The sequence below is a fragment of the Saccopteryx bilineata genome, chromosome 2 (genome assembly GCF_036850765.1).
Source record: "Saccopteryx bilineata isolate mSacBil1 chromosome 2, mSacBil1_pri_phased_curated, whole genome shotgun sequence".
In the NCBI taxonomy this organism is placed as follows: domain Eukaryota; kingdom Metazoa; phylum Chordata; class Mammalia; order Chiroptera; family Emballonuridae; genus Saccopteryx; species Saccopteryx bilineata.
The window spans coordinates 115,531,698-115,659,931 of record NC_089491.1 but is presented as its reverse complement, the minus strand read 5'-3'; the positions used below and the strand labels follow the sequence as shown (position 1 = coordinate 115,659,931).

Below are 128,234 nucleotides of genomic sequence, written 5' to 3'. Positions count from 1 at the left end.
AAAGAATGTTAAGCAGCTTAAAAAGGAAAAACAATATTAGAGCACACAGCTCTTGGTCCCTCTTCTACTTACTTTCAACAAACAGGGCTCGTCCACTCTCTTGATGGCAATACAGGGAAAACAGAGCCCTGAATTAATGAACTTAATCCATGCCATGCACCATCTCATCCACAGCTGTGTCTCCTTTAAGCTGGATCCACGTTTTAAGAGGACTCTGAATTCCCCCCAGGAAGGAATCTGTATTATTCCCGTATTGACTTTTGCACCTGGCACACAGGAGGGAATCTGTATCATTCCTGTATTGACTTTTGCACCTGGCACAGAGGAGGGAATCTGTATCATTCCAGTATTGACTTTTGCACCTGGGACAGTGCCGGACATGTAATAAACATTGGCTGAAAAAAAATGACAAGTTAATAAATGTCTAAAGGAGCATAATAAGGATGGTGATGAGTGAAAAACTCATGTCATGCAAAGGTAAATGACGGATGTCTGGCAACAGATAAGCAGACTAGAGAATATGATAATTCCCTCCAAATATCAAAAGTATCACAAGTACTGTCAGGTAGAAAGCAATTAGACTTATTCTGTCACCCCAGATGGCTGCATTAGGACCTGGGGGTAGAGGTCAAGGAAGCAGACCTCAGTTCTGTATAAGAACTTTCTAGTTGCCTGACCTGTGGTGGCGCAGTGGATAAAGTGTCAACCTGGAAACACTGAGGTTGCAGGTTCAAAACCCTGGGCTTGCCTGGTCAAGGCACATATGGGAGTTGATGCTTCCTGCTCCTCCCCACCTTCTCTCTCTTTCTCTCTCTCTCCTCTCTATAATGAATAAACAAAAAAATCTTAAAAAAAAAAAAAACTACCAAAAGAACTTTCTAGTAAACAGCTGCACAGCTTTGCAAACCAATCTGACTCCAGCTGGATGAGCACCTGTCAGGATGCTTCAAGGGAGAGTCTGTGTGGGGCAGGGGAATGTAAGGCATGATTTCCAGGGTTCTTTCCTCAGCCAAGAACCTAGAAGTCGAAGTAATGGCTAGTCTGTTGACAAAGCTCCCGGATAGCCTGGTCTCTTACAGTCTACGTCACGACGCCGAGGACAGTACAGGCCACGTGGGAGCTTTCAGTGTGCGTACCCTCTCTAGGCTGGCAGAGACGGTTTGGAAGGCTGCGTCAGGAAGGACTGTTAGGCTATACTGGGGCTGGGGACTGCGTGCAATAACTGATTAGCAACAGCCACCAGGAAGGTGGAGAATGGTGGCAAAGGGTAATTGTTTGCCACTCCTGATCTAGAGCCCCCTGGTCTGACAGTCTGCTTCAAAGTAGGTCTATTTTCAAGCCCATCACTGAAGCCATGTCCCTAGAACATGTGTGCTCAGACCCTAGCAGAGGAAGGGCTGCCCGGTCAGCACCTGAGACAGAACTGGCTCACCCAGTGTGCTCAGAGCCAGGGACAGATAATCAGATGACACACATCTCCTCTCAAGCAGATACTGGTTTACTGGGGAGATAAATAACTACAGTGTCCCATAGACCTGGGTGAACATCTATTTAGTAGCAATGTGACCTTGGTATGTCACTTAATTAGCTTATACCTCAGCCTTGTCAGCTGAGAAGTAGTAACTTCCATATCATGGAAAGTGTAAAAGCTAAAATGAGCAAATGTATGTCTAGTGCTCCTGTACTAGCTGATATATCCTAAGTACTCGGTTCACGTTTGCTATTCCTAGCCATTGAGGGAGGGAGGGATGAGGGACTCTAGGCATTCAGGGGAAAGCCAGAAGAGGCAGTGCTGGGCAGACAGAGAAGGAAGTCCCAGGCTGGGCACAAGCACTTTGCAGGAGAACACCATGGACTGCGGAGGGCCGAGCAACCATGAGCAGCTCCTCGGCTGGGGCGGGAGGCATTCAGGAGGTGCCCAGGGACCACCCTTCTCCTCATATGACACAGGGAGGGGGACAGGTTGGCCAGGAGAATGTTTGGGCTCCCTGCCCTGCCGCCTCTGAAGCTGACCCTCCCTCCCCTTCCCATGAGGCCAGGCAGGCCCTGTGGCGCACTGTCCGGGTTCCTCACCATCAGATCAGCACGCCAGTCCATAGAGCAGGGGTCCCCAAACTTTTTACACAGGGGGCCAGTTCACTGTCCCTCAGACCGTTGAAGGGCTAGACTATACAAAAAACTATGGACCTGTGGTGGCTCAGTGATAGAGTGTTGACCAAGAACACTGGGGTCACTGGTTCAGATCCCTCGGCTTGCCCAGTCAAGGCATATGCAGGAGGCAACTACTATGAGTAGGTGCTTCCTGCTTTAAAAGTAAAATAAATTTGGCCCTGGCTGGTTGGCTCAGCGGTAGAGCGTCGGCCTGGCGTGCGGGGGACCCGGGTTCGATTCCCGGCCAGGGCACATAGGAGAAGCGCCCATTTGCTTCTCCACCCCCCCATCCTTCCTTTCTGTCTCTCTCTTCCCCTCCCGCAGCCAAGGCTCCATTGGAGCAAAGATGGCCCGGGCGCTGGGGATGGCTCCTCGGCCTCTGCCCCAGGCACTAGAGTGGCTCTGGTCGTGGCAGAGCGACGCCCCGGAGGGGCAGAGCATCGCCCCCTGGTGGGCAGAGCTTCACCTCTGGTGGGCGTGCCGGGTGGATCCCGGTCGGGCCCATGCGGGAGTCTGTCTGACTGTCTCTCCCCGTTTCCAGCTTCAGAAAAATACAAAAAAAAAAAAAAAGTAAAATAAAATTAAAAAACAACAACAAAAAACTATGAACAAATCCCTATGCACAATGCACATCTTATTTTAAAGTAAAAAAACAAAACGGGAACAAATACAATATTTAAAATAAAGAACAGTAAATTTAAATCAACAAACTGACCAGTATTTCAACGGGAACTATAGGCCTGCTTTTGGCTAATGAGATGGTCAATGTGCTCCTCTCACTGACCACCAATGAAAGAGGTACCCCTTCTGGAAGTGCGGCGGGGGCCGGATAAATGGCCTCAGGGGGCCGCATGCGGCCTGCAGGCTGGCCGTAGTTTGGGGACCTTTGCCATAGAGGCTGTGGCAGGAGGACGCACCTACTCCTGTTCTATAACTGCTGCTTCTCCTCCCCTCGCCTGTCCCATCCCCTAGCACAGCAGACTCTGACCTGGGCTCTTCACCTTTATCCTCCACTCACAGGCATAGTTCACAGGGATAATTAAGAATGATCCGCTAATTATGCAGGCAGCTGACTGCTTTTTAACCTTGGGAGTCCAGGTGCCAATCAGTAGAGAGAGGGGAAGAAAGGGAAGGAAGGGCTGAGAGGAAGAAGAAAGTGAAGAGGAAAAAAGGGGAAGTGTGGAGGTGAAAAGGAGGAAGAGGAGAGGAGAGGAAAAGAAGGGAAGAGGTAAGAAGTAAAAAGACAAAGAGAGAAAAGGAAAAAGCTTTGCAGAGAAAATGGACGCTTTCCCAGGAGGTAGGATGACGCATTGAAAACTTTGTCATGCTGACCAGGCATGGTGCAGCAGATAGAGCATCGGACTGGGATGCGTAGGACCCAGGTTCAAGGCCCTGAGGTCGCCAGCTTGAGCACGGGCTCATCTGGTTTGAGCAAAGCTCACCAGCTTGGACCCAAGGTTGCTGGCTTGAGCAAGGGGTTACTCAGTCTGCTGAAGGCCCACGGTCAAGGCACATATGAGAAAGCAATCAATGAACAACTAAGGTGTTGCAACGAAAAACTGATGATTGATGTTTCTCATCTCTCTCCGTTCCTGTCTGTCTGTCCCTATCTATCCCTCTCTCTCTCTGTCTCTGTAAAAAAAAAAAAAAAGGTTCCTTTGGGTATCCACTGTTACTTTTCATTATCTTATACTAAAATTCCATTTTACTCTTACTTCATTGCTAATAAGGTAGTTTATAAACAGAAGGAATGCCATTTAAAATAGTAATGGGCCTGGCTAAGCAGTGGTGCAGTGGATAGAGCGTTGGCCTGGGCTGCTGAGGACCCAGGTTTGAAGCCCCAAAGTTGCCAGCTTGAGCATGGGCTCATCTGGCTTGAGTGTGGGCTCACCAGCTTAAGCACAGGGATGCCGGCTTGAGTGTGGGATCATAGACATGAGCCCAAAGGTCACTGACTTGGCTGGAGCCCCCCACCAAGGCACACATGAGAAAGCAATCAATGAACAACTAAGTTGCCGCAAGTGTAAGTTGATGCTTCTCATCTCTTTCCCTTCCTATCTCTCTGTCCCTGTTTGTCTCTCTCTCGCTCGCTAAAAAAAAATTAAATAAATAAAATAATGATGGGAAGAGATCAATGGAGAAGAGGGGTAATTTCCAGAGATTATTTTGTTTATTTTAAGCATTTTTGATTTGTAGAAGAAACACATTTTTAGAAAAGTACTTAAAATAATTTTTTTTTTCTTTCTTTTTTTTTTTTTTTTACAAAGGCAGAGATAGACAGGGACAGACAGACAGGAACGGAGAGAGATGAGAAGCATCAATCATTAGTTTTTTCGTTGCGCCTTGCGACTTCTTAGTTGTTCATTGATTGCTTTCTCATATGTGCCTTGACCGCGGGCCTTCAGCAGACCGAGTAACACCTTGCTGGAGCCAGCGACCTTGGGTCCAAGCTGGTGAGCTTTTTGCTCAAGCCAGATGAGCCCGCGCTCAAGCTGGCGACCTCGGGGTCTCGAACCTGGGTCCTTCCACATCCCAGTCCGACGCTCTGTCCACCGTGCCACCACCTGGTCAGGCTAAAATAATTTTTGTAGATGTATTTTTGTTATAGTTTTATTGAGATATAATTTATACACTATAGCTTAAAATTATTTCAACAAAAATAAAAAGCACATGTAGCCTTATCAGATAACCCATTAAATACATATTTCAGTATACATCTTTCTAATCTTTTTTAAAATAGATTTTTCTTGGATGTAAGCATATAATGTGAAGCAACAAAATAATAGTACTATTACAAAATTTGATTGATTAAAAAGAATGTGTGTCAAAATATACCCAAAACAATGACTATATAGAAAAGATTCAAATTTCTAGCAGTAGTTACCTTGGGGAAGATGGGAAGGAGCTAGGTCTATTGAAGGGGTAGTGGGGGAAAAGATAGTTTATCTTTAATGTTCTAATTTTTTAAAGAAGAAGAATTCAATGTATTAAGTAATTAAACATTAATTTAAAAAATCCAACATAAAAAATGTCACATGTATAAAATAAATTTTGAAAGGGGCAGGTGTAATAAATGAGAGAATTAACAAGCCTGGTCTTGGTAGGCAGGATAATTTAAGGACACTCGTCCCGCCAACATGGCGTCACCCTTACTACTTTGACAATCATTTCCTGACTTATTAGTTCCAAAATCATTAATATTGCATCACATGATTAAGAAATATTGGAGGCCCTGGCCAGTTGGCTCAGCGGTAGAGTGTCGGCCTGGCGTGCAGGAGTCCCGCGTTCAATTCCCGGCCAGGGCACACAGGAGAGGCACCCATTTGCTTCTCCGCCCCTCCCCCTCTCCTTCCTCTCTGTCTCTCTCTTCCCCTCCCGCAGCTGAGGCTCAAAGATGGCCCAGGCGCTGGGGATGGCTCTGTGGCCTCTGCCTCAGGCGCTAGAATATTTCTGGACGCAACAGAGCTACGCCCCAGAGGGGCAAAGCATCGCCCCCTGGTGGGCATGCCCAGTGGATCCTGGTCGGGCGCACGTGGGAGTCTGTCTGACTGCCTCCCCGTTTCCAGCTTCGGAAAAATGAAAAAAAAAAAAAAATATTGAAATTATCACAGTCCTCAGAAATTCAGGTAGCCAAACTAGTTTTATTTTTTATTTTCCTCCAGAAATATGTTCCTGATTATCAACTTTCAGTGACTTTTAAAGAAACATGCTTAAAGTCAAATGACTTAATTTAACAAATATATTTTGAAGACCCTATATATTTTTTAAATGTTCAGGACCTTTGGAGTTATGGTAACAGATACTCCATTAGATGATTAAAAATTAAGCTGCATAAAATTGTGCTTATATCTTTAAAGCACATACAATTCACCTGGGATTTGGTGGCTAAATACAGTTTTTCCTCATTGGGATAGGTTATTTAGAAAACAGTCTTTTCTCCTCATGGAAAGAAAGGTACGAAAATCACATGAGAAATATTTTAAAATACTTTTAGCAAAATAATCCACACCATAGCAAATTCCTCTAGAACACAGTTAATCATAGTAAAGAACAAAACTGAAAAGTAGAATTCACTTTAGTTGAGTCCATAACATAAAGGTGAGCACAGCTTAAAAGCTGTAACACAGGAAATCATAGTATCTTCTAGTAAATTCTAGATTAGCAAATAAATCAATTCCATAATTTCCCAGTGACTCTAATTTTTCAGTATACCAATGTAAAGCAGATTCCTATACACATTTAAAAGGCAGCTAGAAAATACATTAAAAATATTAAATTTGAGATAATTTCTGCTCAGAGATCAACTAAAATATATAGTAAGGTGCACATTCTTTTAGACACAAGATAGGGCTCTTTTGCTTTTACTTAAAAATAAAAATAAATTTTTTTCATGCATCCTAACGGTCATATGAAAAAGACATTTACTTTTTTTCCATTACTAACTCTGAGGAAAAAAGAACAACTGTGGAGTAGGCCTCACGGCTCACTAGAAATCAAACTCCACACCTTTTGCAACAGGAAACGGCAAGTTGTGGAAGAGGTCCAAGCTACACTTACTGGGGTTGCCACACACATCAGTTTAAACCGCTTAAAATGGATATAACATTTGGGTGACTGCGCACAGTGGCATTTCTCTGGCACAGCTGAGAACCATTTTAGTTCCCACACTAGTTTAGACAAAACAAAATTTTTATCTACCGTGTAGGAACTTTTAGTTCTACAAACACCAATCGATAGGGACAATGTAGCTTCACTGCTCAAGCTCTCCAGTCAGCAGAAGAAAAAATGGCTAAGTTCTCTGGACTCTTGTCTTTTACTAGAACCCATCAGCTGCTACGCCCCGGGGCAGAAGAGAGGAAAATGTAGAATTCCATCACAAGGGAGTATGGGAGGAGCTGGCGTTCTCCCATTGGCATTACAATGATTTTTCTTAGGATGAAATTTGGGATTGTAAATCTAGCTGAATTCCCCATCATTTCAACCTTGGTAAATGAGAGAAAGTTCACTCTCTGGGCCAAAACCCGCAAGCTGCTGTTGGGAGCAAGAGAGCGATAAGGACAGAAGAAAACAGATTCACTGCGTTGTTATCAAGAATGGGTTTCCCGGCTATGTGCTTCACCTCACTGGTTGGGCTGTTGACCACCATGCCAGTGCTTTCATCCAAACCTAGAGTGGAAGAGAAAGCAAGTCAGATCCACAATCCAAATAACTTGATAAAAAAGAAATAGCTTTTCTCTTTCTTTTTTTTATTTTTCCGAAGCCGGAAATGGGGAGGCAGTCAGACAGACTCCCGCATGCGCCTACCGGGATCCACCAGGCACGCCCACCAGGGGGCGATGCTCCGCTCATCTTGGGGCATTGCTCTGCTGCATCCAGAGCCATTCTAGCGTCTGAGGCAGAGGCTACAGAGCCATCCTCAGCGCCCCGGGCCAATTTTGCTCCAGTGGAGCCTTGGCTGAGGGAGGGGAAGAGAGAGACAGAGAGGAAGGAGAGGGGGAGGGGTGGAGAAGCAGATGGGCACTTCTCCTGTGTGCCCTGGCCGGCAATCGAACCCGGGACTCCTGCACACCAGGCCGATGCTCTACCACTGAGCCAACTGGCCAGGGCCACTTTTCTCTTTCAAAGGAAATAATCTTCGAAGATTCCCCGTTACTTATAAAATGATTTTAGTGGATAATCTATATGATGAGAGATATGAAACCCTTGATTACAGAAGGCCTCTTTGAATAAATGGGTGTCAGTACCCCACAAGACTGTTCTCTCAACACTGCTGGAGCTCATTCAGGAGTAGAGGGGAGAATATGAAAGCAGAGGTGACATGAACTGGCAGACTGGGCCTGCCTCCCCAGTGGTTCCCCTCCAGACCAAACTATGAGGCCCTGAGAGCAGAGATCATGTCAGCAGCCTCTGCAGTGGATATCCAGGACCCAGCATGGTGCCGGCAGGAAGGAGGCACACCAAGATTTATTGAATGGCCTGATCTGTGGTGGCACAGTGGATAATGAATTGACCTGGAACACTGAGGTCGCTGGTTCAAAACCCTGGGCTTGCCTGGTCAAGGCACATATGGGAGTTATGCTTCCTGCTCCCCCTTCTCTAAAATAAATAAAAATAAAATCTTTAAAAAAAACTTACTAGCCCTGGCCAGTTGGCTCAGTGGTAGAGCGTTGGCCTGGTGTGCAGGAGTCCCGGGTTTGATTCCCGGCCAGGGCACACAGGAGAAGCTCCCATCTGCTTCTCCACCCCTCCTCCTCTCCTTCCTCTCTGTCTCTCTCTTCTCCTCCCACAGCCAAGGCTCCTTTGGAGCAAAGTTGGCCCGGGCGCTGAGGATGGCTCTGTAGCCTCTGCCTTAGGTGCTAGAATGGCTCTGGATGCGACAGAGCGACGCTCCAAAGGGGCAGTGCATCGCCCCCTGGTGGGCATGCCGGGTGGATCCTGGTCGGGTGCTTGCAGGAGTCTGTCTGACTGCCTCCCTGTTTCCAGCTTCGGAAAAATGAAAAAAACAAACAAAAAAACTCCCAAAACTTACTGAGTGAATTAACCTATAATTGTTTTTCAACCCACTCAATAAGAAACTTGTCCAGCCTGACCAGGCGGTGGCGCAGTGGATAGAGCGTCAGACTGGGATGTGGAAGGACCCAGGTTCGAGACCCCAAGGTCACCAGCTTTAGCGCTGGCTCGAACAAGGGGTTACTTGTCTGCTGAAGGCCCGCAGTCAAGGCACATGAGAAAGTAATCAATGAACAACTAAGGTCTCGCAACCAAGAATTGATGATTGATGCTTCTCATCTCTCTCTGTTCCTGTCTGTCTGTCCCTGTCTATCCCTCTCTCTGACTCTCTGTCCCTGTAAAAAAAAAAAAAAAAAAGTATATATATATATATATATATATTAAAAAAAAAGAAAGAAACCTGTCCAGTTAGAGCCCAGTTGAGAATAAAACCTAAGCTCTTGTAAAAACATATGTGTGTGTGTGTGTCTAGAGTTATGGAGCCTTTAGTGTGAATTAAAATCAGACTGACTTCTCTTTAATATCGAAATGCAACTAACCAAACTGAGAGAACATTCTGACTCACGGGGAAGGGAGCGAAAGGGAAGCAGATAATCTTGGGGTGTGAAGAGAACTGGGAGGACTGTACTCAGGGAAACTTTCTCCAGACCTCCAGCCTCTTCAATATATAAATCAAAGGAGGAAAGGTAGTTGATTATAGAGTGTGGAGCAAACATACAACAAAATATGTCAGGACACTGACAAGACCAGAGAGCCCCAGAAGCAAAGCACAGAAAACTTTTGGGAAAACTGACTCTCGCATATATCAAGTGAAGCGGAAAGCTCAGTGGGGAGGAGCGCAAGCACCACGTCACGGCAGAAAGTAGGTTACACATGTACAGTCAGATCAGCAATGGGCCTGGAAAACAGGTGGAAGGAGGGGCATTAAAATGATTTGATCCCAAATGTTCTGCTTTCCTGTGATTAGGTGAAGTCCCATTTGCAAAACCACCTGTTTCCCCGCATGTCATATCCTCCCCACACAGCTTCTCCTCATTGCTCTGCAGGACTAACTCTCTTTCAATTAGCTTAAAAAAAAGAACAAGAAATCAAAACTGTAGGAGGTAGAAGAGACTCTGCCTATTATTTCTGGTCTCTCAACTCCTGGTGGTTTTGGGATTGTTTTTACTGTCATATCTTTTTATTTTATTTTCCATATATCTTTCCCCTTTCTTTAAGATCTAATAAGTTGCAATGATAATAAGGTAATGTTCTTACCTGTGAATTGCATTGTAGCTCCTAAATATGAGTCCACAATTGATCCTAGTAATCCAGCCAGACCCCCAAATACAACAATTGGCCACTGGGGAGCAGAAATGTCCAAGTCATTAACAAAAACCAACTGTGTGAGGAAGTAGGCGATGCCCATAAAGGTACCACCAAGGAGACTGGCAGCAAGGCCCACCACTGTAACCCCTCCATTGGTCCCTGAAGAAGAAACATGGATAAAATAATCTGGTTAACAATCAGCAAACACATAAAGGCAAGGAAATAAAAATAATTTGATACCTATCCAATCAAGACTAAAGAAAGGGTTTTCTTTAAGTTAATCCAAAAATCATAAGACCACAGCCTACACCTGACCAGGAGGTGGCGCAGTGGAAAGAGTGTCGGACGCAGAAGACCCAGGTTCAAGATCCCGAGGTTGCCAGGTTGAGCGCAGGCTCATCTGGTTTGAGCAAGGCTCACCAGCTTGAGCCCAAGGTCACTGGCTCAAGCAAGGGGTCACTCGGTCTGCTGTAGCCCTCCCAGTCAAGGCACATATGAGAAAGCAATCAATGAATAACTAAGGTGCCGCAATGAAGAACTGATGCTTCTCATCTCTCTCCCTTCCTGTCTGTCTGTCCCTGTCTGTCCCTCTGTCTGGCTCTGTCACCAAAAAACAAACAAACAAACAAACATGGGTCTTTAAAAAAAAAAAAGACCACAGCCTACTCAGAAAAGTCTTTTCTCCTCAGTAACTGCTGTAATTCTAAGCAGGGAAGTACAATGGTTTAGTGAAACCAGACTGCCCAATTTCAACCTTAGTTCTGCTACTTCAGAGCTACGTGACTAGTAAAGTTAACTAAGTTCTATCCACTGCGCCACCGCCTGGTCAGAGTTAACTAAGTTCTCTATGCCTTAGTTTCCTTTTTGGAAGATAAAAATAATACAAAAGCCAATTCATATGGTTCACTAACAGTACTTAATGGTAATCTGTATAGAGCAGTGCCCTGTACATAGCAGGTACTTAATATGTTAGCTGTTCATGATGATGAAAAAAAAAGGAGGAGAGAGCCTGACCAGGCGGTGGCGCAGTGGATAGAGCGTCAGACTGGGATGCGGAGGACCCAGGTTCGAGGTCGCCAGCTTGAGCGCGGGCTCATCTGGTTTAAGCAAAGCTCACCAGCTTAGACCCAGGGTTGCTGGCTCGAGCAAGGGGTTACTTGGTCTGCTGTAGCCCTATAGTCAAGGCACATATGAGAAAGCAATCAATGAGCAACTAAGGTGTCACAATGAAAAACTGATGATTGATGCTTCTCATCTCTCTCCGTTCCTGTCTGTCCCTCTGACTCTCTCTCTGTCCTTGTAAAAAAAAAAAAAAAAAAAAGAGGAGAGAAAGAGGAGGAAAAGAAGACAGGGAAGAAAAAGAAGGGGAGGACAAAGACAAAAAAGAAGCTGTACTAATTGATAATGATAATGGGGAATGAAGATACATGTTAAAGCACCACCCACACAACAGACCTTCAAGAAATACTCTATTGTTCCCTCCCTGTTCCTTTCCCACTGATATGTCTGTGAATCAATCTCTTTGCTTCTGCACTGTTTATCTTGCTAACGTTTCCTGCAAATATTACTTATTATCACTCATTTAACAGCTTACAAGCAATCTTCCAATTAGGCAGACTAACAATTCTTCAAAGGCTCTTAAATAAGACACACAATAAATCAAAGCTTTTTAAAAAGAAACTTATAAAGACTCACCAACTGGAACTTTCTCCCATGTTGTTATTAGCCTTGGTGGACTTTTACTCAGAATGGGGCCAACTTCGGAAGCCCATGTGTCTCCAGCAGAGCAGGCCAGTGCAGCCAAGAGAGACAAACACATCCAGGAAGCAGTGTGCTGCTTGGAAAAATCTATTGGGATTTCCCCAGGGCCATTTTCTATCATGAACAGTAGGGCCAGCTCTGTGGGCACAGCTCCATTACAGAACACCTGAACCCAATTCCTCTGCCCACCTAGAAGCAAACAAGTAGAAAAAAAAAAAGACAAGAAATGTTTTCTATTCAGAAGGAAAATTGTGCTGATATAGGAACTTATCTATTTTACCATTTAAGAAAAGAAAAATGACTAAAATTTTTAAAAAGTACTAACAGCAGAATGGTAACTTTGCCCACATTTTATACTGTTTCAGAATAACTAATGAAAGACTTTTCTGCTTCTAAATTTTGCTGTTACTTGTTATTGTGATGAAGTAATGATAAACTAAATTAGGCCACTACTAAAAGTAATTCTCATATAAAATTTAACTGTTTCAATAGTCCAAACATGTTTTGATTAAAAGCTTTTATGTTAGTATAAAGTATAAAACAAAGTTACTCCTTTAAATATAATGTCAAACATAATTCATTTTACCTTCTTTATATTCTGAATCTAGACTTTTCTTTATTTCTCCCTTCCATTTAGTGAGTTTTGAAGAAGAAAGGAAAAACATCAGCAAAGAGGTAAAAAAGCTGAAATTTGCAATGGTTAGGATAAATCCCACTATTAGTCCTGAAAGAAACACAAACACACACAGAATTATATTTAGTCCATACATTAAAACTGTGAAAAAAAGAATGGATTTTTTTGGGGAGTTATTTTCATATTATAACCCAAAATGTACATTTCTAATACATTTCCATTTTACTAGTTAAGATATTACCAAACAGTAAACTGAATGTCAGTTTGATTAAATAGAGATGTATTTCTTACCATATTTTGACCTCTTTTCAAAGTATGCTATATAAATGTAAAAAAAAAAAGATATACCTCCCCCCTTTTTGTAGTGAGCGAGTGAGATACAGAGAGACAGAAAGGGAGAGAGATGAGAAACATCAACTCATACTACAGCTGCAGCACTTGTTCACTGACTGCTTCTCATACATGCCTTGTCTGGGGGCGGTGCTCCAGCCAAGCCAGTGACCCTCTGCTCAAGCTAGCAACCTTTGGGCTCAAGCCAGTGACCATGGGGTCAGGTCTATGATCCCATGCTCAAGCTGGATGAGCCTGCATTCAAACCAGTGACCTTGGGGTTTTGAACCTAGGTCCTCAGCATCCCAGGTTGACGCTCTATCCACTGCGCCACCACTAGTCAAGCCAAAAGAAACACTTTCTATAATGGAGTTGTAGAACACAGTATAACAACAATATGCATTATATGTTATGTATAATATTTGGATAGATGACTAGTCTGTAGAAATTTCAAATTAACTGTGGTTCTCTCAGGGGAGATAAGATTATATAGTCTTTCAGGTTTCTATTTTTTACATTTCCCCCCTATAGCCTCAGATTTATTTTCTAATTTATAAAGAAACATTTTAAAAGATAAGCTTTATATTCTTTTCCAGAGTTTTCACATGTTCTTGTGTTGAGCATCACAAAATTGGCGAGAAGATAGTGTTTCTTAGCTAAGTTTCCCTACCTATGAAAACAATTCTGGATTGCCTGTGGAACCAAAAATGGAATATATCCTGTGAATACGATCTTAGGTTTTGAGACTTTTCTCTGTGTTTCTTTTGTTTGGGCAAACAAAGAAGAAAGGGAATAGTCCTCAGTTTTCCATAAGTGTCCAATTTTAAGAAAGTCTTCTAAAACCTGTAGTTCGATCAAGAAAACAAATAAAAGGGAAGCTTATGTTTCATGATAAGGAAGAGAAAAAAAGGGAAAGTGCGTTCTCACTGTCACAGCAGTACGGAAAGAGACACTGACAGTCACTGCTAAACGGGTCAGCCATGCTGAAGACGCAGAGAACTGGCTGTGGGTTGTTTAAGTAAAAAATTATAAAGCCTCTCCACAGGTAATTTTATAAGTAAAGTGCAAGCATATTTTGAAATAGACTTTTAAAATCATTTAGAAATTCCTTAAAAGTCTTTTGTGACAACATGTGAAAGTGTTCTAGTGAGTAAAACTTGGTTTCAAGGTAGTCAAGTACCCTCATTTCTATTACAATGGCTATTTCATCCTATAAAAATGAATTAGAGCCTGATTTATGGTAGTTTAGTGGGTAAAGCATCGATCTGGAATGCTGAGGTCACCAGTTTGAAACCCTAGGCTTGCCTGGTCAAGACACATACTAGAAACAACTCCCAATTGACGCTTCCTGCTCCTCCCCCAACTAAACTGGAAGAATCTGTCTGCTAAAATTATTTTGGAACTCTAGAGTCTACTTAAGACTGGTAACTTGCAGGGGAAGGTTTGGAAGGGAAACATTAATTTTTGTTAACTGCAGTTCTTAGCATGGTAGCAGCTCCTCACCTACAGTTGTTAGCCATGTAGCAGGCAGTGCAGGAGTTATACGAGCAGCTTGTATACAGCTTGCTGAGTGCCAGGTGGGCAATAAAGATCTTGTTTTCCAAATACCAGAATTTGTGTTCTGATCACTGACTGCTACTTCTGATCACAGAGGTAGAGACACTATTGTACTCCACCCCACATTGTTTGAAGTCCCTCTCTGTCTGACTGAGGCAACTTCCACAAGATTTTTTTTTTTTTTTTTTTGTATTTTTCTGAAGCTGGAAACGGGGAGAGACAGTCAGACAGACTCCCGCATGTGCCCGACCGGGATCCACCCGGCACGCCCACCAGGGGGTGATGCTCTGCCCCTCTGGGGAGTCGCTCTGCGGCGACCAGAGCCACTCTAGCACCTGGGGCAGAGGCCAAGGAGCCATCCCCAGCGCCCGGGCCATCTTTGCTCCAATGGAGCCTTGGCTGCGGGAGGGGAAGAGAGAGACAGAGAGGAAGGAGGGGGTGGGGGGTGGAGAAGCAAATGGGCGCTTCTCCTATGTGCCCTGGCTGGGAATCGAACCCGGGTCCCCCGCACGCCAGGCCGACACTCTACCACTGAGCCAACTGGCCAGGGCCAAACTTCCACAAGATTTAAATGACTAGCCCCTAACTCCCGATCATTTTTCTGTTTCTTCTCCTTTTGGGTGCCAGACATTAAAAAGTAGGACATTCAAAAGCAGCTGCATTTATGGGAAAAATAAGGAAGTCACTGTGCACACTCAGGAAAAGGTGTAGGCTCAGAAAAGACTGAGAAGACCTTAGGTTTAACACCCCAGAATGATCCTTGACACAGAGCCTACAACAATCAAAAACAAAAAAAGGCCCTGGCCAGTTGGCTGAGTGGTAGAGTGTCGGCCTGGCATGCAGGAGTCCTGGGTTCGATTCCCGGCCAGGGCACACAGGAGAAGCGCCCATCTGCTTCTCCACCCCTCCCCCTCTCCTTCCTCTCTGTCTCTCTCTTCTCCTGCCGCAGCCAAGGATCCACTGGAGCAAAGTTGGCCCGGGCGCTGAGGATGGCTCCATGGTTTCTGCCTCAGGCACTAGAAAGGCCCTGGTTGCAACAGAGCAATGCCCCAGATGGGCGGAGCATCGCCCCCTGGTGAGCATGCTGGGTGGATCCCAGTCAGGTGCATGCGGGAGTCTGTCTGACTGCCTTCCCATTTCCAACTTCAGAAAAATACAAAAAAGTAAATAAATAAAATAAAAATGAAAACAAACAAACAAAAAAAAAGAGCAAACCATGGGGACAAAAGGAAGCCTGATTTCTAGAGTTACCACATTATTTTATTTCAACAGAAGTATCACACAGCATACAAAGAAACAAAAAAGTATGGCCCATTCAAAGGAAAAAAAATAAATGAACAGACTGTCACTGAGAAAGGCCAGATAATAAGCCTACTAAACAAATACTTTAAAACAATTGTCTTAAAGATGTTCAATAGAATAAAGGAAGATGTGGCAAAAGTCAAGAAAACAATATGGAGCCTGACCAGGTGGTGGAGCAGTGGATAGAGCATTGGACTGGGATGCGGAGGACCCAGGTTCGAGACTCCGAGGTCACCAGCTTGAGCGTGGGCTCATCTGGCTTGAGCAAAAAGCTCACCAGCTTGGAACCAAGGTCGCTGGCTCATGCAAGGGGTTACTCGGTCTGCTGAAGGCCTGCGGTCAAGGCACATATGAGGAAGCAATCAATGAACAACTAAGGTGTCTCAACGAAAAACTGATGACTAATGCTTCTCATCTCTCTCTGTTCCTGTCTGTCTGTCCTATCTATCCCTCTCTCTGATTCTCTCTCTCTGTCCCTGTAAAAAAAAAAAATGACCCATAAAAGTTCCTTCTTATGGGTAATTACTTTAAATGTGAATGTATTAAACCAGTGGTAGTCAACCTGGTCCCTACTGCCCACTATGGGCGTTCCAGCTTTCATGGTGGGCAGTAGCGGAGCAACCAAAGTATAAATATAATGATAGATTTAACTATAGTAAGTTGTTTTATAAAGATTTATTCTGCCAAACTTAGCGAAAATCCGACATAAAGTACTTGGTAAGTAATTATTATTATATGCTTTAACTTGCTGTAACTCTGCTTTATAAATTTTATAAAGTAGTTACTTCCTTACTTTATTAATCACCATTACTTTGGAACTGGTGGGCAGTTAGAAAATTTTACTACTAACAGAGATACAAAAGTGGGTGGTAGGTATAAAAAGGTTGACTACCCCTGATTAAACATTCCAATCAAAGGACTGATGAACAAAATGGATAAAAATACATGATACAACTATATGCTATCTTTAAGAGACACATTTATTTATTTATTTATTTATTTATTTTTAAGATTTTAAAAATTTATTCATTTTGCTTGAGAGGGAAGAAAGGTGAGAGAGAGATCAACTCCCATATGTGCCTTGACCGGGCAAGCCCAGGGGTTAGAACTGGCGACCTCGGCATTCCAGGTCAGCGCTTCATCCAGTGCACCACCACAGCTCAGACTACAAGAGACTCATTTTAAATCTAAGGACACAAATAGATAGGAAGTAAAAGGACTGAAAAGAAAAAGAAAATGAACCAGAGCTCCAAAGAGAAATAACTGCTTCCAGGTCTGAGACAAAGTATATTTGGGATGAGCCTTTAGCATCTTGTTATGCTAGAAAGAAAGGAAATGCTTAAAAAATATATGTGATACGGTCATGTCACCTGAGCTCAGTAGCAGGCTTGTCTGATTTTTTTTATTAGTATAGCCACCCCTGCTCTCTTGTGGCTACTATTTGCACAATATATCTTTTTCAGTCATTATACTTTCAACTTATTTGTGCCCTGTACACCTATCCTAAAATTGCCCCTGCTTCATCCCCTATAGCCAATGTAAATTCTTTCAAAACTTACATCTTTAAAAGAGCCGCATCAACTCCTCTCACCAATAAGCCCATAAGGTCCTATTTTGTAAGATAAAGACATTTTTGTCTCTCCACTTGGCTCTTCTGCTGGTGATTTAGACTGAATATCTCAGGATCTGATCTTTTTTTTCTGGCTAGCATATATGTCTCAATAACCCTTCCCCCTCCCCCCAAAAGCCTTGGGCTGTGAAGGTTTTTTGTTTGACATGATATCTAAAGAACCAGAGGTTGGCAGACTTGTTGAATACCATACAAGGAATGAGACCTTTGATCTGTGGACTTTCTCAGACTTTGTACTTACCAAAGCAACCTTCGAATTATAATGTGACTTCTCAACTAGCCTGCCTACAAGATTAGGACATGCCTGAACAAGGATGTTTATATCCCAGTTGGCCTGGGCATTCCATATTTTATCAGATGAATAAAGTAGCATTCTGGCTCATATATCAGTCCCTTGTGACAATGAACAGCATAAACCAGTTCTCTTGGCTCTGACCAACTCTAGGTACCTGATAGAATGAGGTTTCCATTTCAGAAAGACTAAACATCAAGACCTGAACTATGGTGACTAAAAAGAGGGTAAGGCCAACCTTATGCAACCACAGAGAGCACACCCACTGGCTTTTCCTGACAACACCCCATTTACTTGCATTACACTTAGGGTCTCCTTCTGGGGATTAACTGACTCAAACTGATACTATCTACCATCTGTCTCCCGACTACAAATGTAAACTCTGTCAGTGGGATTTTTTAATCCATTTTGTTCACTACTAAATACAAAGTGCCTAGAACAGCGCCTGGCATTTAGGGGATCCTCACTAAATATTTGAATGAATGAATGAATGAAAATATGGTAAAACACTAAGCCTACTACTAGTCCTGGCAAGTGAAATTAAACTTGTCAGTTACAAAGCCTGATTACAAACTGTCCACACTGACATGAATAAAGGAATACAATGATTAATTAGACAACTAGACTAGACAATATTTCTTTGGAGCAAATCACCTGCACAGTGCTTTATATTTTTAAGCCCTTTCCCACATATTTTCTCATGAGCTTTGCTCCTTATTCTAGAAATACTCTCTCAAGGAGACCAGAGCCCTCCACTTCAGTGTCCACTATAAGCACTGCCTCAACCTCTCCCCTCTCTATTCTGTCAATACTGAGCTATGTGTTCCTATGTCAACAAGGACTCTAAATACCCAGATCCTATGGAAGTTCTGAAACTCTTCTCAATCCTAAAAACACTGAAGGCATAATATGACAAACCTTACTTAGTAAAATTCCTATGACTACTAATAGTAGTTGTAGAGTGAAAACAATAATAACATATTTGTAAAATACTTATTATACATGCCAGGTAGTATGCCAAATATTTTATTTAAGTGAGAGGAGGGGAGATAGACACAGGCTCCCGCATGTGCCCAGACTGGGATCCACCTGGCAACCCCCATCTGGGGCCGATGCTTGAATCAACTTAGCTATCCTCAGCACCCAAGGCTGATGCTCGGGCCAACTGAGCTACCTACCCTCAGAGCCTGGTCCAATGCTCAAACTATCAGGCCACTGGCTTATGAGAGGAGAAGAGAGAGAAAAAGGGGAAAGAGAGTGGAAGAGAAACCGATGGTGGCTTCTCATATGTGTCCTGACTGGAGATCGAACCCAGGATATCCACATACCAGGCCAACGCTCTACCACTGAGCCAATCACCCAGGGCCTATGCTAAACATTTTACACGGATCACACCTTATGATAAGTAGATGCTAAAGGCACTATTATCCCCTTTTATTTTACAGATGGAAAAATTACAACACTAAAAGTTTAAGTGACTTGCAGTAATACTTCATAACAGTAGTCCTAAATACTATGATATACTTTAAATCAGCATTACAATTATTTTGTCCTTAAGGGGAAAAAAGAAGTTACAAACAAAAAATACCAACATTCCATAAAATGAAATGATTTGGAAAAGAGCGGAGGTTAAAAATCAATCTATATATGTTTCCTAAACACCTATGATGTGTGTAACACTATTCAAAGAAGCATGAGACACAGAAGCATATAACACATTGTCTTCACGGACTTTATAACATGGCTGAAAGGAGATAACTAATCACTAATAGTGAGTGTCTGTATAATGCTTTATAGCTTAAAAAGATGTGTTGTCCCACACATTATCTTGTTTGAGCCTTATCAATAGGCCCAAAGGACCTATTTCACAAAATATAAAAGAACAGTGAGGCTCTGAAGAGTTAGGCTATGTGGCAAAATTCACAAGAGATAGTAGGTGGCAGTGCTAGGATTCAAATACTTATAATTCTAAATCAAGCTAGGTAGGAGATGAACAGAGGACCAAAGGGCCAGAAGACAGAAAAGAAAATGGTAACAAAAAAGAAACAAAAGTAGAGATCAGAAAAGTAAGAAGAGAAGCAGATCAATATATAACATGGAAGCTGAAGAAAGACAATTTCAAGGACTTGACCCTTCTTGCTATAAGCCAAGAATGATAAAAACCAAGGCAAGGCTTCCTGACAAAGAATATTTTTAGAAAAACATAACTGTTATTATATTTAAGCAGATATTGTTAAAATTAGCTGCTATAAATGGGTAAATACTTCCAATGTGCTAACAGCAGTGCTTGATACATAGTATGTAGAACATAACATTTAAAAAAATAAATAAAATATAACCATTTCTAATACATATTGGTTATACGGTAAGACAAAATTCATACAAAAATACCAATATGTCTGTTAGTTGTTTTCTCCAATGGCTCTTTTATTTTACACCTAGAAGGAGTGCTCCAATGCTCTGCTAGCAGATAATTTATTCCAATTAAATGAACAAAGTAATCAAGGCCCTCAAAAGTCTCTTCTATTAATTCACTTGATATAAATTACAAAGTTAAATCTATACATTAAAGGGTCTGTAATTATTTAAAAATTTGACAGAATAGGAATGCTGAGCAATGCATAATGTTATCACCATTTAAAAATATATATAATATTGTGAATTACAGTCTCATACATTCAGAATTCAGAAAACATGAGTTTAAATTATATAAGCAAACACTTATTATATGGGTAAACATTCAAAAGCAAAACATACCTCCTAAAGCCCCACTGTGATCTAGACTTTTCTTTTTAAAGCCATTAGATACGATCAAAACAGGAACAATAACAGAAAACAGCCAACGCCAAGGAGAAATAGGCTGTAAGTTACCTGAAAAATTATAAAGGTAGAGTGTAAATTGTGTGAGACTTACATAGATTAGTTTTGGCTCTAAATATTGATAACTGCATTCTGGATAAAATATTGTCATAAATAGGGAAATTAAGATAAAGTCACTAAAGTAAAATATTTCTGTTGAAACTTGTATATTTTCAGAGAGACAGTCCTACTGGTAATAAGCAAATAAGTCCTAAGTTTTGGAAACCATTTATAACTACTTATAATAATGGGTATTTCACACATATTTGGAGATTTGAAATTAATTTTCTTGGAGGCATGTACTAAATCTCAAAAATAGCACAGAACAAACTCCTTTCTTAAAAGGATTCAATTATTTCTCACTGTGCCTTTTCAGTTTTGTGTGTGTGTGTGTGTGATAGAGACAGAGAGAGTCAGAGAGAGAGGGAGAGACAGACAAGAAGGGAGAGAGATGAGAAACATCAATTCTTCATTGCAGCACCTTAGTTGTTCATTGCTTTCTCATATGTGCCTTGACCAGGGGGCTACAGCAGACTGAGTAACCCCTTGATAGAGCCAGCGATCTTGGGCTCAAGCTGGTGAGCTTTGCTCAAACCAGATGAGCCCGCGCTCAAGCTGGCGACCTCGGGGTCTCGAACCTGGGTCCTCAGCATCCCAGTCCAAAGCACTCTATCCACTGTGTTGCCTGGTCAGGCTCATAGATTTTTTTTTTTTTTTTTTTTGTATTTTTCTGAAGTTGGAAATGGAGAGGCAGTCAGACAGACTCCCGCAAGCACCTGACTGGGATCCACCCGGCATGCCCACCAGGGGGCGATGCTCTGCCCATCTGGGGCGTAGCTCTGTTGCAACCAGAGCCATTCTAGTGCCTGAGGCAGAGGCCACAGAGCCATCCTCAGAGCCTGGGCCAACTTTGCTCCAGTGGAGCCTTGGCTGTGGGAGGGGAAGAGAGACACAGAGAGGAAGGAGAGGGAGAAGGGTGGAGAGCAGATGGGCGCTTCTCCTGTGTGCCCTGGCCGGGAATTGAACCCGGGACTCCTGCATGCCAGGCTGACACTCTACCACTGAGCCAACCGGCCAGGGCTCAGAGATTATTTTTTAAAGTAACATTCTCATATGCTACACCCCTCAGGGTTCAATGGTTACCAACTGATATTCCAAAGATTGCATCCAGCACACAGATGTTTTGTTTGGCTACCATAACGATTTTAAACAATCTGATTTAAGACCAAAACAAACGAATAACAACAAAAAAACAAGAATAAATCTGAGTTAATATTTAAAGAATAGATTTCATATACCGATCAAGATTCTTGGTTTCTGGTTTGTTTGTTTTTTCATTTTTAAAAGCCTTTTATTCATTTTTTAGAGAGGGGATAGAGAGAAGGGGGTAGGAGCAGAAAGCATCAACTCCCATATGTGCCTCCACCCAGGCAAGCCCGGGGTTTTGACCCAGTGACCTCAGAGTTTCCATGCAGATGCTTTATACACTAGGCCAACACAGGTCAGGATGGGTTTCTTTTTAAAAAACTGGAAACTTGGGCCACTTGGTAGAACTGATTACAGGTGAAGAGAGGCTTCCTCTTTAAGATGGATTATGGTTCTCCTGTTTCAAGTTCCTGCCATTCCTGAACAGATTCCTTAACACCAGGCTGATGACTATAGTAAAGGAAAACATGAACTATTGCTTATGCCTGTTTCTATCAAAAATAAAAAACTGAAAAACAAAAAGAGCCAAATGTTCAACAAAAAAAATGGGGAAAATCTTACTTCTGAAATGGAGAAACGATTTCCTTGTTTTTAATATACAAAGACCTGGGACAACTTTACTTGTTTGCATCAGGTGCCTGGCCCCAGGAGGACCTTCAATTTACAAATCCCTGTTTTATTCTATTTAGTCTGTTATTGTTAATACTGGCATTGTGGAGACTCTTCTCCTCCCACACCTCTACTCCCTCCTGTGACTCATACTGAATGCACAGTGCTGAAAGCCTCTGTACCCTGCAGGACACTCATCCGATTCTTCACGAGTCTCTTTGAAAAAGGGCTAACGTCAGAACTGGAAAGCACTCATTTATGAGTTTACTTTCTCATACTACTGCTCACCTTCCCTCTTGAACTGTACTTTTGTTTTTATAGGTGTACCAATGAAGTTTGTGTAAAGGCAGGCTTATGCTCTAAAAACAGATTCAAAACCTTAAAATTTTGAGTCTGGAGTATCTTCTAATTATGCAAAGTGGCTTCAGACTTTAAAAGGAGTCTGCTCTTTTAAAGTGACCAAACAGCAGACAAATCCTTTAAATCTCCAAATATAAACACTATATCATCTTTTATTTTCACAGGACAAATGTAAACTATGTTATGGATATTTATATTAAAAGTATCACTTCAATTGCTTTACAAAACTGTGCTTCAGTTATTTCTCACCAAGATAGATGTAATAATTACATAAAACACAAAACATGTTTTGAAATAGGTGCAACTAATATCACAAGCATTTATTAAAGGGTTTAGAACGTTCAAGGCACTGTTTATATTTTCTGGTAACTAAATCCAGGCTGTGAAAGTTAATAAACATAATTTATAACCATTCAGAGAATGAGTTTTGGATTTCACAATGGTACAATTTAAAATTCCACCGAATGAAAAAATAAATAAAATAAAATAAAATAAAATTCCACCGATAAGTGTATTTAAAAGAGGACTTACAACATTCACACTTACCATAATAGGTGCTTGCAGTCATAGACATAATCCAGAAAGCTAAAGAAATGAAAATGATCAGGCTCAATATAACTATATTAGTTATCATATTTATATATTTTTTGCATATATTGTCGTCAAGCTCTGTCATGGAAAATAAGGATGTGAGGAAAATAAGGGGGAGAAAATATATAACATTTCTGAGAAAAATAGTCACATAAGTTGCCAACAAAACACTTGTGTGGAGGCGAATATAAATGCCAACATCTTCCACTGCTCAAAAAAATAATATAAACCTAAACTGTCTCTGGAAACTTGCTGGTGGAGAGCTCAAACTCTTCCAGGCCAGGTTAACAGCCAGCACTGATCTCGCAAAGCGCCTCCACTCAGAACGCGGGTCCCCAGCCCGCGGCCCCAGTACAGCACGGCCCGGAAAGTGAAAGGAAGAGCGGAAGCAGCCAATCGGCGGACCCGAGGGAGGCGAGCTCCGCCCCCACGCCGACGCCTGCGGCTCGGAGCCTGAAAAGTGGCCGGACGTAGAGTCGGAACCCGGACGAATCCCGGCAGCTACGCCCCGCGACTGAGAGCGGTCACGTCCCGACGGCCGCTTGCGCCGCCCAGGAGTCCAGGTCCCGCCGGCCAGAGTCAAGGGTCCTGGAGCTCAACCGTGCACCGGCGAGTCTCCAACTCCTGAGGCTGCCACCCTGCGCGCATGCGCCGTGGCCGCTTGAGGATGTCGGCTCGCTCACGTGAGCGTTTAATGGGCCGCTCCCAGGACAGGCGGGTTTCGCGTACCCACGGGGTGACAGCTGCGGCTCGGACTTTGAGGGTTTGTAATGCTACTCAGAGTAATACAGTATAACTATCTGAAACCTTGGGTCCTTGTGTTTGAGAACACATGCAAACGCTGAAATGGCTACTTGGATAGTCATAGAATAAAGAAATGCAGGTGAATTTATTATACCCAGTACGTCCATTGCAAACATAATATGCAAATACTTTTTCATCTGTGAAGAGTGCACGACGTAATATTAAGGATTTTTGGGGGGCGGGAGCATATATTGTGTGGTAGAAGAGGAATTTTGTGACGGAGAAAGTAAAACAATAACATTTAGTTCCTATAATGTGCTGAACACTGCTGGCTGCTAGAGATGTGCAGGTAAAGCTAGACGTATTTCCTGCTGTGGAGCTCGCAAATTATGGTAGCGACACCACTTTAAAGGTGGAAAGCCGTTCCTACACCTCTCATTTAAAGTATGTGCGTTCAGTCAATTCATTTAGAAAGCAGAACTTGATACCAGCAACAATCCTAATTTTGTGGCTGATAGCACATTTTACTTGATATAAATTCTGTTTGGGCGTTAACAGTATCTGATAATTATATTTGTGAACTTTTTCAGTTAATTGCTGATAAGGTAAGCAGAGGAGGCAAGTCAGTTTCAGACATAGTCGCCAAATGTGTTTTAACCCACTAAGAGTAACTTTTAAAAAATATTTATTGATTGATTTTATTTTTAGCTTTTGTTTATTCATTTTAGAGAGGAGAGGAGAGAGACATAGAAAGAGAGACAGAGAAGGGGAGAGAAGGAAGCATTAACTTCCATACGTGCCTTGACCAGGCCAAGCCCAGGGATTTGAATCAGTGACCTCAGTGTCCCAGGTCGACATTTTATCCACTGCACTACCACAGGTCAGGCCCACTAAGAGTAATTTTTTTAAAAACTTACTTTTTTAAAAAAAAAATTCATTTTAGCGAGGAGGTAGAAAGAGGGGGGGGGAGCAAGAAGCATCAACTGCCATATGTGCCCTTACCAGCAAGGCCAGGGTTTTGAACCAGCGACCTCAGTGTTCCAGGTCGACGCTTTAACCACTGCGCCACCACAGGTCAGGCAAAACTTACACTGTTATAAATTAAAAATAAATGCCATGCCTTGGCCAGATAGCTTAGTTGGTTGGAGCATCATCTCAAGCATAGAGGTTACCGCTTTGATCCCAGGTCAGAGCACATATAGAACAGATTGATGTTCCTGTCTCTCCTACTCTCTCCCTTTGTCTCTCTAAAGTCAATAAAGTAAACATTAAAAAAATAATAATGCCAAGACACTGTTTCCTTTGGTGAAGAAATCTAATCAACTAAGAACCAAGTCTGTGAAATAGGACTAAATGATTGTGACCTCTCTACCTGCATAGTAGGCTCTTCATGTAGAAATTCATTATGTGCCCATTCTTTCTTTTAGTCTGTTCAGTGCAAATAATTGGATTACTTCAGGAAGCTGACTGGCCAATATCAGTGATATCAAACAATTACTATTGTAAAAGCTAGTATCTTTGTGCTTTAGCATATTGACCTTGTTTTTGTCTCTTCATTTTTAAAAATGTGATTACTGATTTTTGAGAGAGGAAGAGGGAGAGAGAGAGAGAGACAGGGACGTGGATCTATTTCTGTATGTGCCCTGACTGGGAATTGAACCGCCAGCCTCTGCATTAGGCACAGTAACTTCGGGACAATGCTCTAACCAACCAAACTATCTGGCCAGAGCATTGTCTCTTCTTTTATTGTGTGTGTGTGACAGAGAGAGGGACAGACAGGAAGGGAGAGAGATGAGAAGCATCAATTCTTCACTGTGGCACCTTAGTTGTTCATTGATTGCTTTTTCATATGTGCCTTGATGGGGGGGAGGGGCTACAGCAGAGCGAGTGACCCCTTCCTCAAGCCAGCGACCTTGGGCTCCAGCCAGCGACCTTGGGCTTCAAGCCAGCGACCTTTGGACACAAGTCAGAGACCATGGGGTCATGTCTATGATCCCACACTCAAGCCAGTGACCCCATGCTCAAGCTGGTGAGCCCGTGCTCAAGCTGGTGACCTTGGGGTTTTGAGCCTGGGTCCTCCATGTCCTAGTTCGATGCTCTATCCACTGCTCCAACGCCTGGTCAGACTGTCTCTTCTTTTTTTTTTTTTTTTTTTTTTTTTTTGTATTTTTCTGAAGCTGGAAACGGGGAGAGACAGTCAGACAGACTCCTGCATGCGCCCAACCGGGATCCACCGGGCACGCCCACCAGGGGGCGATGCTCTGCCCACCAGGGGGCGATGCTCTGCCCCTCTGAGGCGTCGCTCTGCTGCGACCAGAGCCACTCTAGCACCTGGGGCAGAGGCCAAGGAGCCATCCCCAGCGCCTGGGCCATCTTTGCTCCAATGGAGCCTTGGCTGCGGGAGGGGAAGAGAGAGACAGAGAGGAAGGGGGGGGGGGTGGAGAAGCAAATGGGCGCTTCTCCTATGTGTCCTGGCCGGGAATCAAACCCGGGTCCCCCGCATGCCAGGCCGACGCTCTACCGCTGAACCAACCGGCCAGGGCAGACTGTCTCTTCTTAAGTAACCAGAAAAATGACCCGCAGGTCCAGTTGCCTGTTGCCATGAGGACCAATTACACAATACAAGCGTTGATGAGAGGGAGAGAGGCTTATTATTTTTATATTTTATTTTTTTGTGACACAGTGGGGGGCGGATAGGGATAGACAGACAGGAAGGGAGAGAGATGAGAAGCGTCATGTTGTGGCTCCTTAGTTGTTCATTAATTGCTTTCTCACATGTGCTACAGCAGAGTGAGTGACCCCTTGTTCAAGCCAGTGACCTTTGGGCTCAAGCTAGGGACTATGGGGTCATGTCCATGATCCCACATTCAAGCCAGCCACCTTGGGGTTTCAGACCTGGGTCCTCTGCGTCCCAGTCTGACACTATCCACTGCGCCACTGCCTGGTCAGGCAGAAGGAGGTTTACTGAAGTACCCACCACCTGAGAAGATGGGAGGAGTCTGTCCTCAGAAGCCCATCTTGCTCTTTGGTGCAGGCAGGAGCTTTTATAAGGAGGGATAAGGAAGGGGAATAAACAGAAAAATGGAACAAAGGAATCAAAAGAAGGGGGTTTTTGCTAGGGGGGAGGAAGGGGGTCTAGTGCAAACCAACCCAGTGTGTTCAGATAACTGATTGAAAGTCAGCACATCTCTGGGAGCTAGTGTATCTGAAAGCTGGAGTCTGTTTCTTAGGTTGTTACAGGAACTGAAGCTAGCAATTAACTTATAAATTAGGGTCTTTCTTTTATGTAACAGGGGCCCCCACAATCCCACAGATTGTCCTCTTGGCCTTGAGCGAGAATCAGAACTGCAAGCCTTAGTGTGGTGGCAGTGAGGAGAAGGGGAGCCAAAGTGGAATAGATTTCTGCTTGCTTATTCTTCTTGCTCAGATGTTAACCCTTGATGTACATCAGCCCGAAGGAGAACAGGCCTTTTAACTGTAATGAGAACTTGGCCAGAGGTGAAAGCTCAGGATTGATTATACCATATTTCCCCATGTATAAAATGCACCTCTTTCCAAAAAAAATTGGGGTCTAAAAACTGGGTATGTCTTATACAGTGGTTGTAGAAGCATGGCATTTCAAATGCCATAGGTGGAACTGAGGACGAGGCAATATATAAAGACAGTGATTTGTCATCAGACACGGATGAAGACAAGCTAATAAGTGGGAGTTTTGACAGTGATGAGGAGTTGTGTGACTTTTATGCTGAATAAAACTTGAATTCAATAACTTTATGTAATACACTTTTTTTTTTCAAATTTCGGGCCCCAAAATTAAGTGTATGTCTTATACATGGGAGTGTCTTATACATGAGGAAATATGGTACTTTTGATTTATTTATTATTTTTATTTTTATTTTTATTTTATTTTTTTTTCATTTTTCTGAAGCTGGAAACAGGGAGAGACAGTCAGACAGACTCCCGCATGCGCCGGACCGGGATCCACCCGGCACGCCCACCAGGGGCGGTGCTCTGCCCCCCAGGGGGCGATGCTCTGCCCATCCTGGGCGTCGCCATATTGCGACCAGAGCCACTCTAGCGCCTGAGGCAGAGGCCACAGAGCCATGCCCAGCGCCCGGGCCATCTTGGCTCCAATGGAGCCTTGGCTGCGGGAGGGGAAGAGAGAGACAGAGAGGAAAGCGTGGCGGAGGGGTGGAGAAGCAAATGGGCGCTTCTCCTATGTGCCCTGGCCGGGAATCGAACCCGGGTCCTCCGCACGCTAGGCCGACGCTCTACCGCTGAGCCAACCGGCCAGGGCGGTACTTTTGATTTATTATGGAATGAATACATAACTGTGATTATTAAACAGGTGATACTGAATCTTGGTTATGAAAGCAATAAACTGGATTTAGCATTTTAAGGAATTTTTTTTTTTCTGAAGCTGCAAACGGGGAGAGACAGACAGACAGACTCCCGCATGTGCCCGACTGGGACCCACCCGGCACGCCCACCAGGGGGCGATGCTCTGCCCCTTCAGGGCGTTGCTCTGTTGCGACCAGAGCCACTCCAGTGCCTGGGGCAGAGGCCAAGGAGCCATCCCCAGCACCTGGGCCATCTTTGCTCCAATGGAGCCTCGCCTGCGGGAGGGGAAGAGAGAGACAGAGAGGAAGGAGACGGGGAGGGGTGGAGAAGCAGATGGGCGCTTCTCCTTGTGCCCTGGCCGGGAATCGAACCCAGGACTTCTGCACACCAGGCCGACGCTTTACCACTGAGCCAACCGGCCAGGGCCTACGGAATTTTTTTAAATAAGCTTACCTTGTTAGTAGTGTATTATTTAGTTCTATTTTATGGCTAGTCAGACTAAGATCAATTAATCAGTAATATAGCATATTTATTCCCATTTACTAAGGTGACCAACTTTTTTACAGTCAAAAGGACAAAAATAAATTGAAGAAAACAATATTGTAAATAAAAGAGACATTTTATTCATTGCAACAATACACTATAATATAAATGCATAATAAAACATTTGTAATTTATTTTTTTATTTTTTTTACAGGGACAGAGAGAGAGTTAGAAAGAGGGATAGACAGGGACAGACAGACAGGAATGGAGAGAGATGAGAAGCATCAATCATCAGTTTTTCGTTGTGAGACCTTTGTTGTTCATTGATTGCTTTTTCATATGTGCCTTGACCGTGGACCTTCAGCAGACCAAGTAACCCGTTGCTTGAGCCAGTGACCTTGGGTCCAAGCTGGTGAGCTTTTTGCTCAAGCCAGATGAGCCCATGCTCAAGCTGGCGACCTCGGGGTCTCGAACCTGGGTCCTCTGCATCCCAGTCCGATACTCTATCCACTGCGCTACCGCCTGGTCAGGCCATTTGTAATATTTTATATTGTAATTATGCTTACATGCCTATTAATTTTTTTTTTTTTTGTATTTTTCTGAAGTTGGAAACGGGGAGGCAATCAGACAGACTCCCTCATGCACCCGACTGGGATCCAACCAGCACACCCACCAGGGGGCGATGCTATGCCCATCTGGCGTGTTGCTCTGTTGCAACCAGAGCCATTCTAGCGCCTGAGGCAGAGGCCATGGAGCCATCCTCAGTGCCCAGGCCAACTTTACTCCAATGGAGCCTTGGCTGTGGGAGGGGAAGAGAGAGACAGAGAGGAAGGAGAGGGGGAGGGGTGGAGAAGCAGATGGGCGCTTCTCCTGTGTGCTCTGGCCGGGAATCGAACCCAGGACTCCTGCATGACAGGCCAACACTCTACCACTGAGCCAACCGGCCAGGACCTAATTTTTAATAATTATAATAAAATGGATGAAAAGATTCATCCATTGAATGAATCTTTTTTGTCAATGTATAATCTTGTAACAATATATTGGAAATATCTGAACAAGAAATATCCTTCATGTTGAATTTTATGTGAATTATGCTTGCCTATGATTGAATATTCACTGAGAAAGAAATAATCGTGAGTCTATAATGTTGTATGTGCCATGCCATGTCGTGTTTCAATAAGAAGTACACAAAACTGGCCTGACCTGTGGTGGCGCAGTGGATAAAGCGTCAACCTGGAAATGCTGAGGTTGCCGGTTCAAGACGCTGGGTTTGCCTGGTCAAGGCACATATGGGAGTTGATGCTTCCTGCTCCTTCCCCCTTCTCTTTCTCTCTCTCTCTCTCTCTCTCTCTCTCTCTCTCTCTCTCTCTCTCTCTTCCTTCTCTATAATGAATAAATAAAAATAAAAATCTTAAAAAAAAAAAGAAGTACACAAAGCCATTTGTGTGCTCGGTATATCGCATGCTCTCTCAAGGTCTCCTGTGCGGAGCACATGCATCTTATAATCACGTCTCTCCTTGTTTTTTGTATTTTTTGTGTGACAGAGACAGAGTCAGAGAGAGGGACAGATAGGGAAAGACAGACAGGAAAGGAGAGAGATGAGAACCATCAATTCCTCATTGCAGCACCTTATTTGTTCATTGATTGCTTTTTTATATGTGCCTTGACCAGGGGGTACAGCAGTCTGTGAGATCCCTTGCTCGAGCCAGCAACCATGGGCCCAAGTTGGTGAGCCTTGCTCACACCAGATGAGCCCACGCTCAAGCTGGTGACCTCTCGCTAGCCAGATGTGGCTCTTTTTTTTTTTCTTTTTTTCTTTTTTTTACAGAGACAGAGAGAGGGATAGATAGGGACAGACAGGAACAGAGAGAGATGAGAAACATCAGTCATCAGTTTTTTGTTGCGACACCTTAGTTGTTCATTGATTGCTTTCTCATATGTGCCTTGACCGCGGGCCTTCAGCAGACCAAGTAATCCCTTGCTTGAGCCAGCGACCTTGGGTCCAAGCTGGTGAGCTTTTGCTCAAACCACATGAGCCCGCACTCAAGCTGCTGACCTCAGGGCCTCGAACCTGGGTCCTCCGCATCCCAACGCTCCATCCACTGTGCCACCACCTGGTCAGGCGATGTGGCTCTTTTGATGGCTGCATATGGCTCACAGACAAATCTTTAATAAAATAAATAATAACGTTAAAAATATAAAACATTCTTATGTATTAGAATCCATTCATTTCCTAGTGCTCATGTTCATGGTTGCGGGTGGCTGGAGCCAATCACAGCTGTCCTCCGGGACAACACCAAATTTTTATTGGATAATGCTTAACGTACACAGGTTGTTGTATGGCTCTCATGGAATTACATTTTAAAATATGTGGCGTTCATGGCTCTCTCAGCCAAAAAGTTTCCCGACCCCTGGCTTAGTTGTTCATTGATTGCTTTCTCATATGTGCCTTGACTGTGGGCCTTCAGCAGACCGAGTAACCCCTTGCTCAAGCCAGCAACCTTGGGTTCAAGCTGGCGATCTCGGAGTCTGGAACCTGGGTCCTCCAAATCCCAGTCCGACGTTCTATCCACTGCGCCACCACCTGGTCAGGCTGTACTGATCCCTGATGAATCGTCATGTCAAATACAAATACGTCACATCACACACAAGGGATCAACTCTGCATTGATCAAATACGGACATTTACAGATTAGTCTTCCAATATCAAAAAGGAGGACATGTAGGAGGACACTTTTCGAGGGAGGACGAGACTTACAAAAGAAGGACTATCCTCCCTAAAGGAGGACGATTGGTCACTTTACATTTAACAGTTAGACAAAATAATAAACCAATTTTGTTTCCCTCTACCCCCTTGCTTTATCACAGTCACAGGATAACAGCATCTAATGTTGGTGTTTTGAGATTTTTAATATTTTTTTTTTGACAGGAAGGGAGAGAGATGGGAAGCAACTCATAGTTGTGTCACTTTAGTTGTTCATTGCTTCTTATACATGCCTTGATGGGTGGTCCTTGCCAAGCCAGTGACCCCGTGTTCAAGCCAGTGACCTTGGGCTTCAAGTCAGTGACCTTTGGGCTCAAGCCCTGGGGTCATCTCTATGATCCCATGCTCAAGCTGGTGAGCTCATGCGCAAGCTGGTGACTTCAGGGTTTTGACCTGGGTTCTCGGCATCCCAGGTCAACGCTCTATCTACTGTACCACCACCTGGTCAGGCAAAAGTTTTTTGTCAGGTTGACATAAAGTATATTTTTTGGTGTGCAGCAGATTTTAGTAATTAGTTTATCTTTAGATGAAAAAGGTTGAAAATTGTTGTTAAAGAGTTGTCATAGGGCCTGGCCGGTTGGCTCAGTGGTAGAGCATCTGCCTGGTGTGCGGAGGTCCCGGGTTCGATTCCCAGCCAAGGCACACAGGGGAGGCGCCCATCTGCTTCTCCACCCGTCCCCCACTCCTTCCTCTCTGTCTCTCTCTTCCCCTCCTGCAGCCGGGTCTCCATTGAAGCAGAGATGGCCAGGGCGCTGGGGGTGGCTCTGTGGCCATGACGCCCCCGGATGGGCGGAGCATCGCCCCCTGGTGGGCGTGCCGGGTGGATCCCTGTCTGGCGCATGCAGGAGTCTGTCTGACTGCCTCCCCATTTCCAGCTTCAGAACAAAAAAAAAAAAAGAGTTGTCATAGAAAGGGAGTGTCAAAGCTAAGACTTGAGGCCTGACCTGTGGTGGCACAGTAGATAAAGCGTCGACCTGGAATGCTGAGGTCGCTGGTTCAAAACCCTGGGCTTGCCTGGTCAAGGCACATATGGGAGTTGATGCTTCCTGCTCCTCCCCTTTCTCTCTCTCTCTCTCCCCCCTCTCTCTCTCCCCTCTCTCTCTAGTAAAAATGAATAAATAAAATCTAAAAAAGTAAATTAAAAAAAAAAAGTCTTCTTCTTCTTCTTCAAAAAAAAAGCTAAGACTTGAAAGATGACAAGAAGTTTGTTATTACCAAACTAAGGGACAGGCAATCTGTAAAGGTTTGGTGGTTAAGAAGAGGATGAAAATAGGAAGTTCAAGAGAATGGAAAAGAGTTAAAATTTGAAATATTATGTAAATAATTAAACTGAAAATCTGAGAAACAGGCACATTATCTACTTTCTTGACATTAAACAAAGATTTAAGAAAAAGTGTGTAAGCACAAATTTTAAAAGCCTAGGCAAGTAATTTGAAGACTGATGTTGAGTTCCAGTCCCCTCATTCTAAAAGGGCATTAGGAAGAGGTTATGGAACAGGAACAGTGAGGGAAGGAATAAACAAATGGAGTATTTTTTTCCCAGTAGCCTTGAGGACAGGTACCATGTCTATTTGATTCATCCTGGTTTGCTCAGTGTCTCTTACTGAATGTTAAGATAGTATGTTTTAAAGTATTGGTATTGTTTAAAGTATTATACTATAGCCTGACCTGTGATGGTATAGTGGATAAAGTGTTGACCTGGAATGCTGAGGTTGCCAGTTCAAAACCCCAGGCTTGCCTGGTCAAGGCACATATGGGAGTTAATCCTTCCTGCTCCTCCCCCTTCTCTCTCTCTCTCCTCTCTAAAATGAATAAAGTTAAAAAAATAAAATAAAAGTATTAAACTATAGTATCTCACAAAAATTAGGGGATATTTCAAAATGAATATAAAGCTATAAAATACCCCTAATTTTTGTGAGCAGTATAGTTATAAACTATACATATAGTTTAAAAAATATGTATTTGAGAGAGAGAGAGAAAGAGAGAATGACAGACAAGACAGGAGAAAGAGGAGAAGCATCAACCTATAGTTGCGGCACTTTAGTTCATTAATTGCTTTCTCATATGTGTCCAGCTGAGCTAGTGACTCCTTTTTCAAGCCAGCAACCTTGGGCTCAAGCTAATGACCTTTGGACTCAAGCCAGTGACTATGGGGTGATGTCTGTGATCCCATAATCAAGCTGGTGAGCTCGTGCTCAAACCAGATGAGTCCACACTCAAGCCAGTGACCTTGGGGTTTCAAACCCAGCTCCTCAGTGTCCCAGAATGATGTTCTATCCACTGTACCACTGCCTGGTCTGGCAAACAATATTTTACTAATCAGAAAAAATGAGCCTGGCCAGGCAGTGGCGCAGTGGGTAGAGCATCAGACTAGGACACAGAGGATCCAGGTTTGAAACCCTGAGGTTGCTGGCTTGAGTGCAGGCTCATCCGGCTTGAGCATGGGCTCACCAGCTAGAGTACGGGGCTGCTGGCTTGAGTTCAGGATCATAGACATGATCCCATGGTTGCTGAGCCCAAAGGTCTCTGACTTGAGCCCAAGGTCGCTGTCTGTCCTTCTCTCTGACTCTGTCTTTGTAAAAAAAAAAAAAAGAGGAAAAGATAAAATGAAAAATTACATTTTCTTTTTGTGAGTACCCTCATAGTGGAGACCAGGATGTGAGCTCTGGTTCTCATGAGAAACTGCAAGCAGCACCAGCTCCCCCCGGCTTTCTGGGAAGCCTGCCTGGGTCCCAGCTCGCATGCATATTTGGGCTAGCTTGGCCTTGGTTCCCTGGAGCTTCTAGGTCAGCCGCCTGGAAGACTACCTTTCTGGGTATAGGCTAGTGGGCTCAGCAAGTTGACATCACCACGTGATGTAATGGCTGATGTGATATTGGGCCTATGCTGCTATTGTCCCTAAGCCCTCTATCTACCCGTGCCGGCACTGCTAGATGGGAGACATCTAAATAGGGGGAGACAGGAGACATCAAAATCCAGGAGACTGCGGAGAATGGGGGTGGTACCAGAAGCAGAAATAGCAGCAGCAATAGGAGCAGGAGCAGCAGAAATGAAGCAGAAATAAAGTGTTGAAAATGTACCACCCTGCCTTTGGCTCCTCGTGCTTTTTTTCACCTTGGGGTTCTCACTGCTGAAATCATCCCTTGTGGAGCTGGTGTGCTCCAACACTTTTTTTTTTATTTTAATTTTTTATTTTAATTTTTATTTTATTTATTCATTTTAGAGAGGAGAGAGAGAGGGAGAGAGAGAGACAGAGAGAGGGAGAGGAGAGACAGAGGGGAGGAGCTGGAAGCATCAACTCCCATATGTGCCTTGACCAGGCAAGCCCAGGGTTTCAAACCGGTGACCTCAGCATTTCCAGGTTGACGCTTTATCCACTGCGCCACCACAGGTCAGGCTCCAACACTTTTTTATTAAAATAATGCTGTGCTAATCATATCTACAAATAAATTTTTGTTAGCCTCAAACTATTGTCAGGGTAGACAGAATCAGAATTTTTATATATCCCGTTTAGATTGCATAACCAGTATTTATTTATTTATTTATTACAGGGAGAGAGAGAGAGAGAGAGATAGGAACAGATAGACAGGAATGGAGAGAGATGAGAAGCATCAATCATCAGTTTTTTGTTGACACCTTAGTTGTTCATTGATTGCTTTTTTATCTCATATGTGCCTTAACCACAGGCCTTCAGCAGACCGAGTAAACCCCTTGCTGGGGCCAGTGACCTTGGGTCCAAGCTGGTGAGCATTTTTTTTTTTTTGGCTCAAGCCAGATGAGCCCGCGCTCAAGCTGGCAACCTCGGAGTCTTGAACCTGGGTCCTCCGCATCCCAGTCCGACGCTGTATCCACTGCGCCACCGCATGGTCAGGTGCATAACCAGTATTTAAAACAGTGCAAATAAACTATAATGGATGTTATAGTTGAGCAACAAAAATGATAATTTTTGTCTTTCCAGGCTCTACATATCTTTATTTTATTTACAGTTTGCTTCAATTTAGATAGAACTTCTACAGAAGTATCTCAGGGGGGTCAATTTAGGAGAGGGACTTCCACAGAAGTGTTTAATGTACATTTTTTGGAAAGAATAGAACTGATAGTAATGTATTCGGAAAAAGTTTTTAATAACATATTCAGAATACATTTTTTATGAATACAATATGTTGTTTGATATACATGATAAAGGCATTAATTTTAGAAAGTTTCCAACTGTCTGAATGCCAAGAGTCCAGTATTCCGGCCTAAAGTTGAATCACTTTTTATGTATTATACCAAAATTAAAATGTACCCGTATTCTAACATTAAGAAATAAGATAAAATACCAACATTATAGGCTACCTAGAAAAGAGCAACGATGACTTCATACTATCTTTACTCTCTCTCTTTATATATATACATACACTATCTTTATATATAGTATATTCATATGTATAGTTTTTATTTTAGTTTTTTGGGACACATGACTTGTCCTATTATTTGACAGAGGGTTATAACGTAGTAGGCAGAATAGAAGATTTGGAGGCTGAAGAGAAATGTTCAACCTAGAACTTCCTGGATTACTAGCATTCTATCCCTTGTGCCAATTGGCACATAGTAAGTGTCTGAATGAATAAATAAGTTTTATCAACATAGATTTCTTCAGCTGTAAGTTGGAGATACCGCCTACCACAAAGGATATTTGTAAAGAATAAGAGAACCAATAGGTGCCATAGTGCCTTGTTATATTTAAGTCTCTGAGCTAAAATATTTTTAAAGATCTGGGTTAGTAGGGTTTGTTATTTTGTAAAAATACCAAATTGACATTTGATTGAGTCCAGTATTTGGCTTTGATGTAGTATTTTATTTAGTTATGTTTTCCTGTTAACAAAGATACCATTAACAACAAATTTGTTCAGCGTTCATTTTAAAGGAAAAAATGTCCTACAACTCATTAAAAAACACTATGTAATTCAGGTCAACATCAGTGTCCTTTTACTTCCTTTGGTTAAGTCTTACGAAATCTGTTTGTTTCAAAAGAAAAGTATTTCATTATAAAAAGGTTTAAAATTTATGTTCTCATTAAATTCCAGTTCAACACCATTTACAAAAACACTTCACACGCCTTACATTGTATGATAAATATTTTCTCTCAGGAGACTTTGAAGAACTTAAGGGTAGAAAATTGAGTCAGATTCATCTTTATATCAAGTTACTAGCCTTTGGCTGGTTCTTTGTAGAAGTTAGCGCCCAGTAGACAGAACGAATGAACAGAGGATATGAATGTGTACAGCAGAAGACAACAAGCTATTATAATTTTGACAAGTTTTATAGTATATAAAGTGATGTTTATCAACAAACTAAAAACATGATTTTAAGATTCCTTTAAGTTTTTTTATTTTTTTCTATGAATGAGACTAACTAGTTTTAAGGTTGATGCAGGGAAAGTCTGGCGCACGTTATCAGGGCAGTAATGTGAAAATGACTTAGGAAAAACACCAAAAAAACTTTAAAATTACAGAGTAGTAGTTTATTTAGTGATCTCAGATAATAATGAAGATTAAGTAACGTTGCCAAAAGCTTGTTGTATTTCATAATACTCTATTTTTGTGTTTTTTAAAATGTTATATTAAGATACCAAGATGTTATTGTAGATGGGAATCAGCCTGCATTAATTAGTGTTTCATTTTGTATTGAGGAATGGTGAACCACATGGGAGTCTGTATTTGGAAAACACAGTTTATGTTTATTTATTTTTTAAGACTTTATTCATTTTAGAGAGGAGGGGGTGGGGAGGAGCCAGAAGCATCAACTCCCATATGTGTCTTGATCAGGCAAACTCAGGGTTTTGAACCAGTATCTCAGTGTTCCAGGTTAACACTTTATTCACTGCGCCACCACAGGTCAGGCCATAGTTTATGTTTAAATGATTATCTGCCTAACTTATTTTGAGGTATAAAATAGATGTGGTCAGTAAGTGGTTGCTGATGATTATGACTATGTATTGGTAAAAAGATATTTGAAACTATATTAGAAAAAAAATATGTAATGACAATTCCAAGGATCTACATCCAATATTAAAGATAAAGGTAAAATGACTAATAAAGTTTACAATACAGGGTGGGCAAAAGTAGGGTTACAGTTGTTCATATGAAAAATACAATAATAAATAATACTATAAGAATAAACTTTCACGTATTTACAACTGTAAATGTACTTTTGCCCCACCCTGTATATACAAAAGGATTTTAAAAAATATTTGTTGTAAATGCCTTATGATAACTAAAACAGACTTTTCCTTCTTTGCCTTTGTGAAATCTAGTTCCTTGGGAGGCATTCCTTATTAAAAGGGTGCTGATCATGTAAAAAGATTGTTGCTGGGATTTAAGCAAAACAGCAAAATACATTTTTTCCATCATCGGTAGCATTTACCTTATAGGAAAGATTTACAACAATTATAATTAGGTGTATGTTATCTCATATTGTGGTGTCAGAAAGCTTGAATCAGGGTTGAATAACTTTATTATACATTAATAAATTTTTGCATGATTTTATTAAAGCCAATTGAAGAAAACTGTTATTAAACATTTATCTGGTGAAGCAAGCCAAACTCTTTAATTGTTCAAGTAGCAACTAAAGAATTTCTGATATTCAGTTTTGTCAAATAATTAGCACTTGCATAGCTTTATTCATTGACATGTATTTTTGTAGAGAACTTCATTTTATTTCTCTTATGCAGTATGATTGTTCTAGTTGATTCTAAGAAAGGAGATAAAAAGCAAGCTGTTATGTAAGATAAATTGATTCCATTTTAAGTTATAAGTTGAAAAGATCTAATGCGGTAAGTACTGTTATATGATTAAATTCTACTATAGGTTTATGGGGGAAAAAAGCTTTAAAAGTTTTGGTATCAACATACATGAAGGCAGAGGGAGTTTCCTAACACGGAACTTGGTAGCGTATTTGCTTATTAATGCATCAATTTTTAAATTAAAAATGTATTGTTTTTATTATGAGTAAAAGGGTAATATACAGTTCTTGTGTGAAGATAAAAGCTAGATCCTGATCTCTGCATGATTTCAAAACATACTTTCTTAGAAGGTGAATATAGTCAGCTACCAGTTTTTACTAGTCTGAGGTACTTGAGTCCTACTAGCTTGGATGACTCCAGGGTACTTCACATTCAAAACTATTTTCAAAATATTTTACAATCTATTTTAGAAGATAATATTCCTATGAGGAAGGTCATGATTAGCTCACTTTCACTCTTAAAAAGATACAGAATAAATAAAAGAACTTGCCCTGTACCTCAGGCATTTTTTCTGTAAAGTTTCCAAATCACAGTGCCAGTAATAATTTAATTAATACAAAACTCAGCAATTTGAAAGTCATTTTTAATGTTGGTGAACTTGGAGTCTTATTTAGAATGTAATATCCCAACTTTGGTACACAAAAACATTTTTTCCTAATATATAAATTAAACATATTACTTGTCATAGACTGTTCTTTAAAAGTTGTTTAAAAAAAGACAAAAACACAACACACCTTGGAAAATATCCTAGCAAAAAATTTAAGAATGTAATCTCATGTAAGGCACTTCCATGCTTTTTCAAATAAATTTCATAAAATTTCCCGCTTTTTGGTAATCATGTCTTCATAAATTGTACAGTAATAATTTTACTTTAGGTAAAACTTTATTAATTACCCAATTTTGGCATATTTTCCTTAAATATTTTTACCTTTGAATAGGATAAAGGATGGTCATCGAGATCTATGCAGGTTAATCTTAAATGAAAGTACTCTTGTTTTAAATTTAGAGAATTGATAATGTTTTCATTTGTTGGTCTTGTTCAAGAATCTTGAAATCCTCCAAAGGAAGGCTGCTTAAGGCAGTTGGTAAAATATGTTCACATGTGCCCTTAGGTAATATGTTATTTGCTTCTAGATTCTTCACCAAGCATGTGGCTTTGATCCATCTTCGAGTAGCTCTGCGTTCTTTTTGTAGGCAAGTTTTCATTTTCCTTCTTAAACTTGCTATTTCTTTTTCCAGTTTAATTATCCTCTTTTTAGCCTCCATAGGGTTCCTAAAGGCATAACTGTGTTCAAGTAGCACTTGCTGACTACTAATGTTTGATCTTAAATTAGATGGTCCAGTTGGAGTACAACTGTTGTTTTTCTTCAAAAGATTCCGTGACTTGAGTTTCTGCACCAAATAAAATTAGAAGGTTGAACATAAGTTACATAAGAATATCACAAATAAATAAATTTTGTCCAGTTTTGTGTAATAGTATTTAAACTGATCTTCTGAAAACTGATTTCAAAAGATAAAAACATCAGCAACCCATCACATGTGATCATTGATTCTCAACCGGTTGAATTAATTCCAGCCACCTATTTCTTTTTGTCTTCCCTCTACAGAGAGATAGAAACATTGGTTTGGAAATAGACAATAGAATTCCAAGGTCTCTTCCAAGTTACTGAATATGATTCTATGAAGACTAAATATTGTTTGCAATTTTCTCACTATGGCCAGTATAATGTATTTCGATTTTTGATTTATCCGTGATATGATTTGATCTCTTCTTTAGGTAAAGACTCTTCTCTAAATTGATTAATATTTCAGACCTTGGTCCTACTTAGTAAAAAGATATTAAGTATCAAGCTTCTGAATAGATTTACTTATTCATTGTTCATCAGTTATAGTTCCATTCAAGGATTTAAAATGAGGGCAGAAATTTTTGCTCAAATCAGAAATCTGAGGACCATTTTTTTCCTTTATTGCTTTCATTCAATTAGTCATTAAGTCCTATTAATTCTATATCCTAAATATCTCTTATTATGAATCATCTCTCTAGCATTCTTTTTTTTAATTAATTAATTTTTTACAGAGACAGAGAGTGAGTCAGAGAGGGATAGACAGGAACAGACAGACAGGAACGGAGAGAGATGAGAAGCATCAATCATTAATTTCATTGCGCATTGCAACACCTTAGTTGTTCATTGACTGCTTTCTCATATGTGCCTTGACCGCGGGCCTTCAGCAGACTGAGTAACCCCTTGCTGGAGCCAGCGACCTTGGGTTCAAGCTGGTGGGCTTTTGCTCAAACCAGATGAGCCCGCGCTCAAGCTGGCGACCTCGGGGTCTCGAACCTGGGTCCTCTGCATCCCTGTCCGATGCTCTATCCACTGCGCCACCGCCTGGTCAGGCCTCTCTAGCATTCTTAATGCTACTGCCCACATCAGGCCTATATCATATCTAGCTTGAATATTAAAAACTTTATTGATTCCCACCTAATTTTTATCCTCACTAATCTGTATTCTGCCACCAGAATAATTTTTCTACCAGATCTGATGTTTTTATATCCGCTGAATTCCTCTTTGCCTCCCCATTAGCTAAAGAAAAAGGAATTTTTACATAGCATACATACCATTTGGGATTTCATCCCATTCTGCCACTCATGATCTTGATCTATACTCTAGCAATACTAATGTACTTCCCAGATTTCCCTATACTTTGTGTCCTTCATTCATTCAACATTTATTGAAACACACAGAAATTTATTTATAAATTCTTGGGGGACAAATATAGTTCCGGTTCTCATAAAACCTACTGGTATTCCCTCTGCCTATGGGAACTGGCAGGGATTCTATTTTGATCTTTATATCCTCAGCAGCTTACTTAGGTTCTGACATAATGTAAAGTTTAGTAAATACCTGTTGAATAAATAAATGACCAAAATGTTAAATGTAAGGTATACTTCAAATTCAATAAATACTTGAGTGTGTACTATGTACCAGGCACTGTTTGAGTTGCTGAGGATTGAGAAGTGAAAAAGACAAAGTTCTTGCCTTTTCGAAGCTTTTCTAATAGCTATGATAACTACTTCACCACAATCTCCTCTCCTGTTCAATATTAACTCGTGTACATTTAAAAAATTATGTTACAAATAACTCCAGAAATGCAGCGGTGTTTCCTCTCTCAGGGGAAAAGATGCCTGTCTTCCTTTTCAAAGTTACCCTCTGTTTTTGTTTATTCTACCCCCTCTCTTTTTAGTGACCCCATTTTTCTCAGCTTTCCCTCTGATCAGATCTTGCTTAAATACAGAAAATATAGTTTTAATACATTCACTCTGTACTTTAATTCTTTCTTTCTTTCTTTATTTGTTTTGTATTTTTCTGAAGCTGGAAATGGGGAGAGACAGTCAGACAGACTCCTGCATGCGCCAGACCAGGATCCACCTGGCACGCCCACCAGGGGGCGACGCTCTGCCCACCCGGGGGCGATGCTCTGTCCCTCCGGGGCGTCGCTCTGTTGTGACCAGAGCCACTCTAGCGCCTGGGGCAGTGGCCAAGGAGCCATCCCCAGCTCCCGGGCCATCTTTGCTGCAATGGAGCCTCGGCTGCGGGAGGGGAAGAGAGAGACAGAGAGGAAGGAGAGGGGGAGGGGTGGAGAAGCAGATGGGCACTTCTCCTGTGTGACATGGCCGGGAATCGAACCCGGGACCTCTGCACGCCAGGCCGATGCTCTACCACCAAGCCAACCGGCCAGGGCCTAATTCTCCTTTTAAAATATCACTTAGTGCCTGACCAGGTGGTGGCGCAGTGGATAGAGTGTCGGACTGGGATGCAGAGGACCCAGGTTTGAGACCCTGAGGTCGCCAGCTTGAGTGCGGGCTCATCTGGTTTGAGCAAAAGCCCACCAGCTTGAACCTAAGGTTGCTAGCTCCAGCAAGGGGTTACTCGGTCTGCTGAAGGCCTGCGGTCAAGGCACATATGAGAAAGCAATCAATGAACAATTAAGGTGTTGCAACGCGCAATGAAAAATTAATGATTGATGCTTCTCATCTCTCTCCGCTCCTGTCTGTCCCTGTCTATCCCTCTCTCTAACTCACTCTCTGTCTCTGTAAAAAATAAATAAAAATAAATAAAATTTAAAAAAAATATCACTTAGTAACATTTGATTACTTTGCATCACCCCTCTCAACCCATTAGCATTTGTTCTCATCGTGCTACTGCAATTGTTCTGTGCTAGGTCAAGATCCTCCCTAAATTCCTAACTTCAAGCTCAAGCCCAGCCTAATGTCTGGTTCTATGAAGTTTTCTGTTATACCTCCTTTTTGACCTTATATTCTTCGGTATAGCTCTGGTATTATTTGGGTCTAGTGCTCTTAAAAGAACTTAGCACACATTTTGCATTCATCTTAAAATCAGAGCAGAATAATACTGGATGTTTCATTACTCATGATTTCTCAGTATTACCAAGGGTTCAGTTATGATAATAACTGGTGGTAATGTAAAATTCCAGTATAGGAAAACAATTTGGAGCAGGGAAAGAATATTGGAGTCAGGAGGCCTGAGCTTTAATTCTAACCACCTGCACCTTTACGGGAGGAAATCTTACAACTTTCTTGAGGCATGTCATCATATATGAATTTCAATATATTCTGAATTGTTTCATTTTACAAACAAAAGGGAACATGTTTGTCTGACCGATAGTGGCACAGTGGATAGAGCATCAACCTGGGATGCTAAGGTCCCAGGTTTGAAACCCTGAGGTAGCAGGCTTGAACGTGGGCTCATTTGGCTTGAGCACAGGCTCACCAGCTTGAGCAAGGGGTCACTGGCTCGGCTGGAGCCCCCCAGTCAAGGCACATATGAGAAAGCAATCAATGAACAACTAAGGTGCTGTAACTACGAGTTGATGCTTCTTTCTCCCTTCCTGCCTTTCTTCACTTAAAAAAAAAAAAGGAACATGTTCTAAAAATGGGGTTAAAAAAAGCAACATTACCTACCACAGACTTTATATGGGTACAAAAATCAAAAATGGTTGGGACAGCATCGATTTTAAGTCGTCGAGTTTGTCCTGTTAGGTCAAAACAGGAGGCTTCAAAGTGCTTTGAACAAAGAAAAGTGTGTTTTCCTGGCACAAAATTTTTGCGCCTAACCAGGCGAACCCATTCTTTTCTTCTTTTAGGATCCAAAGGAAACCTTAAAGAAAAAATAAAGAAAAAAGTAACTCAAATTCCAACTATCACACTTTTCGTTGCACTTAAATAGTTAAAACAATTTTTTTTCTCTTCTTTTTTTTCTTTTCTTAGTTAAAATAAATTTTAAGTGGTGATGTTTTAGCAGGGGTCTCCAAACTAGGGCCGCATGCGGCCCCCTGAGGCCATTTATCCGGCCCCATCGCACTTCCGGAAGGGGCACCTTTTTCGATGGTGGTGAGAGGAGCACAGGATGCAGATGCATCCTGGAGTACTGTATGTGGCCGCGCCGCAAAGCGCAGCGTCACTCGCGTACAGTACTACTTTCATTTTGTTTTTTTACTTTAAAATAAGATGTGCAGTGTGCACAGGGATTTGTTCACAGGTTTTTTTATAGTCAGCCCTCCAAAGGTCTGAGGGACAGTGAACTGGCCTCCTGTGTAAAAAGTTTGGGGACCCCTGCTTAAAGTGACCTCAATATACGTAAGAAAATTTAGGTACCCAATACCTAAAACAGAAACCAATTCATGCTAATTTTTTTAAATTGTAAAAAACAAAACAAAAACAAATCCCAAAATGACTTGAGCGGTTTTATGTTTTAAGACTTTAAAAAGAGATCTTTTTTCCTACTCTAGTCCTCAACATGGGCAGTAAAAACAAACAAGACTAAATTGATTTAGATCAAGCTTATGTAGAACCTTATAAGAAGGAGTAACTTCACAATGCTTAGACCTGCTGCTGAAATACACGGTCAACACAAATCAAATTACCTACAGATTAAATTTTACCCAGGAAAGCCTAATTAGAGTCTGGTGTTCCTTTCTCTGTGTTCCTTCAATATAACACCACACTGTTTTGTAATTTTTCCCCTTTAATAAATTTCCACTGAATTAACAGTTTGTAAGATCATAAGTTTTGGTCCGGCCAGGTAGCTCTTAGAGAGTTGTCCCGATAAGCCATGGTTGTGGGTTCAATCCCGGGTCAGAGGGCACATACAAGAATCAACCAATGAATGTATAAATAAGTGGAACAAACTGATGTCTCTCTATGTCCCCTTTCCTTTCTCTCTGTAAAATCAATGAAAAAAAAAAAGGTTGTAAGTTTCCTGAGGACAGGAATCATTTTATCTTTTCATCTATTTACCTTTCACACTGTTTGCCTTCCAAGCAGTAAGGACTCAACAAAAATTTGCTTAATTACATACAGCACCTGTGTTTGTTTTTGTTTGATTTGTGGGCAAAGACTACACACAGGTGCAGAAAATAAATCCTCTTTTGCAACCCAGAACTCATGGTGCAGTATGAGTTTTGATACATATAAGAAGGAACATGATAAAAGAAAAAAATTTGCTTAATTAAAATAATATGTAATATGTAAATTAATAACTCACTGTATTACTTCTGTGTAGTTAAATAGCATATATTTTAATTTTTTTCCGTTAATTTGAGACAAAGGAAGAAAAAGAGAGGAGAGGATGAAGGAAGGGAGGGAGAGAGAGAAGCATCAATTCCTTGTTTCACTTTAGCTGTTCTATCTAGTTGTGCATTAATTGATTTCTTTTCCTATGTGTACTGACTGGGGTCGAACACATGACCTTTGGCACATCAGGTAGACACTTTATCCACTGAGCCACCTGGCCAGGGCCAAATAGCATTTACTTTTACAAAATGAACTCTTAAGCTACGTAGTACTGTAGAAATCATAATTAAAACAAAAAGCAAAATGCTGCTTACAAGCCCAGCAGTAATGTTTTCCCTTTCATATTTATCTCAAATATAAAATATACTAATATATACCCAGTTAACGAAGAGAAAATAACATAAGGTACTATCTAAAAATTTTGGTGGTAACTGTGTTGCCTGACTTGAATAAATAAGAATCAACATTCACATGTATCAATTTTGAGTTCAACTCTTCTTTAGTTTGACTACCTTATCCTTTTATTATGAACTGAGTAGAGTTTTAAAGAACCATTTATGTTAGATCATGTGGCTCAGAAGCCCCCAACTGAAGCCTCACAAGGTTAACAGCTTTGGCTAATCAAATATCTGAGGTTTGCTATAATTACCAGCAGCAGGGGGCACTAAGAGATGAAAGCCCAGATTCACTGGGAAACAAACACCCTCTAGTCTCCTATCCCTATCCCCTCAACCCTACACATACTCTGTAGATATTAACATTGGTATGTCACTGTACAGTTCATGTTTTCATATATGTAAGTTGGTTCTTTTTTTTAAAATTGATTAAATTTAATGCAGTGACATTGATAAATCAGGGTACATATGTTGAGAGAAAACATCTCTAGATTATTTTGACATTTGATTGTGCTGTATACCCCTCCCCCAAAGTTAAATTGTCTTCTGTCACCTTCTATCTGGTTTTCTTTGTGCCCCTCCCCTCCCCCCCTTTTTTTAGTTGGTTCTATTTCATTCTTCATTAGTAGATTAATTTATTTACTCTGCTTATACCTCAACTTTTTTATTTTTATTATGTGAGAGGCAGGGAGGCAGAGACATGCAACCCAACCAGGATCCACCTGGCAAGCCCACTGGGGGGGTGCTGTGCTGACCATATGGGGTATAGCTCTGTTGCTTGCAACTGAGCCATTTTAGTGCATGAGACAGAGGCCATGAAGCCATCCTCAGCACCTGGGGCCAACTGCTCAGACCGCTTGGTCAACTCCATGGCTGTGGGAGGAGAAGGGGTACAGAAAGGGGGTGGAGGGGTGGAGAAGCAGATGGTCACTTCTCCTGTGTGCCCTGCCTGGGAGTCAAACCTGGGACCTCCACACACTGGGCCGATAATGCTCTATCACTGAGCCAACTGGTCAGGGTCACCCCTCAACTTTTCTTTTCTTTTTTGTATTATTCTGAAGTTGGAAACGGGGAGACAGTCAGAATCCCGCATGCGCCCCACTGGGATTCACCCAGCATGCCCACCAGGGGGCGATGCTTTGCCCCTCTGGGGCGTCGCTATGTTGAGTCCAGAGCCATTCTAGCGTCTGAGGCAGAGGCCATAGAGCCATCCTCAGCGCGGGGGGGGGGGGGGGGGGGGGGGTTGTCAACTTTGCTCCAATGGAGCTTTGGCTGCGGGAGGGGAAGAGAGAGACAGAGAGGAAGGAGAGGGGGAGGGGTGGAGAAGCAGATGGGCACTTCTCCTGTGTTCCCTGGCCAGGAATCAAACCTGGGACTCCTGCACGCCAGGCCGATGCTCTACCACTGAGCCAACCGGCCTGGGCCACCCTTCAACTTTTAATAAAATGTATTCTTATTTCAAAGATCTGTTCCAATATTTAATGGTTTAAAAATATTTCCTGGCCTGACCTGTGGTGGCGCAGTGGATAAAGCGTCGACCTGGAAATGCTGAGGTCGCCGGTTCGAAACCCTGGGCTTTCCTGGTCAAGGCACATATAGGAGTTGATGCTTCCAGCTCTTCCCCCTTCTCTCTCTCTGTCTCTCTCTCCTCTCTCTCCTTCTCTGTCTCTCTCCTCTCTAAAAATGAATAAATAAAAAAAGAAATAAAAAAAGAAAAATTAAAAAATATATATTTCCTGTGCCCTAAACTAGGAAAAAAAAAAAAATCAAGCTTTGGTTTATGAGCACTAAACATATTCTTGTGAATTTCTTCTCGTTGGGTCCTCAATAAAGACTCAAAACAAATAAATACTATCATTGTATTATCATTTGTATAAGATTTTTCAGACATATGAACTGTCTTTCAGATATTTAACCTTTTTAAGCTCTTTTAAAAACTAGCCCCCAATTATGAAACCAAGGCTTTGAACTGAACCTTAACTTGATCAAATTTTATTTTCTCCTTTCAAGACTCAGTTTAGAAATCCCATCTTCCTAAAGAAATTTTTCATGATTGGAAGACTAGGATAGATGTTCCTTTATAATATTAAACCAACATCACTGTATTCTAATTGCTTGCTTTTCTATCTTTACTACTAGATTGTTTTTCATGGTTAGGAACTGTTTTTCACTACTTTATCCTGTTATGTAAGCACTCAATGAACTTCTCTGAGTGAATCAATGAATAAGTGAACAAATGGGGTTAGTTTAGCATTACTAAATAATCTTTAGTAGAATAAAATAATCAACAATTTTCTATTTGACTTTGGATAATGCTTTTATACAGCATCAACCATAATTATGTTTTGCATGTGTTGTTTGCGTTTTGTTTTTTTTTTATAAAATTTTTAAAGATTTTATTTATTTATTATAGAGAGGGGAGAGAGAGAGAGAAGGGGGGAGGAGCAGGAAGCATCAACTCCCATATATGCCTTGACCAGGCAAGCCCAGGGTTTTGAACCAGCGACCTCAGTGTTCCAGGTCAACGCTTTATCCACTGCGCCACCACAGGTCAGGCTGCATTTTTCTTGGTATATTCAAAGGGTGGCAGATATAGCCCATAGTTGAATTTAAATAATAATAAACCATCCTGTAAATATTTAAGAAATAATGTGGTGGTAACAGAGGGATATATGTTTGTCTACAACAGGGGTAGTCAACCTTTTTATACCTACTGCCCATTTTTGTATCTCTGTTAGTAGTAAAATTTCCTAACCGCACACCGGTTCCACAGTAATGGTGATTTATAAAGTAGGGAAGTAACTTTACTTTATAAAATTTATAAAGCAGAGTTACAGCAAGTTAAAGCATATAATAATAATTACTTACCAAGTACTTTATATTGGATTTTTGCTAAGTTTGGCAGAATAAATCTTTATAAAACAACTTACTATAGTTAAATCTATCTTTTTATTTATACTTTGGTTGCTCCACTACTGACCACCATGAAAGCTGGAACGCCCACTAGTGGGTGGTAGGGACCAAGTTGACTACACTGGTCTACAACATAACAGAACCAGGTGTTCAGAAACATTAGAGGTTTTGGAAAAAAAATCACTCAGTATTTTAACCAGTGCTATTTTGCTTGGGTCTTTAAAATATGGCTGACTGCCTCTTACATTCCAAGCACTATCCTAGGCACTGTCCCAAGCAATGAACACATAGTGGTAAAAACAACTGACCTCCTTTTATGGTATCTACCTTCTATTAAGGGTATTCTGTAATGAGAAGATTGAGGATCGAAAAGCTTGATGCAGCCTGACCTGTGGTGGCGCAGTGGATAAAGTGTCGACCTGGAAATGCTGAGGTCGCCGGTTCGAAACCCTGGGCTTGCCTGGTCAAGGCACATATGGGAGTTGATGCTTCCAGCTCCTCCCCCCTTCTCTCTCTCTGTCTCTCCTCTGTCTCTCCCTCTCCTCTCTAAAATGAATAAATAAATAAAAATAGTTAAAAAAAAAAAAAAAAAAAAAAAGAAAAGCTTGATGCAGTAGAAGTGTCTGAGAATACTTTCTCTGGTTAAACCAGCATGTTAATCCTGGTACCTTTACATAACAGCTGGGTAACTTTAGGGAAGTTAAGCAACCTTTTTAGGCCTTAGCCTAATAATCAGTAACAATACCATCTGTAACAGTATCTAATGTGGTTCTAGGGATTAAATGAGACAATGGGAGTAAATGGTTAGCCCAGTGCACAGTATATAGTAAATACTAAATACATATTTGTTATTATAAAAGTAATTACAAGTGTTCTCAGTGTTATAAAAGGGCAAGTACAAGATCAAATGGAACCATAAAACCATAACAGCTAATCTAGTTGGAAGGCTTTAGGATAGTAGGAATTAGCTAGGGGAACTAGGCTAGGAATAGTGAAGAGTGTTATGACATGAAATGATGCCAGAGGGCCTTCTAAGTTAAAGTGTAATTTGAACTTTATCCAAAATGGCATTGGTAAGCCATTAAAAAGCCTAATTCAAGCCCTGGCTGGTTGGCTCAGTGGTAGAACGTCGGTCTGGTGTGCAGGAGTCCCAGGTTCAATTCCCGGCCAGGGCACACAGGAGAAGCACCCCTCCTGCAGCCAAGGCTCCACTGGAGCAAAGTTGGCCCCTGCGCTGAGGATGGCTCTATGGCCTCTGCCTCAGGCGCTAGAATGGCTCTGGTTGCAAAAGAGCAATGCCCCAGATGGGCAGAGCATCACCCCCTGGTGGGCATCACGGGTGGATCCTGGTTGGGCGCATGTAGGAGTCTGACTGCCTCCCCGTTTCTAACTTCAGAAAAATAAAAAAAATTTAAAAAGCCTAATTCAGAGAGCTGATTGTTAACAGAAAATGTTTTAGCTGGCTGGTAAACACAACCATTATTAAAAATTAAATTATGTAAACTTGCAATAAACTTAAAAAATACTAAAAACTCATTACTTTCTAATTATTTTAGTATATCTATAATCTTTTAAAAAATTTACTTATTGATTTTAGAGAGAGAAAGGAGACAGAAACATTGATCTATTCCTGTATGTGCCCGCAACCTTTGCATATTAGGACAATATTCTAACCAACCGAACTATCTGGCCAGGGCTAGTATCTATATTCTTAAAAGTATTTATGGTTGTTATATATGTATGGTATAAATGCTATATAGAATAGTGTGGCACTGCACATTTCTTCCCAACTTTATGATCAATGATGTCATGTTGGTAGCTTGAAACCAGCCAGGGCAGAAGTATTTGTCATTAAATTATGGCAAATATTATGAATCAGGGCTTTCCCCCTGCCCTGGAGATTCTGTTCTTAAACATTTAGCAACACATTATTGATTAGAGAGATAAGGAGTAAATGAATGAATGAATGGAAGCAGCAAACTAGTTATGAGCCTGTTGTAATAATCAAATCAAGTGGGAATGGTGAGCCTGACCCGTGGTGGCAGTGAATAAGGCGTTGACCTGGAATGCTGACATTGCCATTTCGGAGCCCTGGGCTTGCCGAGTCAAGGCACATAGAGAAGCAACTGCTTCTCACCCCCCCCCCCTTTCTTGTTCTCTTTCTCTCCTCTATAATTCATAAAGAAATTTGAAAAAAAGAGTGAATGGTGAGAAGTCAAGGAAGGATGACCTCCCAGTTTCAGGGTAGATGATATTTTCATTTACTGAGAAAGGGAATATGGGAAATGGATTAGGTCTGGGGGAAGGGCAAATACATTAGTATAGTTTTAATATGACTCTGAGGAACTAAACTGAGTGTCCAGGGAAATACTATGAACTCATCAGAGATAGGGACTGTAGAAAATTGACTTGGGAGGCATCAACAAGTAAATGTGAACTGAGATAACAGGTAGAGTTGAAATCTCTTAAGATTAAATCTCTTCCCTTTAAGAAAGGGAAGACCTAGGCCAGGGGTAGAAGAGAGGGGCTGGCTGGTAGAGGAGATAGGCCACAGAAGTAAGTGAAAAACACAAAATTAGTGTCAAAATAACTCAAAAGTATAGAGTATTTCAAGGAGTAAATGGGAATAAAGAAGTCTATACCAATGACTTAGGAGAGGAGTTGGTTAATATTTTTTGTATTTAGAAAGTAGAAATGTATTTTTATTATGTTATTTTATGACCTATATTTTTGGGTTGCACATAAAAATGTTACTTTCATAGGAGGCAAAGAGTCAAATATGGAAAGGAAGTATGCATGCTATTGTACCACAGTGCATCTCTTAAACAATCAATATTATTGGTTCCTTGATTTGTCCCTTTCCCTCATCTTCCAAATCAAATTATCAAATAGCTTTTCCTCAAATATTTCTCAAATCTGTCCACTACTTTCCATCTCTACTGTCAGTTCCACTGTAGTCTACCCCTGGTCGGCAAACTGCGGCTCACGAGCCACATGCGGCTCTTTGGCCTCTTTAGTGTGGCTCTCCCACAAAATACCATGTGTGGGCGCTACGTCAATAAGGAATGTACCAATCTCTATAGCTTAAGTTTAAAAAATTTGGCTCTCAAAAGAAATTTCAATCGTTGTACTGTTGATATTTGGCTCTGTTGACTAATGAGTTTGCTGACCATGGGTAGGCCAGGCCACTGGGTGGACTCATCCTTGTTTTATGACAGGCTCCTGTTTTTTTCTCTATCAACTATTCACCTCTTCTACTCTAGTGCTGGTTGTGCCAGCAAAGAAATACATTGTTTAGTTCAGCTGACACTATAGCAGAAGTTCCCTGAAAAAGAAACCATAGGTAAATGAACCTTCTTCAATAAGCTTCTTGTTCATCAAATTCATCTCTTGATGATGCTTTACTAGCACTTTCAATTACACTATTTTTTCTTTAGATTTTTTTGTTTATTCATTTTAGAGGAGAGAGAAAGAGAGAGAGAGAGGGAGAGAGAGAGAGAGAAAGGGGGAGGAGCAGGAAGCATCAACTCCCATGTTCCTTGACCAAATGAGCCCAGGGTTTTGAACTGGCGACCTCAATATTCCAGGTGGACACTTTACCTACTGCGCCATCGCTGGTCAACACTATTCTAACTAACACTTCAGCCAGAGGACTTGTTAATATGAACATTTAATCATGCCATTCTTTTAAGACCCTCCTTGGCTTCTCATGTACTAACTGGATAAAATAGAAAACGTTTAAAGGTGCATACAGGACCAAATCTATGTCACCAGTTGGTCTCACTTGAAATTTCACATCCTTTGAGAAGTGTTCTTTGACTTTATCAGGCTAAGTTTGGTCTCCCTGAATATCTTTTCTGTGGCACTTACCTATAATTGTGTTTGTCTTTCTTTCTCATTACACTCTAAACTCCAGGAATATAAGAATTGGATCCCTAGCACGATGTCAGGCAAATAAGAACTCGGCACACATTTGATGGATGAATGAATAAAGCACTATATTTGCGTGAAGTAATTGAAAACAGAAAAAACATCACAAAGGTTTTTTGTAAGTGGCAACTTTTAATAAGAGGGTACATTTAGTTGTTATGAGGTAGGTTAAAGGTCAAGGATATCATTTTTTGCATTCTAAGATTGTATTAAGTTGTGAGGTACAGAAATCGTTTGCACTTAACTTTTTTAATGCTTCTTTTCTTCAGCCACATGCAGGTACTTGCAGAGCAGGTAAATATTTACTTACTGTATTTCTTGTTGTCTTTAAGGTACTTTCAAAAGTTCTGACTTGAGAGAACTAAGAAATTTTGATTGCTCTTCCAGCAAAGGAAGGGAAAACAAAACCTAGGTTCTTTTTTTTTTTATTACTCTGTTCTATTAAGAATAGAAAGCTTATCTGCTCATTTTCATTAACAACGCTTAATTCCATTATCATCAGTTATGACTCAATTCCTCCGCAGTTACCGTAGGTGACTCTTAGAAATCTAAATGCTTCCCCTTTCAATTCAGCTAGTAATAAGAATCTCCTGATTTTGAAACACAGTAGGCTTTTAAGGTGAATGCCAACTTGAAGATCTCTTATAGTGTCATTAATTGTCAAAACCGGTATAATACACAGGAATAAGAGAGGAAATTACGGTATCCCCCTGTCACTTTTACAAGGAGTGATCACCATTCAGAACCGGGGTTTCTTTCATAAAGTGAGTAAATCTTCGAAGGGAGAAAAAATTGGACAGATTTGAGAAACACACAAAGGGAAAAATATAATGCTTCCCTGCTACCACCTAGTATAGTTAATAGAATTAGCAGAATTCTCCTGTTCCTTTTCCACAAGCAATACTCCATCTAGCAGCTCGCGTTTCCGTGTCACCCCCCACTCCCTGCCCAGGTTACCTGTGGAAGCTGATGTTAATGTGCTTGTTGTAGGTAGTAGCGCAGCCCGCCGCGGCGCAATTGGTCGGCATGTCCCCTTCCCCCTCATTCGGCGTGGTCGTTAGCCCGTTCTGAGGCGCTGTCTGCTACGCTTCCTGCGGGCAGACTGGGCAGGTGAGCTAGCGGAAAGGCCCACAGAGCCGAGGCGTAGGAGCGAGGTGGGAAGAGGGGGTGTGTTTGTGTGTGTCGGCACGCAGGGGTCAACCTTCCCTTTCTCTTTATTAATATGGCGGACTTGAGCCAGCAGAGCCGTCAGTCTCAGAGCTCCAGTCGCCTTCTTTTGCCTTCACAAACATGGCGGACACAACCCGACCCCTCCCGGGCCCACAAAAGGGAGCGGGACTACTGCGTCTCTTTAGCAACCTTCCTTAGAGCAATTCAAAAAGAACCGGGATTGCCTACCCTTCAACGCCCCATTACTATGACACTGTGTCGAGGCCCAGGTTAAAAACAGGCCCTCCAACCCCACCACGCACCCACATACCCAAACCCAGAGTGTGAAGTGGGTGTGAGCTGTAGACTGGAATGACACACCCGAACAGCGGAAAGAAAAACTACAACTCCCACTGAGAATCGCGTGTCCTAAGTAATTATCGCGGGAATTGAGAGCCTCGTTTCCTGCGTGCCGCTGGAAGTGACGTCGCGGACAGAGCCACTTCCAGAGCCCCTTTCTCGCGAGGCGGAAGAACCCTGTTCGCGGAGGAGCAAGGGGGCGCTAGGGTAGGGAATTAGGTTGCGACGGTCTGGGCAGAAGGGACTGGGGTGCCGGGAAGTTGGGGAGCAGAGTCCGCTAGGTGTCCGAATAGGGTAAGGCCGCACACCCCAGGTCCGTTAGAACAGAAGGGAACCAAGGAGAAACGCAGGCGTCGGGCGGTTCCCCGGACGGAGTAGTGAGATTGTGCGGAAGACGCTACTCCTCGGATGGCGACCGCGGACACTCCGGCCCCGGCTTCCAGTGGCCTGTCGCCCAAGGAAGAAGGGGAGCTAGAAGATGGGGAAATCAGCGATGACGATAATAACAGCCAGACACGGAGCCGGAGCAGCAGCAGCAGCAGCGGCTGCGGGTTGTTACCGTATCCGCGGCGAAGGCCTCCTCACCCGGCCCGAGGCGGTGGATCTGGCGGAGGCGGTGGCTCGTCGTCGTCGTCGTCCTCTTCTCAGCAGCAGCTGAGGAATTTCTCACGCTCGCGGCGCACGTCGGAGCGGGGCCACCTCAGGGGACACAGCAGCTACCGACCCAAAGAGCCTTTCCGGTCTCACCAGCCCTCCGTGCGGATGCCTCCCAGCTCCCTGTCCGAAAGCAGCCCCCGGCCGTCCTTCTGGGAACGGAGCCACATCGCTTTGGACCGTTTCCGCTTTCGAAGCAGGCCTTACCGGGGTGGGAGTCGCTGGAGTCGGGGGCGTGGAGGGGGTGAGCGAGGAGGCAAGCCCGTGGGCAGACCACCTCTGGGAGGAGGAGCGGGATCCGGATTCAACAGCAGCCAGAGCTGGCGTGAGCCTTCTCCACCTCGGAAGAGTTGTATCCTTAACGTGGCGGTCGGCCCTGGGTGTGTCTGTCACTAAATTTCCCTGTAGCGTCATTACTAGGTCTGTGAGATGAGTAACTTCTCTGAACCATCAGAGCCGCTTATTTGTTACTGTGTCAGTATACTTAACAGTAAATTGTTCTTTGGTAATCCCCATGGGTCACGCTGTAGTGTCTTTAAGCATTGTTTTATTGGAGAGATATTGCTTTTTGACGTTGCTTTGCCATGGTTTGGGCCCAAGCTAGTGAGATCTAAGACAGTCTGAAACCAGATGTGTAAGAGTACATCAGAAGCCCAAATTTCACTAGCATGTGTGTTTGCTGGTACAGGAACTAGCGGTTAACTGGGATTGTTAGAGGGAGAAGGAAAATAGAAGCCATTTGGGGAATACTGTTCTTTTGGCATGTTACACTTTGACATTGTAAATTATGAAGTTTCTTTCTGCATAATCTTACAGTTTTAGTAATTTTGTTTTTACTTTTCTTGATTTATTCTTATATATTGGTGCCCGTATATTCTCTTCACCAACTGTTAATTCAGAGGTTTTAACTTCATACATCTTCTTAGGAAACTTTACCTCCTTAAAGCCTGTATTTGTTATGTTCACTTTTTGGATATTGGACACTTTATAACTTAGTGCTGACAGATGTAGGTCAGAAAGAGAACGATAAACTTAACAGCATTTTAATTTTAACATATGGGAAGGCATGAAGGGAGTGAATGGGAGGGTGGAGATTGTGGAGAGGTTGAGAAGGAATGTAGCAAAGTATGTGATTTTTGTTTTTTCTAACCTTATTCTTAGTTATTGTTAACATTCCTGAGTTTACTCAGGATTTATAGTGAAGAATCAATCATCTAAAGTTTTGCTATTTTGTGATGGGTTGGTAGAACTCTGTCTTGACTTATTCCATGATAATTGCATAAAAGTAGTTTACTAAGCACTTTTATTACTGGTTGTAATTTCCATGGTATAATGACTTTTTAATACATTCATTATATATGAAACTTACAGATAATGACATTTGTTTGAAAGACTGTCAATATTGTTTTTATAGACTACTTAGAACCATAAGGTTTCTCAGATGTCATGACATAAAAGGGACAAGAAATACAGATATAGGTAAGAAGTAGCAGCTTCTGGTGCTAGTGCCTTGTAAAAACTTATCTGTGCAACCAAAAGTAGGGTTAGGAGCATTTCAGAGGATATCATGTAGGTATTTAACTTATAAAATGACAGAGGATCTTCTTTCAGTAAAGTTAGAAAATCTTTGAAAGATGCTTATTAACTAAGGATTTGTTCATTATCAATTCTGAATCTAAAAACAGAAAGGTATTTAACCACACGTATATTTTTTAAGAATAGAAAGGATTAAACTTGTAATTTGTGTTGAAGAGACAAGTAATTAGTTTAATGTTAAAAGTTCATGTTGAGATAATGTAAAACGTATTTATGGGAGCTCAAAGGTGTTTTCTTAAATTCTGTATTAGAGAAGGGTTTGTGTACCTTCTTCCTTTGCTTTCCTTCGGTCCATTCATTAAGTACCAATTTGGCCTCTGCCATATACCTTTATTGTTAAGTTCATAAGTTTTTACTAATAAACAGGCATGTGAGGTAGAAAAAATATTGTAAGATATCAAGTCTGATTTCTGTAGTTATCAGAAAAGAGTTGTCTTGCTGTTTTTCTTTTCACAGATGCTGCATTTAAGAAAAGGATGATTGTTTTGATCCTGTGCTCATTGCTTTTCTTATGAAATATCATTAATTCATTGTAGAGGTAGTATTCTGTATAAGAATTTGTGAAGGAATCTGACCAGGCAGTGGTGCAGTGGATAGAGCGTCGGACTGGGACTCAGAGGACCTAGGTTCAAAACCCCAAGGTCGCTGGCTTGAGCAAGGGGTCACTCGCTCTGCTGTAGCCTTCCCCCCATCAAAGCACATATAAGAAAGCAATCAGCCTGACCAGGCGGTGGCGCAGTGGATAGAGCGTCAGACTGGGATGCAGAAGGACTCAGGTTCGAGACCCGGGGGTTGCCAGCTTGAGCGCGGGCTCATCTGGCTTGAGCAGAAAGCTCACTAGCATGGACCCAAAGTCACTGGCTCAAGCCGGGGGTTACTCAGTCTGCTGAAGGCCCGCGGTCATGGCACATGTGAGAGAGCAATCAATGAATAACTACCTTGTTGCAAGGAAAAACTGGTGATTGATGCTTCTCATCTCTCTCCGTCCCTGCCTGTCTGTCCCTATCTATCCCTCTGTTGACTCTCTCTGTCCCTGTAAAAAAAAAAAAAAAAAAAGAAAGCAATCAATGAACAACTAAGGTGCCACAACAAAGAATTGATGCTTCTTATCTCTCTCCCTTCCTGTCTGTCCCTATCTGACCCTCTCTCTGACTCTTTCTCTGTAAAAAAAAAAAATTGTGAAGAAAAACTTAGTTCCCAGACACTATTGTGATATGAAATTTTACTGATTCATGTTCCTGTAAGACCAAGACTATAATCAAGTTTAATTCTTATTTCCATTGTTGATTATGAGACATTTTTATTTTATAAATATTGCATTAAGAAATGGAGGTATTTTTTCTGTGTTTATTTCCATAATCCAGAAGTGAAATAGCATCAGTATAGGTGGTCGATGTCTTTTTTTTCACGTTTTTCTCTGTAATAATTAAGGCATGCTAGGTATAGCTTAAAAGAAATAGAACAAACCAAATCTTATTGCAATACTTGTTTTCATTCTCATTCATTTTTAGTTTTTCTTAGTGATGGACACTTTGTCAGTCAGTCTTAGCATATGTCTCCTTTGGATGACTACTGTTTTAAACTTTCCATTTTGATGAGAGCTAAAATATTAGGCCAGTGTCTCTTATTCATTCATTCATTTATTTTAGCAAGAGAGACAGAGACAGGAAAGGGGAGAAATGAGAAATATCAACTTGTAGTTGCATCACTTTAGTTGTTGATTGATTGCTTCTTATATGTGCATTGAAAGGGTGGGGTTGGTGGCTCAGGCCGAGCCAGTGACCCCTTACAGTGGCCTTGGGCTCAAGCTAGCAACCCCACACTCAAGCTGGTGAGCCTGAACTCAAGCTAGATGAGCCCACACTCAAGCCAACAACCTCGGGATTTTGAACCTTGGACCTCAGCGCCCCAGGTTGATGCTCTATTCACTACACAACCACTGGTCAGGGTAAAGTCTTTATTTTTACCTGCATTTGTAAAGGCAGATAGTCATTTTTTTAAACCAGGTTTCAGTTGAAACTTGCATCTTGACCAGCTTAAAATTAAATTCTTCAAGTGTTTGTTTTTAGTTGTCCTGTATAGACAAGTAGATTTCATTTAGTCTTGGAGATTAGTCAGTTAAAGTCATAACTCAATTATTTTTTCTTATTTTTCTGTCCTTTATTTTATTTTTTATGAAATGTATTGAATCTTTTCCCTTTATAAGTGTTTCCAAGGTCATGCTGTTTATTTTGTTTAATTACTGAGATTATGCCTTTAAATAGCTCTATTGAAAAGTGAGATGTAAATGCAGATAACCACAGAATTGATGTATAAAGAATACATAATGGTGAGGTAGGGGGAACAAATAATTCTCTGGCTTCACAGAAGAGGTCACATTTGAATTGGCATCAATTTGAAGAACAGAAAAACCTATACACAAAAGTATACATAAGTTGTGATGAACAGGGAGAAGGTGAGATTGGAAAGGAAATACAGGTCAAGTCATGAAGGCATTATATGCCATTATAAGGATTTTGGACTCTTATTTTTGATGAGATACATAAAAGGGAAGTGATCTGGCCAGATTTGTATTCTAGATTAGTCTAGCAGCAGTATGGGGGATGGCTTTTCGGAGAACTCCAAATGTCTTTATTACCAGGCCAAGCTTCTCATAGTATGTAAAACTATGGGAGTGCATTAGAACAGAGGTTTTTAATCTTTTTACACTTGGGGACCAATAAAAACTAGATTTATTTCAGAGACCACTGAGGCAGAAACCAGCCTGAGCATTAACTGAATTCAACTAAAATCATTGGTTCTATAATCTTCATTCAAAATCAGCGTGGTGAACTCTTTCGCAGGCTGGCATGAAATTTCTGGCAGCCAGTCCATGGACCGGTGATTGAAAAACACTACATTAGAACATTCAAAATAAAAAAGAAAGAGGATAAATAGAGTAACACTGGAAAGTACCATTATTGCTGGAGTTGGAGAGGGAGGAGTTATGAAGACTTGAAGAAAAAAGTAGGGAAACATGGGAGAGTAGAGTTATGAAAGCCAAGAGAGAAATGGTTTACAGCAGGGGTCTCAAACTCAACTCAGCATGTGGGCCGCAGAGCAAGATCACAGCCATTCGGCGGGCCGCACTAGGTCTACAAAAGGCAACTGTTACGCAACACTTTTCTCACTGCAGTTGAAAACAAAAAGTCAGTACAACAAGCACAATCGTACATGCAGTTTACTCAGTGTCACAAAACGACCAGAAACTGTAGTTCGCATCACAACGGCTGTTAACTAAGCTAATATCTAGCTAGGATGCTAGAGAAATGAAAAATACAAGTAGGCCCCTAGGTTTACTTAATTTTATCCAAAATATTTTGAACTTTGTGGATTAGTCTGTGGGCCGCACAAAATTGTTCGGCGGGCTGCGAGTTTGAGACCCCTGGTTTACAGTGTCCAGTGCTATAGGGAGATAAACTCAGCCAGCAGAAGCCAGATTCCATTTCATTGAAGAGTAAGATGGGTAATGAGAGACAAGTGTTCTTTTAAGAAACTTGGCTCTCCGGAAATGTTTTCCTTGAATATATGTACCCTGATTTATTGATGTCACCCCATTGAAATAAAAATTTATTTATAAAAAAAAAAAGAAACTTGGCTCTGAAGAGGAGAGATCAGAGAACCAAGATTTACCAAAACAGTTTTGCCAGAACTATTAAGTTTTTCTTTCAGTTGTAATGCTTGTTTAGTTTTCAGAGTATTTGGTGGTGATTCCCATTCTTGAATTGGTCATTTGGATGTTTAAAATCTTTGCAAGTTGCTTGTTCTGTAAGTTATTAAATAGAAAGGGAACATTTGGGAACGGTAATGGTATTATATATTCTGGCCAATTCAAATGATCTGTAAATGATACATTGTGTTAAAACCAGGTAAAGTGCTTGTGCTTATCTTTCTCTTGTTAATTTGTAGGCTAGAAAATGATGTGTAATAATTCTCATGTATCAATTATTTTGAATAAAATTTGTAGTATGGAGTTTTGTAGCCATTTCCAGTAAAGAAGGTATACTGTGTTTATTGTGTGTTAGAGAAGAAAATAACAAAAATAATAGATTTAGTTTTATTTTTTATTATATAACTTCATTGTCTTAATTATGCCTATGTTAGTATACTTGAATTCTAAGATTGTTATATATTAGGTTTTTAAGCAAATGTTTCTTATAAACCAGTCTTAATAATTGTCAGTGTTCATTTTTTATCTTTTAAAATTTGAGACATGAGAAGAAACTAATTAAAAAGAAGCAACTTTCCTCCTGATTATCTGAAGTGTAAATGGTCCACATCTGTGACAAACCATTCAGTTTCTTCCTTCTTCCTTCAGAAAGGAATCTTTAACAGCATCTTTCCTGTTACCAACAGAAAAAAGGATGTTATAACCTAACCAAGTGGAATACTGGATGTACCTGTGGATACTACGGGTAGTAACTTACACTAGTGATTTTGTAAGTGGACTATCTTATATGGATATTTGTTAAATTTGAAATATGGGCACAGAATGAAAGTGGTCATTAGCAGTATATATGTTAAGTGGAATTTAGTAATTTAAAAACATCACTTCATCTTTCTTGAAAAAAAGGGCAGACAATTCATCTGTAACTTAATGTGTTTTTGTTCAATTAACTGAAAAATTTTTGGAAACTGGTTTCCTTAATATGCTGTACAGCCAAAAGTTTTGGAAGATCTCCATCAAGAAAACAAAATTATTCATCAAAAAGTGAGAACTGTGGGGAAGAAACTTTTGAAGATTTGCTTTTGAAGTATAAGCAAATACAGTTGGAACTAGAGTGCATCAGTAAGGATGAAAAACTAGCTTTGAGTAGCAAAGAAGAGAATGTGCAGGAAGAGCCTAAAACATTGAACTCTGAGGACCAAACAAGCACTGATAATGTCAGTATTATAAAGGACTCAAGTAAAGAAGTAGCTCCTGAGGAGAAAACACAGATAAAAACTTTTCAGGCATTTGAATTAAAACCACTCAGGCAAAAATTGACTTTACCGGGAGATAAGAACCGGTTGAAAAAAGTTAAAGATGGAACAAAACAGATTTCCCAGAAATATGACACTACTGAATCCAGTCAAGGTAATGGAATTAAATACTTCAATTAAGTAGTGAGATTCTTCTTTCTCTATAGGGGTAACTACCTGTTTTGGTGGTGTGCTTCATTGAAATGATTCTAATAATTTATCTGTGAATTCTTTTGCACTTTCTACACAGACAGTCATTGATGTTTGTTTCATGCTCTTATTTTTATTTTTTTGGCCTTTCAATGCTAGTCAGAACTTTTTTTTTTTTTTGGTTGTATTTTTCTGAAGCTAGAAACGGGGAGAGACAGTCAGACTCCCGCATGCGCCCAACCGGGATCCACCCGGCATGCCCACCAGGGGGTGACGCTCTGCCCCTCCAGGGCGTCGCTTTGTTGCTACCAGAGCCACGCTAGCGCCTGGGGCAGAGGCCAAGGAGCCATCCCCAGCGCCCGGGCCATCCTTGCTCCAATGGAGCCTTGGCTGTGGGAGGGGAAGAGAGAGACAGAGGAAGGAGAGGGGGAGGGGTGGAGAAGCAGATGGGCTCCTCTCCTGTGTGCCCTGGCCGGGAATCGAACCCGGGACCCCTGCACGCCAGGCCGACACTCTACCACTGAGCCAACCGGCCAGGGCCAGAACTTCTTTTTTTAAGAGAGAGAGAGAGAGAGATGGAGGGACACTCAGGAAGGGAGAGAGATGAGAAGCATCAACTCATAGTTGTGGCACTTATTTATTGATTGCTCTCTCATTTGTTCCTTGTCCAGTGGGCTCCAGCTGAGCCAGTGAGCCCCTGCTCAAGACAGCGACCTTGGGCTTCAAGCCAGTGACCTCTGGGCTCAAGCCAGCAACCACAGGGTCATGTCTATGATCCCACGCTCAAGCCAGCAACCCTGCGCTCAAGCTCATGAGCCCTTAAGCTGGATCAGCCCGTGCTCAATCCTGTGACCTGGGGTTTCCAACCTGGGTCCGCAGCATCCCAGGTCATTGCTCTATCCACTGCACCACCACCTACTCAGGCCAGAACTTCTTTTTAAGTTGATTTTCTTTCCTGTTTTTTTTTTTTTTGAGAAAGAGGTCAGAATTTATAATACAGTTTTTTTTTTTTTTTTTTTCCCATTTTTCTGAAGCTGGAAACAGGGAGAGACAGTCAGACAGACTCCCGCATGCGCCCGACCGGGATCCACCCGGCATGCCCACCAGGGGCAACGCTCTGCCCACCAGGGGGCGATGCTCTGCCCATCCTGGGCGTCGCCATGTTGCGACCAGAGCCACTCTAGCGCCTGGGGCAGAGGCCACAGAGCCATCCCCAGCGCCCGGGCCATCTTTGCTCCAATGGAGCCTTGGCTGCGGGAGGGGAAGAGAGAGACAGAGAGGGAAAGCGCGGCGGAGGGGTGGAGAAGCAAATGGGCGCTTCTCCTGTGTGCCCTGGCCGGGAATCGAACCCGGGTCCTCCGCACGCTAGACCGATGCTCTACCGCTGAGCCAACCGGCCAGGGCTATAATACAGTTTTTAATATTAAGTAACATGGGTACCTTTGTTCCCTAACTTCAAAGGAATGTTTCTTAAATTTTTTTTTAAATTTACTGACTTTAGAGAGAGAAAATGGAGAGAGACAGAAACATCAATCTGTTTCTATATGTGCCCTGACCAGGGATTGAACCGGCAGCCTCTGTGCATTAAGTTGACACTAAACAACCAAGCTATCTACTCAAGTCTAAAGGCAGTCCTTTTGACATTTACCAGTAAACATGGTGTTTGTTTTTGTAGGTATTCCTTGTTGGGTAAAGGAAAAGGTTTTTTGCTTTGTTTTGTTTTTATACTTGACCCTTTTGCATGTTTTCAGATTGCTAGCATGAAATGGAAGTTGAAGTTTATCAAATCTTTTTTCTTCATTATTGAGAAGAGCATGCACCTAATTTTTATTAGTGTGGTGGATTTTATTATTTGATTTTGTAGTGTTAAACTACCCTTGTGTACTTGGAATAAATAGTTATTTCATGATAAATTGTTTTTATACATCATGGATTTGGTTTGTTAATTTTTCTTTTTATAATGATATAATTTATATACAGTAAAATTTATCCTTTCTAACTGTAGTTTTTGAATTTTGACAAATGCAGGCAGTTGAATAACCATTCCCAGCCTCGCAGGGGTTGTCAAACTTTTTATAAAAACCGCCCACTTTTGCAGTGCTGGTCAACCTGGTCCCTACCGTGCAACCAAACAGCGCCGCGATTGGCGCATCATGAAAGCTGGAACGCCCACTAGTGGGCGGTAGGGACCAGGTCTACCGGCACTGCAAAAGTGGGCGGTTTTTATAAAAAGTTTGACGACCCCTGTATGGATTCCTCCATGTCACTTTGCAGTACGTCCCTCACTTCCCAAACCCTTAGTCCACCTGGTAACTACTGATCTCTGTACTGTCCTTATAGTTTGTCTTTTCAAGAATGTCATATAAATGGAACCATACCCTACATTGCCTTTTGATTTTAGCTTTCTCTCAGCATAGGGTATTTGAGGTTCATCTCTGTGGTTTGTACATATAGATATAGTAGCTTGTTATTTTTTATTGCTGAGTGTTCTATTGTCTGGTTATGCTACAGTTTATTTCTTCTTTTCCCAGTCGAGGGACATTTGAGTTCTTGTAGTTGGGGGCAATATAAAACCTTAAAAAAGATTTGCTAATGCTTTGTTTAGCATTTTTTTCTTCTTCTTTTTTTCTTTTTGAAGCTGGAAACGGGGAGAGACAGACAGACTCCCGCATGCGCCCGACTGGGATCCACCCAGCACGCCCACCAGGGGCTACGCTCTGCCCACCAGGGGGCGATGCTCTGCCCCTCCGGGGCGCTGCGACCAGAGCCACTCTAGCGCCTGGGGCAGAGGCCAAGGAGCCATCCCCAGCGCCCGGGCCATCTTTGCTCCATTGGAGCCTTGGCTGCGGGAGGGGAAGAGAGAGACAGAGAGGAAGGAGGGGGGGGTGGAGAAGCAAATGGGCGCTTCTCCTATGTGCCCTGGCCAGGAATCGAACCCCGGTCCCCACACGCCAGACCGATGCTCTACCGCCGAGCCAACCGGCCAGGGCCTTGTTTAGCATTTTTAATTTGGGATCAAAGCCTGTAATTTTTTTACTCCCCTTTTGTTTGCCAAGTTTTAGAATAAGGTTGTGATGCTAAAAATTAATTGGGGAGTGGTTTCCTCTTTATTTTCTGAAATAGTTCATTGGAATCATTCCTGGGATATTTGGTAAATCTTGTTTACAGAGTCTGGGCCTGGATGGAGTTTTTTTTCTGGGAAGGTTTTAAACTACTGACTGTTCATGCTTTCTATTTCTGGTTAAGGCAGTTTAGGTGAACTATATTTTTCTAGTAATGTGTCCATTTCCTGTAAGTTGTCAAGTTTATAAAAAATTACTTTTATTAAAATGTCTTTATTTTTCCCTCACTTTTTTTGAGAGAGAGAGAGAGAGAGGGAAAGATCAATTTGTTTTTCCACTTATTTATGCATTGAGTGGTTAAATTTTATTTTTATTTTAAGAGAGAGGGACAGAGGAAGAGAGGGAGAGAGACAGGAACATTGATCTACTACTGAATGTGCTCTGACTGGGTATTGAACTGGCAACCTCTGTGCTTTGGGACGATGCTATCCAGCCAGGGCAGTGGTTGATTCTTGGATGTGCTCTGACCGGAGATTGAATATAAAAGAATCGACCACTGAGTGCATAAATAAGTGGAACAGGTGGCGCAGTGGATAAAGCGTCGACCTGGAAATGCTGAGGTCGCTGGTTCGAAACCCTGGGCTTGCCGGTCAAGGCACATATGGGAGTTGATGCTTCCAACTCCTCCTCCCTTCTCTCTCTCTGTCTCTCCCTCTCCTCTCAAAGTGAATAAATAAATAAAAAAAAAATAAGTGAAACAACAAATTGATGTTTTTCTCTCTCTAAAATAAAAAAATTAAAAGAAATTATTCTTAAGAATCTCTTACCTTTTAAAAATTATCTGTAGCATGTATTAATTGAACCTTCCACCTTCAAAAATTTCCCAGAAATAAGTCCATAGCTTTTAAAACTCATTAGTGTTCAGCTCTCTCCTATTAAGGTCATCTTGGGCTGTGAAATTTCTTCTTTAGTTGCATCTCAGTTTGTGATATGTAAATTTTTAAATTTCAGTTCTAAATATTTTCTAATATTCTTTTCTGTAACCTGTAGGCTATTTGGGAATGTGTTTCTTAACTTCCAAACATGCAGGTTTTCTAGCTACGTTTTTGTTACTGATTTCTAAGTCAGTTAGTATATTGTGAGAAAATGAGATCTATATAATACCATTCTTTTGAAATATTTGTATAGACTTGCTTTATTGTTTAGCATCTGATCAATTTTTGGAACTGTTCTGTATATGTTTTAAAGAAACAAATTGTTAGATCAAGATTTTTATGTTGTTCATATCTTCATTTTTTTTTTTTTTTTTTTTACAGAGACAGTGTCAGAGAGGGATAGATAGGGACAGACATACAGGAACGAAGAGAGATGAGAGGCATCAATTATTAGTTTTTTGTTGTGGCACCTTAGTTCATTGATTGCTTTCTCATATGTGCCTTGACCATGGGGCTGCAGCAGACCGAGTAACCCCTTGCTGGAGCCAGCAACCTTGGATCCAAGCTGGTGAGCTTTGCTCAAACCAGATGAGCCCGTGCTCAAGCTGGCAACCTCGGGGTCTCGAACCGGGGTCCTGCGCATCCCAGTCTGACGCTCTATCCACTGCTCCGCTGCCTGGTCAGGCTCATCATTTTTCGATCTGCTTGATCTATCAATTATTGAGAGGTTTGTTAAAATCTGCCACTATGATAACGGTTTCCAGTTTTTGCTTTAATTATTTTGAGGCTGGGGAATTGACTCATTCTCTGTTTTATGTAATGACCTTTATCTCTAGTAATGTTTTTGCCTAAAAAACTATTTTATCTATATTAATAGTACTACCATCTTTCTTTTGGTAAGTATATATGGCTTGTAGATTATTTTTTATTCTTTCAGTCTTTCTATATCCTTGTGTCTCTGATGTCACTTGTACATGGTGTAGAGCTGGATTTTATTTGTAGTCTCTGACAGTTTTTGTCTTTTAACTAGAATATATATAGTTCATCTATACTTCTTCATGATTACTGATAATTTGGATTTTTTTCCTTCTGTTCCTTTTTTCTTTCTTGACTGTTGATTGTTTTTGTATAATCTTTTTTTCCATGTTATTTATTTTTTAGCATGAGAGAGAGAGAGAGGCAGATAGAGACAGACAGGAAGGGAGAGAGATGAGAAGCATCAACTCATAGTTGCAGCACTTTTAGTTGTTCATTGATTACCTTTTCATACTGTGTCTTGACTGGGGGCTCCAGCTGAGCCAGTCATCCCTTGCTCAACCTCACCAACCCTTGCTCAAGCCAGAGACCAAGGTGTCATGTCTGTGATCCCATACTCAAGCTGGCGACTCTCTGCTCAAGCTGGTGAACCCATGATCAAGCTGGCAACCAAGCCAGAGACCTTGGGGTTTCGAACCTGGGTCCTCAGTGTCCCAGGTCGATGCTCTATCTGCTCTGCCACCACTGGGTCAGGCTAATCTTCTTTTACTAGTTTGGGAGTTAGTTACTAAATTCCTGTTCTCACATTGGTTGCTCTAGGAGTTGTACCATGAATTCTTATCAATGTTTGAAATTACTGCATTCCCCATGTATAAGACGCACCTTAATTTTGGGGCCCAAAATTTGAAAATAAAATGTGTTATATAAAGGTATTGAATTCAAGTTTTACTCATCATAAAATTTCAAACAACTCCTCATCTGTGTGAAAAAACGGGAAATGCAAGTAAAAAAAAATCTACAACCACTGTATAAGGCACACCCAGTTTTTAGACCCCAGATTTTTTGGAAAAAGGTGCTTCTTATCCATTGGGAAATATGGTAATCAAGGTCTTTACCATCTCCGTGATATGCAAGGACTAGTATTTGTCTAGCTTTTACCCATCTGTTTAACAGTTTCTTGGCTCACTCTTCCTTCTGTGTGTAGAGTCACATGCTTAAAATAGATTAAAAAAATTTCCTTTAATGTGTGCTTACTGGATGGAAAACTTGTTTCTGCTTGCCTTAGGTTTTCCTAGATTTAGAATTCTAGATTGGTTAATTGTAGTTTCAACATATTGAATATATTTTTTAGCTTCCATTGTTGGTTTTTAAAAGTCAGCTATCTTGCCTGACCTGTGGTGGCGCAGTGGGTAAAGCGTTGACCTGGAATGCTGAGGTCGCCAGTTCAAAACCCCAGGCTTGCCTGGTCAAGGCACATATGAGAGTTGATGCATTCTGCTCCTCCCCCCTTCTCTCTCTCTGTCTGTCTCTTTCTCTGTTTCTTCTCTCTAAAATGAATAAATAAAATCTAAAAAGAAAAGTCAGCTATCTTAATAATTTCTAGTAATCTGTCTTCTTTCTCTGGTTGCTTTAATGATCCTGTTTTTGTCTTTGGTATTCTGTTGTTTAATTATGATGTGTTGATTGTAGTTTTCTTTATCCAGTTTGGGATATGTTTTGCCTTTTGTTTTTATTGATTCTGAAAAATTGTCATCTCTTGAACTACTGTCCTAGTCTCTTTTCTGAAACACTGTATAGATGTATATTATGTTAAATTATCTCACTTTATCTTCCACTTTCCTTAATTTCTCTTGTTTCCATTTTTTTATAACTGCTGCATTCTAGGAAATTTCATTTGCTAGATCTTTCAGTTTACTGATTCTTTTTTTATTTGTGTCTGCCTGACCAGCCTTATGCCCACCTATTGAGTTTTAAATTTCAGTTACAGGTTTTATTTTAGTTTTTTATTTTTATTTGGTTTTCAAATCACTTGGCTCATTATTTTTAGTTTTTTTCTCATTTTTTTCAAATGAATCTTTATTCCTTTAACTATATTAACCATAGGTTTTTTTGTTTTATTTTGAGAGTATGTTTATTAAACTGGAGAGAATGAAACAAGTGAAGGCTTAGGATAGTAGAAGCAACAGGAGAGAGCCTTGTTCTCCAGAAATGTTATAGGAAAGAAAGCCACCGCACGGCTGCTTTTAGCTAACTGGAAAGTCAGAGAAAAGGGGGTCTTGGAGACAGGTTCAGGGGGTAGCCTGGGACAAGCTGTTGCTACTACCCTGTGCTCCCCTGGTTGCAAGTGTTGGGAGGACCCTTAGAGTTTAGTAGATGCACACCTGTGGGGGTAAGAAAGGCAAGGTGAGCATTCTCCTGAGAGGGAGAATGCCATCATAGGTTTGGTTTATTTCTCTGCTTTGCCTGCTGATTTCCTGTATCTGAGGTCTTTATGAGTCTGATTTCTGATCTTTTCAATCTCTGCTGGTTCTTTTTTTTTTTTTTTTTTTTTAAATGCAGTGAGAGGAGGGGAGGCAGAGACAGACTCTTGCATGAGTCCCAACCAGGATCCACCCAGCAAGCCGACTAGGGGGCAGTGCTCTGCCCATTGAGGGTGTTGCTCTGTTGCTCAGCAACCGAGCTCTTTTTAGCACCTGAGGCAGAGGCCATGGAGCCATCATCAGTGTCAGGACCAACTCATTCCAGTTGAGTCATGACTGCAGGAGGGGGGGGTGCATGAGGGGCAGGGATGGAGAAACAGATGGGGGTGCTTCTCCTGTGTGCTCTGACTGGGAATTGAACCTGGGACAGTGACATGCTGGGCCAGCGCTCTACCACTGAGCCAGGGCCTGGGTTCTTGTTTTTGATACTTTCCTTTTTTGAACACTTAATGATTATTTCTTTTGTTTGTTTTTTAAGTGAGGTGCTTGGTTTTCTTTGAATTTTTTTGGTGTGAACTTTTTGAGGCCTGACACAAAGGGGTGGATGCTTCAGAGAAGTTTTGCTTTTGCTGCTTCTAGACACCTGAGTATCTGGCACCACTGTCTATTTGAGATTTTCAAGGCCATCCATATAGTATAAATTTGCTTGCAAACCTGAGTGGTAACTGATTTTGGTTATACATTCTTAGGGACATTTTTTTTCTCTCTTCAATATAATACTGTGCTTGCATTATGAGTGCAATATTGGCTCTGTGGTATATTTTTGGGAGTGGTTGGAAAGAATTTATGAAAGGATAGGTGAGATTGGCTTATGAATGGCTTAAACTCTCTTGCTAAAGAATTTAGATTTTCTTTAAGTATCAGATGGACAGTCAGATATTTTTAAACAAGACAGTGATTAGATGAAGTCTGTTTTAGAAGAGTAACTGGTAGCAGTGTAAAGAGGTGTTGAAGGAAAACCAAAAAGAATAACATTTATGTGAATTAATAAGTTATAGTGTTTCTACTTATGCATTTTCTTCAGTCTTTAGCAAGATTCTCAGCTCTGCAATCAAATCTTTAAATTATTGATCAGCTGCTTTTTTTCTCCCATTTCTCTCAACAATTCTTCCAAACTTTCATCATCATTTCTCAGGCTTTTACTCAGCCTTTATCTCTATTGTCAGCCTGTGAGCTTGCCTCTTATTTTAGGTGACCTCACTGAACTTCCACCTTCTCATTTTCCTTTAAAAATTTTTTTATTTTTGTATTTTTCTGAAGTGAGAAGCAGGGAGGCAGAGAGACAGACTCCCACATGCGCCCAACTGGGATCCACCCGGCATGCCCACCAGGGGGCGATGCTGTGCCCATCTGGGGCGTTGCTCTTTGCAACCTGAGCCTTTCTAGTGCCTGAAGCAGAGGCCATGGAGCCATCCTCAGGGCCTGGGGCCAACTTTGCTTCAATGGAGCCTTGGCTGTGGGAGGGGAAGAGAGAGAGAGATAGAGAAAGGAGAGGGGGAAGGGTAGAGAAGCAGATCATTGCTTCTCCTGTGTGTCCTGGTTGGAAATTGAACCTGGGACTTCCATACGACGGGCCGACGAGCCAATTGGCCAGGGTCCTGCCTTCTCACTTTCTGACTGTAAACTTAAATCCGTACTGATTTTCAGTTCGTTCCCTCCATTCGGAGGAAGTAGTGACCCTCTTCTTGTTTATGGCCACTTTGTTTTAACCTGTATTTCTGGCTCTTACTTCTTTTCCCACTTATCTGGCACCTTGCTCCATCTGTTTATTTTGGTTCAACTTGAACCACTTTCACTTAATGGGTTTTTATTGTAAACATATTAGAACGTTCCATCCCAAAATTTAGACATTCTCTCCTGCCCTTTGTTTTCTTCCTTAGCTTGTCTTTCAACCAGACTTCTGGAAAGGGTGTGTGCCAACTCTTATCTCTCATATTTTTATTTTATTTTATTTTTTTATACAGGGACAGAGAAAGAGTCAGAGAGAGGGATAGATAGGAACAGACAAACAGGAACAGAGAGAGATGAGAAGCATCAATCATCAGTTTTTCGTTTTGACAACTTAGTTGTTCATTGATTGCTTTCTCATATGTGCCTTGACCACAGGCCTTCAGCAGACTGAGTAACCCCTTGCTCAAGCCAGCGACCTTGAATCCAAGCTGGTGAGCTTTTGCTCAAGCCAGATGAGCCTGCGCTCAAGCTGGCAACCTCGGTGTCTCAAACCTAGGTCCTCCGCATCCTTGTCTGACACTCTATCCACTATACCACCGCCTGGTCAGGCTCTCATACTTTCTTTTTCTTTTTTTAAATTTTATTTATTCATTTTAGAGAGGAGAGAGAAAGGGAGAGAGACAGAGAGAGAAGGTGGGGAGGAGCAGGAAGCATCAACTCCCATATGTGCCTTGACCAGGCAAGCTCAGGGTTTCGAACCGGCAACCTCAGCATTTCCAGGTCGATGCTTTATCCACTGCGCCACCACAGGTCAGGCTCTCATACTTTCTTAATACAATGCAGTCCACTTTTCTACTAATAAAATATGAAAACTACTCAAGGCAAAGTTACTGTCAGCTAATTGTGAGGTTCATTTTTCATTTCATTCTTTCATTCATTCAAAAATAGAGCACTTTATGCCTTCATGGGCTTGCATTTTAGAAAGAGAGACAGTACATAACAGTTATAGAAAGAGAATAGCTATAGCAGGGTAAGTAAGATTGAGGTGGCAGGGAGAGGTTGCAGTATTAAAGTTGCTAGAGCAATGATTTTATAACTGTGGTCCTTATACCAGTATTATCTGGGAACTTGATAGAAATGCAGACTCTCAGGTCCTACCCCAGATCTAGTGAATTGAAAACTCTGAAAATGGTGCCCAGCAATTTGTATTTAATAAGCCTTCCTGTTGATTCTAGTACCTGCTAAAGTTTGAGAATCACTGAACTAGCAATTTTCAACCTTTTTCATCTCATGGCACATGTAAACTACTGAACTTCTGTGGCACACCAAAAAAATTGTTTGTTTACCCATTTCACACACATAATATAGATATAATTTTGATTCACATTGGATGGCTATTGTGTTGGCTGTTACCATTTTTGTGTGTGTGTGTGTGTGACAAACGGAGTCAGAGAGATGGATAGATAGGGACAGACAGGCAGGAATGGAGAGAGATGAGAAGCATCAGTTCTTCGTTGTGGCTCCTCTAGTTGTTCAGTGATTGCTTTCTCATGTGCCTTGACCAGGGGCCTACAGCAGAGCGAGTGACCCCTTGCTTAAGCTAGCAACCATGGGGTCATGTCTATGATCCCATGCTCAATCCAGCGACCCCGTGCTCAAGCTGGTGAGTTTGCACTCAAGCCGGCGACCTCGAACTTTTGAACCTGGGTCCTCTGCATCCCAGTCTGATGCTCTATCCACAGTACCACCGCCTGGTTAGGTGGCTGTTGTCATTTTTAAATTTGACAGTCTAAGGGAAAAGAGATCAGTGCCCCTAACTACCTAGTCAGGTATTGCTTGCTTTAAAAATTCTTGTGGCGCACTAGTGTGCCTCTTGCAGCACACCATATCACTAAATTAGATTGATGACCTTAATGTAGAACGGTGGCTGGCATTTTGGGGAATATTAGGGAGTTCTGTGCCACTAAAGAAGAGTGCATGAAGGGGATGATAATGGGAGAGAAGAGGTCAAAGATGATAGGTGTAGACCATGTAAAGCCCTGTAAGAACTTTGGTTTTTATTCTGAGTGAAATGGGGGGGGGGGGGGATATTACAGGTTCTTGAGCAAAGGACTGGCATAATTTGTTTTATGTTCTCAAAGGATCACTCTGAGTACATGTTAGAAATATTCTATAGGGAATAGACAGATCTATATTCAATGATGTTTTTCTCACAAATCTTTTAATTTTGGAGTTTCTGTGATATCATACACATCTAGAATTTCTTAAATGTTCTTATGGTCCTTTTTTTTTTTATTACTTTTACTTTGTAACCTGTTTATGTCCTCAGTGTTTTGCTTCCAGAGGTGTTTTCAATTATTATGATTTTAACTACCACCTGTATCCTGATGACTGTCTCTAGCTCAGTTTAGGATACCATGTAATAATTTTTAAAATACTGCATGACAGCACATGACCAGTTTTCCTTTTGGAAGTATTAAGAATTGAAATAATTTTATTGTAGAGACACATTACATTGGTAGAAGATTGACTAACTATATGTTTGGTCAATTAAACAATAACTTGCCTTTATAATCCTTGTGTAAAGTTAGGTTTATAGTCTGAAATTTATGGTTTGTGCTGCCTTTTTTTTTTTTTTTTTTTGTATTTTTCTGAAGTGAGAAGCAGGGGGAGGCAGACAGAAAGACTCCCGCATGTGCCCCACTGGGATCCACCTGGCATGCCCACCAGGGGGCGATGCTCTCTGCCCATCTGGGGGGTTGCTCCGCTGCAAACAGCCATTCTAGTTCCTGAGGCAGAGGCCACAGAGCCATCCTCAGCGCCCCGGACCAACTTTGCTCCAATGGAGCCTTGGCTGCGGGAGGGAAAGAGAGAGAAAGGTGAGGGGGAAAGGTGGAGAAGCAGATAGGCACTTCTCCTGTGATCCCTGACTGGAAATTGAACCTGGGACTTCCACATGCCGGGCTGATGTCCTACCACTGAGCTAACCAGCCAGGGTGCTGGTTTGTGCTTCCCCTTTTTTTTTTTTTTTTTTTGTATTTTTCTGAAGCTAGAAACCGGGAGAGACAGTCAGACAGACTCCCACATGCGCCCAACCGGGATCCACCCGGCACGCCCACCAGGGGGCAACGCTCTGCCCCTCCTGGGCGTCGCTCTGCCGCGACCAGAGCCACTCTAGCGCGACCAGAGCCACTCTAGCGCCTGGGGCAGAGGCCAAGGAGCCATCCCCAACGCCCGGGCCATCTTTGCTCCAGTGGAGCCTCGGCTGCGGGAGGGGAAGAGAGAGACAGAGAGGAAGGAGAGGGGGAGGGGTGGAGAAGCAAATGGGCGCTTCTCCTGTGTTCCCTGGCCGGGAGTCGAACCTGGGACTTCTGCACGCCAGGCCGACGCTCTACCACTGAGCCAACCAGCCAGGGCCTTGTGCTTCTTTTTAAGGTAGCATTTTGTTCATAAGCTACCTGCTAGCTTAATGGGTAGTTACCTCTACGCTACCCTAAAGGGAGGTGCTGCTTACCTGTTATAGACAAGATAGATCCTCATCAACTAATAGGTTTCACATGTAGGAGAAAAGTTTAGTGCTTTCTACATTTATTACTGGAAGTCTGTCTTTACTTTTTATTAGTTCATTTTTGTTTAATAATTATTACTATTCTAGTGTTCTTTGAGGTATAATCAGTTTTGCTATAGTGTGACATGCATTTCTAAAAATCACTCCACTGCAGAATTACACAATAAAAACCACAGGATTGCCATGGCTGGTTGGCTCAGCGGTAGAGCGTCGGCCTGGCATGTGGGGGACCCGGGATCGATTCCCGGCCAGGGCACATAGGAGAAGTGCCCATTTGCTTCTCCACCCCCCCCCCCTTTCCTCTCTGTCTCTCTCTTCCCCTCCCACAGCCAAGGCTCCATTGGAGCAAAGATGGCCTGGGCACTGGGGATGGCTCCTTGGCCTCTGCCCCAGGCGCTAGAATGGCTCTGGTCGTGGCAGAGCGATGCCCCGGAGCGGCAGAGCATCGCCCCCTGGTGGGCAGAGCGTCGCCCCTGGTGGGTGTGCCGGGTGGATCCCGGTTGGGCGCATGCGGGAGTCTGTCTGACTGTCTCTCCCCGTTTCCAGCTTCAGAAAAATACAAAAAAAAAAAACACCAAAAAACAAAACAAACCTCACGGGATTTATGGACAAAATAGAATTAGAAAACAACATTCAAAAACTTTGTCAATGACACAGGAAAAAGTTATGAACCTAATAAAAATTGTAGTGCAGCTTTACATGTTACGTGGGTAAAAAAATGCTTGAAATATTATAATAAATGTCACTTTTTCTTGAAAAGGACCTCAGTAAATGTCACTTTACCTTGAAAAAGACCTAAAGTGTGTTCATAGAAGTGGAAGATTTTTTTCTTTTTTAAAATTTTATTTAGAAAATTAAATTTAACTTGGTGATATTGATCAATAAGACTACATAGGTTTCAGGTAAATATTTCTGTAGCATTTGAACTGTTGATTATGTTTGACCCAAAGTCAAATCGTTTTCCAGTCACCTTATATTTGTTTCTCTTTATACCCTTCTCCCCACTCATCCCCCCCAGCTCTTTTCCCTACATCCCCCTCCCCCTTGTAACCACAGAAGATTTTCAACTTATGAATTATAAAGTAGAGCAAGCCAGGTTATCTGAAACTGGACAAAAGCCGTAACACCATGTGTGGATGAGTGTGGCTGATAACATACACAGTAAACTGAAGTAGTCAGTAGATGCCCAAAGTGTGTGAGGTTTATGTATGCCTACATGGCTCAGATCACCCCAGGGTAGTTTTCTGGATTCTCTTAGTGTTTCTTGGGAACAGATTGTACATAAGCAAACATGAGATTTGTGTTATGCTCAAATTACTTTTTATTTATTTATTTTCTGAAGTTGGAAACGGGGAGGCAGTCAGACAGACTCCTGCATGTGCCCGACCGGGATCTACCCGGCACGCCCACCAGGGGGCGATGCTCTGCCCATCTGGGGCGTCGCTCTGTTGCAACCAGAGCCATTCTAGCGCCTGAGGCAGAGGCCAAAGAGCCATCCTCAGTGCCCGGGCCAACTTTGCTCCAATGGAGCCTTGCCTGTGGGAGGGGAAGAGAGAGACAAAGAGGAAGGAGAGGGGGAGGGGTGGAGAAGCAGATGGGCGCTTCTCCTGTGTGACCTGGCTGGGAATCAAACCCAGGACTCCTGCACGCCAGGCCAACGCTCTACCACTGAGCCAATCGGCCAGGGCCTCAAATTACTTTTTATATCAATCATGTTGCAACAAATTCACATTTCCAAAACAAGCCTCACAACAGAACTGACCTGATAAAAAATTTGGTGAATGCCTTCTGTTTATTTTGTCTAGGCTACTTGATTAGTAATTTCTTTAATTATTGAATAAACTGCCTATTCTTTATCTTTACTAATAGACCTTAAGCAATCAAGTTAGGAACATTGATATATGGTATTATAGGGAGAAAACTAGTTTTGGAGTTTAGACTTCAGTTCTGTAATCTTTTTTTTTTTAAACAGAGACAGAGAGGGATAGATAGGGACAGACAGACGGAAACTGAGAGAGATGAGAAGCATCAATCATCAGTTTTTTGTTGGGACACCTTAGTTGTTCATTGATTGCTTTCTCATATGTGCCTTGACCTTGGGCCTTCAGCAGGCCGAGTAATCCCTTGCTCAAGCCAGCGACCTTGGGTCTAAGCTGGCGAGCTTTGTTCAAACCAGATGAGCCCGCGCTCAAGCTGGTGACCTCAGGGTCTCGAACCTGGGTCCTCCACATCCCAGTCCGACGCTCCATCCACTGCGCCACCGCCTGGTCAGGCAAGTTTTGTAATCTTGAGGAAAGATTCTCTTGGTTTTTAACTTTTCTGTTTTAGCTACCTAAGTATATGTCAGTGCTGTTGTAAATGTATTGTAATTATTGTGTGATTTGTTGAGCAGTCATAGATTAGATAATGTATAAATAAGATTTTGTAAATACCTTCATGAGAAATCTGGGCCCCCAGGCTGGAATTCTGGGAAAATGTATAGATGGATTTAATTTTGTTGATACTTAACCTACTTCTGTTGTTGCTTATCTAGATAGAGAACCATTTCTTTTTTTTAAATTTTTTAAATTAATTAATTAATTTATTTTCTGGAGCTGGAAATGGGGAGAGACAGACAGATTCCCGCATGCGCATGACGGGGATCCACCCGGCAAGCCCACCAGGGGGCGACGCTCTGCCCACCAGGGGGCGATACTCTGCCCCTCCAGGGTGTCGCTCTGTTGCGACCAGAGCCACTCTAGCGCCTGGGGCAGAGGCCAAGGAGCCATCCCCAGCGCCTGGGCCATCTTTGCTCCAATGGAGCCTCACTGCAGGAGGGGAAGAGAGAGACAGGGAGGAAGGAGAGGAGGGGGAGGGGTGGAGCAAATGGGCCCTTCTCCTCTGTGCCCTGGCCGGGAACCGAACCCGCGTCTTCCGCATGCCAGGCCGACGCTCTACCACTGAGCCAACCGGCCAGGGCCGAGAACCATTTCTTTAATGCATTAGTCAATACAGTCTCTGAATGTTGAATTCATTTCATCTTAAAGTCTGAATAATCATATTTTATCAGTGTGTATTATCTATTTGGTAATGAAGCTTTGCTTATTTAATATTTTTAATCACTTGCCTTGTAACTTTTAGAAATGAGGCTGATAGGAGTTCGGTCCAATTTTCATTTTTCTCTAACAGCCTTCTTTTTGCTTTAGAGAGAAAATGAGACCCTTTAAAAATAATTAGTATAAAACATATTTTAAGTTCATTGTAGCAATCTTTTAGAGTATTCAAAGTATGTTGTTTTATTTTAAAGGATTAGAAGATAAAGAACAAAATTTAACAAGAAGACTTAGTGCCTCAGATATTTTATCCGAAAAGGTAAGATACTGCTTTATGGTATTGGATAGCACTGTAAGTCTGATTGTTGTACTGCTTTTGGTCTGTTCTTTTGAAAGGGAAATTCTATCTTGCTTCCCACTAACTTTCTTTCATCATTGCTATGTCTTTATTTGGACATAAGCTTTAAAGATAAGAAAATCTGGAGAGACATCTTGGAGTATTTTTCCACTGGGTTCAGTTAAGATGTGCTTAATTGAAGCATTATATCCTTAGATGATCTTTTTGTTTTTGAAACTTAATTTTCATTTAGGTTTTTTTTTTCAATTGGGGTCGGGGGAACGATCCTATGTGGGAAGGCTTCAGAGTTAGACAAACCTTGACCTTGTATCCAGTTCTCCTTACTCCTCTTAGTGACAGATCTTGTGTAAGCTATTTATTTAGCCTTTGCTTGCCTCTGTTTTTCCTCTTTACAAAATGAGTTTAACATCACTTGTTCTTTGGGCTGTTATGAGCTTCCACAGGATAAAATACAGAGGCATCAAACACTATGCTTGATGCTTGATAGATACATATTAACCCAACCTTTTCTTTGTTGGATTAGAGATTTGAAATAGTGGCAATTTATTCCATTAAGATCTCAGCTAGTTAGCCTGACCAGGCAGTGGCGCAGTGGATAGAGCGTCGGACTGGCATACCGAAGACCCAGGTTCGAGACCCCGAGGTTGCTGGCTCCAGCAAGGGGTTACTTGGTCTGCTGAAGGCCCGCGGTCAAGGCACAAAAGAGAAAGCAATCAATGAACAACTAAGGTGTTGCAACACGCAAGGAAAAACTAATGATTGATGCTTCTCATCTCTCCGTTCCTGTCTGTCCCTATTTATCCTTCTCTCTGACTCACTGTCTCTGTAAAAAAAAAAAATAAAAAAAAAATTCATTAAAGATTTCAGCTAGTTTTTATGATTAAATGGTAATGATGCAGAGAGCCTAGGAGCTTTAGGAAAGAGATGGTTCTGAAATTTAAGAATGGTAATATAAAGGTACACACATACACACGCACGTAGATGCATGTGTATATGTTTTTAAAAAATATCTTCACAATAACTCTATAAAGTAGGTTGACATCATCTGTTTTAAAGGCAAGTTAAGATTTATATGGCTGGGTTAAGTGACTTGCCTATAGTTACATAGGACTTGGGTGTCAGAGCAAGGAGTTGAATGAGGTTCAGTGCCCTTCTTGCTGATCAAGAAGCTGCTTTAAATAGCATGTAGTTGCATGATAGAATTAGTGGTCTCTTTTATTCCAAAAGGAATAGTTGCAAAATGTAATCAAAGACTTTGAGGTCTCAGTGAAGCAGTGATGATAGCTTATTTTAGTTAAATTCTCTGGATCAGTACTGTCTAAAATCTAATAAAATTTTCTGCAATAATGGAAATGTCCTATATCTTTATTCTTCAGTATGGTAGCTTTTAACCACATGTGTGGCTCTTAAGCCCTTGAAATTATTAGTGTGGCTAAGGAACTAAATACTGTATTCAATTTTAGTTATTTACATATAAGTAGCCACATGGGGCTAATTGCTACTATATTGGACAGTATGGTTCTAGAACTTCACTACCAAGCAGTAGAATTTGGTATGTTTAAGTGACTTAGAATCAAAAAGAATCACAATGGGTTTTTTTTTGTTTCTTCGTTTTTATTTTTCTTGTGAGAGAAAGAGGGACAGACAGGAAGCATAAAAAGAGGGACAGAGAGATGAGAAGCATAAATTCTTTGTTGTGGCACCTTAGTTCATCAATTACTTTCTCATAATGTGCTTTAACCGGGGTGTTACTGTAGAGCAAACGACCCCTTACTCAAGCCAGTGACCATGGGGTCATGTCTATGATCCCACGCTCAAGCCAGTGACCCTGCCCTCAAACTGTTGAGCCTGCACTCAAGCCAGCGACCTCAGAGTTTCAAACTTGGGTCTCTGCATCCCAGGTTGACAACTTGATCCATTGTATCACTACCTGGTCAGGCAAGAATCAAGATAGTTTTAAATTCATTTGTTACATATAGTTTCCAACAGTGGAAAGGGCAACTATATCCTGGTTTGGATAAACTGAAGTACTAAAATATGTAATGGTAGTTCAATTAGGAATTTGTAATGGGTGAAACCAGTAGGTTTAAGAGCCACTGTTTTCTTTCCTTTTTTTTTGTGACAGAGACAGAGAGAGATAGAGAGAGGGACAGACAGACAGGAAGGGAGAGAGAGATGAGAAGCATCAGTTCTTCATTGCGGCACCTTAGTTGTTCATTGATTGCTTTCTCATATGTGCCTTGACGGGGGGAGGGGAGGCTACAGCAGAGTGAACGACCTCTTGCTCAAGCCAGCAAACTTGGGCTCAAGCTGGTGAGCCAGCCTTGCTCAAACCAGATGAGCCCACGTTCAAGCTGGCGACCTCGGGGTTTCGAACCTGGGTCCTCCGCATCCCAGTCCACCTTGCCACTGCCTGGTCAGGCCTAATAACTTTTTTTTATAGGTAAATTGTTATTACATTTTTTTCTAAAATCCAATTAAATTATTTGATTCTTAAGCATGAAGAATATAGTGATGCCTGACCAGGCAGTGATGCAGTGGATAAAGCGTTGGACTGGGATGCAGAGGACCCAGATTCCCAGGTTCAAAACTCTGAGGTCACTGGTTTGAGTGCAGGCTCATCTGGCTTATCTGGTTTGAGCAAGGTTCACCAGTTTGAGCCCAAGGTTGCTAGCTTGAGCGTGAGATCATAGACATGACCCCATCGTCGCTGACTTGAGCCCAAGGTCGCTGGCTTGAGCAAGGGGTCACTCACTCTGCTGTAGCCCCACCCTCCCATCAAGGCTTATTGTACCCTTTCTCTCCAACTTGAGGCACATATGTAAAAACAGCTTCATATTCTCTTTTGATTAAGGGGACTGAATTAGGGTCTTGGACTGTGGTAAATCATCTAGTTTCCTTATTTATGTTTGCCATTTAATTATTTGCCTTAGAACTAACTGTAACTTTTGATTATATAAAAGATTTGACTTGGTGAAATATTTAAGGTCACATAATTAAAAATGCAACTATTTCTGTTGTTAAAGAAGCTTGGTGAAGATGAAGAGGAGCTATCTGAATTACAACTTCGTCTTTTGGCTCTCCAGTCAGCCAGTAAAAAATGGCAACAAAAAGAACAGCAGGTGATGAAAGAAAGCAAAGAAAAGTTGACTAAGATGAAAACTGTACAGCAAAAAGTTAAAACAAGTACAAAAACACATTCGGCCAAAAAAGTTAGCACTACAGGTGATTATTTCTTGTTAAGTTTTTTAAATTGATTTCATGTATCAGTATAGTGTGTAGATTTAATTCAGAAGGTTTTGAATGTGGATAATCATAGGGCCTTAAATGGATGGCAGTCTTATGTAAACATAACTGAGGAACAACTATATATATGACTTAATGATAATAAAAATACTTTTTAAAGCTCTTTATTTTCTTCTTTTCCAAGTGTGAAGAGGGGAGATAGACTCCCATATATTCCCCAACTGAATTCCATCTAGCAACACCCGTCTGGGGCTGATGCTCTCCCATCTGGGGCCATCCTCGCAACTGAGCTATTTTTAGCTCTTGAGATGGAGGCTCCATGGAGCCGTCCTCAGTGCCCCGGGCCAGTGTGCTCAAAACCATTCAGGCCATGACTGTGGGAGAAGAGAGAGGGTAGGGGGAGGAGGCGGGGTGGAGAAGCAGATGGTTGCTTCTCCTGTGTGCCCTGACCGAGAATCTAACCCAGGACATCCACACATCTTGCCAGTGCTCTACCACTGAGCCAACCAGCCAGGGCCAGCTGTTTATATTTATATTTATTTTTTAGAAAATTGTAACACTAACATTCTGATGTTTTCAAATTTTTCATTTAAAGCTAAACAAGCATTGAGGAAACAACAGACAAAGGCATGGAAGAAACTACAACAACAAAAAGAACAGGAAAGACAGAAAGAAGAGGATCTGCGGAAACAAGCTGAAGAAGAAGAGAGAAGGAAAAGAGAGGAAGAAATCAGAAAAATTCGAGATCTCTCAAATCAAGAAGAGCAATACAATCGATTCATGAAATTAGTTGGTGGAAAGAGGCGGTCAAGAAGTAAAGTAAGGCGTGCAAAAATATAAAATCAAACATTACTCAAATTTAAGTGTCAGCTTGTTTCATAACTGGTCAACTAAAATCATGGTTAGCAAATACTACATTTAGCTTTTTTATTATATTCTAGTTAGAAGAAAGTAGGATTACTAAATTGTAGTCAGGACGTACTCTAAAAATGGCTGTTACCTAAATATGGGACAGAATTTTCTTTTTTTTTTTTCTCCCTTTCTCTCTTTATTTCTCCATTTCTCTCTCTTTTTTCCCCCCTTTTTCAAATGGGAGAGGAGAGAGAGACTCCTGCATGCATCCTAGCCGGGATCCACCTGGCAACCCCTGTCTGGGGTCAATGCCTTGCCTATCTTGGGCCATGATCACAACCGAGTTGTTTTTAGTGCCAGAGGCAGAGGTTCCATGGAGCCATCCTCAGTGCCCAGGGCCAGTGTGCTCGAATCAATCCACCCATGGCTGCGGGAGGAGAAGAGAGAGAGAGACAGAGTCAGGGAAGGGGAAGGGAAGGGTGGAGAAGCAGATAGTTGCTTCTCCTCTGTGCCCTGAGAATTGAACCCAGGACATCTATACACTGGGCTGATGCTCTACCACAGAGCCAACCAGCTAGGGCCAATTTCATTAATTTTTCATTATTTTAATATAGAACTAGAAGTGTGTCATGATTAATTGTTATAGACTATTTTAAAGAGTGTTAAATCATCATATTGTAATAGCCTTAGTGGCTATTTAGTTATCGAGCATTTGTGAGCCTTTAGTATGCATAAATCACTGGTAATAACTGAGTGACTCATTGTCTTTTATGGATGGTGTCAAGAAATATATTGGAAATTTAATATTGATGTAGTGCTATTATCAGTGATAATTTTCAGAATTCTAAGCTTTGAGACGACACTTGTGAATGTCCTAATGAAGAATAGAGGGGTATTAAAAGTAAGAACTCTTTAATTCTAGGGATTTAGGAGTGTTTGCTTAAGCGAGGAATTAAAATTCATACCTTGAACTTCTAAAAAACATTTTGATAGTCTTTTACAGGAAAATATTATATTTACACATTACTCTTATACCCATCTGTATAGGTTTTGCTAGTTTTTAGTTGTAAACTACCTCTGTGAGTGAATTGTTGTAAGAAGTTAAAAGAGAAAACATGCAAACACATTGATCAGGAGTTTCTAGTTTTCAGCTATTAATAATTTATAACTAAAATGTTACTGAATTTTTCCAAATAATATAAATATAGTTTTGATGACATAAAACTTGAATTTATCTAGTTTTTTAAATAAAAGCCAGAAGTATTCAAGATTTTGGTGTAATCTTATTTTGTAGAGGAGAAGGTTATTATTTAGTAATTCAGCTAACTATGAAAGATTTTATCTGTATCAATAGTCCTTGCTAACTTTCATATTTTACCTGACAGTTATCAAGTACCTGTCATGTATATTGAATTTCCCAAATCAGGATCATCAGGAGTTTTGATACTCTTTCCTAGAATAGAACTATTAATTGTTTTATAATCTTTAGTCTAAGAATAGACTAAGAGAATGCTATGAAACTAACCATCCTGTATAATTAGTCTTCAGATCCTGACCTGAGACGGTCCTTAGATAAACAACCTACTGATAGTGGAGGAGGCATTTATCAGTATGATAACTATGAAGAAGTCGCTATGGATACAGATAGTGAAACCAATTCTCCAGGTATGAGCTAAAACTCTTAAAACATTTGCGTATTCATAATTATTAAAAAGAAAATGGTTATGCAGCTACCCATAATTTTTTTTTTTTAATAGGGACAGAGAGAGAGTCAGAGAGAGGGATAGACAGGGACAGACAGACAGGAACAGAGAGAGATGAGAAGCATCAATCATTAGTTTTTTGTTGCGACATCTTAGTTGTTCATTGATTGCTTTCTCATATGTGCCTTGACCGTGGGCCTTCAGCAGACCAAGTAACCCCTTGCTCGAGCCAGCGACCTTGGGTCCAAGCTGGTGAGCTTTGCTCAAACCAGATAAGCCCGTGCTCAAGCTGGCGACCTCGGGGTCTTGAACCTGGGTCCTCTGCATCCTAGTCTGACGCTCTATCCACTGCACCACCGCCTGCCTGGTCAGGTGCTACTCATAATCTTGAAAGAAATGTGTAATGACCATGAAGTTTGTTAGTGGATTGTTCAACTACAGGCATTATTTCATGTTGTAAATATTTTGAGAGCAAATCTCAAATGTGTAATATTAACTTTTATTTCTAAGTGTTTCTTTTAGGGTTCCTTTTTCCTCCTTCCAGCGATGGGACTTTGTAGGAATTTGGAGATGGAAGGTGATACTAGTGGCATCTCAGGAAAGATTGGTTAGACCTGGTCAGGTTTTATACCTCAATTAGAGTGCATAGTCTACGTTGTATGCTAATCTGGAGAGCTAGAGACTTGCTTTGGTACTCAGGGGTGATTGGCAGTGAGATACCTATTCTCACTAATTAAAACACATGAGACTGAGACAGACAACTGAATGCAGTTGGCATTCAAAACTGGAACACTTAATTAAAAGACCATATGATCAGTATTTCTCCCTGTGGTTACATTGTGAGATCAGATCAAACTAGAATCCTACTTTAGACCACAGATAAGGTAAAATCTGTGATTTGGGTAATGTTTATTTTTTTAGGCTTATGGTTGATAATTGACCTAATTTTTTTTTTTTTTTTTAAGTGAGAGGAAGGACCTGGCAACTCCTGTCTGGGGCCGGTGCTCAAATAAGTTGAGCTATCGTCAGCATCTGAGGCTGATGCTCGGACCAGCTGAGCTATCTATCCTCAGTGCCCAGGACTATCACTTAGAGCAGTCGATCCACTGGCTATGAGAGAAGAAGAGAGAAAGAAAAGGGAGAGAGGAAGGAGGAGAGAAGATGGTTGCTTCTCATCTTTGCCCTGACTAGGGATTGAACCCAGGACTTCCACATGCTGGGCCAATGCTCTATCCACTGAGCCAACCGGCCATGGCCTTACCTGATGTTTTGATTTCATAATTTAACTTTTTTTTTTTTACAGAGACAGAGAGTCAGAGAGAGGGATAGACAGGGACAGACAGACAGGAACGGAGAGATGAGAAGAATCAATTATTAGTTTTTCGTTGCGCATTGTGACACCTTAGTTGTTCATTATTGCTTTCTCATATGTGCCTTGACCGTGGGCCTTCAGCAGACCGAGTAACCCATTGCTCGAGCCAGTGACCTTGGGTCCAAGGTGGTGAGCTTTTGCTCAAACCAGATGAGCCCGCACTCAAGCTGGTGACCTTGGGGTCTCCAACCTGGGTCCTTCTGCATCCCAGTTCGACGCTCTATCCACTGCGCAACCGCCTGGTCAGGCTGGTCAGTCTTTGAGTATCTTATTTCTAGGTTCTTAAGAGATGATTCATAGTAGTTCCTGAGTGTTGACAATATTAATACTCTATTTTTACAAAAGTAATGTGATTTATACTTTTAAAATAATTTTGTAAAAGAAATAGTATGTATGCTCTAGTCTTTATCAGAATTTAACTTTTTTCTATATTCATTATAGGTACTTATATTTTTAAGAAGTAAAATGTTCTAAAGGCCAGTGTATATTCAGATGATATCATTCAGGCCACAAAGTCAACCTCATATAAGTCATGTGGGTGATGTCCATACTGACTGTGAGACAACTGGTACAAAGAAGAATATATTATATCCAGTTATATAATTACTGGATAGCAAGAGTAGTCTGAATCTGCCATATTTTATGGAGTCTTAAGAAACCCCTGAAAGTAGAAATGCATATTTATTTTTATTTGCTACCAAGGAAAAATTACTAAGGATTTAATTGAGATACATCAATAACAATTTCAGAATTATTAAAATAGAAAAATCTACACATTATTGTTTAAATGCAGTAGGTAATTCTTTTCATTTCTAGTCCTATTTGCTTTTCAGCAAGAGAGACGGATAAGACAGGAAGGGAGAGAGATGAGAAGCATCAATTCATATTTGCTTCACTTTACTTGTTCATTGATTGCTTCTCCTACTTGCCTTGATGGGGCATGGGACTCCAGCCAAGCCAGTGACCTCTCGTTCAAGCCAGCGACCATGAGATCATCTCTACGATCTCATGCTTAAGCCAGTGACACCACACTCAAGCTGGTGAGCCTGTGCTCAAGCCAGCAACCTCGGGGTTTCGAATTTGAGTCCTCAGCGATTTAGATTGATGCTCTATCTCCTGCTCCAACATTGGTCAGGCTAGTCCTTTTGACTTTCCACAAAGCAGTGAATTTCTTCACATTCTTTGTTCCATATGAAGGGAAGAATGGAGTCACCACATCACTGTTTTCATTTAGTTTGGGCACTTTGGCAGATTTGGGAATTTTTTCTTTTATTCCTTAAAAGGTATATTTGTAAAAAATACATTGTTAGCCTCTCCTGCTGTATTCCCTGTTATCGTTATTAGGTGAAAATAACAAAGTGAAGAGTTTTGAGAGACTAATGTCAGCTTAAGTGGATAAATGGCTCTATGATGACATGAGGACATAAGTAGGTGGAGGTGGGCTCTTGGAAATTAAAAATTTTATTAGAGACTAATAAATTTTAATTTACACTCTACCTAACTGCATTTGCATTTCTCTAAACATACCATAAATTTAATTTATTCATATTGAAGCATTTCTGTCATTAAACTCTTAAATTTTTTTCAGCTCCTTCACCAGTGCAACCACCATTCTTTACTGAATGTTCATTGAGTTATTTTTCTTCAGCACCGTCTATTTCTTTGCCTCCACCACCTCAGGTTACTGTAAGTGAGAATTGATATTATTTCTAAGAAAATTTTGTTGCTTTGTGTCATTTCTAATTTGTTTTGAAAAACTGGCATATAATTAATGAAAGGTTAGTTTTGAAGACAGCTTTGAAGAAAGCATTTTTTACCAAAATTAATAGATATGAAATCTGTGGACTAAGCAGTTGATTATTTACTGGCAGGCAGGTTTTTTTTTCTTTTTTTTTTTTTAAAGAAAAGAGAAGAATGTGAGGGAATCATGAAGTCAAATTATTTCTAGATTGAGAGAAGCTAGAGAACAAACTGGATCTTCATCACTAGATTAGAGGGAATCTTGCCATTTCCTAGTTCCTAGGTATACATCTGATGTCCTCCTAAGCAGTTTAAGATGAGGGAACTATTAGAGCGGAGTGAGAGAGAAAACATTTTTCTTTCCTCCGAATACTGTTTTAAATGCCAAGAGGAAGGTCTTTGAAACAAAAATATATCTAAACTCAGGAATTTGGGTAAAATTATTTTTCTTTGTATACTCTAACAAGCCATTTCACAAGGATTTAAGAGGACAGTAGTGAGTCTTCCTAACACTTGTTTCTTAAAATACTCTTGAACTACGTATTTTCCAGAATTCCTGTTCCTAATTTTTTATTTTTACTTAAATACTATTTTTAAATATCTCTACTTGTTTTTAGGTAGTCATCTAGAGAAATAGACCTTATAAAATTTGATTTTTATATCTTTAAAATTGCTAAATACAAGAATGGCCATGGAGATGTTTGTATAATTATCTTGAAGTTCACAAATTAAATGTTTTAGATGTTACTGATTTTATTTTTATTGTACAAATTATACTCTTTGTGGCTGAATATTGAATTCTGGGATAGTTTTTTGAGATTTACAATATATTTATACTTATGTTTACAGCTAAAATAATGTAAAGCTTACCTTTTTCTTTTCTTTTTTTTGTATTTTTCTGAAGTTGGAAACGAGGAGGCAGTCAGACAGACTCCCGCATGCACCTGACCGGGATCCACCCGGCATGCCCACCAGGGGGTGATGCTCTGCCCATCTGGGGCATTGCTCTGTTGCAACCAGAGCCATTCTAGCGCCTGAGGCAGAAGCCATAGAGCCATCCTCAGCGCCTGAGCCAACCTTGCTCCAGTGGAGCCTTGGCTGCGGGAGGGGAAGAGAGAGAGAGGAAGGAGAGGGGGAGGGGTGGAGAAGCATATGGGTGCTTCTCCTGTGTGCCCTGGCCGGGAATCGAACCTGGGACTCCTGCACACCAGGCTGACGCTCTACAACTGAGCCAACCGGCCAGGGCCTAAAGCTTACCTTTTTCTAATTTAATGGTGCTTCACAGATAAACATTTGGAATTGGTAAAATTTGCATTGTAATTCTCCTTCTTTTTTTTAAAAAATAATTAGTCTTTGCCAGTCTTGAGCCAGCCTTATGTGGAAGGCTTGTGTGTTTCCCTTGAACCTCTACCTCCTGTACCACCTTTACCGCCTCTCCCACCTGAAGATCCAGAACAGCCTCCAAAACCACCTTTTGCAGATGAGGAGGAGGAGGAAGAAATGCTGCTTCGAGAAGAACTACTTAAATCTCTAGCAAATAAAAGAGCTTTTAAGCCAGAGGTAATATAGATAGATACCTGAACCGCTAGGTGGTGCTCATGAGCTTGAATTTACCTAAAACTCTTCTCTGCTTATTTGAAATTCACTGGACTTTTTTTTTTTTTTTTTTTTTTATGAAATTCACTGGACTTTTAAAATAGGGATTGTCTGGTACTAATTTGCTCAAGATTTTTAAACATGACAGAAGTTTCTTCTTTTTTTAAAAGTGTTTCATGTCTCTCCCTTCCATATTTAGGAAACATCCAGTAATAGTGACCCACCTTCACCTCCAGCTCTGAACAATTCACAGCCTGTGCCAAGAAGCAATCTTTCAATAGTCAGTATTAATACAGTATCTCAGCCAAGGATACAGAATCCAAAGTTTCACCGAGGACCTCGTCTTCCAAGGACTGTGATCTCGGTAAACACAAACAAAATATGTATCCTACTGTTATTCAAACAGCCAATGAGAAATTTGTGTGCAATGTCACTGTCTTGTTCCTTACCACCTTGTTTATTTATGTACACATATATATTCATATGTAAATGCAAATTTTATTAGTGAAATGGGAGCAACTTCTTCACTTGAAAAATGGTAGAGTTTATGTCTTTATGATAATGTTTTGTGGAAAGCATTATTTTCATCAGTGGTATGCTTTTCTCTGCCCTTTCCTCAATTTTTTTTAATATAAATCAGTTCATTCAGATTTTTCTGTCGATTCTAGAGTTTATTTTAGCAAAGTGTATATTTTTATCTCCCCTATCTTTGTACTTTGCTCACATTTTTCTAATTAATGACTATACTGTAATGTAAGAATTTATAATGTTTATTAAGCATTTTTAAATGATTTTTTTTTTTCTACCTTGTTTTCTAATGGTTTCAAAGTAAAATAAATGGGGCAAAACCAAACTGAAATCTTGCCTTTGTTGGGTGAACCAGCTTTGGCCAGTTACCTCTATTTATAACTGCAAAAGTCAAAAATGTTTTTTTAATAATTATTTAGAAGTATTAATTTTTACCTTGGTTGGAAGGTTTAATTTAAGATGGTTCTTTAAAGAGAGTTGGAGATAATAAAAACTTAATGAAGGTGATCATAGTAGTGTATTTAAAGACTGAGAATAGGGAATGTTGTATGTTTTTGGCGTATAACCAGTATCGCTATGCTAGAGTGGGACAAAGTTAATTATGCAATATAAATAGAAGGAGCCATAGATTCATGTTGGAGCCCATTATTTTTATGCATTGAAAAAAAATTTTTTTTTTCCCTTTTTGTATCCTTCCGAAGCTGGAAATGGGGCGAGACAGTCAGACAGACTCCCGCATGCGCCCGACCGGGATCCACCCGGCACGCCCACCAGGGGCGACGCTCTGCCCCTCTGGGGGGCGACGCTCTGCCCCTCCGGGGCGTCACTCCGCCGCGACCAGAGCCACTCCAGCGCCTGGGGCAGAGGCCAAGGAACCATCTCCAGCGCCCGGCCATCCCCGCTCCAATGGAGCCCTGGCTGCGGGAGGGGAAGAGAGAGATAGAGAGGAAGGAGGGGGGGGTGGAGAAGCAAACGGGCGCCTCCCCTATGTGCCCTGGCCGGGAATCGAACCCAGGTCCCCCGCACGCCAGGCCGATGCTCCACCGCTGAGCCAACCGGCCAGGGCCTATGCATTGAAATTTAAAGAGGTGCCTGACCTGTGGTGGCGCAGTGGATAAAGCGTCGACCTGGAAATGCTGAGGTCGCCGGTTTGAAACCCTGGGCTTGCCTGGTCAAGGCACATATGGGAGTTGATGCTTCCTGCTCCTCCCCCTTCTCTCTCTCTGTTTCTCTCTCTCTCCCTCCCTCTCTTCTTTCTAAAATGAATAAAAAAAAAAAAAAAGAAATTTAAAGAGGTTAAGTGACTTGTTCAAGGCCATGCAGCTAATTGTGGTAGAGCTAAAAAAAAGAACAGAGATAATTTTGTCATCAAGAGTAACAAATATATTGTCTTTGCAGCTTCCAAAGCATAAATCAGTGGTTGTAACACTGAATGATTCAGATGACAGTGAATCTGATGGTGAAGCTTCCAAGTCAACACATAGTGTTTTTGGTGGATTGGAGTCCATGATTAAAGAAGCAAGACGAACTGCTGAGGTGAGTGTAATAATGAAAGACTAAAAGAAGGATGATATGGCTCTGGCTGGTTGGTTCAGTGGTAGAGCGTCAACCCAGCGTGTGGAAGTCCCAAGTTCGATTCCCAGTTAGGGCACATAGGAGAGGAGACCATCTGCCCCCCCTCCCCCCCCCCGCCTCCCACAGTCATGGTGCAGTTCATTTGAGCACGTCACTAGGGACACAGAGGATGGCTCCATGAAGTCTCTACCTTAGGCGCTAAAAATAGCTCGGTTGTGAGTATGGCCCCAGATGGGCAAGAGCATTGACCCCAGATGGAGGTTGCCAGGTGGATCGCTGTTGGAGTGCATATGGGATTCTGTATCTGTGTCTTTCCTACTCTCTCTCACACACACACAAAAAGGATAATTTATTGACAATTATTAAAGTTAATTCCTGAAAATTAGACTTCTTAGTGGTATTGATTTTTTTTTTACTTTTATTTATTTTTTACAGAGACAGAGAGTGAGTCAGAGAGAGGGATAGACAGGGACAAACAGACAGGAACAGAGAGAGACAGAAGCATCAATCAGTTTTTCATTGCGCGTTGCAACACCCCAGTTGTTCATTGATTGCTCTCTCATATGTGCCGTGACCGCGGGCCTTAAGCAGACCGAGCAACCTCTTGCTGGAGCCAGCGACCTTGGGTTCAAGCTGGTGGGCTTTTGCTCAAACCAGATGAGCCGGCACTCAAGCTGGCGACCTCGGGGTCTCGAACCTGGGTCTTCTGCATCCCAGTCCGATGCTCTATCCACTGCGCCACCGCCCGGTCAGGTGGTATTGGTTTTTAATATATTAAATGTGGATATATTTTAAGTATTTGTATTATTAGAACTTTGTATAAGATGTATGATAAGTGGAACTTGTATTCCTATTACTACTGTAACAGTTGTGATGGTTCAGGTCAATTATTTTGAAACTGTAGATCTTGAGTAGATTCTATAATTAATTTGGTGGTTAACAACCATGCAAGGGCAGGCAGAGTGGGTCATGGAGGGTAAATATATGTGGTAACAGAAGGAAACTAGATTTTGGTGATCATGCAATAGAGTATGCACATGTCAAATTTTAATGTTGTATATCTGGAAATTGTATGTCATTAGCCTGTGTTACCCCAAAACTATAATGTAAAATATACATATTAGTGTGGGATAAGTGAAAGCTATTAATCTGGTTGACTTCAAATGTTTTCTAGCAAGCTTCAAAACCAAAAGTACCTCCAAAATCTGAAAAAGAAAATGATCCCATGCGAACACCTGAAGCTTTGCCTGAAGAAAAAAAGATTGAATATCGATTGTTAAAGGAAGAGATTGCCAAGTAAGTGGTATTAATGTAATTAGCTTTGAAGGTATGTTGTTGTTTTCAGTACTTAACTAAGCCTGTATACAGTTTTGTTTTTTTTTTTTTCATTTTTCTGAAGCTGGAAACAGGGAGAGACAGTCAGACAGACTCCCGCATGTGCCCGACTGGGATCCACCCGGCACGCCCACCAGGGGCGACGCTCTGCCCACCAGGGGGCGACGCTCTGCCCACCAGGGGGCGATGCTCTGCCCATCCTGGGCGTCGCCATGTTGAGACTAGAGCCACTCTAGCGCCTGGGGCAGAGGCCACAGAGCCATCCCCAGCGCCCGGGCCATCTTTGCTCCAATGGAGCCTTGGCTGTGGGAGGGGAAGAGAGAGACAGAGAGGGAAAGTGTGGCGGAGGGTGGAGAAGCAAATGGGCGCTTCTCCTGTGTGCCCTGGCCGGGAATCGAACCCGGGTCCTCCGCACGCTAGGCCAACGCTGTACCGCTGAGCCAACCGGCCAGGGCCTGTATACAGTTTTTATTTGAGATGCAGGGTTAATGTTTTTGTTCACACAGGAGGGGCAGCCAGATGATCCTCGACAGACTAATACAGTGATGCTCTGAGAGCAAAACAGCTTTAGACATGGAGAAAAGCCAATGTAAAGGAGAGCTACACTGTCAGCTTTGAAAGCCAACCTGGGTCATGCATAGTGATCATCATCATGGTTATTAGCCAATATGATTAATATTTTTACTTTATGCTATAAAATAAAATACATCTTCAAGAAAAATAATTTTAATTTATTCTTTGGTTTATTTTAGTCGGGAAAAGCAGCGTTTGATTAAAACAGATCAGCTGAAGACAAATTCATCATCCCCAGCAAACTCTGATGTGGAAATTGATGGGATTGGCAGAATAGCAATGGTTACTAAGCAGGTTTCAGATGCAGAAGCAAAACTTAAAAAACATAGGTGAGCCTCATTATCTGTTTAAATACTGTATGTATCTAATGTTATTATGTGAGAGGCATGTCTTTTTGTGGTGTATGTTAATACTAAGTACACTATATGATTAGGAATTCTTTTATACTTGGTAGAACTTTATAAGGTTATTATTTTGGTGGATTATACATTTGCATAAATAATATTACTGTTTAAATAAAAATAACAAGACTTCAAAGTAGTTTCTCCATTCTATTTATACATAGCTTATTTATGCTTAAAAACATTTATAAATCTCTTTACTTGGAATTTTCTTTAAAACTTCTGGCATAATTTTTGAAATATCTTCTTTAGAGGCATATTTTTATTGTTAAAGGTGGACTTGATTGTTGGAAACACTCATTACCTAGGCCTGTGATGGCGAACCTTTTTATAAAAACTGCCCACTTTTGGCCCTGGCCGGTTGGCTCAGTGGTAGAGCGTCGGCCTGGCATGTAGAAGTCCCGGGTTTGATTCCTGGCCAGGGCACACAGGAGAAGCGCCCATCTGCTTCTCCACCCCTCCCCCTCTCCTTCCTCTCTGTCTCTCTCTTCCCCTCCCGCAGCCGAGGCTCCATTGGAACAAAGATGGCCCGGGCGCTGGGGATGGCTCCTTGGCCTCTGCCCCAGGCGCTAGAGTGGCTCTGGTCGCTGCAAAGCGACGCCCCGGAGGGGCAGAGCATCGCCCCCTGGTGGGCAGAGCGTAGCCCCTGGTGGGTGTGCCGGGTGGATCCTGGTCGGGCGCATGTGGGAGTCTGTCTGTCTCTCCCCGTTTCTAGCTTCAGAAAAATACAAAAAAAAAACAAAAACAAAAACCTGCCCACTTTTGCAGTGCTGGTCAACCTGGTCCCTCCTGCCCACTAGTGGACAGTAGCAGAGCAACAAAATGGCGTGGTGATTGGCCCACCATGAAAGCTGGACTGCTCACTAGTGGGCGGGAGGGACCAGGTTGACCAGCACTGCAAAAGTGGGCGGTTTTTATAAAAAGGTTCACCATCATGGACCTAGGCTGTTCAATGAGACACCTGGTCAAATATGAGGTTATTATAAAGTGTTAATATAAAGTTAAGGATCATAAATTTCTTGCATGTTTTGCAAAATTACTGTGTTTAATTAGTGTTTCAGAATTTTGAGAACATCTGTAAAACCTCACAAGATGAATGATAGACTTTATTTGAATTCATTGGCGTACAGTGTGGCCGTAAAATCATGGTGTACTTTTGACCGGTCACAGGAAAGCAACAAAAGACAATAGAAATGTGAAATCTGCACCAAATAAAAGGAAAACTCTCCCAGTTTCATACCTATTCAGTGCAGTTCGATGTGGGCTCACACACAGATTTTTTAGGGCTCCTTAGGTAGCTATCCCGTATAGCCTCTATAGACTTGTCACTGACTGATGGCCTACCAGAACAGGGTTTCTCCACCAAACTGCAGGTTTCCTTTAACTGCTTATCCTACCGAGTAATGTTATTCCTATGTGGTGGCGCTTCATTATAAACGTGCTGATATTCACATTGCACTTTGGTCACAGATTCGAATTTAGCGAGCCACAGAACACACTGAACTTTCCTCTGTACCGTTCACATCTCAACTGGCATGGTCATGGGCTGCTCCGTTGTATATACGGTGTTACATCATCATCTGCGCATGCGCACATGCTGCCACATCATCCTACAGAAACTGGGAGGGTTTTCCTTTTATTTAGTGCAGATTTCACATTTCTATTGTCTTTTGTTGCTTTCCTGTGACCGGTCAAAAGTGCACCATGACTTTACAGACACACTGTATTCTGAGGTTACTTTATTGGAGTACAGTGGTCCCTTATCTGTCATGGGGATAGATTCCAGAACCCCCGGCTATAGGCGAAAATCTGCGAAGTAGCAACCTTATATTTATTTTATTATTTATATATGTTTTATGGCTTTATAAATCTTCCCCACACTCTTATAAATGACTTCCTATGCTGCCCTGGCCAGTTGGCTCAGTGGTAGAGCGTCGGCCTGGCGTGTAGGAGTACTGGGTTCAATTCCTGGCCAGGGCACACTGGAGAAGAGTCCATCTGCTTCTCTCCCCCTCCCCCTCTCCTTCCTCTCTGTCTCTCTCTTCCCCTCCCGCAACCGAGGCTCCATTGGAGCAAAGTTGGCCTGGACGCTGAGGATGGCTCCATGGCCTCTGCCTCAGGCGCTAGAATGGCTCTGGTCACTGCAGAGCGACGCCCCAGATGGGCAGAGCATCGCCTTCTGGTGGGCATGCTAGGTGGATCCCAGTCGGGCGCATGCGGGAGTCTGTCTGTGTGTCTCCCCTTTTCCAACTTCAGAAAAATACCAAAAAAAAAAAAAAAGAGATACTTCCTATGCTCTGGTTGGTCGCCTCCCATCCATTAGTCAATAGTGTGCCCTGTATAATCTCACATGGTGAAACTAGCTCAAGCAGAAGCAGCTGTAGCTGCGTTTTCCATACATATGAGTCTTTGTCTACTTATCTGCTGTATGCTACGTATTTTATATTTAGATTTAATATTTTTTAATGTTTTAATTTTTTTATTTTAAAAAATATTGTTTTCAATTTTTTAGGCTAGAAAATGCTTATTTTACTTCAGAAATAATTAAAATAATAAATATATAAAAATACCTATAGATGCTCTTTCATTCTGCCTGACGTCTGAGTCCAGGGCCCTGCCCGGTTCTCCCAGCACTCTGTGGTCTGGCCCACAGGAGGCTGTTTGGAGATGAGTGGGGACAGGTCCAGGGATAGTGCGGTGTTTCCCTTTGCATTCCCAACTGCCTGTCACAGACTGGAGGTGATACCCAGGAGAGTCTAATGAACATAGGTTGTGTTAAATTATAATCTGGGCCCCGACCTAGGAGAAACTGAAACCTGACTACTTGAAGGGGCTCCCTGACAAGATGAAGCAGTTCTCACAGTTTCTAGGGAAGAGATCATGGTTTGCAGGGGACAAGCTCAGCTATGTGGGTTTTCTGGCTTACAACATACTAGACCAGCACCGCATATTTGAGCCCACATGCCTGGATGCGTTCCTGAACCTGAAGGACTTTGTTACCTGGGAATAGGGCCTGAAGAAGGTCTCTGCCTACATGAAGTCCAGCGGCTTTCTCCGAACGCTGGTGTACACAAAGATGGCCATGTGGGGTAACAAGTAGGGATGCAGGTCCGGAAGTTGGGAGCTTGGAGCACGCTGGGGCCTGGGGGACAGCGGGCCCTCCCTGAGCCTCCATGGAACCAGCTGTCTTTCTCCTTTTCTTAACTTCATTCCCATGGTGGTCCTGTCTGGCCCCTTGGATTCCCCAGTCCCAGTGCACCCCGGGTTTAAAGCTCTTCAGCGCCCTCTGTGCCCAGTGTAGTCATCCCTGACGTTTCCCTGACTGCAGTAATTCAGAGCTAGGCAGACAGACCTTTCATTCAGTGGTGGTTTTGCTGTCAAGAGCCGGACCAGACCCCTGGCCTGTAGCACTCTGCCCTGGGCTCCCACCCCGGCCCTGGAGACAAGTGCTGCCTGGGTGTGCAGGCCCTACCCCTGACATGGCCCCTGCCCAGCCTTGCCTGAACCCCAGTAAAACTTCATAAAAAAAAAAAAGAAAACAAGCCTATATGCCGCAAAATCCTGTGATACAGCAAAACATCTACAATACAAAATTAGATACATACAATTTAAAAATTCATGATACAGTGAGACCGTGAAAAATGAACTGCAATATGGTGAAGGACGACTGGTGTAATCGGCATGTAACATAGTTTTTTAAGTGTACCAGATGATGATATTTATATGTATTGTGAAATGATCACTGCAGTAAGTCTAGTTAACATTTCCAGACAGAGTTACAAATTTTCTGTGTGTGTGATGAGGGCCACTAGCATATATTTGATAGAAATACGTCATTTTATAGATACAAGTTTTTTCCATTCCAAACATCCTGACATCATTAATTGATGAAGTACAAAATGGTTTTAGATAACATCAACATTTCTGAGCTTTGTTCTGCTAGTACCCTTTTAGGTTCACCAATATAAGGTGGAGGTTTTGTGCAAAGATGGTAAGACTTTCCCTGTCCTGTTTTTGTAACTAACTAACCAATTCCCTTTTTTTTTAGAGATTTATTGATTTTGGGGGAGGGTGAGAAATAGTTGCTTCACTCTAGCTCAGTGGTTCTCAAAGTGTGTGCCAGGGCACACTGGTATGCCCTAGAAGATTTCCAGGTGCGCCCTATGGTATTCCAGAGAAATATGTGCTTGTTGCGGACCAAAAAACCGGAGTTTACATTTTTGGGGGGCAGAGATGTGGGGAATTGGCTGTAAGCTGACAGTCTGCCCAACCCCCCACCTCACTTGCCTGATTAGGTTGCAAAGGCTGTTAAGCTGTGGTGCTGGATTGTTTACACTACCCCCCATGTTCCTTGGAAAGACTGGAGGCAAATTTCTTCTATCCTTTGGTGTAAAGTTAAGATGATATGTATGGTGGGGGTTTTCTGCACTCAACACAATTAAGACTAAAAAGAGAGGAATTCTTCAATGTATTGATGAGGAAATGAGAGTTTGCCTTTCAAATATATGCCCAAACATTGAAGAAATTGCTAGGACACATCAGGCTCATGTTTCTCTTTTTTTTTTTTTTTTTTTACAGGGAGAGAGAAAGTCAGAGAGAGGTTTAGATAGGGACAGACAGGCAGGAATGGAGAGAGATGAGAAGCATCAATCATCAGTTTTTCGTTGCAACACCTTAGTTGTTCATTGATTGCTTTCTCATATGTGCCTTGACCGTGGGCCTTCAGCAGACCGAGCAACCCCTTGCTTGAGCCAGCGACCTTGGGGTTTCGAACCTGGGTCTTCCGCATCCCAGTCCGACACTCTATCCACTGCGCCACCGCCTGGTCAGGCTTATGTTTCTCATAAACACAAGAATGAAAAAACTTAAGTTTGTGCTGGGACCTGCTGAATGTACTAAATCTTAACTAAGAATTTATCTATATATATAAAAATAACTTTTTTTGTCGTTTTTAAATTTCTTAACCCCTCTTTTAAGAATTCTAAAAAGCATAACTCAAAAGATGTAACATAAAAATGTTTTTTAATGTCAGAATAAATTTAATTTTGTTATAATTATTTCGTTTACCATAAAAGCACACTTGGACTTTATATTTTTTTCTTTAATATTTGACTTAATTATTATAACATATTTCTCAGAAATTTGTATATAGTGCACCTACAATTATTTGTAGTATTTTAAATGTGCCCTGGCTTCAAAAAGTTTGAGAACCACTGCTCTAGCTGTTCATTGGTTGCTTGTTGTATGTGTCTTCACCAGGCAAACCCAGGGTTTACAGCCAATGACCTCAGAATTATAGGTCGACACTCTATCCACGGTGCCACCAGAGGCCAGGCTTACTAAAAAGTTCTTAAAGTTTAAATCTTGATAGTGAATAAGTGATGAATTAACTCAATTTTGGAAAATCATTAACATAACATAAAAACAATTTAATGATTTTTAAAACAAGCTTCAAAAATTTGTTTATTGATAGTTAATTAAGGAAAAAGGTGGAAATTTACAGCCTAATTTCTAACATTACAGCTACCTTAGTATTTTTTAGTTTTTAAAACACACAAAAAATTAATTTGGAGTGTTTTTACAAGGTAACATCTCAAGGAGATAGTAACTATGAAGTTTTTTATATTAAATAGATATTTTTATATTAAGTATGTCCTGTTCTTGATTTATGAACAAGACAGGCCCCAGCTGGTGCTCAGTGGTAGAGTGTCGACCAGCATGTAGATGTCCCAGGTTTGATTCCCCATCAGGACACACAGAAGTGCCCGTGTACTTTCCCACCCCTCCTCATCTCAATTCTTTCTCTGTCCCCTTTTTCCTGCAGCCATGGCTTGATTGGAGTGAGTTGGCTCTGGGCACTGAGTATGGCTCCATGGCTTCCACCTCAGGCACTAAGAGCTTGGTTGCTGAGCAATGGAGAGGCAACCCCAGATGGGCAGAGCATCAACCCCAGTGGGTTTGCTGGGTGGATCCCAGTAGGGATGCATGTAGGAGTCTGTCTCTCTACTTCCCCTTCTCTTACTGAATAAAAAAAAAAACATTGGCAATTGAGTATGCTGAACAAAAGAATACATTTAAAACAGCTGTTAAAATGTGTCTTCAGTTTTGACTGATATTTGTGCTGTTGGTATTTTATTCTAGGATGTGCCATTATTTTAAACATTACCAAGAAAGAAAAGATGTTGCCAGCTGAACTATGATAGTAATGTTGAGAGGCATACTGATATTAGAGATCTGAAATATGAGTTTTTTATAGATGAAATATTGTAATGACCATAAATTTCTAAAATTATTAATGAGTAGTATGTTTGTTTTAAAAATAAGATTAAGTTAAATTTATTTAGATTGTATTTCTTTAAACTTTCTTAACAAATGAAAAAGTTTTAAAAAATTCTTTGTCTTTCACTTCCTGTCCTTTCTATCATAATGTCTTTATGATTCATGCTATTTTTTTTTTTTTAAGTGAGAGGAAGGGAGGCAGAGACAGACTCCCATATGCACCCTTACTGCCATCCACTGGGCAAGCCCCTTATAGGTAATGATGCTCTGTCCATCTGGGCCTGCTCCATTGCTCTGCAGTTGAGCTATTTTTAACACCTGAAGGGAGTCCATGGAACCAGCCTCTGCACCTGGGCCAACTCGCTCGAACCATTGACCCATGACTGCAAGGTGGGGGGGAGAGAAGGGGGATAGAGTAGAGAAGCAGATGGTTACTTCTTCTGCCTGAACATTGAACCCAGGACATCCACACGCTGGGCCAACACTCCATTGAGCCAACTGGCCAGGGCCCTATGATTCACTAGATGTAGGTTCTTGTAACTTGAAATATGGTATCTTTGTAGGAAGGATGCTTCATTTTTTTTTTTTTTTTTTGTATTTTTCTGAAACTGGAAACAGGGAGAGACAGTCAGACAGACTCCCGCATGCGCCTGACCGGGATCCACCCGGCATGCCCACCAGGGGGCAATGCTCTGCCCCTCCTGGGCGTCGCTCTGTTGCGACCAAGCCACTCCAGCGCCTGGGGAAAAGGCCAAGGAGCCATCCCCAGCGCCCGGGCCATCTTTGCTCCAATGGAGCCTTGGCTGCGGGAGGGGAAGAGAGAGACAGAGAGGAGGGAGAGGGGGAGGGGTGGAGAAGCAGATGGGCGCTTCTCCTGTGTGCCCTGGCCGGGAATCGAACCCGGGACTTCTACACGCCAGGCCGACGCTCTACCACTGAGCCAACCGGCCAGGACAGATGCTTCATTTTTTTTTAAACCATAATATTTAGTAGTTGAAAAGATGACAGTTTATAAATTTGCCTTTTGTCATTTTTATTTTTCAGTTCTAAACTTTACATCTCTATATTGTTTATTTATTTTTAATTTAGAAATTAAATTTAATGGGGGTGACTTTGATCAATAAGAGTACATAGGTTTCAGGTGACATCTAGATCACATTTGAACTGTTGATTGCATTGTGTGCCCATCACAAGTCAAATTATTTCTATCATTATGTATTTGTCCCTCTTTACTCTCCTCCCCTCCTTCCTCTGGTAACCACTTCACTTTTGTCTCTGTCTGTGAGTCTCAAGATTTCTATTCCATCTGTGTGTGAAATCATACAGTTCTTAGCTTTTTCTGATTTACTTATTTTACCTACTATATTGTTCTTAAGGTTCATCCATATTGTCATAAATGGCAATAGATCATTTGTTATGTCTGAGTAGTAGTGTTTAAAATTTAGACTTCCCCTTCCTTGCCTTGCTCTAGATAAAATGAGTTAGAGATGTATAAGTTAATTAAACATGCTTTATTATATTTATTAGGTGTTTATTTGTGTGTTTATCAGCTTTATAAGTGAAGCTGAACAGAGCAGTTTTTTATTTTAAGTCCTCATTTCTCAAAAGTCGTGTAGGGTCAGGTTCAGCCAACATTAAACATTCACTATTAACTTTTCAACTGTAATTCATATTACTGAGATTTAAGTAATTTTTTTTTAGAAAAAGATCACACCCATATTTACTTTTATAGAATGTAACAGTATCCATTTGAATACCTGTGTGATTGATGAGTATGAAAATATTCATTTAAAAAAATCTTACCTATATATTGTAAATATATTTTCTTAAAAATGAGCTGCTTCTTTGTAAGTTTTGATTCTGATTGTGTTAGTCTGCTAGTTTAGAAAAACATTAATGAGGATTTTGTTACTTTTCAATTAGGATTCTCTTGATGAAAGATGAATCTGTTTTAAAGAATCTAGTACAGCAAGAAGCTAAGAAGAAAGAATCTGTTCGAAATGCTGAAACAAAGATTGTGAAACTTACAGAACAGCTTCAAGCAACAGAGAAAATTCTCAATGTCAACAAAGTGTTTTTGAAGAAGCTTCAGGAACAAGTAATGTTCTTTTTTTAAATGAAAATATTGTAGTGTCATCTTTACTACACGTTTTTATGGGCCAAATTTTTAATAAAATTATATTCTCCTTTGAGATATAATATTAGGATATTTCTATTTTCAGTTGAATCCTTAAGTTGTGGTGTTGAAAAGAATTTATTTCCTCTTCTAAGGTTTACATTTACATTTTCAGAATTACCCTATTTTTTCAGATTCACAAAGTGCAACAACGTGTTACAGTTAAAAAAGCTTTGACTCTAAAGTATGGAGAAGAGCTTGCTCGGGCAAAGGCAGTGGCTAGTAAAGAAATAGGAAAACGGAAACTGGAACAAGATCGCCTTGGAGTAAGTTGTTTGTAGAAATATTTCAATTTTGAAAAGCAGAAGGTTTTTATGACAGTTTTTGAGGGTAAGAGATATGTAAAATAACTCAACTTCTTCCCTGCATATTCAGAGAAAGATTAAAGCTTTGGTTTTCAAATGACATCCATGTTTTTGGAACCTTGTTTATTTATTTTGTCTTGACTTTTTTTTTGTTTTTTTGTAGATCATAGATTAACACAACTGTTGGAGAGTTGTAAAACTGTCTTATTCTCATTATTGATTTAGTTTTTTAATGTTAGCATTGTATCTTGTAGGGATAGCACAATTACCTTAACAAAAGTTGTTTATAAAATCATAGCAATATAAAATATTTATATCATTTCTTTTCCCCCCAGCCAAACAAAATAATGAGACTGGACAATTCTCCAGTATCAAGTCCAAGAAAGCATTCAGCAGAACTAATTGCTATGGAAAAAAGACGATTACAAAAGCTAGAATATGAATATGCCCTGAAAATTCAGAAACTGAAAGAAGCTCGGGCCCTTAAAGCAAAGGAACAACAAAATATCACTCCAGTTATAGAAGAGGAACCTGAATTTTCTTTACCTCAGCCCTCACTTCACGATCTGACTCAAGATAAATTAAGTCTGGACACTGAGGAAAATGATGTTGATGATGAAATTTTATCTGGTTCAAACAGAGAACGAAGAAGATCCTTCTTAGAATCCAACTCATTCACTAAACCTAACCTTAAGCACACTGATACACCTAACAAAGAATGTGTAAACAAATCTAAGAACACAATAGAAAAACCAGAACTTTTTCTAGGGTTAAAAATTGGTGAATTGCAAAAATTATATTCAAAAGCTGACAGCTTAAAACAACTGATTTTAAAAACCACCACTGGCGTTACAGGAAAGGTTTTGTGTGGTCAGGTAACTGAACATTTCATAGTCTTTATGAATGTAGAATACACCATAGCCTTATATGCCTTATAAAATTACTGTTTTCTTTTACAGGAGATTTCTGTGGATATAGATTTTGTGACAGCACAGAGTAAAACAGCAGAAGTGAAGCCATGTCCTTTCAGTCCCTACCACAGCCCTCTTCTGGTTTTTAAATCCTACAGGTATAAAAGAAAGATTTGATGTGCTTGAGTTCTAGGATTGCTCCTGTTTTTGATATCTTAACTTCGAATATTTGATCATAATGAAAAAAATTGAATTATGGTTATTGAAAAATGAACTTGTTCTTTTAGGGAAAATTAAGTGTCTTGTCATAACACAAACCATATCAGGAAGTAAGGTTGCGGTCATACTTAGGTTTATTAGTTCTTATCAAATTCTAATTTCTGGCTACTGATAGAATTGTGAATTTTGGTTTACTACCTGTTAGAAATTTTAAGAAAAAATAACCCGAGTCCTGTGAGAGCCCTAGATTTTTGTTTTTTAATTTTACTATTACCCTGTATAAGGAATACATTGGCTAACTCTCATAAAATTGATTTAGGTATTCTTGGGTGTTTAACTTTGTGAGAGGTTGTCTTTGTTTTTATTTTTTAAATTCTTGTTTGTTGATTTTTAGAGAGAAAAACATTGATTTGTTGTTCCACTTATTTATGCATTTAATTGTGTTGGGGGAAAGCGAAAGCACCGAGTGGCTTTCTGTTCCCATCCTGAGGAAGTCAAGGTCGAGGCCAAGCACTCGTGACTGAAAGCAGTCATGTTCAAGGAAGGCCCAAGGAACGTGAGTGTTTGGCCCAACCAGAGCTTTCTGCAGGCCAGGAATCAGACAGCACATGGTGTTTTGTCTCAGAAAGGGCAAGAGAAATCTAATCAGTTTTGCAAAACTAAGTAATAAAATTGTACACTGTATTCTACTTGTTAGTTCTTACAAAGATGACATATTTCTGCTTAATAAATTGGATAACTGATCTCTCCAAGGCATCTCAATTCTTAGATTGGGGTCCTCCACTTGCAGTATTGTTGTTTCTGTCTCATTCCTTTGCGGCTCTTCTTCATGAAACTCTGAATGTTAACAACAATTTGTTGATTCTTGTATGTCTTCTGACTGGGATTCAAACCTGTAACCTTGGCAAATCTTGGCAAATCAGGACAGTGCTCTAACCAACTGAGTTACCTGACCAGGACTGTCTTTGTTTTTAGACTTACAGGATGTTGTGAGACTTAAATGGGTATGATTAAACAATAATATTGTAAAGCACCTAACAGGTAGTATAGACATTTTCCTTAGCTTTTTTTTTGGCTGTTAACATACCTAAGAAATACCAGTATCATACAGATATATGGTGTGAAAACACTACTTTTAAAATACAGGTTTTTTTGGCCCTGGCTGGATGGCTCTGTGGATGGAGTGTTGTCCTGGTGTGCCAAGGTTGCAGGTTTGATCTCCAGGCAGGGCATGTGTGAGAGGCAACCAATGAATGCGCAGCTACATGGAACAGCTAAGTGGAACAATGAGTTAGTGTTTCTCCCTCTCTCCCTTCCTCCCTCTCTCTCCTTCCTTCTTTCCCCCCTCTCTCCCTCCCTCCCTCTTTCTTTCTCTCTCTCCCTCCCTCCTCTCTCTCCTTCCTTCTCTCCCCCTTCTCTTTCTCCCTCCTTCCCTTTCTCCCTCCCCCTCTCTCCCTTTCTCCCTCTCTCTCTCCCTTTCTCTCTCTTTCCCTCCCTCTTTCCCTCTCTCCTTCTCTCCCTCTCTCGCTCCCCCTTCTCACCTCTCTCTCGTTCTCAAATCAATGGAAAAATTAATAAGTAAGTAAAAATAAAGGGTATTTTGTTTTCTATTTCAGGATTTTTTGTTTTTATTATTTATTTTAATTTATTGTGTTTACATAGATTCTAGTTTTGCCCCATGCACCCCCCCCCCCCCCCCCCCCCCCGTATTCCCCTCAACATCTCCCTATTTCAGGATTTTTAGTTCTGGGTATAAAAGTTTTTTCTTACCATTTGATATTCTGGTTGTATTCTGGAGTTAATTTTGCTATTAAGTAATTAGATAAATAGTATGCTCAAAGTATAGAAATTTCAACTGGGAAGGAAAAATGAAATTTTTTTTACTTTTCTGGGATATGTTTATTGGAGCCTAACATGTCCACTTTTGTTCTTAGATTTAGTCCGTACTATCGAACCAAGGAAAAACTTCCCATAAGCTCAGTATCGTATAGTAATATGATTGAACCGGATCAGTGTTTCTGCCGTTTTGATTTAACAGGAACATGTAATGATGATGATTGTCAGTGGTGAGTAGTTTTAATTTTGAACATTTTATAATATAAAAAACATTCTTGGTTATTGAGCTTTGATATGTACATGATTATCTTTTCTGTATTGCCATTTTATTTTAGGCAGCATACACAAGACTATACGCTTAGCCGAAAACAGCTATTCCAGGATATTTTGTCATATAACCTGTCTCTGATTGGTTGTTCAGAGAGAAGCACTGATGAAGAAATTGCTGCTGCAGCAGGTTTTTAAAGACCTCTTCTTGTTCCCCGAGTGAAAATTTGAATTTAGGCAATTTAAAAATTTAATGTTCAGTTGTTGACTTTTAATTGCTATAATAATTTGATATCTTCAGCTTGACACTTTATCTAGATCTGCTTTGTCCAATACAGGAGTCAGTAGCCATATGTTGCTATAAAAATTTAAATTAATTTAAATATACTCCCTCAGGCCTGGCCATTTGGCTCAGTGGTAGAACGTTGGCCCAGTGTGTGGATGTCTCGGGTTGGATTCCTGGTCAGGGCACACAGGAGAAATGACCATCTGCTTCTTCACCTCTCCCCCTCTTGCTTCTCTCTCTCTCTCTCTCTCTCTCTCTCTTTCTTTTCTCTTCCTGCAGCCATGGCTCGATTGGTTTGAGCTAGTTGGCCTCAGACACTGAGGATAGCTCTGTGGCCTCCACCTCAGCTGCTAAAAATGGCTCAGTTGCTGAGCAATGGAACAAGGGCCCCAGTTGGGCAGAGCATCACCCAAAACACAGGGGTCGCCTAAGAACCCTGGGGGCTCCCTGGGGAGATAGATCCTGGTCAGGTTGAATTCAGGAGTCTGTCTCTTTGCCTCCCCTCCTCTCACTAAAGAAAAAAGTAAAATAAAATATCCCTCAAGTCACAATAGACACATTTCAAGTTCTCAGTAACCACTATTGAGCTCAATAGTTCAATAGCCACAATGATGGTAAGTGCAGATATAAGACATTTCCATCATTACAGAAAGTGCTTAGGACAGAGGTCATCTAAACAGTAAGTTTACTTAGAAGACTATCTAAACATTTGTATAGAAATTTCAGTAATGACCTGACCTGTGGTGGCGCAGTGGATAAAGCGTCGACCTGGAAATGCTGAGGTCACTGGTTCGAAACCCTGGGCTTGCCTGGTCAAGGCACATATGGTAGTTGATGCTTCCAGCTCTCCCCCCCTTCACTCTCTCTGTGTCTCTCTCCTCTCTCTCTCTCTCTCTGTCTCTCCCTCTCTTTCTCCTCTCTAAAAATGAATAAATAAAATAAAAAGAAAAATAAAAAAAAAGAAAATTCTAAAAAAAAAAATTTCAGTAATGATTTTAAAGTAGACTCCTATTTTTATTATTTTGTTTAAAAATAAAGAGATTTGGAAGTTGTCTGTAGTTGTATGTTCTGCAATGAAATAAAAAGGACTTAGACACTGAATAAAGCAGCGGTTCTTAGGCGACCCCTGTGTTTTGGTCGTTCGACCCTCGCCCGGGTTGTGACCCACAGGTTGAGAACCGCTGGTATAAAGCATAGATTATTGTCAGACATTTTGAGTAGATATTGTTATGCTTTTCTCCAGATTTAGTGCCAATTAAACCTTAAACTACAGGTCTTTTGGAAGTAAAGGAATTGGTGTTTATTAAATTTAATGTTATCACAACCCAGAGTAATTATAAAGTTGCTGAATTCAGTCAGTCCCAATTCAGGACTTTTTCACTTACTTAGTTTATTTCAGGAAACACACTTTTTTCAACCCAAACTGGCGTACATGATGTGGTAAGATTTGCCATAATTATTAAGATAATGTGGGTCTTGCCCTCTAGAAGGTCATAGGTGTTTTTGACTACTACCATATACTTCTCTTAAATTCTTAAACTATTCTTCACTTCATACTCTTTAATTAACCCATGTTTTTTATACTTTTTGTGAAGATAGCATTGCTTTATTTCAGAAAAATATGTTGAGAAACTTTTTGGAGTAAACAAAGATCGAATGTCAATGGACCAGATGGCTGTTCTTCTTGTTAGCAATATCAACGAAAGTAAAGGCCATAGTGAGTATATCTGTTTCTCTTTCACAAAAAGATGTTGTAGTTTTTTTAGGACAGCAAATTTTTTGTCATTATATCATTATGTCATTTCTAACATAACAGAATAAATTTAGGTTTTTTCGATTATTATTTGGGTAGTCTTCAGAACCATAAACTGGGTGTATCTACTAACAGTCTTCTCCTGTCTACTTCAGCACCTCCATTTACAACCTATAAAGATAAAAGAAAGTGGAAGCCAAAGTTTTGGAGAAAACCTGTTTCAGAGAATAGTTTCAGTAGTGATGAGGAACAATCTGTAGGACCAATCAAGTATGGTAAGAAGGAATTTAAGATCCAGAATCATTAAGTTGTGGTGCTCCATTTTACTAATCTTTTTTTAAAAACAATTATGCTACTTGGCATTTAAGGCAATTAATTGGTTCTTCGTTTTGCAGGACTGCTCCTTAAATTGTAGGACATATTGTATTCATGGTCCAGTAAATGCAAGGATTACTTTTTAGTAATCATGAAAGCTCTGAGCCTGTTTTCTGACATGCAGTAAGTAGGGTCAGAAAATGAATAAATAAATGAATGAACAGAGTACGCATGAATCAGTGTCTTATTCTCAAGAACATCTTGCATTATAATTTCAAGTTTACATAATTTGTTTAGTATTTTTGGATACTAAACAAGTAAATACCTGATAGGTGTATGCTCTTGTGCTTATTTACATGAATGTAACATTTTCCCTCTAATTTAGAGATAGTGGAATAAATCATCATTATAAATTATAACTTTTCTTTTACAATTTAATGAATGTGAATTATCAGGTGATGGCACTTACTTTACCAGTCTTGGTGTGGCTTCTTCAGTGTTTCTTGGTTGAAGAGTCCTCTTAGTTTAGTCCAAAGTTGGTTTTTCCAGATAATAGTTCTAAAATTAGTTTGTAATCCACTTTGGTTCTGGGAGGTGAAAATTGGTACGTCCGCCTACTCCAGCACCATCTTGTCTTCTCGGCACTTACTTTAAAATAGGGAGACTATACTTGTTTTTGGCCCAACAAAGTCCTAATTTATACTTGTTGTCCTGGTATAATTTTTAATAACACGTCCTTTCACTCTTAGAATGGTCCTGTTTTGTACAATAAATTATAAGATTGTTTTACCTTACAGCTATGAGCTACTGCATGCCATTAGAATCTTTAGATTTTTAGATGATTTTAAAGATGAAGCCGGTTGTTTTTTCTTGCATCTGCGGGTAAGAGACTCTATGAAGCTAATACCTTTTTACAGCCTTTCAGCCAGAGAACCAAATAAAAGTTCCAGCTTTGGATACAGTTGTGACTCCAGATGATGTCAGATACTTTACAAGTGAGACTGATGACATTGCTAATTTAGAAGCAAGTGTGCTTGAAAATCCTTCTCATGTACAACTTTGGCTCAAACTTGCATACAAGTACTTGAATCAAAATGAAGGGTAGGTCCCCTTCCAATCTTTGTGTAAATTGTTGCACATTTATATTTTTTGTGTTTGAGGTTTATTTCTTCTGTGATAATCATGTTTCCTTCTTATTATCAATGGAACCTTTGTTTTTTGACAGAGCAAGAAGCACTTTATTGTTTAAAAGCTGTTTAAAAATGTGTAAGATTAGACCTGGAGTTGTGTGCATTTTTCAGTGTATAGATAAAAAAATTACCTATAGTTTTTTAACTCTAGTAGTGTCCTATTTCAAAGTAGGATTAGTAAGAACCAGTAAATTCTGAGTAGTGTAAGGATTAATAATTATTATTATTATTATTTTGTGACAGACAGTGAGAGAGAGAAAAAAGGGACATATAGGGGCAGACAGACAGGAAGGGAGAGAGATGAGAAGCATCAATTCTTCGTTGTGGCTCCTTAGTTGTTCATTGATTGCTTTCTCATATGTGCCTTGACCGGGGGACTCCCGCAGAGCAAGTGACCCCTTGCTCAAGCCAGCCACCTTGGGTTCAGGCCGGTTGAGCCCGCGTTCAAGCCAGTAACCTCAGGGTTTCGAACCTGGGTCCTCTGCATCCCAGTCTGACTCTGTATCCACTGCACCACTGTGTGGTCAGGCTAATTATTGATTGGATTTTTAAGAAGTCAAATAGTGGAACAAGTTACATATTTTTTGTTAATTTTCATTTGGAGATTTAAAGCTTGTCTAAGATCCTCTAAATGCTGATGAATTGCTTTTTTTCCCTGCATGTGGTATTATATTACATGTATGCAAATAAGTTAAATAGTAATTTATTTCACAAATGACAGTTCCTCTTTCATAAATGCATTTTGTAATTCTTACTTATTGATAGATTTCCTGGAAATAATCTTTTATTGCCAGGAATAATCTTTTATTATTGTAATTTTAAAATTACAATAATTGGTTTTTTTTACATGCTATTCTGATCATCTCTTAAAACTTTGTATAAAAGCTTTTTTAATAAAGCAGCATTGCACAATGCTAATAAACCTTACATACCTGAATATGGTTCTTATTTAACTTCCATGTTAATGGGATAAGTTAGAGTGTTTTCTGACTCATTTACTGAATGAAGGCCAAAGAACTTAACATTATTTTATGAATAGGATCATGAAAGACAGTTATCTTCTCCGGGAGATAGCAAACTTTTGATCATTGAAAAGAACTATTATATTGACAGCTTTGATATTTTGTCCTGGCAGTAGCTGGCCTTGAGGAAGAATTGTTTAACTTTTCTCATTCCCAGATCAGTGTAAATCATAAAACTTATTGCCGAATATGGACATAGAGCACATTTTGAAGTTGATAAATTAGTGGTTTTATAACAGTGGTTTTATCTGGTAAATGCTAACTGAGCATCCACTTAGGAAATGTTGGGTTTGTGGGAAATCAGGACCTTTCTTTCTATCTCTCTTTGTCATAGGTGACCCTAGATTCTTGGAAGGTTCTAATAGAAAATGGAATTTAAAAATTAACTCAGTAGACTAGCCCAGTTTAAAAGTATTTTCAAACATTAAAAAAAATGTTCCTGCTTTTCTTTTAAACATGTAGGCTATGCTCAGAGTCCTTGGATTCTGCCTTAAATGTTCTGGCTCGGGCTTTGGAAAACAACAAAGACAACCCAGAACTTTGGTGCCATTACCTCAGATTGTTTTCTAAAAGAGGAACCAAGGAGGAGGTGCAGGAAATGTGTGAGACAGCTGTTGAATATGCTCCTGATTATCAGAGTTTTTGGACTGTGAGTAGAAAAGATAACCTGTGTGTGCATGTGTGTATATTCATAACTCTTTGGATCATCTTAAATATTGATATGTAGCTTAATTAACATTATCTGCTTTATTTGCATATAGATATAATACCTTTACTTTCAGTATCCAGTAACCGCAAAACCACTTTTCTGGGTCAGGATTAATTTAGACTAAATGAGAAGAAAATATTTAGTGAAGAGGTGATTTTTTGGTTGTTGTTAACTTGGTTGGTAAGGAAAAAAATTTTTTTTTAAAACATTTCATACTCACCTATTCTTAAGTGTACTTAATTTGGGCAAAGTTAAGGGAATTTTGTGCAAAGCACCTGTAACATTTTTTCTTTTAAATTTCTTTTGCATGTATAACATTTTCATTAATGCCAAAAATAGTATATTATCTGTTCTCATTACTTGCGGAAATATTCTTAATCTGTAATTTATACTAATATTGAACCTTGCTAAGTAAGATACAAGGATGTGAAAAAAATAGGTTCTTCCTCATTCTCTAAGAGAATGGGATGTTTCCTACCTAGGTTTAAACTTAAAATTATATTTAATCCACTTGAAAAATAAATATCCATTAATATCTGAACTTTTACTAGCTGAACTTAGAAACTTTTAGATTCAGATAAACTTTCAGATAAATTTATTACTCTCAATCTATCATTTTCTTGCTAACTGAAATTCAGAACAAATAGATTTGGGTAACATGGTATCCCTTATCGAATGAACCTGCCACTCTCTTACTTGCGTAACACAAGTACTGAATAGATGTGGACAGTGAAATATGCTTGATTTTTTACTTTGAGCCTTATACCAAAGTGAATGTTATTGATCAGCACACATTTTTAGGGTGTAATGTTTTCCTTTAAGGGCCTTTTAATTTCTTGATTGTCTTTTTAATTATTTATTTTGCCACATAGTTCTAATATAAATGCCATTCACAATTTTTATAGAGTCACACACCTAAGCAATGCAAGTTGTATGTCATCATAAACATGTTAGTTTTTGGAGATCCATTATGTTCTTGCTGTCATTTACCTGTTGATTCAAGAAAAGAAAAGATGGAATTGTTTCAGTGGTAATCCTGAGAATACATCAGTACTGTTTTAGTTTTCATTTGATTTTACTTTCCAACTTGTGGTAGAAGGGGAAGTCTAGGTTATAGTACTAAAAGATGAGTTTATGTATATTTATAATTATCCTTTTTGCAGAAGTTGAAGATTTAATATGAGACAGTTTCTTAATGAAATGTGAAAAATCTATAGTTTTACAGTTTATTCTTATGAAGCCAGATTAATTGTATAAAACCCCCGTGGGCAGTTTCTGCACCTAGAAAGCACCTTTGAAGAAAAGGATTACGTATGTGAGAGAATGGTGGAGTTTCTGATGGGAGCAACCAAGCGGGAAGCATCAGATATTCTGTCCTTTCAACTTTTAGAGGCTCTTTTGTTTAGAGTTCAACTGCACATATTTACTGGAAGATCCCAAAGTGCACTTGCACTTTTACAGGTAAATAGTTGTTGTAGCATTTAATTACACTTTGTAGAGAATTTTTAAAGGTCTAAAACATTATAGGTAGCATTGTTCTATGATGAGAACACAAGCTTTAGATTTGAATCCTTGTTTTGCCACTTACTAGTACGTTGTATGAAGTTGAGTAAATTTATGATTGTTTTCTCATTTGCTTACAGGGAATAATACCTTTTTTAGAGTGTTTATGAGGTTTAAATGAAATCATTTATGTCTAGTACCCATCAAAATAAACTTCAGTATTTAAACAATAAGGTAAAATAAATTAGTTCATCATGAAAATTTTCTATATGAGTGTGGAGCTTTGTTTATTTTTACTATTTTTATCTTACTAGATTTTGAATAACAAGACACTTAAAATGTTCAGATTTAATTTTTTTTCATTAAGTGTGTCAAGAACCTTAGCATAGTAAAAATTATTAATTTGGTATTGATATATCTCTAGTTTTTGATTTAAAGAGTTGATGACTTTCAGATTTTAATTTAGGTATTTAGGAATCTAAGAAATACAACTGTTTTATTCTTTGTTGCCTTTACATTTGAATCTTAGGAATAGGAGACATTATTTTAAAGAAACACTTTTACATTATCTTTTTATTTATCTAGAATGCATTGAAATCGGCTAATGATGGAATAATAGCTGAGTACCTTAAAACAAGTGATCGATGTTTGGCATGGCTGGCCTACATACATCTTATTGAATTCAGTGGTCTCCCTTCAAAATTTTATGATCCATCTAATGCCAATCCTTCAAGAATTGTTAACACAGAACCATTTATAATGCCATGGCAAACAGTTCAGGATGTAAAGACTAATCCTGATATGTTGTTAGCAGTTTTTGAAGGTAAGTGTAAATGTTTATAAATTATTTAGAATATCAACTTTATCCCTTATTATGATTTTTCATAATTAAGTGGAACACTGCTAGTTGTAGTTTTCAGCCTTTTTTATATAAATGTTTAAAAGATTTAAGAATTGACTCAGAAAAGATGGGTATTGGCATCTGTGAAAGCTAGGAACTGTATTATACTACATACTTAGTTTTTCTTATTATGGCAAAGGACGTGAACTAGATAAGTAGATTATGTAAGTTTAATGAGATGATTGAATCACAGAATCAAGTAATTCTTTCTTGAAAGCAGTCCATCAAGGTGAAGATTAAAGGCTTTTTCTTGTTTTTACGAGTAATTAATATTTGATCAATCAATCAGTGGATTTGATTACTATATATTAAATAATGTATCTGCTGTGGAACACATATGAAGTATGAAGCCTATCCTTCCTATTAAGAAGAATATAGCCTAGTCAAAAGATAAAATCTATGCAGTTGACATAATTATTAACAGCTGAGGCTGGATAACTGTGTATCAGTATGTATATGTAATCTAAATTTTATGCTTATAGAAGAGATTCAGATCTGTGATTGATACAGTTATGTGGTACAGGCCATTCACCCAAAGGGAAGATATTGTAGTTTGCCATGATCAAGGAAGTCTTTGTAGAAGAATTAGGACTTGAAGCTGGATTTTGAAGCTCAACTATGATGTGATACGATGGGCCTCTTCAAAGATAGGACTCTTGTCTTACCTTTATATTTTCAAAGGGCCTATGATGCCTGTTTGTGTACTAAGTGCTTAACAAATGTTTATTGAATAAACCAGTGAAGTAAGGAAAGAAAAGAAGACCATTCCTGTGAGGGGAGCTAAGTAAACAAAAAGCAAGAAGTGGATAGGAATTGGCACATTGTATTTAAAGGGAGATTAGAAGAGGAGAGAGTCCTTATTCAAGTGAGAGTTTTGTGCTGGAGAATAATAGGAATTAACTTTAGTAAGTGGAATAATATAAGGTCTACCAGAAAGTTCTGTCCAGTTTTGGAATAAAACAAAATACAAATTTTTCTTACCGTCAATAAACTTTATTAAATAATATAATTGCCATTATTATTAATGATTTCTTGCCAGTGTGAGGGCAATTTGTATATCCCATTTTTGAAAAATGTTTTATCTTTTGATGCAAAAAATTGAACCAGTGCTTGTTTGATATCTTCTTCATTTTTGAATTTTTTGCCCTTCAAAAAATTTTGTAAGGACAAAAACAAGTGATAGTCGGAGGGTGCTAAGTCCAAGGAATATGGTGGATGTGACAGACACGCTTCTGTAGCATTTCTTCCTTGTTGAAATTCGTAAAAATTACAGTGGCGTAAATGAATTTATCAGTACCCATGGGTACACTATCACTTCACACATAAGACTAACGTGAATCAACTTTGTTTTAGTTAATTTGCTACGTCAGTATGTATACATTAAGTGATAAAAATAGAGAGGCACACATGCGCCAAATAAACACGCTTACGTGTCGAAACTTGTGATAGAAACGGACAGAACTTTCCGGTAGACCTTTTACATTTTCTAGACTTTATGGCAATAGAGGTTTTTTGTTTGTTTGTTTATTTTGTATTTTTCTGAAGTGAGAATAGGGGGAGACAGACTCCTGCATGCGCCCAACCAGGATCCACCCTGCATGCCCACCAGGGGGCGATGCTCTGCTCATCTGGGGTATTGCTCTGCTGCAACTGGAGCCATTCTAGCACCTGAGGTGGAGGCCATGGAGCCATCCTCAGTGCTTGGGCCAACTTTGCTCCAATGGAGCCTTGGCTGCAGGAGGGATAGAGAGAGACAGAGAAGAAGGAGAGGGGGAAGGGTGGAGAAGTAGGTGGGTGCTTCTCCTGTGTGCCCTGACTGGGAATTGAACCCGGGACTTCCACACTCTGGGCTGACGCTTTACAGCTGAACCAACTGGCCAGGGCCGGCAATAGAGGTTTTTTAAGAAAGAAAAAAATGTTCTCAAGAGAAATGATACCACAGGTAGGAAAACCAACCAGAGACTCATTGCTATAACTGAGGCACAAAAAAAGTAACCTGGGACATTTGAAGTTAGCACATAGAGAAGTTGAGGCAGATTAAATGTTGTGGGAGAAGAGAAGAAACAGTCAAAGATGAATATCAGATCTTGAGACTGGGAAAAGGAAAGTGTATTAATAGAAGACTGGTAAATTGGGAAGACTGATTTTGGTAGTAGGAGTGGTATTTATGAATGGTAATTGGTCATTCAATTGGAAATGCCTGTTGGCAGACGGAAATAAGGAAGTGGATCTTAAGTGGACAATTACAGATAGGGAAATGGATTTGAAAGTTATTAACATAGAAGTTACTGTATTACAAAGTGCTTTGCAGTTTTTAATGTACTCTTGCAGTAAATTATTCAGTAGTTGAAGCTATGAGATATTTCTTTTGAGGAAATGGAGATTTACAAGTATTGCAGAAAGACCTGACCTGTGGTGGCGCAGTGGATGGGGCATCAACCTGGAATACTGAGGTCGCCGGTTCAAAACCCTGGGCTTGCCTGGTCAAGGCACATATGAGAAGCAACTACTATGAGTTGATGCTTCCCGCTCCTCCCCCCACCCTTTTCTCTCCTTCCCCTAAAATCAATAAATAAAATCTTTTAATTTTTATTTATTGTTTTTAGATTTCATTTATTGATTTTAGAGAGAGGAGAGGGAGAGAAAGGATGGGGGGGGCAGGGAATGGGAAGCATCACCTTGCTTCTTGTGTGTGCTTTGACCACGCAAGCCTGGGGTCTTGAACTGGTGACCTCAGCATTCCAGGTTGATGCTTTATCCACTGTGCCACCACAGGTTAGGCCATAAATAAAATCTTAAAAAAAAATAGCAATAAGGAGTAAAAGGGAAAATAGAGTCAGTGAATGAGACCAAGAGAAAATAGAAATAATTTCTTGGAAGCAGAAGCAAGAAGAAATTAAAAAGAAGAGGAAGAACATTATCAAAAGCTAATTAAAAAGGCACTGGCCGGTTGGCTCAGTGGTAGAGCATTGGCCTGGCGTGCGGGAGTCCCGGGTTCGATTCCTGGCCAGGGCACACAGGAGAAGCGCCCATCTGCTTCTCCATCCCTCCCCCTCTCCTTCCTCTCTGTTTCTCTCTTCCCCTCCCACAGCCAAGGCTCCATTGGAGCAAAATTGGCCTGGGCTTGAGGATGGCTCTGTGGCCTCTGCCTCAGGCGCTAGAATGGCTCTGATTGCGGCAGAGCGATGACACCCCAGATGGGCAGAGCATCGCCCACTGGTGGGCATGCCAGGTGGATCCTGGTCGGGCGCATGTGGGAGTCTGACTGCCTCCCTGTTTCCAACCTCAGAAAAATACAAAAAAAAAAAAAAAAAAGCTAAAAAAATGAAAAATGAATGTAGAGATAGACTTTTTAGATTTGTTTAGTTATGATTCTGTACATGAATTTCAAATGTGCGGTTTCAGAATGGCATTCATTTTTAAACTCTGCAAATATAGGAGTCATACTACCATTGGGAAAGGAGGAAATGGTGACAGTTGTGCAAGGTAAAACATGGTACCATTCTCTATGAAATAGCCTGTTCAACTAAAGGATTCTTTACAAGGGGGAAGTGTATTTTGAAGGAGTAAGGAAAGAATTTAGTTTAGGAGAAGACATTTTTAAATGGCTGTATGATAGCAATCAAGGGCTCTTTTGAAGTAGGTCAAGAAAAAGATGAAAAGGTAATTCGTTCTTTATTTATTTATTTTTTATTTTAGTGAGAGGAGGGGAGGCAGAGACAGACTCTTGCATGTGCCCCAACCAGGATCTCCCTAGCCAGGCCACTAGGACTCTGTCCTTCTGGGTCATTGCTGTGTTGCAGCCTGTGCCATTTTTTAGCACCTGAAGTGGAGGCCATGGAGCCATCCTCAGCTCCCGGGACCAACTCACTCCACTTGAGCCATGGCTGCAGGAGGGTAGGAGAAGAGAGAGAGACAGAGAGAGAAGTGGGGGGGAGGGGGAGGAAGCAGATGGGCACTTTTCTTGTATACCCTGATGGAGAATTGAACCTGGGACAACCACATGCTGGCCAATGCTCTACCACTGAGCAAACCAGCCAGGGCTGAAGTTTCTTTTTCTTTTTTTTTTTTTCCGATCAATTTTAAGGGATTTAGGATGAATGCAGGGACACTTATTTAAGTGAAAACCACAAAAGCTCATATTGGTGGTTTTATTTATACCAGGAAAGTGAGGGTAAGAGATTGAATTTTAGCAGTTTGGTGATATCTGAAATACCTCCTTTGGATAAAAGCCAGGAGTTCAGTATAAGATGGTGATCAAACAAAGGGATAGGCCGTCTTCTCCTATTGCTCTTTCAGAGTTCTAAAAACAGTCAAATAATTTCAGTTTATGTTTGATCGATGTTATTGTGATATTTTTGGATAGATGCGGTGAAAGCTTGCACAGATGAGAGCCTTACAGTTGAGGAAAGAGTCGAGGTCTGTGTTCCACTTTACACGAACATGATTACTCTGCAGCAGCTGCTAGAGAGGTAAAACGTAGTTGACAAGCAGTTAACCTTGTATTAAAGGCTGATTTTTAAAATATATATAGACATGTTTTTTTCTTGTTAAGGTATGAGGCTGCAGTAGAACTTTGTAAATGTCTACTGGAATCTTGTCCCATGAACTGCCAGTTGTTGGAAGCCCTTGTTGCTTTATATTTTCAAACAAATCAGCACGACAGAGCCAGGGCAGTGTGGCTTACTGCATTTGAAAAAAATCCTCAAAACGCAGAGGTTTTTTATCATACATGCAAATTCTTCATCTTGCAGGTAAAAATTAAATGACGTGAAATGTTTAAATACGATGTTTTTATATTTCACAACTTCTTCCATGTTTCAAGCATCAGCCTTTTCAGGAAGCTTTTCCTGGTCCTTTTCCCTTGCAAACTGTTAGGTATTCCTTCTCTCTCTGCTATATAATACTGTGTGTGCATAACCATTACACTTATTAAATTGTTTTGTAATTTTGTTTATAGCTGCTTTACATACTATGTTAAGAACAACTTGAGGACAAGGACCATGTCTTCTTTATATTTGGAGCCCTAACACCTAGCACAGTGCCAAACATGTAATAAAGTTTAATAGGTGATTGGTGGCTGCAACTTGAGGCTGTTATGTATTGGATGTCAAGCTGTTAATGGCTAGTTGAGTTTAATTTGGAAATTGAGAATATAGAAGTTATTTCTACCCCCACCTATTCAAGAAATTTTTTAGGGGTTTTCCTCCCTTGAAAGATTATAATTAAACATTATTAGCTTAATTTGTATTCCTCCTTCCTCTTTTTAAAATAGGATCGAGGAGATAATCTTCTTCCACTTTTGCGGAAATTTATTTCATCCTTCTTTAAACCTGGGTTTGAGGAGTATAATACCTTGGATCTGTTTCGGTAAGTTGTAGAACTCTTGATTTGCAGAGGAATGAGAGATAGTATAGTTCAGTGGAAAGATTAAAAATATTTTTGTGTGGATTGACGATGTTTTAGACTGATTTTTAAAAAAATACTTGAACACTGTCTTAAACTTCTGAAGGCAGTGGAATAATAGAAATGGAAAGATATAAAATGCTTCATATTCTTTAAAGACACTAATGAAGGCTTATATTAACACCATGGTAACTCATTCTACTTTTAATTTATTGTTATTGTTAATTTTAGCACATAATACTATAGTGATGAATTATCTTGAGACAATAGTGATTTTTTTTGAAAAATGAGTTTTAATTTATTTGATTGGTAATCTAAAGTAGATGTAAATAATTTGTCCTATACCTTTTTTTAATTCTAAAGAGAATTGCTCTAGCCTGAAATGTCATTGAGTAAGAAGCTTTATAGGATTCTCTTCTCAACTATCACTTTCTCAGTAACTTATGTAGAGCTCTGTATTTGCTACTTTTGTTTTACTCTGAGTTCTTTTTTTTTTTAAATTTTTAATTATTTTATATTTTATTTTTTTACAAAGACAGAGAGAGAGTCAGAGTGAGGGACAGACAGACAGGAACGGAGAGAGATGAGAAGCATCAATCATTAGTTTTTTCATTGCGCATTGCGACACCTTAGTTGTTCATTGATTGCTTTCTCATATGTGCCTTGACCGCGGGCCTTCAGCAGACCGAGTAACCCCTTGCTGGAGCCAGTGACCTTGGGTCCAAGCTGGTGAATTTTTGCTCAAACCAGATGAGCCCACGCTCAAGCTGGCGACCTCGGGGTCTCGAACCTGGGTCTTCCTCATCCCAGTCTGACGCTCTATCCACCCTGCCACCGCCTGGTCAGGCACTCTGAGTTCTTTTTCTAACAGCAATAAGAGGTCACAACAGATCATGAAGAATGATTTCTTTTTTTTTTTTATCATGGAGAATTTTTTTTTTCAAGTTCTCGTCCTTTCTTATCTCTCTGTAGTGGTCAGAAAACCTTTTTCTGTCTTTAAAAAATTTTTTTTTTATTGATTTGACAGAGAGAGAGAGAAACATTGTCTTGCTGTTTCACTTAGTTCCATTTAGTTGTGTGTGTATTTGACCTCTAGTGTACTGGGTCAGTGCTTTACCCACTGAGCAACCCGGCCAGGGCCAGAAAAGTTTTTTCTTGAGAGTCAGTAAATATTTTAGGCTTGTAAGCCATATGGTCTGTTACTAATATTCAGCTATGCTGTTGTGATAAGAAAGCAGCCATAGACAATGTATAAATGAATGAGCATCTCTGTATTCCAATAAAAACTTATTTATAAAAACAGGTGTAGTTTGCTGATTCTAAATAGCATCCAAAGCAAACTATTTTATCATGACATACTTTGTAATTTTATGTTAGGAAGAACAGAGAGAAGCATAAACTGAATATCTCCTTGAAAAGTTTCTTGTGGAAAATATTGAAGAGTGATGATAAAATCTTGGGTTTTATATGCAAAATAGTGCTTAAAAAAATTTTTTTTAAGTGCTCCCTCTGTCTAACTCCAGTATAGCCATATTATATAAAAACATTTTCAATCCTGACATGTGGTGGTGTAGTGGATAACGCGTTGACCTGGCATGCTGAGGTCTCTCGCCCGGTCAAGGCACTTTTGGGAGTTGATGCTTCTTACTCCTCCCCCACTTCTTTCCGTCTCTCTCTCCCCTCCTCTCTAAAATGAATAAATAAATACCCATATTTTCAAAGACAGTCCACATTTTGATAAGTCACTGGTTCATCCACTGTAGAATGTTTTGTGAGAATGGCAGTATTACTGGAGATTGGGCAAAAATGTTTTGGGCCACTGTTCTTTCCAAGACTTGAGTCTTTACATTTGTCCTGTTATAGTAGCCAGTTATTGATAGTGATTTCAGTACTCTCCCTAAAATTCTTTCTGCTGTGCTATATCTAGATTAATAGCTTAGAATATTTTAAAATGCAAATTAATAGAAAAGAATTAAACTATTCTATAAGGAATGTAGAGATTGTTCAGCTTTCCCATGCTGACTTTCTTCCTGTTTAAATTAAATTGCTAAAACATTTCATACTCCTCCAGCACAGCATAAATCCAAAACTGAATCAAACTTTTTACATGCTTGCTTGTTCTGGTTTTTCCTTGGGCATGGAGATAATTGGTTTAGGTTACAAAGATCAGTTTTTGCTGTAGTGACTGATCAAAGATCTTCAGATCATCTTGATGTCAGCTAATGAAGCAGAATAAATAACAGTGTCAATAAAAATTTGAAAATGGATTGTCTCCAAGTAAATTTCTCATTGTTAGTCATTTTTATTAATTTTTTGTGGGAATAGTTATAATTCATTGAGGGTTACAATAAAAAGATATTCTCTGCTTAGTTTTTTAAAGTAATTCTGAAGTCCTTATTTACACAGAGTGCATTTCTTTTAATTTAGGAAATCTTTTTTGAGTCAAATAACAGGTGACTGGCAGTGAGTGAGATGATTTTGGGCATTATCATACTTATTGATATTGATATAGTTGTTTTTTTGTGACAGGGAGAGAGAGGGACAGATAGGGACAGACAGAGAGGAAGGGAAAGAGATGAGAAGCATCAATACTTTGTCGTAGCACCTTAGTTGTTCATTGATTACTTTCTCATATGTGCCTTGACTGGAGGTGGGGGAGGGCTACAGCAGTCAGAATGACCTCTTGCTCAAGCCAGTGACCTTGGGTTCAAGCTGGTAAGCCTTGCTCAAACCTGATGACCCTGCACTCAAGCTGGCAACCTCGGGGTTTCGAACCTGGGTCCTCCACATCTCAGTCTGACGCTCTATCCACTGCACCACCACCTACTCAGGTGATATTGATATAGTTTTTAAAATTTATATATGTTTACAAAGTTTATTAACAGAAGTCACTGCTGTCAACAGATTCACAGTCTTATTAATTTCACAAGAAGTAATTATAAAGCAAAAGTCTTAAAACTCTAATGTTTACCTAGAGTTTGATTTTATCATTTCCTTTTCTTTGTAACATTTAGCATAAAGACAGCTAGATGGGGTAATTTCATGTGTTTCAATCAATTTGAAGATTAGTAGATAACTGTAACAGTTAACTTGGGGATTTTATTTGATCTACTAAAGTTAGCTTAGGGATAGTGTTATGTGGTTTAGATTTGAAGTTATCTCTTACCTCAGTTTTCAGTTGAGAAAACTAATATCCTTAGAAGGTAAGTGATTACCTCATGGTACTATAGCTAGTTATGGCCAAATTGGGGTGATAAGCTGACTTCTAGATACCCCCATTTCTTCCCTTTCTTATGATATTTCTCCCACCCCCATAACATTCATACAGCCTCTTTAGTCCGTTAAACTTAGCCCCTTGATATAATCTTTAAATCCAAGGTAAACAGTTATACTAGTGTGTCATTGTTGAGATCAGTATATTTCCTTTAAAACCATGGTTCCTGAAGACATTGATAAATATTATGCACATTAGTTCATATATATTGGGGGAAGACTTGAATTAGTCAATGTCAAATAGATTTCTTTACTAATCGACTTTTTAGAGCCTTTACTATTCTAATACTTATTGTGGCTTTTCAAGAGAAGGTTATAGTTTTTAGGGTTCCCAGTTTTATTTGATCTTGAACCTGTGCCTGATGAGCAAATATGTTACAGAGTATACTCTGATATCATGTCTAAGATTAAAACTGTAATGGTATGTGTGTGTTTGAATGGGAAAGAGAGATTGTTTTTAGATATTAAGTTTTGTAACCCTTTTTTATTGATTAATTTTTTAGAAAGACAGAGAAGAAGGTAGAGAAAGAGAGAAGCAGTCAATTGTTGTTCGCTTAGTTGTACATTCATTGGTTGCTTCCCATATGTGCCTTGACCAGGGACCGAACCCACAGCCTTAGCATTTCAGGATGACCTGCTAACAACTGAGCTAACCAACCAGGACCAAGCTTTGTAATTAAAGACCTTTTTTTACAAGAAAATTTTGGGAAAACTTTAGATATTTGGTAGACTGAGTGGTAATTCTTTATTTTTAATTAGGTTTAATTAGGTGATTGTGGTTTAGTTTTGGAAATAAAATAAATTAATTTTAGGAAAGGAGTTACTCATGTAGATACAAAGTAATAAATATGTGATATTACAGATATGAACAGAGCAGTATGGTAGACGTAAAAATTGTCTCATTGCCTTATAAAAATATTTTAAGGAAATATAAATTGAAATTGAGGATTAAAAAAAATTTTAAATATTAGTAGTTCGTGTGTGCATAGGCATAATTTTAAAGTTTGTTTTCTTCCAGGTATCTCTTAAATATCCCAGGACCACTTGACATTCCAGCCCATTTATATAAAGGGAATTTTGATGATGAGATGTTTAACCACCAGGTTCCTTATTTGTGGCTGATTTACTGGTGAGACATTATCTGCTGTGGAGAGAAATATCACATGCTAGGCTTGCATTTATTATTTATTATTGAATTATACTGTGTTAAAATTAACCTGATGTTAAACTCATTGAAGCAAAATTGAAGGGATGCTAAGGTTTATACATTATTAAAGAAGAAAGATCAAAAGAAGGATTCCATTGTAATAACACCTGTAATGTTTAAAATATACTTTTTCATTCCTTTACCTAGTAGAATTGAGCTGTAGACATACAATGTTTTCCTTCATTTTTTAAACAGCCTTTGTCATCCTCTTCAATCAAGTATTAAAGAGACAGTGGAGGCATATGAGGCAGCATTAGGGGTGGCCATGAGATCTGATATAGTGCAGAAGATTTGGATGGAGTAAGTTTAGTTCCTCTTAATAAGAATGGTGTTTGGAATAAGGGGATATGGTGGGTAAAGGGGTAATTGTTTTTTTTTTGGTGAAAGAATTTACTGACTTATTCTAAATTATAATATTTTTCTTTTGGCAGTTATCTTGTCTTTGCCAATAATAAAGCTGCTGGATCCAGAAACAAAATCCAAGAATTCAGATTGTTTACTGATTTAGTGAATAGATGTTTGGTTACAGTCCCTGCCCGATATCCCATTCCTTTTAGCAGTGCTGATTACTGGTCCAACTATGAATTTCATAATAGGGTAAGAATTTAAAACTTTTTTTTTCTTTAGATGTTTGCACAAAAGAAGGAGACTTTAAAATGACAGCAAAACTCCAGTTTTGTATCAAGAGAACTTTTCCTAGGATCACTTTCCTAGCATTTATTATTATTCTCTCTTTTTTAATTAAATTTATTGCGTGACATTAGTTAATAGTATATAAGTTTTAAATGTACAATTCAGTGATACTGTTATTCTTGATCATGTTTACTACTTAATCTCTTCCAACCCTGGGAAGAGCCCTTTAAGATAAAATGTACATATTGATTATGGTATATTTTAAGAAAATTTAACGCTGAAGCAAACTTGAAGAGATATTAAGTTTAATACATGTTAAAGGAGAAAGATTAAAAGAAGTAATTGTAATTATATCTGTAATGATTTGCTTGAAAAGTTGAAAATTACTGAATGAAAAATTCTGTAATAAGAATGAGCTTGCACAGTGTAACTGCTCTTTTTGTTAATATTTTATCAAGAAAATAGAGCTAGTCATAGGGCATAAAAAAAGCTGAAATCAGATGCTGTTTAGAATTTTAAGAGTAGAATCGGACTATGATATATTTATTATAAGGTTTTCTTCTTATAAGCAATGAAAGGTTTGTTAAAAAAAAGTATTCAGAGACCCATTTCATTCAGTGTAATATAAGCTAAATATAGACTAAAGGCCCAATGTAAACTAAACATACACATTTTATTTATTTTTTTGGTAGGGTGGTTTTTTTGCTACTTGGAATAACCTGTTATTATGCTTTGTACTTCTATGACATTCTTTATCCCAGGACTTCAAACCACTTTGTGGACATTAAGTCATTTACACACAGGCATTCCATGAGCAAGATGTATCAGGTATTATTAGCCCTTTGACCTACCCGGCTATACAGAAAGTAAAGATAGACTCAGGAATGAAAACCCAAACTTCTGGTTTCTTGTCAGTGTTCTCAGTCTATGACTATATCACTAGACCTCATTTCCTAAATTATATTTGAAAAATCACTGATAAAATTAATGATAGGAACTGTAACTCACAGCATCATACATTATTATAATTTATACATTCATGTCTTAAAGGCTATTTGGGTTTTCTTATAGAAATACATAGGTAATTGGATTTCACATCTTGTTGCGTTTATTTTTCCTTTTCCCTCAACCTTCGCAGGTTATTTACTTTTATTTGAGCTGTGTTCCAAAGACCCAGCATTCTAAAACCTTGGAACGGTTTTGCACAATTATGCCAACTAATTCTGGACTTGCACTGAGGTAAGAAAAACTAAAATTCTTTTGGTTTTCAGCCCAATAGTATAGGTTTTTTGCATAAAATTATTAAACTTGATAAGAACAGTCTGTTCTTCCACTGCTTCATTGATAAATATTACTTTAATGCAATAGATAACTATTCATGTAAAAGACAGTATAAAAATCTGATTGCTTTAGAAAACTGTGCAGGCTATAAGGGGGTGTATAATTCAGTAAAGTTCATCTGTGTTTCCTAAGCACATACCATCTGTTCTTAGCACATGTATTATAAGCACTAAATGTGTTTTAAATGGCAAAGAAACATTACTTAAGAGATTTTATTTACTTATTTACTTATTTATTTTATTAGAGGGACAGACAGGGATAGACAGTCAGCAAGAGAGAGAGATGAGAAACATCTGCTCATAGTTGCAGCACCTTAGTTGTTCATTGATTGCCTTCTCACATGTGCCTTGACTGGGGGGTTCCAGCTGAGCCAGTGACTTCTTGCTCAAGCCAGTGACCATGAGGTCATGTCTGTGATCCCACGTTCAAGTAGGCGAGCTCATGCTGAAACTGGTGAGCCCACAAAGAGATTTTTGAAGTGTTATATAGAAAGTAGCCAACTATATACAGGGGTGAGTAAAAGTAGGTTTATATTTGTGAGTATGCAAAACACAGAGTTTATTCTTATATATATTTGTATATATAAATACTACTACATATTAATATAATCATAATCATTATAATCATAACCTGTATGTCTTTTTCCATACAAACAACTGTAAACCTACTTTTGCTTATCCCTGTATATATTATGGTTACTATGACTTTTTTCCAGATAGGTCATTTGGTCCCAAATATACTATTGTTAGTGTGCACCAGGAATCCAATGCAAATTCCTGAACTGCATTTGAGATACATTTATCTAGTGATTTCATACATTCACTTAAATGGAGACCTTTAAGCATTTCTTTGTAGTTTCTCTTCTCTGATAGAGAAATCTTATTTTACCTTTGAAAATTTTACTCTTGAATTCAAAAAGCTTCTCTACATGCTAATGCTTTGGTTTCTGCTTGTGCAGTCATCTCACTGCATCAGTTGTGTCTTAAGTGTTTCTAAGTTTGTTTTATGGCTCAATCATTAGGTACCTAAAATATTTATCAAATATTCCTTTGTGTTTAAAAGTATTTACATTCCACTTAGCATGTTTGTGGAAAAATGGTATTAAAGATTGAAAAACATTTAAAGGCCTAAGGCTGTGAGAAAAATAGCCATAGGATTTTAGAATAAGAATTCTTAGAAAGCATGCTAATCTATGGGAACATTTACAGAAATTTGTATTATGGAATATCACCTTAGTAAAACATGTGAAGTAGAAAATGTGGCTTTTTCTTTCTGTTATAGGCATTTTGGAATATAGGTAGTTTGATAGTTGTCCTGGTAAAGCTCCACTTCTGTATTTGATACTTTTTGTTCCCTTGTCCTTTTTTCAGAATAGAGAACTTAATAATTAGTGTCTGTACTTACATTTTAATTCAAGAAAATTCACGATTAAATATATTCTGTTTAATAAAGAGAAAAATATTAGGAAATTACATTAAGATATCAAGTCATTATTTTAGAAAATTTGGGGGAAGGGGCACACAGAGTGTAATTTGGAGAGACTGCTTTAATATTTTATAAGACTATAGGGACCTTATTTTAGTTTGTTGAAGATGGCATGGGTCTTGACTGGACTTCTTGCTAGTTTGCATGTTCCTGTCCCGGGGTAATTTTTGTAAGGTAGATTCTACAAATACTTGCTGAATAGCCTTGATGGAATTTAACTGACCTAAAATTATACCTCATCAGACATCCTGCTTGTGGAGCACATTTGGGGTTCCTTACACTTGCAATGCTTTGTTCATTTTCTTGAATATACTTTGCAGGCTACTTCATCATGAATGGGAAGAAAGTAATGTTCAGATTCTGAAACTTCAAGCCAAGATGTTTACATATAATATCCCAACATGCCTGGCCACCTGGAAAATGTAATGCAACAATCATGTACATGTTTTTATAGCTATTGTTTTTATTTGTAAGGGTTGCTCCAGACAGGTAAATCTTAAATGACATCATTATTTTTCCTTCTTTTTTCCTGGACTAATTCAGATTTGTTTTTGGCACTTGCTGAGGTTTTATACTGAAAGTGAGGAAGTACTCAAAAATTGCTTTGAAAAGCAAAATGGATAGAGTTAGAATTTTTATTGAGGAGAACATTTAGATAGATAGCAATGCTGTTATCAAACACATTAGTTTGTTTATATACATTTTAAGACCATCCCTTTTAAAATTTGGGTGTTTCTCCCACTTGTAGTGTGATGTACTCTTTCTTTTAAAGGTGTAGTGCCAAGTATTTTTTACTAGTAATTATGAATATTTTTCTTGAACGTTATTTATGTTCAAAAAACTGGTCTGCTTTATTCTTGTAAAGTTGATACTGTTGAATTTTTCTTTTCACTATAGGTTACCCTCCTTGGAAGTTTAGCCTGTTACTTTCAGGAAGTTTTGTACTCAGATTCCCACAGTCAGTATTCTGCCAGTGGTAGTATCATTTTGTTCAAAGATATATAATTTTTTTTTCCCTTTTCTATGTTCCCTTTTTTTTTCTTAGAGCCATTGCTGCTGAGATTGTTTTAAAGGGACAAAAAGAGGTAAGCCATGACTGACTATCAGATGGGTCACTTTTTCTTAAAAGCTATTCTGCCCCTTCTGTTAACTTCTCATTTTAAAAGGAATAAAGCATAGAAGTTAACATTCCAAGAACTTTAAATGTTTGGAAATTCTCAAAGCCAATATAATTATTTTGTATTGAATGTTATTATGAAATAATCATTCAAATAGTTAGGATTACAAAGGTGTTTTCATCACGTTTCCTGACGGAATTGTGTGTATATCTATCTTATAGGTCCACCGTTTATATCAGAGAGCCTTACAGAAGTTACCTCTTTGTGCATCACTGTGGAAAGATGTAATGCTTTTTTTTCTTTTATTACATCTCGAAGTTTTCCTATAAATTTTCTGCATGTGCCATGTCCATTGATGTGGTAATGCTCACAGTCTAGCTAAGTCTTACTTTTGTGCTTCCCTGTCTTTTACAGCAACTCTTGTTTGAAGCTTCAGAAGGAGGTAAAACTGATAACCTGAGAAAACTAGTTTCCAAGTGCCAAGAGATTGGAGTCAGCCTAAATGAGCTCTTAAATTTAAACAGTTACAAAACAGAAAGCAAGAATCACTGAACACTGGTGCGCAGTCAGTTCTAAGTCCTTATAATAATTGCCAAAATTATTTGAATGATCCTTCAAGATTAGGCTGATCCCTGGCTAAGGTCTGTGTAATGCAGACAAGTGTTACCGATCATATCAAGTTCCCTACTATATCCTGTCCTCAAAATTGGAAGCAATGAACACGACCCTCTTCGGTTGGATAAATGAACTTCCTGTTTGGTCTGCCTCTAGGCCCTGCCAGATTCTCATAACATCATGTACGTAAGTATAGTTCCTCAAAGTGACTGACATATATTTTAATTTTGCTTTATTTTTGTTTTTATTTTTTACTTTCCCCCCTCCCCTTTATGTTGTGCTAGTCCTGATTCACTTGACACTCTGATGCCTGAGAGATTCTTGTTTGGGATTTAATTTCCAAGGCTGTGTTTACAGTAAAAAGCAGGCAGTCTCTTTTAGTTCTTCCTTTTTAAACCTTTTGAGATCTTCATTTTCAGGATTTAAACTTAAGCAGTCCATCTTAAGGAAAGTGTAACTGCCATGGCCACAAGTCTGCTAGTTGCACTTGAATGCAAAGCAGGGTTGTTTATTGCCCTTTCTACGTTCTGGACTCCTTGCCGAGACTGTTTAACTTGAAGATTAAAGAAACTATTGCAAATGCCAGTGCATCAGAACCTAAGAGTGGTCAAATATTATGTGCAATTTTTTTGTAAAGAAAATTTAATTTATAATAAAGTTTAACAGTTTAAAGAACAGTTAATATTTGAACTGCTTTGTATTGAAGTACTACTTTGTAGTATTAAAATTGTTTATAAACAAAATATTTTTAATATAAGTTAATTTTGTTTAAAATGTTGCTGTCTTTATTCACTTTTCACTCCCTAGTGGTAAAGGGTAGAAGTAGGAGATAGGCACATTCACTATAACTATATCAATACCTTCTTATTTTGAACCTACTTTCCCATAAAAATACATTCCAGTGGCTTTTTAATTTACGAGAAGATGTTCCTGTTCTGTTTGGAGGACAGTGAACAGATAGGTTTTTAGTACCATTAAACTCATTGTTCTTTTTATTTATTTATTTATTTATTTGTATTTTTCTGAAGCTGGAAACGGGGAGAGACAGTCAGACAGACTCCCGCATGCGCCCGACCGGGATCCACCCGGCACGCCCACCAGGGCGAAGCTCTGCCCACCAGGGGCGATGCTCTGCCCCTCCCCTCCGGGGTGTCGCTCTGCCACGACCAGAGCCACTCTAGTACCTGGGGCAGAGGCCAAGGAGCCATCCCCAGCGCTTGGGCCATCTTTGCTCCAATGGAGCCTTGGCTGCGGGAGGGGAAGAGAGAGACAGAGAGGAAGGGGGGGGGGTTGGAGAAGCAAATGGGCGCATCTCCTATGTGCCCTGGCCGGGAATCAAACCCGGGTCCCCCGCACGCCAGGCCGACGCTTTACCGCTGAGCCAACCGGCCAGGGCCACTTTTGCTCCTTTTTGAAAAAATACTTTCATTGGTATCTTCAACTCTCAGTCAGCCCTGCAAGCTGTGCACTGTAACAACTCTAGGGGTCACCATTCACATGTTGTACATAGTTTTTCAGACAGAGCCCTTAGTATATGTTAATTGCTGTCTCTTTTTCAATCAGTTGTTGTATTGCTACTTAAAATCCTGAAGCTATTTTATAGAAATTATATCTCCTTAAAGTTACATCTTTTTATTATTTGCTACTTTTTTTTCAAGTGAGAGGAAGGGAGATAAGAGAGACAGACTCTCCTGCATGTGCCCTGACCAGGTTCCACTCTGCAAACCCCATCTGGGGCCATGC

General features: G+C 40.2%; 3 protein-coding genes and 1 non-coding gene across 6 annotated transcripts; 2 read left to right on the top strand and 2 right to left on the bottom strand.

Annotated features, from left to right (window-relative positions):
• Positions 1 to 5,772: 5,772 nt before the first annotated feature.
• On the bottom strand, positions 5,773 to 23,757 carry TMEM19 (transmembrane protein 19). The gene is made up of 6 exons (XM_066257675.1): positions 23,056 to 23,757; positions 20,233 to 20,346; positions 12,317 to 12,454; positions 11,665 to 11,919; positions 9,919 to 10,128; positions 5,773 to 7,317 (listed from the first exon to the last, which is right to left on the bottom strand). Exons 1-6 carry the CDS (start codon positions 23,183 to 23,185, stop codon positions 7,154 to 7,156), a joined length of 1,011 nt encoding a protein of 336 aa, XP_066113772.1. The 5' UTR covers positions 23,186 to 23,757; the 3' UTR covers positions 5,773 to 7,153.
• A 12,809-nt stretch (positions 23,758 to 36,566) lies between these two features.
• Positions 36,567 to 53,522, bottom strand: THAP2 (THAP domain containing 2). The gene is made up of 3 exons (XM_066257674.1): positions 53,006 to 53,522; positions 43,200 to 43,395; positions 36,567 to 39,610 (listed from the first exon to the last, which is right to left on the bottom strand). The coding sequence occupies exons 1-3, from the start codon at positions 53,074 to 53,076 to the stop codon at positions 39,221 to 39,223; spliced, it is 657 nt and encodes a 218-aa protein (XP_066113771.1). The 5' UTR covers positions 53,077 to 53,522; the 3' UTR covers positions 36,567 to 39,220.
• On the top strand, positions 44,596 to 44,722 carry LOC136327577 (small nucleolar RNA SNORA40). The gene has a single exon (XR_010729765.1). It is a non-coding gene; the product is annotated as a small nucleolar RNA SNORA40 (small nucleolar RNA).
• A 127-nt stretch (positions 53,523 to 53,649) lies between the features above and the next one.
• On the top strand, positions 53,650 to 127,169 carry ZFC3H1 (zinc finger C3H1-type containing). Of its 3 annotated transcripts, none has more exons than XM_066257672.1 (35): positions 53,650 to 54,563; positions 60,507 to 60,923; positions 76,717 to 76,781; positions 79,850 to 80,045; positions 80,662 to 80,885; positions 82,460 to 82,583; positions 85,582 to 85,679; positions 87,084 to 87,293; positions 87,529 to 87,693; positions 89,256 to 89,393; positions 90,607 to 90,728; positions 91,520 to 91,669; positions 99,944 to 100,118; positions 100,331 to 100,462; positions 100,837 to 101,376; positions 101,461 to 101,570; positions 103,566 to 103,697; positions 103,803 to 103,924; positions 105,636 to 105,737; positions 105,929 to 106,048; positions 107,006 to 107,189; positions 108,763 to 108,949; positions 110,282 to 110,470; positions 111,098 to 111,335; positions 115,780 to 115,885; positions 115,969 to 116,167; positions 116,689 to 116,783; positions 121,111 to 121,221; positions 121,495 to 121,599; positions 121,731 to 121,896; positions 123,071 to 123,171; positions 125,079 to 125,180; positions 125,804 to 125,843; positions 126,098 to 126,160; positions 126,291 to 127,169. In XM_066257672.1, the coding sequence occupies exons 1-35, from the start codon at positions 53,966 to 53,968 to the stop codon at positions 126,426 to 126,428; spliced, it is 5,964 nt and encodes a 1,987-aa protein (XP_066113769.1). In that variant the 5' UTR covers positions 53,650 to 53,965; the 3' UTR covers positions 126,429 to 127,169. The 3 variants fall into 3 exon arrangements, with proteins under 3 accessions (XP_066113769.1, XP_066113768.1, XP_066113770.1); XM_066257671.1 differs by having other exon boundaries at positions 79,847 to 80,045; XM_066257673.1 differs by lacking the exon at positions 121,495 to 121,599 and having other exon boundaries at positions 79,847 to 80,045.
• The last annotated feature ends 1,065 nt before the right edge of the window (positions 127,170 to 128,234 follow it).

Bases quoted from the DNA above. Each gene is read 5' to 3' on its own strand.
- ZFC3H1 (XM_066257671.1), top strand. From the start codon at position 53,966: ATGGCGACCGCGGACACTCCGGCCCCGGCTTCCAGTGGCCTGTCGCCC. The intron at 60,924-76,716 runs GTAATGGAATTA...TTTATTTTAAAG, and splicing joins CACTACTGAATCCAGTCAAG to GATTAGAAGATAAAGAACAA. The intron at 121,600-121,730 runs GTAAGTTTAGTT...TTCTTTTGGCAG, and splicing joins GTGCAGAAGATTTGGATGGA to TTATCTTGTCTTTGCCAATA.
- TMEM19 (XM_066257675.1), bottom strand. From the start codon at position 23,185: ATGACAGAGCTTGACGACAATATATGCAAAAAATATATAAATATGATA. The intron at 20,347-23,055 runs GTAAGTGTGAAT...ATAATTTTTCAG, and splicing joins GACTGCAAGCACCTATTATG to GTAACTTACAGCCTATTTCT. The intron at 10,129-11,664 runs GTGAGTCTTTAT...TTTCTTCTTCAG, and splicing joins ATGGGAGAAAGTTCCAGTTG to GGACCAATGGAGGGGTTACA.
- THAP2 (XM_066257674.1), bottom strand. From the start codon at position 53,076: ATGCCGACCAATTGCGCCGCGGCGGGCTGCGCTACTACCTACAACAAG. The intron at 43,396-53,005 runs GTAACCTGGGCA...TTTTTCTTTAAG, and splicing joins ATTAACATCAGCTTCCACAG to GTTTCCTTTGGATCCTAAAA. The intron at 39,611-43,199 runs GTAGGTAATGTT...TATTTGGTGCAG, and splicing joins GTACCCATATAAAGTCTGTG to AAACTCAAGTCACGGAATCT.